At 35.8% G+C, this 137,876-nt stretch overlaps 1 protein-coding gene across 1 annotated transcript; it reads left to right on the forward strand.

Moving 5' to 3' along the window:
- Positions 1-3,069: 3,069 nt before the first annotated feature.
- HCRTR2 (hypocretin receptor 2) lies at positions 3,070-109,167 on the forward strand. The gene is made up of 7 exons (XM_055330857.1): positions 3,070-3,292; positions 75,115-75,293; positions 82,329-82,572; positions 90,015-90,130; positions 103,357-103,577; positions 106,748-106,869; positions 108,938-109,167. The coding sequence occupies exons 1-7, from the start codon at positions 3,070-3,072 to the stop codon at positions 109,165-109,167; spliced, it is 1,335 nt and encodes a 444-aa protein (XP_055186832.1).
- Positions 109,168-137,876: the final 28,709 nt, after the last annotated feature.

Consider the following 137,876-nt stretch of genomic DNA (forward strand, 5'->3'; position numbering starts at 1 on the left):
GAGAGAAATAGAATACTTTTCAAGATGAGGCTTGTCACAATATAAAGCAGTTATTAGAATAAAATCTTGAAACTATTCTCACTTCTCCTTATTTCTACTTTTAGTAAAGAGTGATGATTAACTGCAGGTAGAAGATGTAACAAGAATAGACTGAAGTATAAACAAGTTGAAGTGCCACACACACAAACCCCCAATGGCTATGAGTACTTAAAAAAATAGCATACTGGGTCCATATTGTGGATTGTCAATGACAAGAAATTTGAAGACAGTAATGACTATAGACTGCAACTAAAGTAGCAACAATCTTTCCCATTTTTTTAATCTTTCCCATTTTTAAAAGAATTGTACATGGAAGAGGAAAACACAGACATTAATAAATCAGAGGGACACATTATACCACAAGTTAGCAGATTTTTATCAGTGAACTTGAACAAAGCCACAGAAGGCCTGCTTGTCAAATTTACTGATGACAAGAGGTCTGGTGAAATGGCTAATGCTTTGGGTAATAGCAGCAGCATTTAAGATCTGGTTAAACTTCAAATTAACAAAATTAAATTAATATATGCATACATCATGCGGGTATCCTACTTAGCTGTCACCTCTTCACACAGGCCTTTTTGACCATCTGTTTCTAACATGGCCTTTGGGATTCTCCACTCACCATCACTTCACCCTATCTTGTTTTCATAACAGTTATCCCTTCCTATTATTTTCTTAGGTATTTATTAGTTGATTTGTTCACTTTCTAACTTCCTTGGAAAGTAAACTATATGAAAGTGGTAACATTGTTTAATTTGTATCACTGAGAGTGAAATAGAAATACTGAGTAAATATTTGTCAAAGAAATCAAATGCCTATTTATTTTCTTCTCTTAAAAAAATGAAGAGTGTGGATTAAAAATATATATAACAATAGCATTTCTTATGAAATATGACATCTCTAGAATCATAGAAACCCCAAGCTGGGATCAGAAGAACTGAATGGTCTTGCCACAGATTAGTCACTTGACCTTTGGTAAATCATTTAATTTCTCCAGAACAGTTTCCTCACCCGTAAAACAGGCTAATCATGTCAGTCCCTCAGAAGTTTTAAAATAACATGTATGAAAGAATTTTGCTACCTATTAAGTACAAAACAACTGTAAAGAATTATGACTAGGGTAGGGCTAGGGTGGATGACTTAACAGTCAGTATGAGCCAACAGTGTCTTGTGACATTTGAAAAAAATAATTAGATATAGATATTGGGTGCATCCACAAGATCATGTACATTTGGTATCAATAAGACCCAAGCCAACTTCCTGCATCGCTTCCTAGTTTTATATTATGTAAGACATTGACCATTGTCTAAAGGAAGACTGAATGAGTGGAGGTCTTGGGGATAGTGTCATTTGAAAAACAGTGGAAATAATCAGGCAGAAAGCAGAGGAAAGGGAAGGGGGGCATGATACTTATTTTAAATATGTGATGAATTGTCACGTGGAACATTTATTCCATGTTGCACCAAGAGGCAAACTGGGATTTTAGGTAGAAGACTAAGAAACTTATGTCAATGTAAGACCTTATTTTAATGTAAACTGAGGTGCTCCATCCAAACTAAGTGGGGGAACATCAGCAATGTTATTAGAAGTTTTCTAATATTAACCTAAGTTCAAGTTAGGTGATGTCCAAGTCCCTTCCATGTCCTATCATGAATATTGAGAATGAAAGGATCCTGGACTCACACTATCAGGAATCCCAAAATATTCTTCTTAGACATGAAATCAATTTCATTACAGTGGCAGATGACATCAGTCCTGAGTCAAGAAGAAGAAAGGCCAGTGGGGTGTGATATTCACTGGAGAGCACTTGTGCTTCCACCACTGTATCCTCCTAAGAATCTGTTTAACATGTAGGTGTCTCCTTTGCTTGATAACATTAACTATGAGAACATTTATGACCCTAGTGCCCTTCAAGCTTTTGCTGCTGTGTTTCTTATTACACTTAATGTTGCAAGTGCAAATTCCAGCTAAATATATCCTTCAATTCAAAAATGGTCTCATTCCCCAGTTTGGAGAAGGGGGGGGGGGGAGCGGAGGCGACATCTCTGGGATTCAGCAAGTGCTAAGTCGGCGAAGCCAAACAAATATGAAAACGTTCGCCTGAAATGACACTTTTGCATAGTCCTGCTTGAGGAACAGCGTGCTTTTATGTTCATCACTTCATTACTTTTATGTTTACATTAAAGAGACGAACGCATCAACAGTGCCTGTATTGGGATCCCTGGGTGGTGCAGCGGTTTGGCGCCTGCCTTTGGCCCAGGGCGCGATCCTGGAGACCCGGGATCGAATCCCACGTCGGGCTCCCGGTGCATGGAGCCTGCTTCTCCCTCTGCCTGTGTCTCTGCCTCTCTCTCTCTTTCTCTCTCTCTCTCTCTCTCTCTCTGTGTGTGTGTGTGTTTGTGTGTGTGTGACTATCATAAATAAATAAAAATTAAAAAAAATAAAAAACAGAGCCTGTATTAACCATGTGTGGACGTCCTTGCCCGGTGCATAGACCTACACCTGCCCATGTATGGGTTATGGAAACCGCACGTGAGCGATGGAGGAGAAAAGTAGAAGAGAGGGAGATTTAACCCACGGAGCAATAGGTTCAAATAATTTTCATGACCCCCCCCCACCCCCCTCCACCTCCCCATCCACCCCCCCGTCGGCTTCTGCTCTCCCTGGGCGCGGGCGGAGGCTGTGGGCTGCAGCTTCAGCGCTGGAATGAGGAGTAATTGAGCCTGAGCCGAGCCCGAGGTAGCTTTCTCCTGCCGGTGTCCCTGCTGCAGCCTCCGGTGCCGGGTCCCTAGTTCCTCAGCCGCCTGTCTTCCCGGTGCAAAATCGTCTGCAAAGACCGAGAAGCCGCCGCCGCAGAAGTTGCCCGGCGCAAGACTCCGGAGGCATTGGCTCAGTAACTTTTCACGTCATTTTCTGCTCTGGAGCCTCCTGTCGCGTCTCCGCGCCGCCTTTCGCACCGCAAACCACAGTGCTCATGGGGCAGGCGGAGAGCGGCTTGCGGCACTGAGCGGAGCCGGACTCGAGCCCGTGATGTCCGGTACCAAACTGGAGGACTCCCCCCCTTGTCGCAACTGGTCATCCGCTCCCGAGCTGAATGAAACTCAAGAGCCCTTTTTAAACCCCACCGACTATGACGACGAGGAATTCCTGCGGTACCTGTGGAGGGAATACCTACACCCGAAAGAATACGAGTGGGTCCTGATCGCTGGCTACATCATCGTGTTCGTGGTGGCTCTCGTCGGGAACGTCCTGGGTGAGTCTGGCCCCGGGCAGCCCTCCAGGGGGCTGTCACGGCCCCTCTGCGCGGGGCTGCCAAGGCTCTGAAGACCCCTCCCTCCCCCCTGGGAGGCAAACAAAGAGGTCGCTGCTCTCGGGGTGGGGTTTTCCATTAAAAAAAAAAAAAAAGTTTTCTGATTTTAGGAACCAGGAGCGAGCCGAGCCCTGGAATGGTCATCCCTTTCTGGGCAGGGGGGAGCGGGGAAGCGCGTTCTCTTCTGCCATCACCTCGGTTGCAAAGCGCCCAGACCGGGGCAACGCGACAGGGTCTCCAGGTGGATTTGGTTGGATGTGGGGAAATTAGTCATCCTTTTGTGTAACGTAGCCGGGTGTTTCAGGGGGGGGCTTTCTGGAGAGGTAAAGCCGACAGAATGCAAAGCTGGGCTCCTAAGGAGCAAGCAAGCTCTCTGTGGCCATTGAAGTCACAAAGGATTTGTGAGCTAGGTAGAGTGCCCTTTGGAGGTTTAGGCTCTGTCTAGAGGTGGTAATGGAACGGCAGGGAGTGGAGACAGAAGCAAAGCACGGAGGGGCACTCGCGCACAGAAGCTGAATTAACCAGGAACCATGCTAGGAGCCAGCAAGAAGGAGGGGCATCTGAGAAAAGTACCAAAGAGATCTCAATCATTCATCTGCCTATTCATTCATTCATTCATTCATCCGCTCAACATATATATATGAGTATATATATATATATATATATATATATATATATATATATATATAGAGAGAGAGAGAGAGAGAGAGCCTGCTTGTTGCCAGGCTTGGGGGATATTTTATAATGGGTCTTTCCCCCCCCAAAGACGAGAAAAGCTTAACGCTGGACTCCCTGTCTGCCCCTGTCTGAGTTCCTATGCAAAGATAGATATTCCAGTCCGTTTCCCACCTCAGCACAATTTCTGAGTGTTGGGGAAGGGTTACAGAAGGGTACAGGGCTGTAATGATGGAGTTTATTAGGGCTGCTGGGGAATCCACTTAAAAAAAAAAAAAGCTTTGGAAGGGAGGGACGACTTAACATGAATTGTGAATGGAAGGAGAGTGTACCTTGATGAATGGAAAGTGGGAGGTGTTTCAGATGCAGAGGGCAGTGTGGAGGCAATCTCTGCTGAAAATGACAGGAGGAGATGGGGGAAGCTAGGAGAAGAGGCTCTTGATTTTCAGTTATAAAAAGGGAAGATGAGTGAGGGGAGATAGGCTGGGTGGCTTTGAAGTCCAAAGCAAAGAATTTGTAGCTGCACTGGAGGATGATAAGGAACTTACTGGGTTTCAGCACTGATCTGATTTTTACCTTCTGTGCCCAAGTGTGTCAGTCTGGGTAGGAAGCATTCAGAGCAGTCTTTCATCAATTCGGCAGGCAGAGTAGTTGGTAGTATGTGACTGAGAAGCATTCTGCGGAGAGTTAGTAGAATCTTATTTTTCAAGAGAGATATGAATCCTCTGAAAACTTTTTTTTTAAATAATACTGTATTATCTTCAAGCTACTTCTGTTTTGCTCATGTTTTAAAGGTAAACATAAGGGAATCTCTCTCTGGGTGATGCAAACAAGGTGAATGAAGGTGAATGTGCACATGCTTAAGGTCCTTTGCTATAAGGATAAGTTTGTTAATAATCATGCCTTTCTTGCTTCCCTTCCTGGCATCCGCTTTTAGAGTTAGAGCTATTAAAACATATGACCATCAGCATAGAAACATATCACTGTACTATGCCAACACTTAATGATAAGTAAGTGATCTAAATTTAACATCCAAGGAATACCTACCATGTGCCAGACCCCTTCACATAAACCCTCACAGAATCCTCAAAGTAACCCACATTTGACAGAAGAAACAAGACTTAGAGAAATGAAATGGCTCATTAAAGAACATGATTCACATTCAACTCCATTTCTTCTGACTTTAGATCCAGAATTCTCCATGGATACTCTACTCTAGAGCTAGAAAGTATAGAGAGAATGAATTTGCTCCTGTTGTCTGCAAGCATAGAAAATGTACTTCCTGTTCTCTCTCGCATCTATGTCTACTGTTAATAAGTTACCATGAAGGGTTAATAGCTCTGTCATTGTCTCCAACAAAATGCTATCCAGAGAGGAATGTTATTGCATTGCAGTAAAAATTTGACCTGTTTTGCAGGAGTAACTGCAAATGATAACTATTTCCCTTCCCTGATTTGTTTTTCAGGCTTAAATAATGTGATAAAATTTGTTTCCCTTTGCTTTTACTTTATTCTGGTTTTACACAGAATGTTGATGCATAGTCTTCACCTTCTAGTTACATAGTTTAGGGGTACATGTTTGTTAGCCAGAGGAGTGTTTTCGCCTCCAGAAGGAAACACTTCTACCTGTTTCACAAGGTCAAGGAAGAGAGCACTGTCCACAGCCCCAAGTGCTGAAATGGCCAATTCATTCAGCTTAAAAAGAAAAATTTACACAAAGCACTGTGCTCTCAAAATACTGACAGCTATTTTCTTCAGGACTAAATCTCAGTGAAATCCTCTCTGGGTGAACTGAAACCCTTTCTTTACTGACATATTCCCTGAAAGTTGATGAAGTTTAAGTTTGACATTTAAACAAATGATCAGTGTGTCATTACTCACAGACAACTTCCTGCTCTTTGATATCACTGTCAAATTTGCAAAACGGATTAGATGGAGAATTGCTTTTTTGCCCCTTTGGTAAAAGTAATCTTATGCATAAAGTGGCAGGATAAGGAATAACATTATTCATGCAAGATAAAGAGGCAACATTAGATATGAAGGTGAAAGACCACAGTGTAGGCAGCAGATGTAATCCCTGACCCTTTGGGTCCATTCACCATTTGTACTTTCATGTAACTGACTACTTGGAAAATCTCAACCTTGTTGAACTTTCAAATACAATATGATCAATTAGAAGTCATTTCCCCCACAATGTTCTTTTGTAAAGTGATGTAACAGGATATGCCCTGAGCAGAATGACAAAGTCTTGATCATCTCCATCTCTTTTTCTTCTCTCCACAGTTCATCTCTCTCATTGTGTCCCTTCTCCTATTTGTATCAGATATTTCTTCCCAGTGATGGAAAGCAGTTTTCTTTGAAAAAAATGCAACACAAGTCATTAAAAATAAGACAAAAGTTACTCTACATTAAATGTCTTGAGTGTATGTATTCTAATAAAAGACATAGGCATGTCTACTTATAGAATTTTGGGTCATAGAAAAGATGATAGGACAGAGTTCTTTTTGGACAGAGTGTTTTTCCAGTATCTTCAAAATTATGATACATATAACCTATTCCTAAGTATGTCTTGTACTATAGCCAAATAGATGCATTCAATTATTTGACCAGTACATTTTGAGCAATATTATGTTTTTAAAATTGTGTATTGGAGGGAGAGCTCTTCAGGACACTCATAGGAATATATTTGATGTTATTTCTACTTATTTTTCCTTGAGTTAAAACTGGATAGAATGATGGGTTCTATTCAATTCAAACATTAAACAGCTGGAGGAAATGAGTAAGTCTATGCCTCTCTTACTTCTGCATTCAAAGATATCATGATTTTTTACCTGGAATACTTCTATATTCCCTGTTGTTGTCTCCATATTAAAAATGAGGAGAATATTCAACAAATGACATCAATCCAGCTGTGCTTCTTGCTTCTTGTGTGACCATTAGCAAGCTATTGAACTCTTTAAGTCTGTTTTTTTCTATTTGAAAATTAAGGTTGATAATGCAGGCCTTGTAGAAATCTTATAAGAATATCAAATACACAGAGGTATACACACACACACATCTGTGTGTGTGTAGTTTTATTGACACCTAGTAGACACTGAATGCCAATTTCTATCCCTTCATTCCCACTATTGAAATCTCTCCATGATGTAGTTTGCAACCATCTTCTGCTTCCATGGCCAGTCTGTGGCTCTGTAGCTCTGCAACTCTTTGTGACCTCTGTTCTAGGCTTTCTCTCAGTTGAGAGGCTTCCTAAAAACTATTAGTAAAATGGAGTTGGCAGATGTTGCTCGCTTTTTCCATACCAGCTCCACCCACTCATCCCATAGCAGGTGTTTAGTGCCTTCATACTACTGCTTTCCTGACTGTCAGTAAAAAGCCTTTGCTAACCATCAGTATAAAATTCTGTCAGCTTAAATTTGCCTGTACAATGTCCCATTTATTCAGAGTTTTGGGTGGTTGTTGGGTTGTTGTTAGGTCTATCACTATTAGTGTTTTAAATAGCATGTGTACACACACGTACACAGGTGATGTGTTGATTTAACTCAGCTGAAGCACACTGCCTATTAAGAAATTTACCTGATAACATTTAAACTAAATGGAGTGGATGAGGAATATCTGTAATGGGTTGCTTCTTATGGAGCTAATCATATGTCCCAGATATGGAACTGGCAGAGTTACAAGTTCCCACTACTTCTAAGCCTAAGAAACATTTATTTCCTGTTTCTCCTAATGCCCAATTCACATCTGTGGGTGTTTCTAAACCCACCCTTTCCTACACAGGAGACAGAAAGAGGTTAGAGATAATACATTACTCATTTCTGTCATGACCTGATAGAAACATGAATAATGACTGTAAAAGGTAACATTAGCCACTGAGCTTTAAATGTGTGTGTGTTTTTGGCAACAGAATGTAACATATGCTTATCTGAATAAGAATTAAACTGATGCTGTCACACTTTTACTAAAACCGTAACTACTGTGGGTGCCTGGGTGGCTCAGTAGGTTAAGCGTTTGCCTTCAGCTCGGGTCATGATCTCAGGGTTCTGGGATCTAGTTGCTTCAGCCCCTTAGGGCTCCCTGCTCAGCGGTGCGTCTGCTTCTCTCACTCCTTCTCCCTCTGAGTGTGTTTGAGCTCTCTCTCTAGCTCGAGTTCTTTCTCAAATGAATAAATAAAATCTTACCAAAAAAGTATACCCACCTAGTTTTCCTGAGTAAAATAAACCATGTTTTTTATTTAAACAGAATCTCAGTGATAACTTTTTAAGTGGCTACTGCCTAGATAACGGCAACATTTATCATGTACAGACAATAATGAGATAATATGTGCTACTGATAATTTAAATGTAATGATTTTTTCCTATATTTGGAAAAAATGAGGAAAATGAAATAATGAAAATAATACCAATTTTCAAAAGAGGCCAAATTCAACACTCAAATACAATATTCCAGTCTTTAAAATTTTTATTGATTTCATTAGGATATACATATGCATTTACATTCATTTTCATCCTCTATATTCTAGAATATATATGCAAATCCTCATGTACTACAGCTGTGTTAGCATTCCAAAGCTCCTAAATTCTCACTCAGCTCCCCATATTTCAGGAGTATACACTGCTGGTGTTCTTTTACAAGTGAAAGAGGATTTTTTCTATCTTTCTTCTTAGAGCATTATGACATAGACCAAAACTGTAGGTATATAGGTTCTGTTAACTACTGGCTCACTAATAGGAGTCAGTCAGTGACCTGTGATAGGGGAAGCAAGGATTCATCTCTAGTTCCCTTTCTCACTGAAAGGCAAATATTTATTGAGTACTATATGCTAAGTCCTGAATGCTAAGCTCCACAGTGAATATATATATATTCATTTATTCAGAATATATCTATAATTGATGCCTCATAGCAAACTTATAAGAAGGAGAGTAATAGCTTTGTTTTACAAATGAGGAAAATGAAATTCAAAAGCTATTTTAACTTGTTCCAAAGTTTAATCAGTTAGGAGCAGAACTAAGTTTCAAATATGGATTGATCAGTTCCCATGATCCAGCTGTGTTCCATTACTTCATCCTGCCTGTCTTGTTTCTAATCTTGACTCAGAAATACAGAAGAAAAAAGAGTGGAAGTGATGCTTAGATGTGCCCTTTAGACAATTTACAGAGTTGTTCTGGCATGTTGCCATGCTATATCTCTGATAGACTACAGTTCTTCAGCTATGTGGATGAGCTCATTTGATAAGCTAATCAAGGTCAGGCTAGGGTTACTTTACAAGAGAAAATTTCAAGGTAAAATAGGTGCTGCCAAAATAATACACTTTTGACTGTTTGGGATGGGGGTGGAGTGACTCACTGGTAAATGTTAGATAATTGTGGCCAAGGATTATTTTATTATTGAATGTGCTGTCTTTAGATACAGCATAAGACTGAGAAACTAAACATTTAACATGTCAAATAATCTAAAGATCTCTTTTTTTCTTCGTTTTTGGTCTTCAAACCACCTACTCCCGTATTTTATTTTTTTCTTTTATAATGACTGTTAACTTTTCAAAAAATCATAAGTTTGTATTGATGTGATTAAATAGTCAATCTTTATATCACATTATGGTGTTCCTGGAGCATAATGGTGTTATGTATGTCCAAAGAGCATTGCCCATCACACCAGACATGAAATGACCTTTGAATGCAGACAGTGGAACACTTTGAGATGCTATTGGATGAAGTACATGACATATATGATCAGTCTTTTGAATTGCTGACTCTTTGGGCTGAATTTATTCATTATACTTTTGTTCTCAATGAAGGATTATCTTTTCACCAAGTAAATGAATATAGGATATATATTTTGAATAGCATTAAAATTTTTTCCAACAGAACTATTTTCTCCTAAACAAAGCAAACTGCTCAGAATAAATATGTACTTAATTCTTTAAAAATATTTTGGGATTATCATCAGTGAGTATTTTTCTCTCCAGTATTTTTCTTTCAATATCAAATATATATGAACAATGTTTAATAATTACATAGCATCTTACTCTTCAGAAGACTTTAGTACATTTATATTGTATCACTTACTCTTCAAAACAATTTTATGAAGTAGGTCTTATTTCATGAATTAAATACTTGAAATGATTTAAAAATTATTTTAAAAGTTTGAGTAACTGGAAATATCAAAGCGTTGTGTGTCAGCTTGAGAAAAGCTTGTCAGTTTCTTGTATTCCAGGAAACTACGGTAAGGGATGCTAACCACTTTTGTTTGGCCTTCAGCTATGTCTTTAATACCTGATTTTGTTAATGTTCTGAGTATAGGTGCACATTAACCAAATTCACAAACCTGGCAAAAAAGAAAAGGTAATAATTCCGGTGTTTTGATTTAAAATAAGGAGTTATTTTTACAAATCTTAGAATATTTGAAGTTCTTTCAATCATCATAGTCTCTTCCATAATAGTCATGTTTACATGAAGAGCTTTAATGGTTGGAATTGCTAGACTATGCCATAGTAGCAAGTAAGCCTGAATTTTCATTGGCTCTATGCTACAGAAGTTTATTTCTTGTCTGCTTAACATTTAATGTGGGTTGGAGAATCTGTTTCATACAATGACTCATGGGTAAAGAGTCCTTCATGATTTATGTACCACCTCAATATTTGGCCTCCATCATAACTAGCCTGCAAACTGGCTACCAACGTTCCCCGTCAACTCATAGTTACACCCTGTGTAGTTCCCTTTCACACTGTGCCAGAATTGGTCTGGGTGACCAGTAATGTACATCAAAAGTGATAGTGTGTCACTTTCAATATTACATTATAAAAGGTTACAGCTTTTGCCTTGGGTTCCCATTTTCTCTCTCGCTCTTGGATTTCTTGATCTGGAGAAAGTAATTGCTCTGCAACTCACAGAGTAAAGAATTGAAATATCCAGCCAACAACCATATAGGAAATGTGGCCTGCAAACAACTCCATATCTTGGAGACAAATCCTTCAGCCAGTCTGAGAGAACATAACATCATCATGTCGCCAACCCCTAGCTTGGCTGAAACTTAATAACATACTCTGAGACCGAATTATCTCACTAAATTTCTCATAGGCACTTTAGAAACTGTTAGATAATAAAGTTTCTTATTTTAAATTTTTAAATTCAGGGATGAGTTATTAGGCCTATAAAGTATCAAGTAGCCTCATAGTAGAAGAGTAAACTGGGAAAATATACTGGCTCTAAACTACCTTTGCCAAGCGTTGACAATGTCAGTCATGCCCATAATCATTTGGTCAAAACCAATAATATTTTACCAACCTAACTGCAAGCAGGACTGGAAAGTATAAGGGAACACTGTCTCTATTACAGAAAGCATGAGGGAACACTGTCTCTGTCTAACTATGCAATAGTTAAAAGTATTTTTAAAAGTCTTTTTAACATGCATGGAATCTGAATAAGGGGAGTTAGAGGAATCAAGTACCTAATGGCATAAGCCTAAAAGAAGCTGATAAGATATATCCATTTCACATTTTGGATCTCTGCCAATGGAAATAACATAAATATTGGGAGACTTTGTGCCAGCTATTGTGCTAAGAATCAAGGGTATAAAAAGATAATAGAAACCAAGGAGCCTGTACTTTGGTTGAAGAGATATACATGTTAACAGATAATCTCAGTAAATTGTGACAAGTGCTCTGATAGATGGGTAACAGGATGCAGTGGAAACATATAAGAAGGACACTTAGTTCCATTTGGGGGATTAGAGAAAGATTCAGAAGGAAATGACACCCATGCTGCGTATTAATGCATGAATTCAAGTTACACAGGTGAAAAAAATTGGGTAAGGATGTTCTAAGCAGAGGAAACAACATGAGCAAAATCAAAGAGGCGTGAAATAGAATGGGCTATGAAGAGAATGCTAAGCAATTGGGTAACTCCAGTGTAAGTAAGTGCAGATGAGGAGAGTCTAGGAATGAAGCTGGAGCAGTATCTGAGGACTGGGTTATTAATGGCCTTGTGTATCATACTGGAGATCTCATCTAGCTTTGACATTGCAGTTTAGAGGAGGCTCTGAAGACTTAAAGGATAGCACTGTCATTAGTTTGCATTTTTCATAGAGCATTGTAGGTATAATGTAAAGAATAAACCTATTTGTGAATAATATTTGTAAAAGATATTTATAAAAGTTTTCACTGGGATTTGTGTTTTGTTTGGGGCTCATTTAATCAAGCCTGCTTCAATGAAAACAAAAATTGGTAATACAGGACATAATCAATATTTTCTAGATAATCACTTGTAGGATACTAGAAATATCACTTTTCAGATCACATTACAAAACGTTACAGCTTTGCCCTGAAGCTCCCACTTTCTTTCTTACTCTTGGATTTCTTGTGATTATGTTGCATAAGGAAGGAAAAGAGAAAAGCAGAAAGTGAGAAATGAAGAGGAAACAAAGGAAGGGAAGAGGGAGATGACTAAAAGCAAAAACTGTTGCTATGTTTACTTTGTAGACTATTTCAATTTGAGAAGTAATTTCTCATTTTTTAAAGCTTTTTTAAAAAAATATTTATTTATTTATTTTATAAAGAAAGAAAGCAGGGGGGAGGGGCAGAGGGAGAGCGAGAATCAAAGCAGACATCACACTGAGCATGGAGCCCAATGTGGAGCTCAATCTCACAATCCTGAGATCATGACCAAGCCCCAACCAAGGGTCAGACACTCAACCAACTCTGCCACCCAGACAGGTTCTTCAAGAAGTAATATATCTTTAAAATAATTTTCATATGTCTTTCCTTTTTTTTTATAAATTAATTTTTATTGGTGTTCAATTTACCAACATACAGAATAACACCCAGTGCTCATCCCGTCAAGTGTCCCCCTCCGTGCCCGTCACCCATTCACCCCCACCCCCTGCCCTCCTCCCCTTCCACCACCCCTAGTTCATTTCCCAGAGTTAGAAGTCTTTATGTTCTGTGTCCCTTTCTGATATCTCCCACACATTTCTTCTCCCTTCATATGTCTTTCCTGAAGACTCTTACATGCCATAGCTCTATTAACATTTTCCAAATTCTGTATAGTTTTTCACTGAAATGATTTTCATAATAACTTATTTTTGAGGTTTTGATGGGTCACTATATTCCTAACTATCCATTTTTTTGGCCTTTAAATTATTTTTGACCTCATACTGAGATACAAAGATAAAAATTTGAGATCTAATGAAAGTTTTTCATATTTTCCAACTAAAGCCCCAAAATTTTTACTCCAAATTATTTGTAACTTTCTAAATATGTTCCTTTGATATTTTATCTTAAGTAGGTATTTCATCATTCAAATAATCGAAGATGATACTATATTGACCCCAGGGCAACCATTAGGGAATTACAGGGAACATTTCTCCACAAATTGACATGGTAACACTTAAAAATTTCTAAAGCTGTTGTTAGTTTAAAACCTTTTATTTGCTATTCTAGCTCATAATGGGAATACAACAGTGATTAATAATTGCAGCATCCTTTTCTAGATTTTCAGTGACTTTTTATTCCAACTCAGTGACTATAAAATGAATTTATAAGATACATGGTTTACAACCATGCCTTTGATGTTATCACTACATTGCTAGAAATGGGGTCAGAAAGCCATTGTCTATAATAATTTATTTTATCAATTTAGAATGAATTTGATGAGTCATCCAGTTTGGTAGAGGACTATATTCCTTATAAATGCCATTTTGAAACCAATTTGTCTTTCTTAAAATGTGCAGATTATTCTGGTCTTTCAGAGACAGAAGTAGAGAGGTATGGTTAAGTGCTTATGAAACAATTCTGTGATTAGGTGAAACTGAGTCAAATTTGGTTATAAAAGAATGGCTAAAAACTTAATCTCTCCAATGAAAATACTTACTATAAAAGTTCCCCAAACCTAGAAAGCTCAAAAAGAAATTCATTAACAAATTTCACCAGCTGGTGCAGGAAAAAGTCTTCATAATTATTAGGACATTTATGGGCTTGGACTTGATTTATATTTTAGACTCAGGAAAGCCTAGAAAGACCTTGTTCTTTGAAGTCATCAGAGATGGTGATGGTGACTCATAGATTCCTGAAAGTCAATAAGATTACCTAGTTTATAAATCTATGTGTTTTTCCCCCAGGCATGGTGAATTTTGCAACTGGTCACTGTTGGGAGGCAAAACTGTCTCAGTGGAAAAGGGGAAAATAAGAATTTAAAAACTTAAAACGACATAAAAATAAAAACATAAATAAAAACATAAAAATTAAAACATGTGTATCCACACACAGGTATTTGCATTATATGACAATATGATTTTAATGCACACTAGTTTTTTTCTTGCAGGATTAAGAAGCTACCTTCCAAATTTGAAAAATTCTAAAAACTCTGTATATCCCTTGACTTTGATAAACTTAAGAGATACTTTCTACTATTCCCTGAATAAATGAACTAGCCTTTAGAGAAGCAAAATGAATATATGCATCAGAGATAAGTCCTTGGATACACATCTGTATAAGGAGTATCCTTTGGACTATCCATCATTGTAGCAACATGTATTTTCCTTGAACTGAGTGCATGTATTCTAGCTTTAGAGTCTTCACAATGTCTAACCTCCTCTGACCCCCTATAGCTAGCTCCTGCTTAGCTCACTTGTCACGTCCTCAAAGAAAGTCTCTAAGAAGGCCTGCTCTGGATCACTCTGAATCCCTCTTCATGTCTTATGATACCATCCCTTTTTTTTTTTGTCATAGAACTTATTACTATTTGAAATTATATTGTTGGTTTGTCAATTTTTCTATTGTCTCCCCCAGGTAATGTGTAGTTTCTGTTAAACCAGTTTCTTTATTTTCTTTTTGCAGGTGCATCCTCAGTGTCTAGAACAATGCCAGGCATACAACAATTTATAACTACCAAATGAAATGCTGGTTTTCTACCAGGAGGAATTCCTTAGGAATAAGTGTGAATAAATAAATAAATAAATTTAAATATTTAAATATTTAACCCATATTGGGGTCCATGCTCGGTGGAGTCTGATTGAGATTCTCTTTCTTTCTTCTCTGCCCCTCCCACCACTCATACAGGCATGTGAGTACACTCTCTCAAATAAATATATAAATCTTCAGAAAAAAACTGTACAAATGTACACTCTTACCCAAGCATGGAAAGTATTGTAATTCTACCAAACCATTGACCTATTGAACCAACTGTATTAATATTTCTCATATTATGAATCAAGTGAATTACAGTAGAATTTACGTTAGGCTTTTTAAAAAATTGTTACATTGTCCTAATTATATAACTCTTCAACAAAAACATTTACCATCTGTTGTCTTAGTTAATCCTACAACCACCTGTGTGATACAGCTGTTATTTTCTCCTTTTTCCCACATAGTGAAATTTAATATTAGAGAGTTCCTATCATGTTAGTTGTTTGAATAGTTTTACATATTATCACTTAGCTTCCCCATTTCTGAACAGTAGGTAAATATAAATCTCTGTTCTCCATTTCCATTCCTCCTTTGATAGGGCAGCTATGCTAGTATGCACAGCAAGTTGAAAAATATGATGTCCACAATGTAAGGAAAATACAAATTCTCATGCACATTTTTTGGTAAACTCAGCTGAAGTTTCTGGTTCTAATCACCAGAGCCTTAGTGATCTATAAGTCATTGCTGGTACCTGGCCACAGAGATTAGAGGAGAAGAGCAGTAGCAAGTCAAGCCTGACATAGATTTTCTCTCCTGGTAAATAGGAATTCATTAAGCCTCTCTAAGTGCTGAGTCACCTTCAGCTACAATGGCAGTATCTACAGATTATTAGTCTGAAGCTATTCAAATATATTTTTATGATTCGAATGGAGGTAAAAGTAGCATAGAGAATCAGTGGTCTCAGTCCAACTGTAGCAGCAAAAGGCACATGCACCAAAAAATAAAGCAGCCTGCACCAACACACTGGTTTTCTAGGGCTTATCTAATTTGAAGCTATTTCCTTTTCTTATTTCATTCAGCAAATATTTATTGAACATCCACAATGTGTAATCTGTTCTATTACATTGTGTGGAGGAAATACAGAAGGGAATGAGGCATGGTCCTTACCTACAAGGAATTTCTAATCTTGTAGGAGAGACTAACATGGAAACAATAGACTATAGTATGAGGGTTATTGAAGAGGCATATGTTAGTTAGAAATCAAAAGCATAAAAGTTGGATCTTACTTAGGGTAGGAGGTACTTCTTCACTGAGGAGTTACCATTTTGAGGTATTTTTGATATGAGAGTATAATTTTGAAAAGTTCTAAACACTGAAAAGAAATGACTTAAATTGATGAAGTAGTAAGAGAAAATTTATGATTGCTTGCACATATATATATATATATATATATATATATATATATATATATATATGTCAGCTATGTTGAAATACCATCCAGGGAATTCCATTAAAACACAGCATTTCATGAACTTTTCTCAGTGGTTTTAAAAAATGACTTTAAATCATCTCCCTTGATGCTTTGCTTTACTCCCATGGTCTTCTTTATTTGTTGGTATCTGCCCCAGTCTTACCAGTAGTGTTACATCATGGTGGATTGGATTTTAAAGTTTGACATCTTGGAGTTATTTGAAAATGAGTTCTAATATATCAGAGTTTCCCAAAGTAAAATTGACCTGAGACAATTGTAACAATGGATTGAAGTTATGAGAGAACAGATACTGGGAAGATAGTTGTAAGTCTGTTGAGACTATTCAAGAAAGTGATTTTGAGGACAAAACCAAAGCAGTAGAATTGAATATGGGAAAAAAAGGAAACAAATATGAAAGACGTTATGGATATAGAAATTAGCAACTCAAATGTAGAGATTGATAGGAAGAGTGAAAATCTTCTGATTAACAGAAATTTTTAGATAAAGCAAGTACATCGATTATCTTATTTGTCTTTTTCGTAACATAAGAACATATAGAAAGAAAGTCAAGTGTCATTAGTAGAGAAATAATTATGAATTTGGCCAAGGCAGGTTTAAGTTTGAATTGCTAGATGAATATAAATGTAGAGCTGTCCAGTAGCCTTGCTCCCTCCCATACCATTCACAATTACTCTGAGTGATGTTTTTCTTTGCAAGCAATGTATACAGTTTATGTGAGAATTTCTAAGGCAATGTCTTTTGGAATAATTTGAAGCTACACAGAATGTAAATTTCTTGATGGGCAAGGCATTTGTTGCAACACTAATTGAATTCATTTGTTCAAAAACATTTATTATGTGCTTACAGCAGCAAACAAAATAGATAAAGCTTCTTCTATTAGGAAACTTATATTCTAATGGTGATATTTAGGACATATATTGACAATAGAACCAACAAGATTTGTTGAGGGATTGCATATGGGTGTAAGAGAAAGAAAGGAGTCAATTTTCATTTTAGGATGGATAGTGGTACTGTTTATTGAGCTATAGGACCCTGGAGAATGGGGCAGATGTGAATCAGGGAAGGAGAATCAAAAGTTTGGTGCTATACATTCTAAACTTGAGATAGTAAAGCTAAGTGTATGATGAGAATTTGAATGTGAAATCAGGAGGTTAAGTAAAAAGTCAAGCCAGGGCATGAAGGAGGGAACTTGATGTAATGAGCATAGGTGTTATATACAACTGATGAATCACTAAACTCTACCCTCAAATAGTTTAACTAAATTTAAATAAATGCAATGTATTAAATTTAAATTTATTAAATTTAAACAAATTTTAAAATTTATTAAATTTAAACATTGCATTTAAATAAAAAATTTAAATCAAATAGTAAATAAATAAGGTTCTAATACATTGAATATGAAAATCCTTGCCATAGGAAAATGTAAAGGTAAACCCCCTATTATTTGAGGCCTCCTATTTTTGGAAGCCAACTTGAAAGTCAGGTGCTTGTGCATCTGACCCAAATTCAGTTGTGTTAATAAAGAGATATCAGAGGGAAGAAGATTAAAAGACATGCTTTGCAATGGGATTAGGCAGAGAAAACAAGAAAATGTAGCATGATGGCCAATAGGAGGAGTTAGAGAAGAAAAAGGAAAGGCTAAATGCCCAATTCTTGCAGTGATAACTTTGAAGTTGTAGGGATGGAAAAAGTTTCCCTTCTTCCTTTCCAAGTTCTTTGGCTGGTCTAATAATTAAATTCTCATAAAGCAGATTATAAGAGAAAAATAAATTTAATTTCATAGGTATGAGAGCTCCAAAGATATGTAACCCAAGGCCAAGTTGGGCAATTGAGGCTTGCATGCTATCCTGAACTAAGGAATGGGATAATAGCCTGGGACTTCAAAGGGGAAAAGGGTGACTCACAGGGCAATAAGCAGAGCAGATGTCTGATAATTAGATGCTTGTGCTTCCACAGAGATAGGCCTTTCAAATAAAAATTTATCTCTAGTGATAGATCTCTTTCTGGGCCAGGCCCCCTATCCAAATTCTTTTAAATAGTTACTGAAGAGATACAAGTTTTTCTTGAGTCCTCTACATCTTGATTATCATCAGCTCAAAATAATCCAAATGCTAAGTGGTATATTTTGGGGTCACATATTCTGCTTCCCATCAAAGTAATATTTAGTTATGTAACATTTTAAGCAGAAATATTAGTGTGCATATTGGCTCAACTTATTATTATAGTAGTCAGTACACAATTTTTGTTATACAGCTTTTCCAAAAAAGGACATTTCAGAAGTTTGGCATAATAAGCAGAATTCACTGCTTGTAGAATTCATAATGCAAAGTTTTAGAAAAAAATCTAGAGGAAAATAGAATTAGTAATGCAAATATTTTTCCTATATTTTCTAATTTATAATTTTCTGTATGAAATCATTGCTTCAGGATTAAAATGAAATTTATATTCTATTACTGTGTGTCCCCTGAATCATTAAATAAAATCTACACCAATATTGCTAAATATAATAAATGTAGTTAATTAATTATGTCATGGAAAGGACTGGAGGGTTGTTATGAGAATAAAAGGTGTTTGACTGGTGAGCCTCAGTGGCTCAGTCCACTAAGTGGACTCAGGTCATGATCCCAGGATTGTGGGATGGAGCCCCAGGTCAGGCTCTCTCCTCAGCAGGGAACCTGCTTCTCTTTCTCCCTCTGCCTGCTGCTCCTCCTGCTCATTCTCTCTCTCTCTCAGATAAATAAATAAAATCTTTAAAAAAGAAAAAAAAAAGTATTTGACACACAAAAGCATGTGAAGAACTAGCTCTGATTTAGAGCTAGTGGTGCTGATTTATTAAATAATAAATATTAGGAATTGCTGGTCACAGAAGAGATAGTAGGATTACATGAAATTCTAAAAACATCAAACACTTTTTGGCAATGATTTTGAAGATATGGAAATAGTGGGTAGATATGGATTAAGACAAGGAATAAAAACTCTCCTCCAAGGACTTGTCTACAAGTCTATATCTGTGACTTTAGAAATGCAATTTTTCACTGAGATATCCTTAATCCCCTATATGGAGACAAGGAGGAAACATAAAACTCTTTAGCATGTTCTATGTAATCCACTGCAGACAAATGGTTACTTACCTTTCTCTTCAATATATTGGAGTTTACAAATATTTCACCTCCAAAGAGTAGGTGTTACAAGAGTATTGTAAAAAGTTTATAAGGCTTGAGACATATTTGGCTATAGTAGCTCAGAGAAGAAACATTTTTATTTTGGACTACAATTGCTCAGATTTGGAACATGTAAGTCTAAATTTTTTCATGTTAATTATATATATATATATACACACACAATAAGACTAGTAGATGTTTGATACTCTTGTACATAAGAACTTATGTATACTAACATGTACTTTAAGAAGTTATTAGTGTCATTAGTTACAGATAATTTGATTCTCTTTTATATTCAGCTCAAGCAACTCAAATGTAAAGCTTCTGTTTTCATTTCTAGATAAATATTTAGCATCTTTTTGTTTCTTAACTATCTTGGCTTTTATTAATAAAGGCATTATCCAAAAAAAGAAAGAAAAAGAACAAAAAAGAAATAAAACATTATCTTTGACTTCCCTGTAACTGGATCCCAAGTATGATTTTGTGTTTACTTAGAGTCTTGATAAGTAAGATAAGTATAGATTAATAACACAGTTTTAATTCATTCTATACAAAATCTAGCTGTCCTCCTCTTTTGCAGGCAATCTCTATTATATATTAATCTATATACTCTGTATATAACACAGGAACAGGATATATGTTATAGTTTTTATGCTCATTTTTCTATTAAGCATTATAATTAAGTGCTTAAATTTCTATTTTTAGAATAGTGTGAGTATAAGAAAACATGATCTGTGCTCATATTTAAGAAGTGAAGAGATTTACTGAAGATTTTTGGGTAATAATTGCAAATTCATAGGCATTGATTCCTTTAGAAGATCATGGAATACCATTTTCTCAAGAGAAAATGTCAGTATCCTGCAACCTGGATACTGATGTTCTCCAGAGATCTAATCTGGGTGGTATGCTACTATTGAATGAGTGTAATTAAATCTGAATAATGAGAGAACGTTCATTCATTCATTCATGAAATAATTATTGAAGATCTTTTTATTGCCAGTCATTCTCCTTGATACTAGAACAAACAAAGATCAAAGAGATACCATTATTTTCCTCAAAGAGTTAATGATCTCCTGGAAAGGACAAAAATGCAATATATTACATAAAACCACAATGTATTATCTCCTATTAAACAGATATGAACAGCATACTGAAATATATGAACATCTGAACATCTGTACAAAATTAGCTTAATGGATGGGAAGGAAACAGTAACACAAAAGATGGGACATCAGGAAGTGAATGACAGGAGGGACAGAAGATGGAACAAACAGTGCTGTAGAGACACAGTCCAAACAAGCTAAACTTTCACAACCTTTAGCTTTTCATAAAATGTCTTGTCCTTGAGAATATTTTTCTCCCTTCCACTCCGAATATTTTTCTCCCTTGGGGTTTAATCACCTCCCTGGCAAACCAGTTTATCCTATCTTCCTGTTTACCTATGAGACTTGACTGAAATATCATCAAATTTAATAGTTTGGCTGTTTTATTATTACTTTTTTAAAATCGATTTTTTAAAAGTTATTAGAGCTATCATTGCTCATTTTATCAATGTAGGACTACAATACTACAATGTTAATTCCTTTAATGGCTATGTTAATACCATTTGCTTTCTGACTTTTGCATGTCCTTTCTTTCTCTATTGCTGTCTTAATACTGTTTCTCAGCTTGTTAGCACCTCAGCAATGGAACAGAAATGAATAAATCTCAAATTCATTGTCTGTCCCTGTAATGCTAGATAAAGTTTTACTTTTTTCACAACCTTTTATTTTATTTTTTAAAGATTTTATTTATTTATTCATGAGAGACACAGAGCACGAGAGAGAGAGAGAGGCAGAGACACAGGCTGAGAGAGAAGCAAGCTCCATGCAGGGAGCCTGATGTGGGACTTGATCCTCGGTCTCGAGGATCACAACCTGAGCAGAAGGTGGCGCTAAACTGCTGTGCCACCTGGGCTGCCCTCCCATTTTAAGTGTCCTAAATAAGGTTTTTGATTCACTTGTTTAAATTCCCTTTATTTTCATGGCCATAGAGAATTGAATTAAAAGGACAATATCTTCTACATTTGTATTAGTAGCTTAACATTAGGAAAGTGGAATAAAATCTCGCATATCTTAAAATAAAGTCTATATAGCTAGCTTAGACAATTGGGTTTTCCTTATTTGCAGTAACTTTATTATTGGGGACATTGGTCATTTGCAAGTTCATTTAATTAAAGTTCTAATAGGAGAAAATTTTATTTTGCATTTTTAAGTCATTATATGACTTCTCTCTAAGAAAATAATGCTTTATTTTTAAACAACACTAATAAAGGAAGTAGAATTTATCTTAAAGATATACTTTTATATGCTAGCCCATTCTGTTTAAAAAATAAGTATGTCATATGGAGAACCTCCTCATGTAGTGGAATTTTGAAAACAATTCAATATATAATTAAATATAGATATTCATTTTCATGTTTCAACGTAGAAAATATACCTGAGATGCTAACTCTAGTTATGTTATTCCAATTTTACTATCAATACTATAAACCTTAAAATATTAATATTAGAACCTAATTTTATAATAAGCATGATGAACAAAGTCACAGAAATAAATTTGAGATTTACCTTGGGAGATTCTGTTCAGCTCCCTAATATTCAGTTTCTGCAAGTTTGGTATTTAATTTTGTGTCTTTGTCACTGAGTGGGCTGGAAATATGACTATTGAGACACCAAAACAATGAGATATTAATGATAGTTCTTTATCATCGATTCTGGCACTTTTTAAATGAAAGAGATTTTGGCATCTTGAGTTTCTATAAAACTAAAAATTTTATTGCTTTTAATGAAAATACAATCATTTGGGATGACAAAATTAGATTAAAAGCGAACATAGAGTGATTCAAAATAAAATATTTAAAAATTTAATAATGTAGAGACACTTTGTTTCTACTAGTCTTGTTTTCCAGTAAAACAATCACCAAAAACATGGTGAAAATGATAATTTTGAAGACATTAACTTTCAGAATAAAGGACAGGAAGAGAAAAGAATGAATGAAGAAGATACCCACGAATAATAGAGAAGAGAAAGGGTAAATGAAAGAAACAAAAAAATCTATATGATATTGAATTTAAAAAAAATACAGAAATATCACAATATAAAACACCTCAGGGAGGAAAACATTACACACATGGGCACACACACACACACACACACACACACACACATACACAATAATAAAATGAAAGGGAAAATGTACCAAAATGATTTGAAGACTAGCTTAAAACTTTTAAAATGTATTTAGATAGAGGTATTTTGAGAAAAATGTTGTATCAAGTTCTTCCAGGTGCCCACTGAATATGAAACCAGAGGAAATGGCTTAAATTAAAATCAGAAAGAGTAAGAGTAGTGGAAACAAGCATAGAAAGAATATAGAGGTTAAAAAAGAGAGATGCCTGGGTGCCTCAGTGATTGAGCATCTGCCTTCAGCTCAGGTCATTATCCTGGGGTCCTGGGATTGAGTTCCGCAACAGGCTCCCAGTGAGCAGCCTGCCTCTCCTTCTGCCTATGTCTCTGCCTTTCTCTGTCTCTCACAAATAAGTAAATAAAATCTTTAAAAATGTGAATGAATGAATGAATGAATGAATGAATGAAAAAGAAAGTAATTTCTATATATCTCAAAAATGCTTAAAATGGCAACAATTTTAAACATCACTATTACATAGAGATCTGTAATATATACCTACTTTTTGTCTTTCCAGTAACCACATTTGACCTTTTTTTGCATATCACTATTACCCCTTCCTTTTGGAAACTCATTTCATGTAAATGTAGTGGGAGGGAGAAGAAATCGTCAAAGTACTACCTCACCCTCAAAATCAGAGTCAGAAAGAGCTCATCATTTTCCATCCCTCAACCATAGTGCTTGGCAAAGGGATGATAATTTGACCCAAATGGAAACAATCGAAGTTTGTCTGTTGGATTTTCCATGTGACTTAAGGGAGATAAATGAACTTTTTTTTTTAACCTAAGATTTTGCTGCTTAGCATGATTAGATCTATAGATGCTAAGATCTTTCCTTTTGCCATATAGAAGAAAATCATCTATAGTGGGAAAGTTAGGCGCACTTCCAGAGATACAGACCAAGAGATGGAGGGAACCCTAATGATGTTGGAATTTCTAGATCCAGTGAGACTACTCCTTTCCAGTTAGTTGAGCTTTATTTTGTTTATACTCATTAGATTTGGATAGTCAGTACTGAAAAGTATGAATTAAAACAGCAACCTACCTGCATTACACAAGTGAGAAGAAAAAAAGGAAAAAATGAAGAAGGAAAGTGAGCCCTATGATCATCTTTATTCTCTAACATTGTTTATACCTCAGAGATTGTCCTTCTCTGTTTCTGTAGAAGGACGAAGATTAAAAATGTACTCACAGCTGGGTGGTCTTCTAAGGAGCCCTGGCTGAATGTGTCAAGGAGTGTGTTGTTTCCTCAGGAACCTCAAATCTACCTTTAAGCCTAACCATACTGTAACACTAACAAGTAACCTGATCCTTCCCATATACCTACCTGTATCATAACATTAACAATCCTACCTCTAAGCATAACCTAATGTTAACCCACAAACTAACTCTGATTTTGCCTATAGCCATAACCCCATCCTAACTGTGACCCAAAAACCACCTATAAAACTAAACCCAACCTTACCTCTAAACCAAGCCTGAAAAGAACCACAATTCTGTCTCTGTACCTACTCACAAAACTGGTCCAACCATACCTCTCACCAAAATCCTAAAGCTAACCCTATATCTATCTCTAATCCTACCACTAACTGTAACCCTAATATTAACCCCAAACATACCTAACAGAAGCCCTAATCCTAATCACAATCCTAACATCAAATTTAACATCGATCACTCAAATTCCAATGTTACTTATTGGCTCAAAGAACCATAAAATCCAGCACTGCATTTCACAGATAGTTAGATTCAGAGGTCCCAATGCTGCCATTAGGATCTAATCTGTCTCCAACTCCCAACTCCTCTCTTCTCTTTTGGCTTCGTTTTCTAGTTCCCTGTGACAAGATGCTGCCAAGAACTCCAGGCCTATAACACACGAGATTCAACCTCAGTGGAAAAAAAATCTTCCCCTTCTTTTGGTTGCTCATACCTAAATTCTAGGATTGATTTAGATTGAACCCAGTTGACTTTGCTTGGGCCAACATAACATCCTTAACTTATGAATACTAATTTGAAATGAGGCTCTAATTGGCCAGCTCTACATCATGTGTCCAGAGAGTGGAACAGAGCAAAGCAAGGCCACTGGATGCATTTATCTGAAGGGTGAGATGCTTGAGGGGTCTCCTCCCCTCAAAGGAAAAATCAGATCACGTTCACAGGAGAGAGAGAAATGGATGCTGGATGGCAAAAAGCATAAATATCCACTACAAATTTTGAAAAAGAATTTCCCTTCAATATCATCCAGCCCAAATCTAATTTTTTAAAAAAATATTTTGTTTATTTATTCATGAGACACACAGAGAGACAGAGACATAGGCAGAAGGGAGAAGGAGGCTCCCTGTGGGGATCCCGACCTGAGCTGAAGACAGACTCTCAACCACTGAGCCACCCAGGTGCCTCTAAATATCTAATCTTAGAAATGAGGATATTGTGTGTTTTATCATTTTTAAATGTAACATGTCACAAAATTAGGGATAGGTCAGCATTCTGAAAAAGTAAAGACTACTAACTAAAGATGTTTAGAAAGAGAAGCACTGAATACTTTCAGGAATGTGAGCAGTGACCTCTTTCTTGGGCAGTGTAGGTTCCTTCTAGGAAAAACTGAGTCATGACTGTTTCCTTTCAATTCTTTAATACTAGCTTTGTTGTTGTTGTTGTTGTTTTTGTCTGTCAAATTATCTCCTTTCTCCTCCTAATGTATCTACCCCAGATACACATATGCAAGTTAATGTATTTTATTGATTTTTCTAGTAATATATCTATTAAGAAAAAAGGCAATGGACAGAATACTACAAAATGCAATTATACATTTAAGGATAATAGTGTTAAATGCCTCTTGTGTGTACTTTAAAATAATTACATTTGTTTTATTTTGAAAAAATAGCAAGAACATGTAATTTGGGTATAATTTAAAGCTAGGGGAAAAAACATTCACTATAATTGATGATGAGAGAAAATATATTAGAATTCCAGGTTTCTCCCATTTGTGTGAATGAAATGAAAAATTCATAAGGGAAGGATTTAATCAGTCAATCAAAAATCTAAAACCATCAAAACATTATTCACTGCATACTCTGAATGTGCTCAGGACTTGAATGAATACATTTTAAAAATCTACATCCTGTGTCATGAATGTGAATGAGCAGAGTATAGTGGTTAAGGTTGGTCTTTGGTGCTTGAAAAACCTGAGCTTTGCCACTTAACTGCCCCAGGTGAATATTTCCATCTGATTTTTCCACTGGAAGATCCCTTGATTACAGCAATCAGGATGAAAATGCATATAATTCAAGATACTTTTATAAAGAATTTTAGCTTAATCTAGGTGTTTTTTTAAAGATTTATTTATTTGTGAGAGAGTAAGAAATGCAGTGGGGGATGTGGGGGCAGAGAGAGAGAGGGAGGGAGAGGAAGAGAATCTCAAGCAGACTCCCCACTGAGCACAGAGCACTAGGTCCCTCTCACAGCCCTGAGATTATGACCTGAGCCACAACCAAGAGTCAAATACTTAACCCTCTGAGCCACCCAAGCACTTTTAGGAGTTCTTTTACTATATATTTTCTGTATAATTAAAATGTCTTTTCCCCCCTCAATTTTACTATGTATGTTTTTGTGTTTATTTATTTTCGTATCTGCTTTTTAAATTTTTTTTTAGTGATTTTGAAAGTGGGTTTCACAAGCTTGATTTACAATGGTTGTTTTTAAGTCTACCAATTGCTTAATAAATAAAGGCATTAACTGCCTTCTCTTCCTCTTCCCTGCTTTTACTTTTTTATGATTCCATATGCTTCTTTACAATTTCCTTGATCCTAGTCTCAAAATTAAAATCTACAGAGTAATTTCTGATTTTTGCCATTTATAACAAGACATTACATACAATTTTGACTCTTCTTATCTGCAGTATTTGACTCCTCCTGTCTGCTCACTATTTTACACAATATTATTATATATTCTATAAAGCTTATTTTACACAATAGCTATTTCCTTTGAATTCTACATACATTTTTCAAATTATTTGTTGTTATTCTATGATATAATTGGTTTTCAATATTCACCTATAGTTATTCACACTTTTTTTTCCAGTGTTGATATCTTGATTTTGATAAATGTATTGTTTTTGTGAATCCAAATTCTCCTTTCCCTACAGAGAGTACAATTTCACTAGTTTGCAAATGAACATAAGATTGACTGGACATAAAGTTCTTCAGTAATAAAGTTTAAAAATCTAATTGTATATACATTTTTTTCAAAGGTTTTTGCAAGTCAGGACTGTGAAGAAATAATTTTAGCCATTTTTCTTTTTGAGATATATTTTCCTCCCTCCTTGGGAATCACTTATATCTGATGTTATATGAACATATATCACTTGATTTGAATTTTATATCTAGAAAACATTTCTATTATGTTAGAATAACATTTCTAAATGTTAGAAAACATTTCATAAATTCTATTTGCTTATTCTTGAATTTTCTTCAATAGTACATATAAGTCTTAAACTGTATATTTGTTCTATTTATTATCTTCTCTTCTGTATTTTTTCTCTTTCTCTTCTGAATTCTGAGATGTTTCTCTGCAGTGTCAGTTCTAGTTTCCAGTACCTGTAGCTTTTAAATTCTTGCATTGAATTTCAAGTCTCATTGTACAGTTTTATTTTGAATTATCTACTTTTTGTTCAGTTCTGCTTTGTTAATGAGTCCTTACTCTTCTTCCAAAGAGGCCACCATACTCTTCCATTTTTGGAAAAACTCAAGCAAAATGTTTCTCAAGATTTTCACCTGCTTTTAGAATAATTTTAAATTATGCCCTGTTTTTGAGTCTTCAGTCCAAATTCTTTTTTTCTTTACTCATATATTTTTCCTTCCCCTACCATTAACATTCATTTTTAAATTTGAGGAGTAATACGTCCCCAAGTGCCACCCCCCTTCTTGTCCACTTGGTTGCTGGCAGTTTTTCTTTCTCAGATTCAGTCTACAGGGTCAAGTTTATGGGTCCAGTACCTATCTAAATGTGTGAAATACATAAGGCAGACTTTGGGGAGCTAGTTTTAAAGTATTTGTATAGTAAAAAGTATGTTAAAATCAACTCAGCTAATTCTGCAGTTTTTAATTCTTGACATAAAGTTGAACCTAAAAGATAAAAGAGATTATTAAATCACCAAGCAAACATTGATTCTACCTTACTCTTTGCTCTCTACCTATTTGCAACTTTTTGCTTGCATAAATAATACTCCTATCTTCCTTCTGCTTGCTTTCATGTGGAATGCTTGCATGGATATAGAAAGAAATGAGCTGATGAGAGTAGAAATTAAGATAGATGTTGGTAAATTTTCCCAAATTTTAGAAGATGACCATCTTTTTTTTTTTTTTTTTTCTTTCTTGATGACTGAAGCACCTCATATCTTGGAATTAAGTATAGGCAGAGCAGATGTATCAGACTTTCTTCCTTGGTGCCATTTGTCCTATTCTGCTTTAGGGAGAGAAGTACTAGCCCAAGAATTTCCATCGAACTGCATCAACAATGCAATTAGTAAAATTGTGTTTAGACTTAGACCTTTGCTGTTCATTTTTCTTTGTTTCTCTTTAGGTCATGCTAATTATTCTGGAAATCCTGAACAGAAAAGCTTAGAGAAACTGCATCAAAATACACATATGTTCATTTCCAAAATATATTTGTGTGAAATTCTAAAAGTAAATTCCAATGATACAATTCTAATTTACAATGGAAAAATGAGATTTTTGGTGATTTTTTGTGCATTTATGAATATATTATTAAATACTAGACATAATGCATAAATTATCCTTTTTATTTTTTAGCTGCACTGATTTATCAGTAACAAAAAAGCCATGGAAAAGTAATTTTTCAAGAGAATAAATGAACTCATATATGACACATACAATGCTTAGGAAGAATTTACATAAATCTAAGAGTTGTATTCCATCTTCTACCTAACTAGAGATTAATTGAATATTCTATACTTCAGGAAAATTTGGAGTGGACCTAGTTTTTTTCCAGACTATTTAGATCCACATACCACACACAAATTTTATAACAAGTATTAGAAAATTAAGATAAAAATGTCTACTAACACCTATTTATATTTGTTCAAATTTATGATATGGTTACTGGTTTTATTGGTTTCAAAATTTTTCTTGACCATAGATTTAAATAATACATTTTTTGAAGAAGCAATTTTCAGAATCTAATATTAGAAAAGAACTTGAGAAAAATTAAAAAGACTATCCCTGCACTCACAGTAGGGAGAAGTTCAAGGTTATATGAAAGCCCATAGGCTCTAAAATCTAGGAAAAAGAGTAGAGAAAATTTTTCAAGTCAAATAATATGTTAATTAAATTTAAGGAAAAGCTTTGATAATCAGGATAATTTATTTTTTTTAATTTCTATCTTTGTTTTTCAAGCAAGATATGATGACTACTTGATGTACAGATCTGTTCCTTTTCTTTCTACTACTTATTCTTGTTCATTCCTTTTTGCCCATTTATAAAATTTAATATCACTGGAAATATGTACTGAATATTCATAAGCAAGATATCTCCTTTTTGTGGAGGTGATAGACCTCATTAAAGGAACAGTCAATCTGAATCCTAGACTTGGTGATCTTTGCCTTATAAGTGCCTAACTTCAGGAGCAGATCTGTCTTCATAAGCATGGCTTTTTTCTGGATATGGCCCTGTTGAAAGCATGGAAAGGACAAACAGTATGGGGTGCAACACCCTTATACACACACACACACACACACACACACACACACACACACACTCACTCATGCCCCTTGAGCCTTGGCAGTTCTCATTTTATCTATGTAGTATTTGGTTGAACATCAAGAGTTGTTTAAATATATATTTAAATTGCTTTAAAATGTGAAAACAACTGCTTGAGAAGGAATAGTTAATTTTTATTATTTAGAGTTCTCCAGATTTTATTGATATGTCAAAATCAGAACTGAGAACAACATAATTAAATTATCCTCTAAAATTGCCTCTAATGAAGAGATAAACTATGTGCCCTAAGCTTTATAAAGAGATTATCTCTATATGAATATATAAAATAAAATCTTTCTCAAGGATGGATTATTCTCATTTGACCTATATATAAAACCTTATTTGATAGTCTGCAAAGCTCAAGCATGAAAAATATTTAATTTTTCTTGATTATTGGTTATCTCTCTTATTAAATAATGATATTCAATGGCATTCAATACTGTAGTCATGGTTTAGGCTTTTTGTTTTTGTTTTTATTTATTCTCTGGTGGAGCTATTATGTGCTTAGTTGTGTTAGAAGTACAGGAGTAAAGAAATAAACTAGAAAGAAAAAGTGACTGACCTTATGGAGCTCATTTCTACTGAGAGTTGAGACAGTCAACAAAAGTGATAACTAAAATACGTACATTAAAATTTTAGATGAGGTTAGGTGCTATGGAAAAAAAAATAAAATGGGAGAGGAGTTAAGTAATGCCTAGGGAGGCATGGGTTTACCTTAAAATTGGATGGCCAGAGAAGTTCTCCCTGAAAAGTAACATTTGAACAAAGATTTTTTTTGGGGGGGGGGGGGAGTGAGAACTCATGAAGGTATCCTGGGAAAGAACATTCCCAAAAAAAGGAAACAGCTAGTGTAAAAGCTCTGATGTAGAATCATATCTAGGTTATATGAGGAAGAGTAAGGAATTAGTGGTGGGGAAAAGAGATGTAGTTGGGGAAAAGATGGAATATCTGATAAGAATTTATAAAGACCTAAGATTTTTTTTTTGTTTCTTCAGGTGAAATGGGATTCCATTAGAAGGGTTTGAGCAGTAAAACACATTTCATAGGATCTCTGTGGCTGGGTTGAAAATATACTGTAAGAACATATCAGATGCTATATTGACTCTACTTGTATCTACTCAATGCTTAATTTGGCAACTTAAGGTTTTTTCTATATTCTCTTATAAGTGCTGAAAGAGCCTAATCTGCCCACATGTCCAGCCAACTGAAAGTGCCACGGAGCACAGACCAGAAGCACTCTCAACCTGTAAGTCAAGGCAGTTAGTAGGTAAATAACACTGCTCTCTCTCACTCCTTGGGTGGGATAACTCTGAGTTGTGTGTTCTACGGTATTACCATGAGAGTAATACTCTTAGGTAAGCTGAGGTTACTGGTATCTTGCTCCATGACATAATTTTTATTAGTTTTCCTCCTTCTGACCCCACTTATCTCTTTCTCAACAGTGTTTCTGAGGAACATTTCCCTAATAAACTACATTTATTTGAATTCTTTTCTTAGAATCTTCTATATATATATAAAAATCTTCTTCTAGGGGAACCTGGGCTATGACTAGAGCCAATACTAGAAGCAGAGAATTACTTCATTCTATTACAATGCTTTCAGAAAGAACATATTAGCTTAGGTGAAAGTGGAAGCAATGGAGATGGAGATAGTGAGAACTATCATACTCTGATTATATTTTGAAAGTAGAGCCACCAATATTTGTTGACAAGTGAATTGTGGAAAGTGATTTAAAAAGAAAGAAAGAGAAAGAACTTAAAGATGTTACTAAAGTTGCTGTCCTAAGGAAGCAGAAGCTTGGATTTGGTCAAGTTCAAATTAAAAATACAAAAATTTTATTTTCAGATATTTGAGTTGGATATGTCTATTAGCTATCCAAGTGGAGAAGCCAAGGAGGCACCTAAATATATGGGAATAGAGTTTGATAGAGAAGCACAATTTGAAGATATCTTTAGGGAAATATTAGGATGTACTTGGTATTTATTATTTATTTATTTATTTTTAATTTTTTAAAAAGATTTTATTTATTTATTCATAAGAGACACAGAGAGAGACAGGGGCAGAGACACAGGCAGAGGGAGAAGCAGGCTCCATGCAGGGAGCCTAATGTGGGCCTCAATCCCGGGACTCCAGTATCATGCTCTGGGCTGAAGGCAGGTGCTAAACTGCTGAGCCACCCGTGCTGCCCCTGTATTTGGTATTTAAAGTGGTGAGCCTGGATGAAATCACTAAGTAGGTGAATATGCAGAAAAGAAAACACCTAAGGACTAAGATGGGATGTGCTCTAAAAAATCTTAGGAAAACAATAATAAAACATGAGAGGAGACTGAGAAGAATGGTTAGTGAAGAAGAAATCTAAGGGAGCCAAGATATTTAACTGTTTTAAGGAGAGAGTAATCAGCTCTGTCAAGTGCTACTGAAAAATCAATAGAGATGGGAGGGGAGAAAGCACCACGAGATTTAGGACTGTGAGCATCACTGATGATCTTTGGGAGAATGTTTTGGTGCATTATGTGGTAGGAAGAGGACAGGTAGAATGAATTCAAGAGAGAATAGAAGAGATATTAGACACATTGATATAGAAAATTCCTTCAATGAGTTTTACGATTAAAGAAAATAAAATAAGAAGTAGGAAGTACTTGGAAGGCAGAACACCCTCAACAATGATTTCTTGAGGTTTTTGTTTGTTGGTTGGCCCATATATTTTATTTTTAGGTAGAGAAATATAATCACTTGTATTCTTTTTTTAAAACTATTTACTTATTTATTTAACGGAGAGAGAGAGAGAGAGAGCACAAGCAGAGGAAACAACAGGCAGAGGGAGAAGCAGGCTCCCCACTGAGCAGGGAGCCCAATGTGGGGCTCAATCCCAGGACCCTGGGATCATGACCTGAACCCAAGGCAGACACTTAACTGACTGTGCCACCCAGGCACTCTCATCAATCGTATTCTTATCCATGTTTTTATCCTTACTCTGGTTGCCTGGTATAACACATCTCTATTGTTTATCTATTATAGTTTACTTAGCTTGAATTTTCTCATACACATTATTATATTTGCACTTCCATTTTTTTAAAATTATGAACTTTTTACATTTATTAATTAATGTTTACTAACCTTTTCACTTATTGAAAGCATTCTCTCATTTTTTTGAAGACTGGGGCTTAAATAATTTTTTTTTCTAAATAAATATTTATTAAAACTTTGAGAAGCATTTAATAAGACTAAAAGAAGGCCAAGTATTAGTTGAAGAAAATTTCAGGTATTTTGAAAGTAGAAAGGAAAGACTAAAACAATTTTAATATACGTGTGGGTGTAGTTTACAAATTAACAATTAAATCTTATAAAAATTAAAAATTTTATTTGAATTCATATTTGAAACAATTTGAAAATTAGAGAATTGCTATGAATAATTATAAAAATGTGAAGTTGAAAGACACCTATACACAAAAAATGATCTCATGACTGAGGGTACACTTGGAAATTTTCTTCGACGTCTTTGAAAGAAAAATATTTAATCTCCTATTTATATTTCTTTTATGAAACTAGCTATGTGTTCAAAAGATGAGCTAAGGTAAAGTGTGAGAAAAGATATCGATTTCCTTTTTGGAAAAGATAGATTTTCACACAGAAACTGGAGGTAGTAGAAACTGTGTGAAACTACTAAGAATTTAGTAAGTATTTGTTTTATTTTAAAATAAAAACAAATGCAAAGAGTATGGTAAAAATAACATTTACCTATCAGGACTTGCAAAAGCCACAGATGCTTTTAAAACTAGCAGCAAACTGAGAATTAAGTTTCATGTCCTTGGCTCATCCTAATTATTTAAAAAATAATGGCTGCAAAAATAAGATATCTAATGTTTATTGGAAACATTAAAGGTTTTCTATGCATTATTATGTTAGAAAGATTTTATCATTTAATTAATTTCAGAAACTTTTAACATGACCTATTCTTCTTAAAAAGATCACATCAGAAAAGGTAAAGATAATTGATTATTATAGAATGAATTTTGTATGTGTAAGAATTATCATTAACTTAAGGTAATTTTTCAAGTTCAGGATTCATCATGTAGTAAAAAAATTTTTTTTTGTCAAAAAGACAAGAGATGTCATTATATTCCTGTCTTTACAACTAATGGATATGTGATCATATTAAATATGCTTAACCCTCTTGGCCTTGATCTGCTTTTCTTTTTTTTTTTTTTTTAAGATTTTATTTATTTATTCATGACAGTCACAGAGAGAGAGGCAGAGACACAGGCAGAGAGAGAAGCAGGCTCCATGCAGGGAGCCTGATGTGGAGCCTGGGTCTCCAGGATCATACCCTGGGCTGAAGGCAGCACCAAACCGCTGGGCCATCAGGGCTGCCCTGATCTGCTTTTCTACAAAATGGGAGAACTGAAGATAACTTCCAAAATATCTCATAAGTCAAATAACCCTGGTATTTAAATACAGAAATTTGTAGATTGTTGAGGTTAAGTCCTCTTACCATACTTTATCGCAGGGTTAAAAATTACTTCTAAACTCTCTCCAATTTATATTAATCAATAAATACATTTTACTAATAAGATAAAGACAGCTTATTTTATAGATGTGTGTGTTCCTAGTTTATAAAACTAAAACACTCAATTATCAAAATGTTTGTTGGCGTTCCAAATGAAATATGTAATATGTAAAACAGAATGTTTTCTTTGCCTTGGGCTCATTTAAATATAGAAATTAATAAGTTAAAGATTTTAATTTTCTATAAATTTAATGCTTACTTCTCTTTACAATGGTTCCCATATCAAGTCTGAAAAATATGCATGTGATTTCTTTTAAACTTGCCATTTGGAATAAACCTAGAAGTCCTATTTGATTATGAGAAGTAAACAAAAACCAAATTCATTTTCTGTGAAGTTGCATTAGGGCAAAAGGGTAGAAACAGCAGGGAGAAAATTGTAGCTTACAACGGAGAACATATAAGAATTAAATGATAGAATGGACAGGAATGATGACATCAGCTCATAAACCCCTTAAAATTTTTAACAATCCACTGTAATAGGGTTATTGTACTAAAGATTTTTACCTTGAATGGGAATTCAGACCAGATGACCTGTAAAATTTCTTTTAAGAGTAAAATAGCACAACTCGCTTTTTCTCTATCTTCGAAAATAATCTAATATCAAGAGAAGTCATGCAATAAACTGTTGCTAGATATCTGTCTGTAGTCATTTAAAAAATATGATACAAGTCCAGATATTAAAAGAAATGGTTTGCAATTTGTGTGATCCTAGAACAAATTTAGCTTTTAAAATCATGCAACCTTTCTTGTTTTAATAGATCTCCCTTGGATCTAGCTGAACTTTAATGTCATCATCATGGGATATGGCTTGAGATTTATATATGTAAGACCTGTGAACAACTATAGATTGCTACCTTAAGCAACATTTAATCTTTTTTAACAAGAGCTGCATTTTTTTTTTTTGTTTAACAAAAGAAGCAGAATTCTGATTCTATCTGGAAACCACCACTTAAGAATGCATTATTCATAAATTTGCCTCCTTGCTGATTAGATCTAATCCTGAAGAGATATATATTCTGATGGGAGCAAGAGGTTATTCCAGGGTGCTATCCATGTCATCTAATGATTTCTACTCTGATTCATATGGATCAAGTTGCATCTCACATTTTAAGCTGGTATCATTCTTGCCATTTTCTGCTGGGATGTGCAGTTCAGAACCTCCAGATTAAATCCGCAATGATAAATATGCATAGGTATATTTAGATGGACTCAATGATGAGCTATGTTTTAATCAACATTAGGCTTAGATGAACTATGTAAATGAGAGAATCATGCATTAAATCGTCATTTGTGCAAAAGCATTAGTTACTAGAGTTCTCAATGAGCTAAGCAGAGTACTTAGAATATAAGGACTATGTTGAATTACATTGTCATTTTAATCATGTCTTTTGGGCCTTAACTCAAGGCACAAATATGTTTACTGCTGCTGAAGCATCTGTCAGGAAGTACTGAAAAATGTTTGCAAATTGAAAAAATATTTTTATTTTCCTTACTGTGATTATTTTATTATAGATATATTTTCGAAGTTAACTCTTTGATATTAAGTTTTGTGCTACATTAACAGAATAATAACGTAAATCAGACTGTTTGCTAAATCCATTAAAGTAGAGCCCCCTAAGGGAATTCTAGACAATTATATCCTTCCATATGTCATTGGCATGCTTCATGAGGTAGTGATTTAATCTCTAAGCCACCTGAATTCATGTACTAATGAGTCAGATAATAAAGAAGGTTTAATCATGCTATTTAAGTGTCAGTGAAAAAGGTTTATTGAATGAGAAAATTGGCTTAGAGAGAGATTATAGAATACTTCATCGAATGGAACAGTTCTGCAAATGTCCTTTGGTTTATTTTTCAGCATGGCACCATTCAAAACTATCTAACTCAGTATTGCTTCTCTTATTTTAACTACTAAAATACATAGACACAGAGGATTATTAGAAATGTGTTATTTCTTAGGCTAGCATAATCATAGATATAAGTATGGCTACATAATTTAAATAATTAATAAAATTAATAACAATTATTAGAATAGGAGAAGTCTTTAGTTTGTTAGTACTGTAAAAGAATTTTGGGGTTTTTCCTTAGCTCAAAAGAACATCTTTTTGGGGAGACCTTTCTCCAAAACTGTAAGACTGGGTGGCCAGCAGATACCAACTCTGTGGCCCTGTAGTTTTGATCTTCACTGAATAGACCAGGGGTGGACATCTGCCCTGGGGACACTCAGATGTTTTCTTCTTAAAATTTACATATGAACTGAGAAGTTGTAGCTCATCTCTGACATCACTTACATTAGAATGAGACAAGTACTCATATTCCACTGTTGCAAGGGTATCTGAGAAACCCAGGTCACAGAAAAAACAAAGAGAAAAATAAAATAGTTAAGCAAGGAAAGGAGAGAGAAAAAAAAACACACACAAATGGCCTTGATAGCTTTCTATTTCCTGATTATAGTCCCTTTTGGTGGCCAGATATGAACATGTCTCTGGGCTGTGTAAGACATGCTCGTATCCTTACAAGCACATTTCTACTTCTTTTCATAGAAGAGTTGTTTTTCTTTAACTTACAACAGAAAGATCTTGACTAGTACAACTTGACTTTGTCACATTCTTCTGAACTTTAGAACCCTTTCAGACATCAATTGACATTGTTTTCACTTTTTAAGAGTATTATCAAGTCTATTTTATTTTATAGAATTTTATCGCTTCTCTGCTTTTTGGCTGAGATCAAATGTATTTTATAGAATTTGATCATGAGGTCATAAAAAGTAAAAATTTTAAAGGTACAGTAAATTTCAAACTATGAATGTCCTGGACCTTCATTCAATCTTATAAGTATTTTGCAAATGATTATAATTCATCTTGCTACTAAAATGCCTGCAAGTAATACTCTCTTTGGTTCTGGAAAAGACATGGCTTCAATATTGACAGGAAAAGATGGGCTCTTTTTTTCCCTATTCCTGCAATCTCCATTTTGCTCAGTATTACATTTAATTCAGGCTCTATGTGTTGCCTGTCCCTTTCTGTTGTAGGTGGGGACGAATTACAAATGCCTTGTTTTTTCTTTTTAAAGCCTTCATGATCTAGTCCCATCTTTCATGACTTTCTTTCCAAACTCTGCCATCCAACCTTATCGAATTTCCCTCATTTCCTTGAATAAACCATTCTTTCCTGACCTTTGAACATACAGTGATCTTGATATGGAGCTGCTTGCCAACGCTTACTTCTCCTTTAGGTCTCACTTGAGTATCACTTCCTCTGGGAAGCTTTTAATAATCTCAAGGTACTCTCACAGTGTGCTGGATATTTACAACACCTACCTTATTTTATTGTTATTTGTTCAATGGTATCACCTGACCCATGAGTGTTGTGAGAGTAGAAACCATGGCTATATTATACTTGTTTAGCACCCGCTCTCTCTATAAGTGCTGAACAACAACAACAAATGTTAAATTCCTCCCCTACACACAGAGGAAATACCTGTCTTTACAGATAGCTGTATGCTGAATGTCCAGCAATTCCCATGCCAGTATTGAGGAGGCAAGATGAATATGATATGTCCTAAGACGTCCTCTATGGCTACAGTTCTGAGTATGAGGTTTGTTTTAGTGTGAGTGGAGGAATTTTGACCCCTCAAGGCTATACATCTTTGGAAATGATACTAGGGTGGAATGGGTAGATAACTACTAATGTTATTCCTCACTTTTCCTAGTATACCATCCTAAGTTTCTTCAAGTAGCAATACGCTCAGCTTCAGTGATGAATTATGATTTCTCTAAAGCAACCGTATCAATCCTGTTTCCCTTTCCCAATGATCGCTATGGAGATGGACATGCCAATAATTTGGCGAATTGGATTTAAATTTTGGAGATTCTAATAAAGGTTTTGCTGTGTAACAGAAAACAAAAGCACCAGGAGAAGAGCCTCAGACTCTTCTCAGGCACCTGAGTGGCTCCATCGGTTAAGTGTCTGCCTTTGGCTCAGATCATGATCTCTGTTCAGTGGGAAGTCTGCTTCTCCTTCTCTCATTCCCTCTGCCCCTCCCCCTTACTTGTGCACTGTATTGCTCTCTCTCAAATAAATAAATAAATAAATATCTTAAAGAAACGATAAAAAGGAAAAGGTCTTGGGATCCCTGTGTGGCGCAGCGGTTTAGCGCCTGCCTTTGGGCCAGGGCGCGATCCTGGAGACCCAGGATCAAATCCCACGTCAGGCTCCCGGTGCATGGAGCCTGCTTCTCCCTCTGCCTGTGTCTCTGCCTCTCTCTCTCTCTCTCTGTGTGACTGTCATAAATCAATAAAAATAAAAAATAAAAAAAAAGAAAAGGTCTTTTCTTCCTGACTTGGATGCAGTTATAAGAAAGTATGATATGAAGATTTGAGGTAGATATTTTATAATTATCTGATGACTAAGTTTAGGATAAAAGCCATATGCTGAAATGGCAGATTTGAAGAATAGAGATTGGGTTCTTTTTATTTCACAAAATGTTGACCCAACCTTGAGACAGAATTTGTCTGGGTTCTTGTTAAATAATAAGTGTCCTTGTGGTTTAAGCTGTTCTCTACCAACAAACATATCATAATTGATGCAATATTTCCTTGGTCTAATAAAAATGTACCTGATATGGGATTGCCTAGTTTAAAAGTCCAGCTATTTAGGTGTCCTAAATAATGTCAGTGCCTCAAAGAGATACTACAAAAGTGCTCATTTGTTCAATGTGGATAGCTTGCTATGATGTTTCATTGACATTGTGACTGTGAATCTTGGTTTTCATTCCAGTGTGGATCAGATTATGTCTGGGTGACTCTCAGGGAAAAAAAGAAAATTAAAGGACATGAAATGAAAGAGAGGTAGGAGAATACAGGGCAGACAAGAAAAGAACAGCAGAACAAGTTCAAAGCCTTGGTAGGAACAAGAAAGTGTCATTACAGAGCATAAAGCCCTGAGGTATTAGAGAACTTGGGAAGGTAGAGTAGAATAAAGAAGAAAGAACATGAAATAGCAACCTTAGAGTCTTGGTGGGTACAGAATTTGCTGCTGTTTATTAAAAGTCATGTTTCAATAAGGTGACAATGTTATGGTATCTTAAGATTTTTAACACATAAAACATACAACAATTATTTAAATTATTTGCCATGGGTTTTGCCACATTAAAAATTTGGGGAGAATTTAAAATGAATAAGTAACTGCACAGTGACATCAGCTTTCTATTATATAATAGAAAGCCCCAGATCTTCCTTCTTCACCCAACAGACATACCAACTGGACAACACATGGACCAATTCCCTTTGTGACAAATTCAGAAACCTGTTAAGAGGTTCCCACATCCCAGGCAAACATGAAATGAGCCACATCAAAACTGGTAGGAAAATTTGTGGCACTCCTTCACCATAGCCCATCTTCACAGCATGCCACAGACCAATTGGAAACAAATTTCTTCCCAGAAAGAAAAGAAGACTGAACTGTATGTCTAATATTCAGACTTCAGGGGCCGGCCAATGGGACTTGTTTCTGTCTTGCCTAAATCTAAGCACTGATAGGGAATGGCACCAGGTTGGGGGCCACTGAAAAAAGAGGCAATGTTCGGACTAGGATGCATTTACTCACTAGAGCCTCTCCCCCTGGTTTAGTAGGGAAGCTGCATGAGAAAATTCAAATACTCAGTTTCTCTCTGAGGAAGGAAAAAATTGGAATATATATGTAAAGTTCCAGCTTCTTTGGTGACTGCTAGAGGTACTAGTTTTTGCCTCACCTGTCCCAGAGCACTGATAGAATCCCCATGTGTTCTAGATGCCTAAGGAAAACTGAGAACAAAAGAGAGCTTGGCAGCTTGCTACTGCTTACACCAAAAGACCCACAGTATGATACATAGGGGCCAGAAGGAATAAGAGATCACAATATTCTGGGGAAAAGGGGAGGAAGCAATTAGGTATTTACACACACAAGTCTAGAAGATCTTCCATAAACAAGGTATGAGAAGTCCCCAGATCTCTGGACTGATTGGTGAAGGCCATTCCTTGAATAGAGCCAGTATGTAAAGATTGAGTGAGATTGCTTGTTTTTGTTTTTGTGTGTGTCTTGTTTTGTATGTTGGTTTGTTTTAACATGCAGATGCCAGCATAAAGTTACAAGACACATGAAGAAACAGGGAATATTGGCCCAATCAAGTATATTAAATTAATCCTGAAGCTGATCCTAGAGAAACAGGTATATGATTTTATCAAAGACTCAAAATAACCATCACAAAAATGTTCAATAGCTCAGGAAAACCAAGTATGAAAAAAATGAGAATATAAAAAGAAGATAAAATTTTTAAAAGAACCAAACAGAAATTCTGAAATGAAGAATACAATAATTTATTTATTTTTTAAAAATATTTTATTTATTTATTCATGAGAGACACACACACACACAGAGAGAGAGAGAGAGAGAGAGGCCGAGACACAGGCAGAGGGAGAAGCAGGCTCCATGCAGGGAGCCTGATGTGGGACTCGATTCCGGGACTCCAGGATCACTCCCTAGGCCGAAGGCAGGCCCTAAACCACTGAGCCACCCAGGGATCCCCCAAAATACAATAATTTAATTTTAAAAATTGTTAGAGGTGTTCAATAATGAACTTGATCAAGAAAAGAAAAAGTCAGTAAACTTGAAGACAGGTCATTTGAAGTTATACAATCAGAAAAGCAAAAAGAATGAATAATGAAAAAGAATAAGGAAAGCCTGAGAGATTTATACAGTACCATCAAACGACCAATAAATGAAAATGGAAGTCCCAGAGGGAGTAGAGAGAGAAATGATCAGAAAGCTAATTTAAAGAATTGACTAACATTTCCCAAATCTCAGAGGAAAATGAACATCCGTATTCATGATGCCTAAAAGATTCTCAATAGAAGAACCCAAAGGGGACAACACTGAGAAATACTAAATTGTCAAAAGACAAAGACAAAGAATTTCAAAAGGATCAAGAAAAAGGTAACTCATCATGTACAAGAAAGCCCTGTAAGACCATCAGTGGATTTTTCAGGAGAAATCTTGCAGAACAGAAGAGTTTGTAAAGTATAGACAGAAGGAAACTATCAAGAAAGAATACTATACTTGGCAAAACTGTCCTTCAAAAATGAAAGAGAGATAAAGACTTACCTAGAATAACAGACTGAGGGAGATCATTAAAATCTTAAAAAAAAAAAGAAGACTAAATAACACAAAAGCATATGAAAATATCAAACTCACTAGTAAAGGTTAATAGACAAAAAATGAATAATACAATACTGCAATGGTAGTTTGTAAACAATTTTAATTCTATTATAAGTTGAAAGACAAAAGTATAACTATAAGATATATTAATGGATACATAATGTAAAAAGATGGAAACTGTCATATCAACAGTATAAAATATGGGTTGGGGGGAGAATTAAAAGTGTAGAGTTTTTTGCATGCAATTGAAGTTAAATAGTTATTGGCTTCAAATGGATTTTTATCACCCTAAGCTGTTATGTAAACCTCATAATCATTACAAAGAAAATACCTAAAGAAAATACACCAAGGAAAACAAAGGAATCAAAGCATTTCACTACAAAAAGAGAAATGAACAAATCAAAAAGGAAATCAGCAAGAGAGAAAAAGGACAAAAGCAAACAAACCCTATAAGACAGAGGAATAATCATATTGCAAAATAGCAATAGTAAGTCCTTTCCTATAGCAATTACTTTAAATATAAATGAACTAAACTAATTAAAAAAACAGCTGAAAGTATTAAGAAAAAGAAAAACAAACAAGATCCATTTATATGATGTGTACAAAAGATTCACAGACACTCATGGGCTGAAAGTGAAAGGATGGGAAAAGATATTACACACAAATATTAACCAAGAGAGCCTGTGTGTCTGTATTTACATCAGACAGAAGAATTTAAGTCAAAAATTATCACAAAAGACAAAGGACATTACATAATGGTAAAAGGGTGAACTCACCAGGAATATATAACAATTATATATACACTTAACATTAAAAACAAAACTATATGAAGCAAACATTGACAGAAATAAAAGGAGAAATAGATAGCAACATGACAATAGGGTATTTAAGTATCTCACTTTTTTTCAAAGATTTTATTTAATTGAAAGAGAGTGTGTGAAAAGGGGGGGGCAGATGGAGAGGGAGAGAGAGAATTCTCAAGCAGATACCTCATCAAGTGCAGAGCCCCATGTGGGGCCCAATTCCATGACTCTGAGATCATGACCTGAGCTGAAACCAAGAGTTGGATGCTTAATTGACTGACACTCAGGCAACCCCGTGCCTCACTTTCAATAACAAATAGAACATCCATACAGAACATCAAATAATAAAACAGAAAACTTGAACATTATAGACCAAATGCACCTAACAGACATATTCTATTTGCCCAATGAAGTCACATGGCCAAATCTTTGCAAACACGATACAGAGTATTTTCCTCCCACAGGAAGGTGCAGTTCATGAGCCAAGTACCAGGATCCATGACTGGCTGTTGAGACCCATGTGCACTGGAGTGCAGCTCTGAGTCCCTTCTCCTTTACCCTGCGTACTAGCTGCTGATAGTTGCCCCCTCACAATTCAACAGTGCCAATCACCTCAATATTCTGAATGGGATGCAATAGAAGTGGGCCTCCTAGACGGTGTCCTGCAAAGTGGGGGCAGCCAGGTGCTCACTTCACTCTCACTTTTCCTCAAGGGAGAATCACAGGCCAAGGGGGTCTAGCTCAGCACCCATCTGCACCACCTCGAGGAACATAAAAGTGAAGTTGCTTTCCTTGCCCTCTTCAGTGCATCCACCAGGTGCTGGGATCTCTCAGCTAGACTCTAGGGCTCCCACGAAGGTGTTCTCATATGTCTAGAGCTTTCATGTTGGTGTTTCTGCAGAGGAATGAGAACCAGAACTTCCTATTCTACTATCTTGCTGTTGTCATTCCTCCCTCATATTTTTAATCCTTCTTTATTTTTCAGGCTACCACTTCTTTTGGCAAGCTTTAGGTGACATTTGGGATCTGTGATTGAATGCTCATAGCAACCTACGATTTCTATTATTTTATGTATTATATCATATAATGTATATTTATATTATTATTTTATACTTATATATAATTTGTATATTGTATACAAATTATAATTTGTGTAAATGTAATTGTATAATTATATATGTAATTATATATATATATATATATATATGAGAACACCTTCGTGGGAGCCCTAGAGTCTAGATGAGAGATCCCAGCACCTGGTGGATGCTTTCCTGCATACTGGATGAGGTATTAAGGTCTTTACCTTATATGCTTATATTCTCAGGATATATTACAATAACTGATACTTTTCATTTATTCCATTCACTTATGTTTGAATAAATGAAATAATGTTGCAGGTTGGTTAAATATAAAATTTTTAAACAAGATTTTGGCATCTTCATCTCTCCTTATATTTTATCTTGCTTTCCTCTTTCCAGATTTGTAGGATCTTCATGATGGTCTGTAAGGTTTTTTATAGTCAACATCTAAGTATCTGCTCAGCATCCCTCTTTTTTGGATGCTTCTCATTTTGATTCTTTTCACTGTTCTTGTGTAGTTTGTGTTGGAACTACCATGTTTGTACACAGTATCAATGACTAGAAATAGTTAATTGTCTCTAGAGTGATCCAAGATATAATATGACACCATCAGTTTTTTTTTTTCCTGGAGCCATATGAACCAAAACTGAAGAACAGAAGGAATTTGTCTTTGTCTTTTATAAGAGTCTTTGTACTTAAAATGCTTGGTAAGCCCTACTTCATATGCTTATCATTGACAAAACATTTTCATTCGGTCCTTAGGACATTGAGAGACAGGCCAGACTGTTTTGTCCTTACTTCACTGGGCATGAGTGTATAATGAGAGGGGTAAACAAGATGATTTTAAGTTCAGGGACATTGGGTTATGGAATCCTTGGAAGACCTATAAGAGCAGCAGTTAGCAAATGTCACCATGCAGATGTTTTTAAAGAGTGTGCTGATTCTTACACCTCCTCCATTGTTCTCAATTTTCTCCTTTCTTATTCTCCTCCTTTTTTTCTTCTGTGACTTTATAAGCTTCTTTAAGTTCATATTATAAGATGAATTACTTTTTAAATATAAGATGAATTAAAGTGCTCCAAAGTGCTTTCTATTTGTTCAGGATGCAGTCATAAAGAAAAAAAAGAGAGATCAATATGCATAAGGAAAGTTTAAGGACACCTAAATTCATTTTACAAATGTCCAATCTCTGAGCTTTTTGAATTTGTAGAGTGATATCAAACCCCAGAAGATTGTTTGCAGTCTCAAAGACCTGATGAAAACAGGACATGGATATTACTGAAGCATTTTTTCATTAAAATAGCTATTCTTATTTCAAATTTAATGCATCTACTTTATAAAAGTGATAGAATTTAAATTTTAAATATGGGTGAAGTAAAACAAAGAAAAATTATCATAATCTAAAAATAATTATGAATCATGTTTACTGAGTATTTCTTCTATATGTCAGACATTGTTCTGTTACTTGGATTTCTTCACTTAGCCCTTATGGACAGCATCTATGAGGTCAGTACTATATTTATCTCAGGGTTACCTTTAGGGCTTAAGAGATTTAAGTGTCTTCTAAGGTTATACTCTCATAATAAGCGGTAGACACCTACTCAGTTGGCAAATATTTATCGGCTGTTTACTGGGAGTCAGGCATAGAGAAGTCAATATGTGTTATTTCTGTTAATTTTTACATTAATTCCATGTGGTTTGGATTAGTGTCCCCATTAGTTTTAGATCATTGAAATATGCTGACCAGAGTCACAGAGCTATTATGTATTTGCACGTGAATTGGAATTCAGTTCTATCTGATTCCAGTTTCTTTCCCTCATTTCTTGAAGGTGTGTGTGTGTGTGTGTGTGTGTGTGTATGCGCGCGCGCCCGCGGGTGCCCCCCCCCAACCCATCCTAATTTTCTGTAATATAGAAAGCATTAATGTTCTAAAATGTGTGTTTGGACAGGGACTTTGGTACAGCATGAAAGCTATCCTTGCACAATATAGCTAGCCAGTCACACAGAATTAAATATTTGAATATTGATTGTCTTTGGATGTTCCTATAATTGTTTTCTATTCCTATGGAAACTATCCTAAGGACAGGTACTACATCATATACATCTCCAGTTTCTCGATGATGCATAGTACCTGATTCAAATTAGATGCTCTTAGTATACTTGATGACAAATGGGAGGAATTAAAACTGAAGAGTCGATTTATATTGGAAGAAGGAAAGGAGAAAAAAGGAAAGATAAACAGAATTAAACATAAAATGAAACTGAGATTTAGGAGTATGGATTAAACTATATAATGAAGATATCAACGTCCTGGGACAGAAAGTTTAGAGAAGGTAGATATATAAAGGTGGACATAAAAATTAATACTATCTAAATTAGTAATAATTTGACAGTTGGAAGATAAGAGATTATTTAGGCACTGGTTAGAGTCCGAAAGATGTTTTGGTAGGTTAGTTTTGTTTGGGCCTAAGGCACTGTGGTACAAACAGACAGTGAGGGAGGAGTCAGTTAAGATTCAGAACAAATGCAGAAGTCATGGTTGAAGTAGTGAGAGCCCAGGGCAGTGATGAATAACAGAATCATAGCAGAAAGAACATGTGGACATATAGCATTATATGAATAATGATAGAGCAGGGGAAGATAAGAAAAGCAGAATGAGGGTAAAGACAAAGGTTGAAATTTGTATGTATGAGTTCAAAGAGGTTAAAACCTGGCAAACAGACTTTTTATTTTTTACATCCAATTTGGAAAGAAAACAGAAGGTTTAATTAGCAACAATCAAAATGTGAAAATCCTATTATGTTCTATTTTAGGGTTTGACCACCCTTGCTTGTGAATTCATTTTGGTATATTGTTTAAAGTATCACTAGCTTGAAATATAGATTGAAATGTAGGACTTCCCACACTGTATAGTCTGTGACTATTGAGAAGTCAGATTATAATATTGATTACATCCATTAGTTTTCATTGAACCCACAATGATTTACTGATTTCTTCAGTAAACTACTAGTTATAATGTTGATAGACATTACGAATAAAACAAAATTTTTTCCAATAACATGTCCCAATGTTTTGCAGCAAACAAAAAGCCCCTGAGATCTCATCTACATTCCCCTTATCTGTTGAAGTCCAATTCAACTTGCTGTATCAAATGAAAACAAATTTCTTACACACAAAGTTCACTTGTATTCTTAAACTTTTTAAACAATTGAATTTATCTCTATTCTAAGATGACATCTTTAACAAAAAATAGCTGAATCTTTTTCAAGATCTCTTTACCCCATTTTAAATTATGTAGTATAGATCTAAATATAACAAATGAGTCATATTTGACCAATGAACATAAACTTCATAAATGCTTTATATGGATGGTATTTGCACAAGTATCTCTAATAATAATAATAACAACAGTAATAACAAGAAAAGTTTGAAATGACAGGATCTTTAGAGCTTAATTACTCAAAGGCTAGTTCATGGACCAGTAGCAGTCATGACCTAATTCAGAAATTTCAAGAATTTTTTCAAAATGTATTAAATGGATTAAAGAAGAGTTTATCCATTAGTTTAAGGAGGATCCATTTAAATGAACTAAAATGAATTTCACATGTACAGTATGGTTTAGAGATGAGTTAGGGAAATTATATTATTTCTCTTGAATTGATCTATTTCAGTATGTGCAGGGGGAAGTATTGAAGGAATGACATCAGAACATTTTTCACCATCACCCAGCATAATGACTGACATATATTAGTTATTATATGAATTTCCACTTAATATAAGTGGATACACACATATTGAAAATGGATTAAAATAACTCAAAGCACAGTCATGGTTTTGTATTTTGCATAAAATGAAAATCATGTGGCAAAACATGCCTAAGTTATTTTTCAAACCAAAATATCTTTAATAAATGTGTTGAAATAACAAATTAATGAATAAGAATTCAGGCAAAAACTAATGTGTAGCTCAGTCTTCTGAATGTTACTATCCAGGGAAACAGTACAAAGACTTCCTTTCTAGTTCATTTCTAGCCAACAAGACCAAGGCCCATACCATATATTGGCCTCCATATCCTGATTCAGAACCTGTCACTCCCCTCTAATCCCAACTTGTGTCTGGAATGGCAGAGAGTTTGCTGCAGTTCTGTACAAATCCTCTGCTAGGGGGTGGTGAGTCAATGAGAAAGATCAGATAATTTCATATTTCCATGGTTAGCCCAGGTAATTGCTACCTCCCATAACTACTATCCCCCTAGGCTCTTTCCCACCGCTTCCACATTGTAGTCTCATTCAGAGATGTGGTATCGGTAAGCATTGAGAAAAAGACGCAATTTTTCTGAAAAACATATCCCATCAGTATACATTGGCATCCAAACACATATTTTGAAACTAAGCAAAAATCTATGAAAATTATAAATAGCACTCACTTTTAATAAATAGGCATACGCTTACATGTTCTATTAAGAGTACTTTTCAAGGGCCTCTAGGTGGCTCAGTGGGTTAAACATCTGCTTTCAGTTAGGTCATGGTCCTAGGGTTGTGGGATAGAGCCCTGTATCTTTGGGCTCCCTGCTTAGCAGGGAGTCTGCTTCTCCCTCTCCTTCTGCCCCTGCTTGTTCTCTCGCCCTCTCTCACTGTCTCTCAAATAAATAAATATTTGAAAAGAGTACTTTTTAATCTTTAACCATCAAAAATTTTCATTTTCTATAAAATTAAAATGTATAGTAATAAAATTAGAAAGAGAAGCAATAACAAAGTATCCATATGAAATTACACAGTGAATCATTCTCTCTGTTTTAATGGAAAATAGAATTAAAAGAAACATCCACTTTAACTTCTGATAGTGTTAAGGTTCTTGATTTATCATTGAAACCAAGGCACATACACTTTTTAAGTAAAGGAAGAAGAATTTGTACCAACAAATGTCTGCTTCAGGTCCTTTCAAATTAGAAATGTATGACCCTAATATAACAGGTTCAGCTATTTTAAATATTATATGACCAAAAAAGAAAGAAAAGAAAGAGAGAAAAAAGAAAAGAAGAAAATGCAATAAACTTATCCATCAAAGGAAAAAGATTTCCAAGGTTTGCAAAATTATGAGACAAGATATTGTGGGGTTATTTTGACAAGGCTTCCCTTTAATAAATGCTATATCACCTTAGATGACTCTTCAAGCATAGATTGAAGATTCTTTTGTTTGTTGTTGCTCTAAATTTAACTACACCACAGCACATTTCTTGATGGATATTCCTTAAGCACACCAAATTTAACATTTTCAAAATGAAACTCATAAGCTTCTCACCTCCACCCTTCTTTTCCTACTGTGATTACTTTCTCCATCTTTGTTAATTGTCCACCATCTTCCACAGAACAGATGTGTCCTAACTCATTTTCCTAAACATATTTTTGTGTATCAAATCATTTCCCTTTTTTAAATTTCAAAGATCTATTCTGACAGAAGCGTTCAGTTTCAGCATATAATTAAAAACTTAACAATACTAATAGTTGTTTCAAAGAGCATCCTCTCTTTGTCAATGTGCAACTATTTACATTAATTTGCATGTGATTCACTTTCATATCCATTCACTGGGGTATGAATATTACTTAGTCAAATGGACAATTAATTAATACAATCTTTACATATTCACTTATTAAAATGCACTACACAATTCCTATTTTCTTGGGAATTCTCACTGAATCTATGGGATGTGAGCTTTGAACAGCTGCAGCCATTTAAGCCATTGCTCTTGTCTAGAGGAGCCAGGTGGATATTCTTTTTTTTTTTCCTCTTGCATTAAGTTAAAATAAAAAATCACTTTCTCTGACATGCTATCTAAAAGCATGTCATCTTACCTTACCCAGTGCTAGTTCTAAAATGAGGACATGTTCATTGATCACTGATTATAGGTCAGATTTTATCTATCCAGTAAAGATTAGAATCTCCTGTAAAATTTTATTTGATTTTATTTTTGTAAAGATTTTGTTTATTTGAGGGAGAGAGAGAGAGAGCACTCCAGGAAGGAGGGGCAGAGAGAAAGGGAGCAGACTCCCCACTGAGCATGGAGCCCAACACGGGGCTTCATCCCAAGATCCCAAGATGCTGAGATCATGACCTGAGCCCAAGGCAGATGCTTAACTGACTGAGCCACCCAGGCACCCCTCCAGTGAAATTTTAAAAAATATCCAATGCTAAAAGTCTTTATTTTTGGATAAGAGTGATAACTTAGGGAGAATTTTAAGCTTCACTCTGTTGAAACCATATAATTTTTGTGAACATCTATTTTACATTTATGTTGTCAACTCTGTGCTAAGAACTTTTATGTTCGTTAAAACAATTCTATGAGGTAGATATAAGCATCTTGATCCTATACATGTCGAAACTGAAGCAGAGAGAAGTTAAGTAACTTGCCAAAGGTTAAAAGATATTAAAGCTGGGATTTGAATTGGGTTTTTTAAATTCCAAAATGTGTGACCTTTACCTCCACAGCATCTATTTTTTTTGAAGAGAAAAATTTCAATATAAGTAGATTGATGATTTAAAACTAGGCTACTCTCTTTCAGAAAACAATATTATTATATCATGCCAAACTCTTAGCAGCGATTTGGGGAATTGAATGTCTTATGATCCAAGAAAAGTAAGACACATTTTATATAGCCAAGTGGGAGACAAGATACATCTTTGGATACTAATTAATCAGTTTTTAAAAGCATTATTACACAATGTTATCAAATTTCATGTGAATGTCAGAATCCAGGACAAGCCTAAAATTAGTAATACTTGGAAAAGATGCAAATAGTCCCCTTTTCCACTTCTGTACTCAGTTATTGAAAATATATTCAATGGTGGCGAATGAAATATTGTTTTTAATTATTTAGTAAAGTTAAGCATGTAGTAATAAGCAGGGGATCTACTTATGTTCATTAAATAAAAATTACTATAAATTACAAACAGTATGCTTTGTAGCAGAGTGCACTTTTTTATTTTTTTATTTTTTTTAATTTATTTTTATTTTTTTTCTGGGTGCACTTTTTATAATTATAATGTACCTATGTCCCAGTAGAAAGGTTTTCTTTCAGTCTCTAGCTCAGGTGAAAATGCATTTCATGTGGTCCATCCTATTATCCAAAAGGTCATTCTATTGTTTTCAGATTTTATCGAAGATACTTTCAGACACTAACTCTTCCAAGGATTTATGTGACCATAATGAGATAAATAGTACCAAAGTATAAGTAGGTAGTATGATTTTGAATTATTTTTTTAAATTTTCTCTTCCATTTTCAAATGGCCAATGAACATATAACAATGTTTAAACTTGATCCAATGGAATACCTAACATAAGAAAAGACTGACAATACCAGGTGCTGGTGAAAATATAAAGCAAGTGAACATTCACACCTGCTGGTGGGAGTAAAAACAGGTACTGCAACAAGAGTTTTGGAAAACTTTGACAATTATGTAGAAATGGTGGTTATATGCATACTCTATGAATGCAGTTTCACTCTTAGATATGTAACTGACAGAAACCTATACATATGTCTGTCAAAGGAATATACAAGAATATTAATAGAAGCCTTGTTTACAATAGTCCTGAATTAGAACCAACCAAAATGTCCATCAATAGTAGACAAATGATAATTTAATTATGCATTAGAATACTATGCAGTAATGAAAATTATATAACTGCAGCTACCCATATTATATGAATGAACTTGCAAACATAATGGTGAGTGAAAGTCAGACAAAATATAACACATGCATCTTGACTCCATTTAAATGAAGTTAAAAATAGGTAAAAATAGTCTGTGGTTATAAATAAGGTACAGATTCTTTTGGTTGCAGGGGCATACTGGTGGAGAGGGAATGTGAATAGAGCTAGAATTTTGGTCATATTCTCTTTCTTGGTCTGGGTAGTAATTACAAGGCTTTGTCTAGTGATATATTTGTGGTTATGTTCATTTTCACACTTTTCTTCAGTAAAACATATATTAAAAGCAACAACAAAAACAGAAGCAATAACAAATCCCATTAACAGCAAGAGATAATTATGCAGATTGACCTTTTCCAAATAAATGCATTTGAAATATCTGCTCTCACTTTGGGGCATGTATTTTTATGCTCTTTTGATGCACCTTAACTTCAGGATTGTTTAGCTGATCAAACTTTTCCTTTATGTTCAATATTTATAAGGGAATCTTTTGAAGAAATGCTTATCTATCCCAAGATCATAATGATGGGAGATTTTTCAGTCTTCACTGAAATAATGCTGAAATTTGATTGGAAGTGTATTGAATCTATACAAGTTTAGAGAAAATGATATCCTTATAGGAGTTATTCCTCTATGAATATGGCTTTACCCCCATTTATTATTTTTATTATTATTTTTCAGTTATTCTCATGATATTTTAAAATGTGTAGAAGTTGTATGAATCTCTCACTAAATCTTTCCTAGATATTTAGTATTTTAATGTTATTAGTAATGTCATCTTTTTAAATTGCATTTTCTAGTTGTGAATGGTTTATAGAAACAAAATTTGTTTCTGTATTACACATTTTTGTATTGATTTAGTATATTTTATGTATTACTTCATATCCTAATGTGATAAATTCATTTAGTAAAATTAATAGTTTACCTGCTGATTCTTCTATAATTTTACTTGCAAAATTATGCATTCTATGGATAATGGTAGGTTTTATTGCATCCTTTCTAAACTTTTTATTTCTTTTTATTACTTTATTGTGCTAGCTCCAGCACAATGCTTAGTTGATATGGCCTTTGCGAGGAATCATTTACTTATTCCTGATCTTTGGAAGAAAGACTATGAGAATTAGCAAATTTTGTTGTTGACATTTTTTAAGATTGAGGAAGAGCCCTTCTATTCCTACAGTGCTAAGAATTTGTTTATCAGTGGATGATGAACTATAACAAATGGTTGTCCTGCCTTTATTGAAAGATCATATAAATCCTGTACATTTTTTCTATTAATATTGTGAATTACATTGAGTGCCTTTCTTGCATTAATTCAAATTTTTATTCCTGAAGTAAGCCTCTTATTGGTAATAATGGATTATTCTCTTTACAAGAATCACTAGATTTGTTTTGCTGACTTTGTTAAAAATTTTAAAATTTATTTCAAAAGAGTTCATGAGATCATGACTTCCTTTCTTGAAATATCTTTTCCAGGTCTTTAGTACCACGATTTTTATTGGCCTCATATAAGATTGGGAAATGTGCTCTTGGGGAGCCTGGGTGGCTCAGCAGTTAAGCATCTGCTTTGGCTCAGGGCGTGATCCCGGAATCCGGGATTGAGTCCCACATCGGGCTCCCTGCATGGAGTCAGCTTTTCTCTCTGCCTGTGTTTCTGCCTCTCTCTGTCTCTCATGAATAAATAAAATCTTTAAGAAAATAAATGTGCTCTTTCCTTCAATTTTGAAAAATTTAATTTAGGCCTTTAGTGTTTAGAATAATTAATAAATAAAGCCATAAGGACTTGGAATTTTTTTTTATTTTTTATTTATTTTATTTTTTTTGCAAACACACGAGGGTTTATTTACAAGCTCAGCTCGAGCCTGGGTCCAAGTATACCCCACACAGCGGGAGCAGGGACTTGGACCCTGAAGTGGGTTACAGCTGGTTTTTTTATAGGCTGGTCTAGGAGATTTTCAGAAGGGGTGGAGGAATTTCTCAAGTTCTGTTTACATTTTAATATGGGGTTTTCAAGGGCACTGAGCTCTGTTCTTATTCTAATAGGGGCTTCCTGCCCTAGGCTTGGGCTCCTGCTCTTATTCTAATATGGGGCTTTCTAGGACGTTAAGCTGTAAGCTGTTTTCTTCCTGTAACTGAAGTAAGGTAAATTTCAGCTCTTATTCTCAGGGGCCTGGGATGGCTGTACTTGTGCTAACACTAAACTTGAGGTGGGATGGCCTTGATTTTTCTCGGCCTCCACATTTCTCCCTCTCAGAGGAACCTAAGGAAGGACTCAATCATGGGTCCAGGTTGGTCTCAGAGTGAGCCAGGGGGAATGATTAAATCATGATTCAAACCAACCTTGTTGCTGTTCTCGCTCCCGTTTACGTCTAGCCAAACCTTTTCTGACTTTTGCCATAGATTTCTGGACTATTCCTGAGTGGTCAGTAAAGAAGCAACACTCCTCATTTGGGGCATCATATAACCCCCTCTCCCCCCTTGCTTGCAAAAGCCTCTCTACAGTTAAGATGCTCCCATCTTTTTAACCCTTAAAAGACTTTAAAAGCAAGGCTGAATTGCGTGCACATTTTTAAATGGCTAATGGGGAAGCAACATTAGCGGGGTAAGTGAGAACGGCACAGTCTTAGCTTTAGGGGATTGTCCTTGTCTGGTTGGCCTTTCCATTCTGGAACAAAGTCGTTGAGAACAGCGTGTGGGTCAGCTGGCCAGATGTGGGTGTAGGGGAGCCAGGATTAATCCTGTCCACCTTGAGAGAGGTGGGACTGGTCAGGATCACTGTGTAGGGTCCCTTCCAGCGAGGTTGAAGTGTCTGGTGTTGGTATCTCTGCAGGTACACCCAGTCACCTGGCCGGTATCGATGGGGGCTTGGGGGTGGCCCAGTCTCGTAGAGGGCCCTCAGCTTAGGCCACGCCTACTCATGGGTTTGTTTTAACATTTGGACGGAGAAAAAGAGTTGATGATCAAATTCAGCAAGCACCTCGGGTTTTAAATTGGTGATAATAGGTGGAGGAAAACCGTACATGATCTCGTAGGGAGTCAGTCCAATCTTATATGGGGAGATCCTCACCCTATATAGGGTGAAGGGGAGGAGAGTCACCCAGTCCCCGCCAGTCTCCAGGGCTAATTTAGTTAAGGTCTCCTTTAATGTTCTGTTCATCCTCTCTACCTGTCCTGCGCTCTGGGGCCTTTGTGCACAATGTAATTTCCAATCTGCCCCAAGTACTAGTGCCACTCCCCATGTTACCTTAGAGACGAATCCTGGGCCGTTGTCTGATCCAGTCTTAACAGGAAAACCATACCTCAGTGAGATGTCTTCCAGCAGTTTCTTGGTCTCGGTCTGTGCTGTTTCATGTTTGGTGGGAAATGCCTCTGTCCATCCTGGCAGACAGTTTGCAGCTGTGGGATCCTTAAGACGGTTTCCTTCCGTGCATCCATCCACCATCTTTGCCCATCCTTTAATTTGTACCCAAGGTAGCTCACATCTGCTCTGCAGATCTGGGCTTTTTTAGCTGAGGTCCGGTATCCTAGAGCTGCTAAGGTTTGGAGCAAGTCCCTGGTGCTTTGCAGGCATGTGTCCTGGTCCTCTGCCACCAACAGGATATCAAATGAGGGTGCTCAGAACGGAACTCACCCAAGTCTTCGTGTAAGGTCTCATCGAAGATGGTCAGTGAATTTTTGAATCATTGTGGTAGTCAAGTCCAAGTAAGCTGACCATTGATGCCTTTCTCAGGGTCTGTCCATTCAAAGGCGAAGAGGTCTTGGCTCTTGGGCGCTAAAGGCAGGCTGAAAAAGGTATCTTTTAAATAGAGGAGGGGGTATGGGTTTGGGACTGGAGGGTGCATATCCTCTACTCGTGGGTTGACTTCCCTTAAGTCCTGGACTGGCCTGTAATCGTTAGAGTGCGGTTTCCGAACAGGCAGCAACATGCTGATTGGCAAGGCCTCAATATGCCAGAGTCCAGTAATCGCCCTATGTGGGGTGTGATTCCCCTACGCGCTACGAGAAGCATGGGGTATTGGCGGACCCTGACAGGGTCTTCCCCTGGCTTTAGTTCTATGTAAATGGCTGGTCTGTGCTGGGCCAGCCCAATTCCCCCAGTTTCTGCCCATGCTTGGGGAAATTCCACAGCCAACAGTCAATGCCAGTCATTGGGGCTGAGGGCGTTTGGTGGAGACAATATCCGTCTTCTAAACTCAGGAGAAGCACCTGAATAGGGTGCCCCTCCTTGTTTAGGACTTTTGCCCCCTCAGGGTGGAAACAAATTTGTGCCCTCATCTTGGTGAGCAAATCCCGAACTAACAACAGGTAGGGACACTCAGGGATGACGATGAAGGAGTGGGATACCCGGCCCGTGCCAAGATACCCAGTTCTTTGGGTAGTCCATGAGTACTATTTGGTGCCCATGGCCCCTTGCACCCATGAAGTCTTGTTTGCCAATTTCCCTTGGGGTTGTAATAAAACCGAATGTTGTGCCCCAGTGTCCACTAGGAATTCAACAGGTTGCCCCTCCACTCAGAGTTACCCTGGGCTTGGGGAGGGGTGCCGAACCCTGACTCCCCTAGTGGTCCAGGTTCTCCATCTCCAAGATCTTGGCAGGGGCCTTAGGTCTTTTGTTAAGACAGTCTTTCACCCAGTGGTGAAAATTGCTTCCTTGCAATAAGCACATTGTTTTTTGTTTAGCTCAGGGCGCTCCCGATGGGGACCAGGACCATCCTCCTTACCTGTCCCTGAAGCCAGCTTCTTGAGGTACCTCCGTCTTTCCTGTGGGTGGTCCATGGTTGTGGCCAGCAGGATCTTGGCCAGGTTTCAGGTCTGCCGGTCACTTAGTTTGGTTTGTTGCTAAACTCTTTCTGCTACTAGAAGTCCTGCAAGCTCTTCTCTCCTAGTATTCTCTCTAGGAAGGCTGCTGGACTCTCGTCCTTACCCTGTCTTACATAAACATACCTCGGCCAGATTGGTGGGCTTGCGCTGCAGCCTGGAGACCTGCCCCTAGAGTCTGGCAGTGGACCCAGAGTTTCTCCTTACCTTCAGCCGAGTTGTGCGCTTTGGGGAGTAAAAAATGGTTTTAGCCAAGGAGGGGAATTCTCGATCATGTCCTGCCGGATGTAGGGCACCTGGTCAGGGAGGCCGTCTGGTTTGTCCCTGAAGATCACGGGCTTAACCAGTAAGATAATTGGTAGGTGGAAAGTTCCTTCTCGGGGCCATCCCACGTCAAAGGTTGGCCATTCTGGTATGCAATAAATTTGGAATCTCCCTCTCCTTGTGTATACAGTTATGACAGTTAACAAAGACACAGTAACACAGACAAATGCACAGTTAACAAGGACATAGTAACACAGACAAATGTTCCAATGCTGCTGCAGAGACAAAACAGAAAGTAACCTGAAGGGCTGGCAGCCGGCCCTCCTTACAGAGGAGGACTCCTGTCCTCCTTACAGACGAGGACCTCCATCCTCCTTACAGATGAGGACCCCATCCTGCAGGCGGGGGCAAGGGACGTCTCCTCAAGACCCCTGGTCATTGGTCCAGCAGCGTGTCCGCCTAAGCCAATGTCGACCCAATACAGATTGGAATTTCTACAGATAAAAGTACAGTTTAGAGCTCTCAGAAAATATGCGCACAAAAGGTGGAAAAAGTGGAGTGCACTCACCATGCGTGAAACCCTCTGGATGGGGTCCTGGGGGTTTCTCGGATCCCGGACAAGCCCCCAAATGTTGTGCCCAAGATTGTGAATCCGAGAAACCACCAAGGAGCTGACACCGATGCAAACACACAAGGGTTTATTTACAAGCTCGAGCTTGGGTCCAAGTATACCCGACACAGCGGAGCAGGGACTTGGACCGGACTTGGAATTTTCCATATGGAAAGATTCCTTTTTTCCAATTATAGATCCAGTTTTTCTTTTTTTTTTCTTTTTTTTTTTTTTTTATAAATTAATTTTTATTGGTGTTCAATTTACCAACATACAGAATAACACCCAGTGCTCATCCCGTCAAGTGTCCCCCTCCGTGCCCGTCACCCATTCACCCCCACCCCCCGCCCTCCTCCCCTTCCACCACCCCTAGTTCGTTTCCCAGAGTTAGGAGTCTTTATGTTCTGTGTCCCTTTCTGATATCTCCCACACATTTCTTCTCCCTTCCCTTATATTCCCCTTCACTATTATTCATATCTTTTTTTTTTCCAATTTTTCAAATTGATATGACATCTCAGATTTTCTATTTCTTCTTGTGTCAGTTGTGATGAACTATAGTTTTAGGGAAATTATCTCATCTAAAATTTGAAATTTAATGACGTATTTTTCTTATATTCTCTATACTTAATAGACAAAAGATTTATAGTAAAATTATATTTTTAAAATTCTGATTTTAATATTTGTGACTCATTTTGTATTCATCTTGTTATGAAGTTAATAATTTTACTGTTTTCAACTTTTGCTTTTGATTCTAGTTCTTATATATTTACTATATAATTATTTCAATCCTTTTTTTCTACTGTCTTTGGTTTAATTTTCTGTTATTTTTTACCATTTTGAAATGGATACTTACATCATTAACTTTCAGCTTTTGGTTTTTAATAGATTGATTTAAGTCTATTCATATACTTTTGAACATAACTTTAGCTTATCCATTTCATGGATTTTGATAGTTTGTACTTTATTATTCAGTTCAAACTATTTTAATTTTATTTTGTTTTAGCTTATGTCTCATGAGTTTTATAGAAGTGCATTATCTAAAATTCAAATATCTTTTTTTTCAAATATTTTGTTGTTGAATGTTAATTTTACTAAGTTCAAATAAGATATCTTTTATGATTTTCATCCTTTGAAATCTGTTGACACTCACTTTATAGTCCCAAATATGCTGAATTTTGTTTCAGATACAATGCATACAGTAAAATAATCTATATTCTTCAATTTTGGGATATAGTGTTCCAGAGAATTGAGATTGAGATTGAAATTTACAAATATAAGCCAGTTTTGTTATTTAAATAAAACTGAAATGTATTTTGTCGTGTTTATTCTATCATTTACTTATATATTTTATAATGTCTCTCTGTGAGTCCTACTTTGGCTGTATTATCTTTAGCTTTGTATATATATCATTGTGGCTATGATATTGGAAATTGTTACATCTTTCTGGTGGATTGATTCCTTCATTATTATAAAACTTCCCTCCTTATATTGAGTAATTCTTCTTGTCTTAAAATATAGTTTGTTCAAAATTAATTTAGTTACATCAGCCTTCTTTAAAATAGTATTTGCAAGGTAAATGCTCCCCACCATTGAATTTTTAGTTTCATTGCTTCCCTTTATTAAAAGTATGCCCCTTATAAGCAGCATCTGGTTGAGTTTTCTTTTTGTCCTGTTTGATAATCCTTGAATTTTAATTAAAGTTTCAGATCCCTTTATATTTAGTGCAATTACTAGCCTATTTGGAATTAAATTTATCATTCTACTCTTTTTTTCTCTTTGTCCCATATGTTCAATTTCTTTTCTTGACTTCTGCCTTTTAAAAGGTATTTTTCTCCCCCTTAGCTTTTTATATATTCACCTGTAATTATTTATTTATTTATTTATTTATTTATTTATTTATTTATTTATTTAGAGACAGGTCGGGGAGGGGCAAAGGGAGAGGGAGAGAGAGACTCTCACAACACTGAGATCATGATCTGAGTCAAATTCAAGAGTCAGATGCTTAACTGTCTGAGCTACTCAGGCATACCTTGTTATTCTTTTAGAGATTTCCCTGATGATGACAACTGTGTCAATCCAATACATTTTAATATAAATTAATGTGTTTTACATTTAATAAATATTAAATTTATGAAATGTTATCATTTTTTATATAGTCCATAGTTATTGATGTTCATTCACGTATTTATCATTTCCATTATTTTTCATCACTTTCTATATTTTGTACCTACACTTGAGATGATTTTCTTTCTAACTCCCTTTAGTTTTCCTTTCATTTGAGAATGCAGTTGACAAATTATTTCAGCTTTTGTTTGTCTGAAATTATCCTTTAGCTTCTTATCTTTTTTCTTCTGAAATTTTATTTAGCTGTCAAGCTCATTATAATGCTTTGATAATGACACATTTTTTCCCTTGAATTAAGATTTTTTCCCCTTTGTAACTGTTTTTCAACAATTTTGCTATAATATAATTTTCTGTAGTTTTATATTTCCCCTGGTTGAGTTTGTAGCACTTTTGATATCTATGGATAGATGTTGTTAGTCTTTTTTTTTTTTCAGGTAAAATATAATACATCTAAAATGTCTTTTTGAACATAAGTGCAGTACTACATTTATTTCATAATAGCTCATATTAAGCTTCTCCCATTGCTCCACCCTGACAAGCTTTTGAGTCATGTGGAATCCAAAACATTAATCATTTCTCCCAGTTTTGTTCCATCTTCAAGTTTAACAAATATGCTCTTTTATTACATCTTTTAAGTAACTACTAAAATATTTGAACAATAAGTTAATGTAGTATTGCTTAATTACTAATTTAATCTGGAATGAGATTTCTAGTGATGTGTCCCAGGACTCTACCTTTGGCTTTTAATTCGTTTTCATTGTTTTTTTGTTTGTTTTGTTTTGTTTGTTTTAAGATTTCTTTATTTAATTAAGAGAGAGAAAGAGAGAGAGAAGGAGAGGCACAGGGAGAGGAAGAGAGAGAAATCCAAACAGGCTCCCTGCCAAGTAGGTGTCCTGATATGGAGCTCAATCTCACAACCTTGAGAACATAACCTAAGATGAAATCAAGAATCAATGCTTAACCAACTGAGCCACTCGGGTGTTCCAGCTTTTCACTAGTTTTAACAAAACTATTGGATAATATCTTTTCCTGGCTACTGTCTTTTAAAATACATCATTCTCTGTCTTTTCTCACATATTGAGAATGCATTTACATGTATTTTAGAATTTGTACCATGAATTGCTCACATTCTTTCCTGTATTTTCATTTTTCTCTATTTTTTAGTTTGGATATTTTTCTATTAGATCTAGTTTGGATAGTCCTATTAGATAGTTCTGTCTGTCTAATCTTCTGTTAAATCCATTATCAAGTTTCCAGTTAACACATTTTTAAGTTCTGCAGTTTCCCTTTGAATATTTTTCCAATTCTTTATTAACATTCTATACAATATGATGTAATTTTTTCAACTTATTATTTAAATAATTTTCAAATTATTTTTCTATAGACTTTGATCACTTGGTATTGATTTCTTGTATGTCTGATGATTATTTTTATTGAATGAGTAACATTTTATATGAAAACTGTAAAAATTATTTGAGGTTATAGATGATATAGTCTATAGAGAATTTGCTTTTGTTTTGGCAGGCTGTTAGTGCTGGAACAGAAAACTTCTATTCAGTCAGTGAATGAAGACATTTGAAGTGAGGCTTCATTCCTTAGGAGACCTTGTTTTCTTCAAGTTTATCCTTACTAGAGTTTGCTCTTTGGGGTTGTGGCTGAAAGCCAGAGTTGTTTACCTCGATGGCAGAATTTGAACTCCGATATTGCCCTCTGTTTAGTAAGGCTAGTCAAGTTCCTGCTCGGCTTCTCATATTGTAGGCTGCTGCTTTTTCTTCTGTACGTAACTGGAGCTTGCAAATTGCCAAAAGCTTTGAGAAAAAAAGAAGGGCTAAATATCAGGTGAACATCTGTCTTCTTTTCTTTTTTCCAGGATATTGTCCCTTCCACTCATTGCAAAAGTAGTGTTCCAAAGTCTTAAAAAGATACTGGTTGTTTTAGATGGGAAGCTTGGTCTGCAGCAAGGTCACTTGCCATTACCAGAAATGAAAACTGTTTTGTAGGGATCCCTGGGTGGCGCAGCGGTTTGGCGCCTGCCTTTGGCCCAGGGCGCGATCCTGGAGACCCGGGATCGAGTCTCACGTCGGGCTCCCTGCATGGAGCCTGCTTCTCCCTCTGCCTGTGTCTCTGCCTCTCTCTCTCTCTCTCTCTCTCTCTCTCTATCATAAATAAATAATAAAAAAAAAAGAAAACTGTTTTGTAATAATAAAACTGGTGTTTCCTGCAGTATTATATTTAGTACTTCAGAGGAAAATTGACACTTCTTGGATATTTGCCATCCTAGAATATGTGGCTAAAATTGCACAGCTCTCTAAATATGACTTAGGTCCTTTGGTTGATATTATTTACTCAGTTAGCTTTCATTGCTATCTCTATCCTGATCAATCCCAAATATTTACCTCTAACTGAAATATATCTCCTGAAATATAGACCCATACATCCAAATGCAAAAGAGATATTGATAGTGGGATAGTCAAAAGTGTTTCCAACTCACTTATGAGAAAAGGAATTCCTCATCTTTTACCTTTACTTTCAGATAAGTCCATCTTATTTTCCCTTATTCCATAGCTCAGTGAACACCGTGATCTTATCCCTACCTACCAAGCAGAATACCTGCTTATCATCCTCAGTTTTTCTCATTCCCTCATCCTCATATCTAATCCCTTACCAAGACCTTATATTTCAACCTCATTATAATTTCGGGAATTCATTTATTTTTCCCTGATTCTTTCATTGCCAATTTATTTCCTTAGAATTCTAAAACAGTCTCAAAATTGGTCCCTCTGCTTCCAGTTTAAAGGCATGTATAATTTTTACATTCTCTCTAAATCATTTTTGAGATAGATCAGATCTGGTCAATCTGTTGCTTAATATCTTTCAGCGATTCTTCATAATCTGCAGGACGATGCCTAAATGCTTTAACATGAAATACATACATTTCCTGATCCATGAGTTGAGTGCGAAGTAAAGATGGAAATCAAGAAGATAAAAAAAAAAACCTCGTTACAAATTCTAATATGAAAATTAAAAAAAAAAAAGAGCCAAGAACTAGTGTTAAAACTTTGTGAATTGATCTCCTAGAAATGAGAATTAAGCTTGTGAGAGTAAATAATAACAAAGTGGAAAGAACAAAAGGACAAGAGGGTTGAAGGTATATATGATGTAAAAGAAGGAAAACATTTCTACAAAGAAGACCCAAAAGGTAAGTTCACTGTAGGCATTGAGATAAACATAAGCCAAACACCAGCAAACGCTTGTGTGTTAAGTAGTGCAAAGAGACGAAAGACAAGAGCTGACTCTTTGTCTTGGAAAAGGTCTGAGGACGGGGTAGAGATCCAGATGCGATTCTGAAAGCCTGTACTGGGAACAGCAACTTTTAGTGATTTACCTAAAGAATAAAAAGACATAGATAACCATTAAGTTGATACATCTCTCCACCGAAATTCACTGAAGATATAGCTACCAAATATAGTCATTAATAAAACTGTAGATGTTAAGACCATATTGTCTTTCACCCTCCTAACCTTCCTATAGGTCAGCCATAAAGGCTTAGCAATATCTAATAATAGCAGCAGGGTTTTGATATCTGGCAGCCCCCATACAAAGTCTTGGTTTCAATTTGTGGTTGAGACTCTCCCTGAAAGAAATCATGCAATTCACAGACAGCCAAAAAATCAAATCTAGTTTTCCACTTTTCTACTGTATTTTTTTCTCTCTGAAGAATTCCTTTTGGAATTGATTCCTGTAAATTATTATCTTCTTTGTATTTCTGTTTTATAACATTCTTCTATACACAGTTATTCCCTGCACATTTGTGTTTGTGAAGATACTGTCTTTCTAAATCTCTTCCCAGACAAATTACTGACTGTGGTTCCTTAATTATGCTCCACATTACATCACTGGTATCAACACCACAGTGACATCGTTAGTCTCCATGAGAATTCCCCTGCCTGTATTAACATAATGAGCAGGTGCCAATGAGAACACATTTATCAAATTATAGGCTTTTATATTTTCTTGAGGAAATGAAAACTGAAATACATTTTAAACATATTGTTATGTATGCATATATAGTAATTTTTTAAGTTTGTTCTCTGTTAATATCAGACAGCCTTTTGGGTGGCACATTTCACATACACTGCCTCTTGGCAGTGTCCCCTCTGTCAGACTTGTAGAAAAAAAAAGTAGCACATTTGCTTACTGTTCTTCTGAGCACAGACAGATTTATAGATAACGGTGCCAAGGTGTGGAGGTGGAGAGTGGGAGATTGAGCCAGGTATATTGGTATATTGGCCCAGGAAGAGAAGAAGGCAAAGCTAACAGTAGGAAGATGGGCCAATACCTGAGTTGTGAAGTGCAGTGAAGGCGAGAAATAGGAAAATACCTCAGGATTTCATGCAGTTTTACCCTTTTAGGACTATACCAATAATCAACTTCCCTGCTTTTTAAGTCTGTACTCTTTAATGATTCTGGATGACCCTGTTCTATGACCTGCTTTCATGATCGATTTTTTACAGAAGCTAAATATATACTATCTTCCTTATGTATTCAATTCCTTTTATTGTTGTTGTTTTCATTTAGAAAAAAAAAGTTTTATTTCACCTAACTCATTTATTTGTATGTAGTTTAAAAGATATTGGCCATTTTATCCTTTCTCAGAAAACCTTTTTGGTCTAGAAAGTCCCAATGAAACAAGTGTACTTATATCCACATTATAAATAATTTTGCAGATCAGGGGCAGAGCATTTGACTGCATAAAGAATTTTTGCAGATAATTTAATGTTTAAAACAACCCTGAAGTTAACGGAGTAAACAGTTTCAAAGGCTTTCACTGACACTTTGTGGCAAAGAGTGGAACTACACAATTTTTTAAAAGTTTTCTGACCTGTTTGCCCTCTTATATGTATGTAATATAATCAAGGAATTATCCTCCCCACAATCCTCCCCATGAGGAATTATCATCTTACAAATCCATATACATAATATGTAAATAAATAACCAAGAAATTAACATTTCATTATGATACTATCAAAATTATATCACAAAATAATAATAAATAATACTTTTGTTTTACAAATAATAAAAATTGTATATAAAATCATGATTGTTGTCTTAAAACTGCCATTAATATATTAGAAACTACAATATTTGTGAATAATTGTGTTTCATTAGATATTCATTTTTAAAAACTTATAAAATGGGCAATTAAGATTGTTCCCTGGCCTTTTCAATCTGTGTTTAAGATTTTTGAGGCATGTGGATAACTCAGTTGATTAAGTATTTGACTCTTGATCTCAGCTCTGGTCTTGATCACAGTATCTCAGAGTCGCGAGTTCAAGCCCTGTGTATAAAAAGAAATAAAGATTTTTGAGGTACATCATTATGGTTCAAAAATTTATTTTCCATTTTATGGCCCTTTATATCATGAAAAAATTTTAAATTATCATAAAATATACACAACTTAAAATTTACCATTTTAACCATTTTTAAGTATACAGTTCAGTGGTATTAAATGTATTCACCTTGTTCTGCAAACATTACCATCATCTCCAGAACTTTTCCATTTTGCAAAACTGAAACTTTGTTCCCCTTAAAATAACACCTTATTCTCCCCTCTTCCCAATACCTGGCAATCACTATTCTACTCTCTGTTTCAATGAATTTGACTACTCTAAGTACTTCATATTAAGTGGAATCATACAATTACTGGCCTTTTGTGTCTGGCTTATTTCAATTAGCATAGTGCCTATTCTATACCTTTTTTAATGTTACAAAAATTAAATAAATTTGAAAATGCTTAAAATGAAGTTGCTATATGCCATACAGATCTTTTCAAGGTTCTCAGAAATACACTTATTATATATCATGCACAGTCAATATCATAAGACTAACTTTTAGTTGGCATTTCAAGGCCCAACTGTATGTTCAGTAAGGGATACAATCTCACTTATGTGGTTTATGTATTCTTAATCAGGTCATACCACCAACAGATGAATAGTAAATCACCTCAGCTTAAATTTTTTCAAGCGTGAATATTGATTGAGAGAGAAAGTAACTTTCCCATGTATGGGCCTGCTAGATATTGAAAGTCAGTTTAAAATGGCAAAGTCCTTACTTAAACTAATATTTTATTCCCCCCCCCTTTTTTTTCTTAAAGATTTTATTTATTCATGAGAGACACACAGAGAGACAGGCAGAGACACAGACAGAGGGAGAAGCAGGCTCCCCACAAGGAACCCAATATGGGACTCGATCCTAGGACTCTGGAATCATGCCCTGAGCTGAAGGCAGCCGCTCAACCACTGAGCTACCCAGGCGTCCTGTATTTTCGCCTTTGAAAATGAGTTTAAACTTTGACCCATATAATAACAGGCAAATAGCTAAGGTTATTTCTAAAGACTATTTCTATATATTATTTTAAAATTCCATCTTGCATCATAAGCTACAGATGTCCCCATACAGCTTGAGCCACTTTCCATCTGTCAGTCTTGCAGAGAATAAATGGGAGTTGTATATCATCAGATCCTTATCTAGGAGTGATTTCACTGAATCTGCATTCTTGCCTTCTGCTATTCCTTTCATCTCCTCTAGGCTCAACTTATTGATTCTGGATAATGGAGACTAACTTATAAGTGCAGACTAGCTATAATGGACTTTAGTATTGGTGTGTTATGATCATTCAGGGAACTGAATTCAAAAATAGTACCAAGTTCATGTCTTGGGACCTACTAAAGTCAATCAACAATTGAGAGTCAAGAGAATAATTGATAAGCAGATAAGTTCTCTGTAAGCTCCTAGGCTTTACTCCAAAGGAATGAAGAAAATAAATACTCTGTTCTGCTATTGTTTTCCCCCCCTCCTTTTAAGGGAGCTCATAGTTAAATGTACTGTACCAATGGCAGCAACATACTATGTTTATGAAAAAATCAATTCTATGAATATTTAATATTTATTAATTGTAAGTATTATTTGTATAAGGGAACCCTAATCAAACATGACTGGTCTCCTTATAAGAAGACAGCTATGTGAAGACAGACTCTGGAAAACACCACGTGATAATGAAGGCAGGGATTGGAGTTATACAACTGCAAGCAGAGTGTCAAAGGTTATCAGCACACACCAGAAGTGAGGCAACCATCAAGGAAGGATTACCCTTCATATTTCAAGGGAGTATGCTCCTGCTAATACCTTCCTTGATTTTGGACTTTTAGTATCCAAAACTGTTCAACAGCCAATTTCTGTTGTGTTAAGACACAATATGTAGTACTTTGTTACTGCAGCCTTAGGAAACGAATACAGGTGCAATGTAGAAAAAGATAGATAATGTTTATTCCTTGAGTTCCAGGAAAGAATTAAGAACCCATGAAAATTAAACTAAAGCAGATATTAGCTCCATATGAGCAAGAACTTCCTTACAGCTAAAACCACCATAAAGAGAACTCAAGGGCTATAGCAAGTCATGAATTGCCCACGAGTAAAAATGTTCAAATGGAATGGATCAGGAATGTTGCAGAGATGATTTCTACATCAGATGTCAAGTTAGACTAAATGATCTCCAACTGAAAATTCTATGGATCTGTGTTAAAGGTCTGTCAAACAGTGATGTGACAGCTTCCTTCCAACTTCTGTTTCAAAGATATATTAAGATAGTTGCTTCCATATCTTGACCATTATGAATAATGCTACAATAAACATGGGGTGTGTATATCTTTTTCAGTTGGTGTTTTCATTTTATTTGGGGAAATATCCAATAGTGGGATTATATTTGATCATATGGTATTTCTATTTTCAGTTTTTTGAGGAACCTGCATACTTTTTAAAATTGTGGCTGTACCAATTTACATTTTAACCAACAGTGCATGAGAGTTCCTTTTTCTCTGCATCCTCGCCCCAATATTTATTTCTTGGGTTTTTTTTTTTTTTTGGCTGTTTAAGTTTTTACTTTAATTACAGTTAGTTAACATGCAGTGTTATATTAGATTCAAGTGTACAATATAGTGATTTAACAAATCCATACAACATCCAGGGCTCATCACAACATGTGTACTCTTTAATCTCCATCACCTATTTCACCCATCCCCCCATCACCTCTGTTCTCTATAATTAAGAGTCTGTTTCTTGATTTGTCTCTTTTTTTTCCCTTTGCTCATTTGTTTAGTTCGTTGAATTCCACAGATGAGAGAAATCATATGGCATTTGTCTTTCTCTTACTGACTTATTTCAGTTAGCATTATACTCTCTAGCTCCATCTACATCACTACAAATGGCAAGATTTCATTCTTTCTATGGCTGAATAATATTCCATTCTATATATGTACTACGTCTTCTTTACTCATTCATCAATCAGTGGACACTTGGGCTGCTTCCATAATTCAGCTATTGTAAATAATACTGCTATAAACATAGGGTATATGTATCTCTTTGAATTAGTGTTTTTGTATTCTTTGGGGAAATACCCAGTAGCGTTATTGCTGGATCATAGGGCTGTTTTATTTTTAACTTTTTGAGGAACCTCTATATTCTTTTCCACAGTGGCTGCACCAGTTTGCATGCTTACCAATAGTGCCAAGTGATCATTTTCTCCACATCCTCACCAACACCCGTTGTTTCTTTTGTTGTTGATTTTAGCCTTTCTGACAGGTATGAGATGACATCACATTGTAGTTTTGATTTGTATTTCCCTGATGATGAGTGATAATAGGCATGTTTTCATGTGTCCATTGGTTACCTGTATATCTTCTTTGGAGAAATGTCTGTTCATGTCTTCTGCCCATTTATTACTTGCATTGTTTTTTGGGGTATTGAATTTTATAAGAACTTCTTTATAGATTTTGGATACTAATCCTTTGTTAGATATTCATTTGCATATATCTTCTCTCATTCTGTAGGTTGGTGTTTTTTTTTTTCCTGTAGTTTTGTTGATTGTTTCCTTTACTGTGCAGAAGCTTTTGATTTTGATAAAGTCCCAATAGTTTATTTTTGCTTTTCTTTTCCTTTCCTCAGGAGCATATTTAGAAAAAAAGTTGTTATAGCTGATGTCAAAGAAATTACTGCCTGTATTCTCTTCTAGAATTTTTAGGTTACAGGTCTCACATTTAGGTCTTTAATCTATTTTGAATTTATTTTTGTGTATGGTGTAAGAAAATGGTCCGGTTTCTTTCTTTTGCATATAGCTATCCAGTTTTCCCAACACCATTTGTTGAAGAGACTGTCTTCAAATGGGCAAAAGTCCATTGGATATTCTTTTCTGCTTTGTTAAAGATTAATTGATCATATAGTTGTGGGCTCATTTCTGTGTTTTCTATTCTGTTCCATTGATATATGTGTCTATTTTTGTGCCAGTATCATACTCTTTTGATTAACACAACTTTGTAATATAATTTAAGGACGGGAATTGCAATGCCTCCAGCTTTGTTTTTTAAGGTTGCTTTGAGGGTCTTATGCGGTTTCATACAAATTTTAGAACTACTTTTGTGAAAAACACTTTTGGCATTTGATGGGGGTTGCATTAAATATGTGGATTGCTTTGGGTAAACATTTTAATCATATTTGCTCTTCCAGTCTATGGAATATCTTTCCATTTCTTTGTGTTGTTTTCCATTTCTTTCATAGTGTTTTATATTTTCAGAGTACAGGTCTTTCACCTCTTTGATTAGGTTTATTCCTAGGTATCTTATTATTTTGTGTGCAGTTTTAAATGAAATTGTTTTCTTAATTTCTCTTTCTGCTGCTTCATTATCAGTGTACAGAAATGTAACAGATTTCTGCACATTGATTTTGTATCCGGCAACTTTACTGAGTACATTTATCAGTTCTAGCAGGTTTTTGGGTGGTGTCTTTTGGGTTTTCTATATATAGTATTATATCATCTGCAAGTAGTGAAAGTTTTACTTCTTCTTTGCCAATCTGGATACCTTTTATTTCTTTTTGTTGTCTGATTGCTGAGGCTAGGACTTCCAGTAACATGTTGAATAAGATTGATGAGAATGAACATCCTTGTAGTGACCATACAGGAAAGGTTCTCGATTTTTCCCCATTTAAGATGATGTTAGGTGTGGGTTTTTCATATGTGGCCTTCATTATGTTGAGATATGTTCCCTCTAAACCTACTTTGTTGAGTTTTTTTTTTTTTTCCATGGGTGGATGTTGTACTTTGTTGAATGCTTTTTCCACATCTACTAAAATGATCATATGGTTCTTATTCTTTCTCTTACTGATGTGGTGTATCATGTTGATTGATTTGTGAATATTGAATCATCCTAGCAGCCCAGGAATAAATCCCACTTGATTGTGGTGAATGACTTTTTAAATGTATGGTTGCATTCAGTTTGCTAGTGTTTTGGATTTTTTGTTGCTGAGGATTTTTGCAACATCAGGGATATTGGCCTGTAGTTCTCTTCTTTAGTGATGTCTTTATCCAGTTTTGGTATCAGGATAGTGCTGCCTTCATAGAATGAATTTGGAAGTATTCCTTTCTTTTCTATTTTTTGGAATAGTTTGAGAAGAATAGGTAATAATTCTTCTTGAAATGTTTGACAGAATTCACCTGTCAAATCATCTGGTCCTGGACTTTTGTGTGTTGGAAGTTTTTTGATTACTTATTCAGTTTCTTTGCTGATAATTTGTCTGTTCAAATTTTCTATTTCTTCCTGTTTCAGTTTTGGTAGTTTATATGTTTCTAGGAATTTATCCATTTCTTCTTGTGCAATTTGTTGCCATATAGTTTTTCATAATATTCTCTTGTAATTAATTGTATTTATGGTGTTGTTTGTTATTTCTCTTCTCTCATTTGTGATTTGTTTATTTGGACCCTTTCCCTTTTTTTCCCTTGGTAATTCTGGCTAGAGGTCTATCAATTTTATTGATTTTTTTATAATGTAAAAATCACCTAAGTGTTTTAATGTTTTGGCTTAAAAATGTGAGTTTTGAATCATAAATTTTTCTTAATCCTTAAAACATCTACAAATTACAAATTCAGAAGAGATATGCTCTGGAAGATTTCAGTGGACTGTACTTTAGAGGTCTTCCAAAAGCTGGGGCATTGTGTGTAGCCCTGCTACCAAGTCACTGCTGAGGAGTATATTATTATTTGAAAGGAAGGAAAATGATATTTAATGCCTATAGGATTTCTTCTTTATTTATTTTATTTTTAAAAAATTTTTTATATATAAATTTATTTTTTATTGGTGTTCAATTTGCCAACATATAGAATAACACCCAGTGCTCAGTCCATCAAGTGCCCACCTCAGTGCCTGTCACCCAGTCACCCCCAACCCCCAGCCACCTCCCCTTCCACCACCCCTCGTTCGTTTCCCAGAGTTAGGAGTCTTTCATGTTCTGTCTCCCTTTCTGATATTTCCACTCATTTTTTCTCCTTTCCCCTTTATTCCCTTTCACTATTTTTTATATTCCCCAAAATGAATGAGACCATATGTTTGTCCTCCTATTGACTTATTTCACTCAGCATAACACCCTCCAGTTCCATCCACGTTGAAGCAAATGGTGGGTATTTGTCATTTCTGAGACAATGGCTGAGTAATAGCCCATTGTATACATAAACCACATCTTCTTTATCCATTCATCTTTCGATGGACACCGAGGCTCCTTCCACAGTTTGGCTATTGTGGACATTGCTTCTATAAACATCGGGGTATAGGTGTCCCGGCGTTTCACTGCATCTGTATCTTTGGGGTAAATCCCCAGTAGTGCAATTGCTGGGTCCTAGGGCAGATCTATTTTTAACTCTGAGGATTTTTTATTCAAAGAACCAGCTCCTAATTACATTAATCTGTTCTTCTTTTTTTTTTTTTTGTAGTTTGTGTATCATTTATTTCTGTTCTAATCTTTATTTTTTTTCCTTCTGATGATTTTAGGTTTTGTTTGTTGTTCTTTCTCTAGCTCCTTTAGGTATAAGATTAGGTTGCTTAGTTGAGATTTTTCTTGCTTCTTGAGGTAGGCCGGAATAGCTATAAACTTCCCTCTTAGAGCTACTTCTGCATCTCAAAGGTTTTGGACCTGTGTTTTCATTTTCATTTGTTTCCATGTACTTTTTTATTTCCTGGTTGATTATTTCCTGGTTGATTCATTCAGTGTTTAGTGGTATGTTATTTAACAACCATCTATTTGTGATCTTTTCAGCTTTTTTCTTGTGATTGACTCCTAGTTTCATAGCATTGTGGCCAGAAAAGATGAAAGATATGACTTCAATCTTTTTAAATTTGTTGATGCTTGTTTTTTGTGGACTAATCAATGGTCTATTCTGGAGGATGTTCCATGTGCACTTGAAAGGAATGTATATTATGCTGTTTTAGAATGGGATGTTCTAATGAAGGAATGTATATTATGCTGTTTTAGAATGGGATGTTCTAAATATATCTGTTGCATCCATCTGTTCCAGAGTGTCATTCAAAGACATTGTTTCCCTGTTGATGTTCTATTTAGATGACCTGCTCATTGATATAAATGGGATGTTAAAGTCCCCTACTATTATTGTATTATTACTTATTAGTTCCTTTTTGTTTGTTATGAACTATTTAATGTATTTGGGTGCTTCTATGTTGGGTACATATTTACAATTGTTGTAGCTTCTTGTTGTGTTGTCCTCTTTAGTATTATATGGTGTCCTTTGTTTCTTATTACAATCTTTTTTATAAAATCTATTTTGTCTGATATAAGTATTACTACTACGGCTTTCTTTTGACAACCATTTGCTCAACAGATATTTCTCCATTCTTTCACTTTCAATCTGCAGGTGTCTTTAGGCCTAAAATGAGTCTCTTGTAGACTGCATATATATGGATTTTGTTTTTTTATCCAATTTGTTACCCCCGTGTCTTTTGATTGGAGCATTTAGTCTATTTACAGCCAAAGTAATTACTGATAGACAATTATTTATTGTCATTTTATTACTTGTTTCATGTTGTTTCTGAAGATATTCTTTATCTTTCTCTTTTTCATGGTTTGCTTATTTTCTTCAGTGATACATTTGAATTTCTTTCTCTCTATTTTTGTATGTTTATTAATGTCCCCCAGATGCTCTTCAAATTGCTGTGTCCATGCTATATGTCTGCCAGCTATTTGCCCTTCCTTTTCTCCAAGAGCAGCCCCACGTCCGCCTGGCTCTATCCTAGCCAAACCCCCTGACCTTTAAAATTCCAGGCTTTGAGCCCTGCTATTTGAAAGAACTCACAAAATTCGGCCCCTCTTATTTTCCAACCCAACTGCCACGGGAATTTGTTTTTCCTGTGCACTCTCCTGTGTACTAGTCTGTCTCTAGCTCTTCTACGCAACTGTGGCTGCCTACAATGACCATGATCTGTTTCTCTCCAAACTGCATCTCTGCTCTTTCTTCCTTCCTTCTTTGATGTGGCTTCTTCTCTACCTTTAATTTTGTAGTTTGTTCTGCCAAGCTTCAGGTCAAATTCTGGGGTACTTAGGATGTTTTGATAGTTATCTTGTATTTGTGGGACAAGTTGAGTCTAGAATTCCCCTACTCTGTCACCATCTTCCAACCTCTCTTATATCTTTTGTTTTAGCATTCTAACAGGTATGAGATGATATCTTATTGTGGTTTTGATTTGTATATCCCTGAAAATTAGTGATGTTGAGTATATTTTCATGTGTCTGTTGACAATCATATGTCTTCCTTGGAAAATGACTATTCAGATCCTCTGCCCATTTTTTACTCAGATTGTTTATTGTTTTGGTGTTGAGTTGTATAAGTTCTTCATATATTTTGGATATTAACCTCTTATAAGGATATTAACCCCTAGAGGCCTAATTATGGAATGAGTAAGTCATGGGAATAAAAGGCAGAGCCTAAGGAATACAATTAATGATATTGGAATAGTAAGTAACAAGACAGATGGTATCACCACACTTGTGGCGAACATAGAATAATGTATAAATTTGCTGAATCATGAAGTGGTATACCTGAAACTAATGTAACATTGTGTGTCAACTATACTCAAAAAATATATTAAAATGACATAGCATTGAGGATAAGATTTAATGTAAGCTCTAGCACTTACAAATTATTTGTCCTTATGTAGTTTCCTTAACCTTTTTAGCCTGTTTCATACCTGTTAAGTGGGGATAGTAATAATAACCACTTATAGTGTTATCATGAGAATTAAACTAGTTAACAATTTACAGTACATAGTAAGTTGTATAGAAATGTTGCCTGAAATTATACTTTTCTCATATTGGCTAGTCATAATACATCAACACTGTATTTCCATCAGTGCTTTTCCTCCAAATTATGGAGAATTGGGAGTCATTCTGGAACTGACTGTATTTTTTTAAGTCTTTTTTTCTTTCCTAAATCCAAAGTTGCACCATTTGGACCATTCGTTGACCATCAGTGGTGTGACACTTATATCAATTTTCCAATAACAAGCCATGATAATGTGTTAGTCACTGCTAGTGTGCCTGTGCATGTGTCTGTGTGTGTGTCTTCAAGTGTTTCTGGGAAGCAAATCATTCAGCAGTATTACTTTCAAATAATAAAGACTACAGTTTATCCTAATAAAGCTCATCTGAATTTTTGGGTACTAATGTGCTGGAATTAGAAAAATATGTAAAGTTTTTAAAGATTAAATGCTCAGAAATTCAGGTATTGAGTTAGCCTCTGTTGGTGACTGAAAGGTAATTTCAGTTCCAGAAGCTACTGAAAGCATTTTTAAACATATGAAACTCTTAAATAATACATGATTGTCAAAAAGAAATCTTTATTTAGTGACTTAAATTTAACAAAGTGTGCTTTTATTTCTTCACTCTATAAGGTTACTAATTACTGCATCACTTGGGTGCATAGGTGACAGCTCTGACAGGCTGATCATCCCCAAGGCAAATACAGTTACTTTCAGTGAAGCAACCCATCAATAGATGTGAGCAGTTCTCACACCTATATAATTCTTGAGCCACTGACTATGTAATCTTTGGATACACCACACAGAGGACAGAGAATTGAGGAACTGGATGTTCTTTCCATAAAGAGCAACTGAATAAGATAGAACAGCTTTTTAATATGAAGATAAACTGAAAGGCAACGAGGAAGGCTCAACTCTGAAAGTATTGAAAAATGTGTTTGATTTGAGGTGATGTGTAGAGGCCATCAAGAGTAATAGAGAGGAAAGAGGATTGAGTCTCTAGAGTTTATATGTGCTTTGTTATAACTTGCTCATTTTCCCCCACAAAAAAGAAAGAGAAGAAAGAGAAAGAAAGAAAGAAAGAAAGAAAGAAAGAAAGAAAGAAAGAAAGAAAGAAAGAAGAAAGAAAGAAAGAAGCATGGTGAAAAGATCAGCTCCTCACTTTGTGTTGAATCCCAGTGGTTGGTGTAATTCTGTGCTTTATGAGCCATTTGTCCCTAGCCAAGCTCCACAAATTCCCTGTGTCTCAAATACTGCATGTATAAAATGATGGTAACAATGTCTTCCCTTGGGATTGTCAAGATTAAATGACCTAAGTATATGAACTATATAGCTCAATGTTTGCCAATGATAGGGGCTGAATAATTTTTGGCTTTTGACTTTAAAACTCTTCATCAATTAGAAGTTTCAAATGCAGAGTTTGGGAGCAGATAGCCAATGTCATGGTTGAGGCAAACACCACAGTTAATTGGAAGTAGCTAGCTCCTAATTCATCTCACTTCAGTAAATATTTCTTGAGTGTCTACTACATGCTGAGTACTGAGGGAATAGAAAAAAGAATCAAAGATTGTTCTTTAACTGCTGGGAATCACAATTCAAAATCAAGTAGAAATGGAGGCAATCTTATTATGATCTTTTGATCATTGAGAAATGTCTTGTAAGGTAAATGAACTGATGTTATGCACGGATTCAGGATTTACACAAACTGATTCAATGAGAACAGTACAGACTTAAAAAAATCTTTCTTCTTCAATGTTTATTGTGGACTTTGTAGGAGTATTGATTAGCTTGGCTGTGTTTCCTCATCATTACCTATTTTCTTTGTATAGTTACTGTCTTCATCTATTTGGGCTGCTATAACAGAATACCATAAATTAGGTAGCTTATAAACCACATAAATTTATTTCCCACAGTTCAGGAATCTGAGAAGTCCAAGATCAAGACTGGCAGATTCAGTGTCTGGCAAGGCCTTATTTCCTGGTTCATAGACAGCAGTTTTTTCACTGTGTCCTCATATGGTGAGAGAGTCAAAGGATTTCTCTAGGGTCCCTTTTATAAGGGCACTATCCCATTCTTGAGGGCTCTAGAACCATAATCTATTCACTTCATGAAGACCCACCTCTTAATACCATCACACAGGGTGCTAGGAACTCAACATATGAATTTTGTGAGGATGCAAATATTTAATCCTTAACAGTTACTATTCTTTTCTTCCCCCCCAAATTAGTTTGTGTGGCTGTGTGGAAGAACCACCACATGAGGACGGTAACCAACTACTTCATAGTCAACCTTTCTTTAGCTGATGTGCTTGTGACCATTACCTGCCTTCCAGCCACATTGGTTGTGGACATCACTGAGACCTGGTTCTTTGGACAGTCCCTCTGTAAAGTTATTCCTTATTTACAGGTAATTGTTTTTCACACTTCTTCTTATCTAAACACAGAAGCTACTGAAAAAGTATTTTCTTTTTTTTTAATTTATTTATTCATAGAGACACAGCTAGAGAGAGAGGCAGAGAAACAGCTAGAGAGAGAGGCAGAGACACAAGCAGAGGGAGAAGCAGGCACCATGCAGGGAGCCTGATGTGGGACTCAGTCCCGGGTCTCCAGGATCACGCCCTTGGCTGCAGGCAGCGCTAAACCGCTGCGCCACCGGGGCTGCCCTGAAAAAGTATTTTCAAGTAAGTATTGAAAGTAGTTTCAGTTATAATCATCTGGTAAATTAGTGAGTTAAGAGAAAAATACACTTGCTTAAGGAATTAGCAAACTTAAGAAAAATAACACTTGATACTTTTTCGTAAATAAAGTTCTGTGTAAAAAGTAAAGCAATAGGATACTCAATTCATCATTAGATGCTAAACAAACCTATTATTTCTTTGATCTTTAACTTTTCCGTTGAAAATAAGGAAATTGAACAAATTAATGATTGAGCCTTTTCCAGTCTTTTTTTTAAAGCAAAGTCTATTTTTATAAGTGGTTTTGTTTCACACTAAGACATTAAAGCTATATCATCAAAGCAATACAGTGATCAGATATTAGTGTTGGTTCTGAATCAGACTACCAGGCTTGGAATCTCTGTTCTGCTGTTTATTTAATATATGCTATTGAGCCAAATACATAAGCTCTTTGTGATTCACTTGTTAGAGAACGGTAATAATTTTAATTATAACTAACTCCTATAGTTCTTATGACATTCTACTTAGCTAATTTCTCTATAAATTACTTGTCATAGTGATTACCCTCTGGAAGATGGCAATCTTGTGAAAATATAGCATACTTTCAATAAACATCAGTCATCATCATAATTAGACATTTTATTCTATGTGAAAGTAGCTTTTCTACAATGAATTGTCCTATAAGAAATTGAGAACAAACACTTTCAGAGAATAATTTTGTGATGGATATTCTGATAGTTCTAAAATCTTTGAAAATTTTCAAGCTAGTGGCCACAGCCACAGCCCTCAAAGAGGTGGATTCCCTTTAGCAATTGGACAGTGAATGAGATTATGCCCACTCTCTGCTTGTCTTCCTGTAACCATCCTCCTCCCCTCATTCCCTACTCCCTCATTTCTCAGATGGTGATAACAATATTTGGAAGGGATGAAAATAGGCTCCCAGTAATGAAAAGTTGGTGCAGGTAGAAGAACAATTGGACATGCAAAAAAAATAAAAACCTAGACACAGATACTTCACCCTTCACAGAAATTAACTCAGAATGGATCATAGACCTGAGTATAAAATGTAAAACTATAAAACTCATAGAAGATAACAAAGAAGAAAACCTAAATAATCTTGATTATGTTGATGACTTTTTAGCTATAACACCAAAGGCATGATCCTTGAAAGAAATAATTGATAAATCATCTTCACTAAAATTAAAAGCTTCTCTATGAAAGACAAGAGAATGAGAAGACAAAGACCCAGGAAAAAATATTTTCAAAAGATGCATATAATAAAGGACTAATATCCAAAAGATGCAAAGAACTCTTAAAACTCATCAATAAGGAGACAAATAGCCCTATTTAAAAATGGGGCAAAAAAACTTTAACAGGACTTCATCAAATAAGATATACAAATCACAAAGAAGCATATGAAAAGATGCTCTTCAACATATATCATCAGCCAAATGCAAATTAAAACAATAATGAAATACCACTGTATACCTATTAGTATGGCCAAATTCTTGAACACTGACACCAAATGAGGGTGAGGATGTGGAGCAACAGGAGCTCCAATTTATTTCTGATGGTACAGCTACCTTGAAACATACTCTGGGAGTTTCTTATAAAACTAAACATACTCTCTTCATATGATCCAGCAGTGGCATTCCTTGGTATTTACCCAAAGGAGTTGAAAACTTACATCTACACAAAACCTTGCATACAAATGTTTATAGCAGCTTTATTGACAATCACCAAATCTTGAATGCAACCAAGGTGTCCTTCAGTAGGCAAATGGATAAATAAACTGTGGTACATCCAGACAGTAGAATATTGTTCAGAACTAAAATGAACTATCAAGCCATGAAAAGACATGGAGAAAACTTAAATGCTTATTACCAAGCTGAGAAGGCTGCATATTGTATTATTTCAATAATATGATGTTCTGGAAAAAGTAAAACTAGAGAGACAATAAAAAGATAAATGGCTGCTAGAGGTGGGAAAGGATGAGATAGATTATGATAATATAATAGTAAATACATGTCATTATACATTTTTCCAAACACATAGGATGTACAACACCAAGAGGGAACCACAAAATAAGTTATGGACTTTAGGTGACTATTACGTGTCAAGGTAGGTTCATCAATTATAACAGATGTACCACTTTGATGGAGGGATGTTGATAATGGGAGAGACAAGAAGCATATGGCGAATCTCTGTATCTTCTTCTCAATTTTGCTGTGATCTGACATGTACCCCAAAAATAAAGTTTTAATAAAACAAAAAGTTTGGGGAGACACAAATAGCCCATTGCTAGAAATTATGCTGATAAAGTTTTTTGTTCTGAAGTGTTATGAAGAGATCTTTAGCTAAATAGTTCTTCAATAACCTCTTATAAAGAGAAGTCATGATTTTTTAGATTAGATTAGAAATCACTGATAGAATAGCAAGTATAAAATGCCATGGACATTATAAGCTATATTGCAAATATTAGCTGTAAGGTTAGTTTGACCAGTCAGATGAAAATTATGAATGTTACATAATTCAGTAATTTTATTTGTTTTGAGATAAATAGTACATTAAGCAACAAAGAAAATTATCCTTATTAAAAAGAATCAGTGGGGTGCCTGAGTGGCTCAGTCGGTTAAGCATCTGCCATCAGCTCAGGTCATGACTCCGGGTCTTGGGATCAAGCCCCCAAGTCCAGCTCTCTGCTCAGTGGGGAGTCTGCTTCTCCCTCTTCCTCTGCCACTCCACCTACCTATATTCTCTCTTCCTATATTCTCTCTGTGTCAAATAAATAAATTAGATAGATAGGTGATAGATAGATAGATAGATAGATAGATAGATAGATAGATAGATGATAGATAGATAGATGATAGAATCTTTAAAAAGAATCAGTAAGAAATGGGTCTTATGGTTTTGCATGGAGTCACTGGAAAAATGACAGCCCAGAATTCTAATATTTCACCATCTCTTGGTTCTAATAACTACCCAGGGGAAAATTTGAGAGGTCCTCTTAAGTTCCAAGTTCGCTACACTTGTCCAGAATCTTCTATTTGCTGAGCAAAAATATTTTATGCTCTCTCTACAAACCAGAAGATTCTCCAGTGAACTGTGGGATGATGAGGGAGGAGTGTATCATCCTATAATATGTATAGTCCTGCTCTAATACAACTGCTCTAACTTTTTAGACCAGGTATTCGAGACTGTCCTGTGAGTACTCAAAGACAAACTGGATATAGTATGTATCCAGTGAGTGATACAGGGCATGGGTCTCTCTTAAAGTTATTGACAGTACTATTTCAATTGAGCACAACTTAGTAGCAAGTCCTACGGTGATGAAACATCTCCATTTCCTGAGAGGTTTTGTCTGCTTCTCTATAAATAGTGTCCTGTCTAATCAAGACCTCAATTGATTCTCTCCTCCATAGGCCAAAAAAAAAAAAAAAAAAAAACAAAACCTCCTGAGTAGCCACAAGATCGGAGTCCAATGAAAAAGACTAGATCTATTCATTACCTCAATCTGCACTACTTCTTGATGAAAAGTTATAAAGGCACAAATAACTTGGTGCACTGGTAAAACTAGTATCTCCAAATTTTCTCAGCATTGATTGCCCATTTTTCGTAGAATTTCTTTAAATGGAATGAACAGTATCAATGGACAATAAGCCACTCATTCAAATTTGAATATTTTCCCTTAGTTGGTGATATTCTGACTGATGGCTTTTGTCCCTGATATGAAACATATGTCCTATTAAATGTTTAAAATCATATTACAAAAACATTTATCCAGCCTGATTTTAAGGTTGTTTGGTTATATTTAAGATTCTTTGGACATGTACTAATTTTCTATGACTTATCGGTCCTTTCTCTTCTAAATACAACCTTTAGGTTTATGACTGATACACAGTAACACTTCAGAAAATGCCCCCAAATCATAAAAATCTCACAAAGGTAATAAAGCTTTGCTGAGTAATTCAAATGACCCTTTTGTATCTTTAATAATTCTATAAATCCAAGACCATTAACATTTACTGGGCTATTTACTGAATAATTACCATGAATTTCTTAGAAAATTATAACATATTTCATTTTTCTTCTCACACTTAGAGGAGCAGTTGGGTACTGTTTCAGGGTGACTTTTTTTTTTTCAACTGCAGAAGAAGCTCCACACAACAAAGGTCAGGAAAAGAACAAAACCTGAATGAAATGGAAGTGGTAGGTGGTGGGTGGTGGGCGGGGGGGGGGGGGGGGGGAGGGGAGGGTCCCTCACTCCTCAGTCACACTTTCTCACCTTCCAATCCATTACTGCCCATATCCAAATCTGTGGTGTGGCAAAATTTCTTTTTTCTTTTTAAAATTTTAAAGTAATCTCTATACCCAATATGGGGCTCAAACTCACAACCCTGAGATCAAGAGTCTCATGCTATACTACTGACTGAACCAGCTAAGTGCCCCCCCAAATTTCCATTTTTACCTGCCTTAGATCTCTGAGGTCTTTTTGTCATAGCTATATGCTAGCATAGAACAGAGTCATTGGCTACCAAAGCAAGTCTCCAGCATTGCCCTGACCACAGGGTGCCCATAATATGGGTGAAAGGTCAAGCATCTAACAAAAGAAGTTCTCATCATCTTATCCCACTTCATTTATAAAATTCATAATCTCCACTGGATTCATTCACAAATGATTTGCTATCAGGTTAAGCTAATATCAAACTCTAAATGAAAAAGGCACCCAGAAGTGCACTCCTAGAAGTAAAAGCAGCAAGAAATTGTCATTTGTAATCACCTAATCTAAGATGCAATTTTATATACCCCCAAGACAATATTGTTAATTGAATACTAGTGTGTATTATGCACTAGCAAATACAGTAGTCAAACAGTGGATGTAAAATCACTGGTTGCCAAGCATCCATTAAATAGATTCTACTGTTAGGTTAACCATGTCAGCATATTCTATCATATTGACACATAACAGAGAAGCCACTGCTCCTTGGCTCACTGCTGACACTGGATGATGGTCTTTCAAGTGAACTGCTTCTTAATTGATTATTACTGCTTAATAGTAAGGGAAAATGCTAGAAATGACTTTTGAATTTGAGGCATGCTACTTCTATCCCACCCACCCATGTTGATTACAATTCATGAATGATAAATACTAAGCCTTGTTGAGCATTTTACACTTCTGATAGCTAGATGGCATAAATATATCCCCAGCCCAGCAACTATGAAGGTCAGCTGTGCAGATCTAGACTACCACTGTTCTATTCCTAAATTACCAATAGCATTTGAGGGGCCTTGAGTGCTTGCATATTTGCAGGGAAAGAATGAGAGTTGGGAGGCAAGGGGTTGGTTTAAGAAGGACACTTGAATTAGCTCTAAGACCAAGTAATTCTCAAGAGTCACCAACCAATCTAAACCATCTCTGATAGAGTTCAACCTTTAAGATTACACTCAAAATGCAATTAACCTCCAAGAATTTAGCATAGTTTAGGCCTTTACTTGTAATTTCTATGCTTTTTTTCCTCACTAAAAAGCAATCTGTTCCACTTAAAAGATAGACTACCGAACTTGAGAATGGAAGAGAAAACTAAAGTACAATCATTATCATTGCCATATCATAGTAAGTAGTAACAACCACTTACACAACGTTTATGCAGCAGGCCAGGGCTAGGTATTTCACATCCCAGTTGACGCTCCCTGTTATTCCATGGTTGGGTCCTATTATCATCCAGTTTTACAGATGAGAAAACTGAGGTATACAGAGGTTAAGAAACTTACCCAGGATCATACATTTATCAAGTGAGATGGGGTTCATGCCCAGGTAACCTTGTTGCAGAATTGATTTCAACTGTACTGTTTTCAAGAGAGAATCAAAAGAATCAGAGTAACAATAATTGTATCCAGTCAGTTTCACTCATTTAACAGAAAACGATAACAACACATATACATTTGGCTTAAAACTGTAAAATGTGTGGGATGCCTGGGTGGCTGTTTAAAACCCAATTTGTGATTTCGGCTCAGGTCATGATCTACTAAATCATGAAATCGAGCCCCACATTGTAATTAACTGACATTAACTATGGAAATCTGGACTAGGTGAATCTATTTGAGTTTTAGAGGCAAGTTGCTTACACCAGCAATGAGCAAACTCTGGTGAGGAAATCCATCCAGAATTCGCTTCTAACGTAACTTCTGCTTTTGGGTGCAACATGCTGGAAACAAACCAATGTACAAAAAGTGTTTGTTATTTGAAAATAGACTGAGGTATCCATAAATGTTTAAAAATGTTAATTAAATGCATCACAGTCAAATATCTATATGATGTTTTAAAAGCAATATATGTCATATTATCTTTATAAGTGAAAGTTTTCCAGTTCAAGCTAAATATATATCTTCTATTTTTTGAAGACTTTTTTCCCTGTCAGTGCAAAGTTGCAAGTTAAAATGATAGCAATAATTACTTAAAGAATGGCATATTACAAATTAACAGATTTGGCATAAAATTATTTCATAGTCTGGCAAATTTTTCATAGCACCTTTATCATGTTTAATAGGAAATAGGTTTTTCAATAATACATTTTTAATATTTTATATTTATATATTATATTTTTATAAAAATATGTAAGATAGTAAGAAAAACCTTACATGGAATATTTTCTCACAACTTTGAATCCAATTATCTGTGCAACCCTTTCTTTAATATAGTAAGTATATTAAGAACAATCCATTTAACACCAAGTGCTTCTCTTATCCTATGTTCTTTTTCTTCCTAGACTGTGTCAGTGTCTGTGTCTGTCCTCACACTGAGCTGCATTGCCTTGGATCGATGGTATGCAATCTGTCACCCTTTGATGTTTAAGAGCACAGCCAAGAGGGCCAGGAACAGCATTGTCATCATTTGGATTGTCTCCTGCATTATAATGATTCCTCAGGCCATCGTCATGGAGTGCAGCACCATGCTCCCTGGTTTAGCCAATAAAACCACTCTCTTTACAGTGTGTGATGAACGCTGGGGTGGTAAGTACATTATGGCCCATAAGCTGACATTTATATTACAGATGCAAACTAAAAATTTGATTTGCAAAGCCATTATAAAGCTGACTTTATTGTTTTATTGACATCTATTAGTACAGTTTTGCAAAAGCATGAAAACAAGGTCAAAACCCAAAACCATTTCACTGAATAGCTCTGCCTATTTAGTCCTTTGGAAATATAATGCACAGTTTTCTGGTTTTCATATTTTTCAGATAGGAACAAAAGGAAAGTCTTTTTCTATAATTCAGAATTGATTATGGCAGCTTTTCTTAAGTTCTCCAAAACAAAAAGGGCTCCTTTCTACAATCCAGATATGTATTCTGGAATAATTAACATTTTACAAAATAGTACAAGGTTATATTGCCTCAAGTGTAAATTCCTTAGATACAACTGGAAATTTTATTTTAAAACCCATGTCCTGCCTGCAAACCTGACTGAAGTTGAGTATGTAGACCTATGCTCTTCTCTGAGTCAAATGATCTCCATATGCTATGTTTATTCATAACATATTAAGTTGATAAGCTATCACTAGCATACTTATTTTCTGATTTAAGAATTATATTAATTATGAATGATTTCTGGTTTCCAATCTGATAGGTATGACAGTTAAATTTAAACGAGTAGAAGTTTGGAGGCCTTATGCTCCTTGGCTCAAAACTCTCAGTGACAGCCTTTGAGGTTTTTCTATAACAAGGGAAACATTTCTATCAATGTGTGATCAGGACACAAAACTGGACACAGCAAAGAATGACAAGAAATTAAATAATCCTGTATGTCATGTACTGGTTACAAAATTATTACACTAAATTTGAGGAAACTGATCTGTCCTGTTCTGGATAAGTATGTAACAATAGCTCATAGTTAGGGAAATTAAACATTAGGAAAGAATTTGTTTATTAGGCAGATGTACATTTATGCTTATTAGAAGATTATGAACAAAAGCAGTATATCCTATGGATTTCTTATGGATCTGGTATTCTCAGGTATTTGCATCTTTGCATTTATATGAAACTCCTACCTTGATACTTTGATTTGGAACACTGAAAAGAAAAAAGTCAGGAATTTAAAAATTAGGCATATGCTTTCACTGTAACAGGATAAAATTGAAAAGGCCCTGGGATTATTTTTCATATATTATCCAAAGACCTATATTAACTAAAACGTCACAATTTGCTGTGTCTCTAATCCCAAAAGTTAGCTAGCCCTTTTTGAAATTTAGACTTCGCCTTCCTTTCTAACATTGTAATTCACTTGCTATATTTTCTCTGGATTATCTTCATATTTCCCCAATTTTCCCCAGTAACAGTGCAGACAAAAACAAAAGTAATGGAAAATTCTCAAATGGTAAGAATACTCCTTAAGAGTCTTAAGTCTCATTTATTTAATGTTCCAACAAAATCTTGAGTACTTAGGATATACCAGGAATGATGCCAACCTAGAGAGAAACAGACTCTGCCTAGGGGAACACATTCCATGTAGTGAGACACAAGGTAAATAAACAAATGTTTATAGTGTGCTTAGTTTTTTAATATTCTGGTATCCAAAGTGCTAGGCACACAAATGAAAGAACAAACTCATTCCTGGCCATTTGGACCAAAGTTTGTGAAGGAGCTGCTAACATTTCAGCAAAGAATTAAAGATAAGGAGAAATTCTCCATACAGAGAAGAGAGGAAACGGTGTCCAGAAAGCAAGAAAATCCACTCAATGAGCAGCACCACTTGAAGAAGTAAAGAAGACAGTCCAAACCTGTAGTGTACACAATGTAGAGATATGCAGTCTAAAGAAGTATGTTTGGAAAGAAGGTGGTTTGGGGACCAATTGTGACCTGTCCCTAATGAAATTCTTTTTTTTTCTTTAAGATTTTATTTACTTATTCATGAGAGGCACAGAGAGAAAGAGAGAGAGGCAGAGACACAGGCAGAGGGAGAAGCAGGCTCCATGCAGGAAGCCTGATGTGGGACTTGATCCCGGGTCTCCAGCATCGCACACTAAACTGAAGGCAGACATTTAACAGCTAATCCACCCCGAAGTCCCTAATGCAATTCTTAATACAATGATTTCTATCTGGAAAACCCTAAAGATCTCTTGATCAGAATACTTTAGTTAACTAATGATGGAATTGAGCAGGTTATGAAGCAAAGAAGTATATTTAGATCTAAGCCTCCAACTCAAAACTTGGATCCTTTAAGTTTATGAAAGTAGTAATTAGATTAAAATACCTACCTATTATTTAACACGGTCATTAGTATGTTCTCAAAAATATTTTGGTAATTGATTTGTAAGTTTGTGGACTGCTTTTATAAGCTTTTCTTCCTTTCTTTCTTCCTTTTTCTTTTTTTTTAATGTTGCCCTGAATAATTAAGTAGCATTCATCTTCATTAGCAGAAAGATTGCAGAGCTAAGGAATCCTATCAGTTATTCTGATGAAATAAATAGCCACATCATTTTCTAATTGCTTTGAGCAAAAAATATGAATAAAATTCATTTCAACCTTTAGCATTTTGCGATCTAGCTGTAGCAGAGACATTTTCTTTAAAAAGCCAGCAACTACTATTGCTTTATTTATTTATTTATTTATTTATTTTTATTTATTTATTATTTTATTTATTTTAGAGAAAGAGAGAGGGGGTAAGAAAGCACAAGCAGGGGCAGGGGCAGAGGGAGAGGGAGAGAATATGAAGCCCACCTCACATTGACCACAGAACCTGTTACCTGGGCTCAGTGTCAGAACTCAGGGATCATGATCTGAGCCTAAAACAAAAATTGGTCACGTAGCTGATTGAGTCACCCAGGAGGCTCTACTGTTGAATATTTAAAAATATAAACTCAGCCTTCAGAAGTAATTTCAGAAAACTATTTGAAAATGATTTTATATTAGGAAAACTATTTGGAGATGATTTTATATTAGCCTACAATTACTTAACATGATTATAAAGGCTTAAACTAAGCAATCAAAATTGCATTTATCATCCACATAATCAAACAATAAAATTTACGAAACTGTCTTTTTGAATATTAAATGAAATTGTTAATCACTTAATGCTTTCAAGAAAAATATAAAGAACAATAGCAGGTTCTTATCATTTTGATCATTAGACTGCTTATTATAATGATTTTTACATAGCATAAGCTTTGTTGATGTAGGCTATTTGAAAGTCTATGTTTAGATTAAAATGTTAAAACTAAGATATGTTGTGATAGTCACAACCTAAAAAGGCCATAGGAAATTATATTTTACAATGTTAGCTTTCTAAAGTTCAAACATCTTTCAAGTCCAAAACCATTTAGCCCAATTTTTAAAAATTTATTGTGAAATATCTTCTATTTGAGCCTAATTCATGAATTATGTTTCTAATTTTTATCCTAAGTTAAATCAATAATGTAGTTGCAAAAGCAGACGGTGATATCATAATTGTCTTACAACCAATATATTCTAGCATGGATGGAGTCAGTGAACAATGTGGTCATTTGATTCATATCAAATCACTTTTAGGAAAGTCTTGCAAATGCTATCTCACTCATGGTACAAAATAACTAAGAACACTGTCTTAGTCTTACTGAAAATATTACCAGAAATATTTAATATTTTGTGGATAAATTATTTCTGCAACTCATTGTATTTTTTATGGATTATGACTTGTTCAAAAAAATGACCATAAACCATAACTTCTGGCAGACACACTTGATACTCAAAAACAAATAATATGTGTTAATATTTATTTTAATGATCTTTAAAGCATGTCTTTAGATGTTAAATTAATTCACACTTCTAAAATTTTTAAATTATTCTAGAATTTACCCAAAGGTCCTTGTTTGCTTCATAAATGGATAGTTGCACAGAATAGTTCCTATTGGAAAGAAAGTAATTTCTTTTCTGCACTCAATGATACAATTGTCTCACCAGTCATCCAATGTTTAATGAGCATATACTGTTAGTCAAACATTTTTCTAGACACTGAGGAATCATAATCTCTCTTTTCTTAGAGTTTACTGCTGGATTGTTCTTTGATGGTCTGAAAGAAATAATAATGGAACTCTTCTTTACAATCAAACTAGTTATAGCATCTGTCCTATTATAAGATTTTGAAAATATATATACATATGTGTATATGTATGCATATACTTATGGAAAACATTTATTAGAAGATAGTAAGATATATTAGGGATTCTGGTAAACTTTAATGGATCTATAAACTTTGTAAAAGATAGTCTATATCAAATATATGGGAAATTATATTTAATTTACTTACCCATTGAGTTCCTGATAGTTGTAACATGAAAGAGAAAGTGTTTGTAGTTTTTTGGATAATGAGATTAACATGTTGGCTCAATAATGTAACAACTCATCTGAGACTAAGTCTTGTCTTATTAATATATTATTCTTTGGTCTCTGATTTCAAAGACTAAATATCCACATTTTCTTCTTACCTATTGGTTTGATATATATGCAAGAATTGATTCACATTGTGTCTATTCATCAATTGAGTAAAGACACCAATTTTGAATGATTGCCAATCTCTCTTTTTTTAAAGATTTCTGTTTATTATTCATGAAAGACACAGAGAGAGAGGGAGAGACACAGGCAGGGGGAGAAGCAGGCTCCACTCAGGGAGCCTAACGTGGGTCTCAATCCTGGGACTCCAGGATCGTGCCCTGGCCCAAAGGCAGGCGCTAAACCGCTGAGCCACCTAGGGATCCCCTGATTGCCAATCTTTAAGATGCAGTTTTTTGTTTTTTTTTTATAAATTAATTTTTATTGGTGTTCAATTTACCAACATACAGAATAACACCCAGTGCTCATCCCGTCAAGTGTCCCCCTCCGTGCCCGTCACCCATTCAGATGCAGTTTTAGAGTGCGATTGCTAAGTGGAACAAATGTCCTGTCACTACACTTTCGGTTTCTATAAATGTCTTAAATATATTGAAGACATTGTTCATCAAGTGCAGAGAGAGACTGCAAAGATAGTTTCAACACATAAAACATAGAATTCCAATGGCATTTCTGGGTTTTCATTTAGCTTAGATTGTAAGCATGAAATGAAGAATGTTAAAACTATCATGTTTCCCCGATTATCTAAAATAATCTCTTTATTAAAACATTCAATCCCAGCCTGCATGTGCAATTTCACTTGATCAACTTTTCTCTGTGTGGGTGTTCATTATCATAATATGCATTAACCAGCCAATTACACATTTTACCAACTATTTATAAATATAATGACTGGAGAATAATCTTTCTCTCCCAGCTGTTAAAAACCCAAACTGTTGTCACAGTGATGGTATTATCCATAGCTGTAATTAAAAAAGAAGAATACTAACTCTCAAATCTACCCTCAACTCACTCAATTTACTCTGAGGTAGGGATATCAGATAGGCATTTACTCTGAAGTAAATCTTACTCAATTTACTTCACAGGTGTGTCAGTTTCAAAGGTGGATTTTTATGTGGGAAGATCAGGTAAAACCTTTAAAACAAAAGTTCGAGCCACTCAGCTGCCTGGGAAGTGCTGAATGTCCTCCTCTAGCTCCTCAGAAATTGGCTTACCAAATGCTGCTCAAGCTGTAGCATTTCAAAGAGAAAGGCTGTCATTCCTCCAGGCTGCTTGGATTCTATCACTTTTTCTGTAACTGGCCTACTTTATAGGATAAGCTTGAAAGAAGTTAGAAACTGATGAGTTAGATGTGGCCCACGTGGGCCACAAAAGAGCTAAACTGATGCTCCAAGTTGGACTCTTAGGCCTCTGAGCCAGCACAGGCACCCTGCTGTCCTCTCTGGGGATAACAGTGAAGAAAAATATCGGCCTGAGAAAGAAGACAGGGTTTTAGAAGGAAGAATTAGGAGAATATCAAACTCAACAAACTCTAGAAGACAAGGCTATGGACTCAAGATTGTGGAGGATATTCAACTCATATATATATATATATATATGTAAAATACATTTGCGACTATTAAATGAATGTTCGATAAATGTTATCAATTATTGAGGTCATATTCAGTTATTATTGGCTAATCCTGACTATAAATCGTCCTTACCACATTTGATCACATAACTGAGTCTTCATGCTTTTATATGCCCTTTCTGAAGCAATGAAAAAAATAAAATGCATAGAGGTGATAGTGTTATCCCTCAAAAATAGTATGGAAATAACCTCTTTGCCACTATCAAAGTTGATTTAAGTTGCTTAATTTTTAGAAGTGGAAAAAAAGAGGGGAAAAAACTTTGTTTTGTTAGCATTCAATTAGAATTATATCTAATTGTTGCATTTAATATCCATGGAATCCATGTAGGATATATTCTGTTTCCTGTTTTGCATGTAAGTAAAAGTAGCTGGATTACTGTGATATATTCAAATTTGAGTATAGGAAAAATATCCTTGAAAGCATTTAAAAAGTTAGTAGGGGAACTCGCTGGCTCAGTCAGTGGAGCATGTCAGTCTTCTTCTCAGGGTGAATTCAAGCCCCACAGTGGATATAAAGGTTACTTAAAAATAAAATATTTAAAAAGACTAGTAAAAACAATTAAAAGTCAGTAATAAATACATTTAGAAAAGCCAAAAAATTTGTGTTAAACTGCAATATTATTTATTATTTGAATAATTGACTCTTTAACAAAGGCCTAATCTGTGGTAGGTATCACCTGTGTGCATAGACTGAATGCTAAGAAATTACTAAAATCCTAGAGTGCTTATGACTAAATAAATGATATGAATATAAAAAAAATCCATATTTGTTTAAAAATTAACTTTAAAAAACCATAAAATATCACTTTTATTAAAAGTACATGCATATATATATATATATATATATATACACACAACATTACTGAAAGAGGAATTTTATATTGTTCTAGTAATCCACAAAAAGAATCATTAAATATTCACTGTGTTTAATTTTCCAAAGTTATTCCACATTTGTATATGGAGGTACAACTGGGAATAGCTTCTCATTTCTCAGGAAACTTCTAATGAGGAGGAATCACCTCAGTTTACATTCTTTTCCCAAAAGGATTAGCAATTAGGTTTGATTGTCTTGTTTCTTATTGCAAATTCAAGTGCAGCACAATCCAAATTAATTTTTATTAATTAGCCAGAGGTAATCAGACAAAAAAAGTTCTTTTTGATAAATGAAGGCTTGACTGTGGATAGCCTATGTTAACACAGATTAAGAAATGGCTAATTGTTATTCCTCTGAGTACATTAAGTTAAATTAAGATTTCACATTTAGTGTGTGTATACTAAGTGTAAGTAATTAATACTATATTACAATATTTGTATGTGTGTCCTGTGTGTGTGTGTGTGTATAATATGCCAGTCAAATCATATAGAAGTTAATGTGTACTTTTAAGGCAAAGCATTGACAGATATACCTTTAAAAATTCTGTGATTTATAAAACAAGATTTTATTATTTTGGCTTTCATTCCAGGTGAAATTTACCCCAAGATGTATCACATCTGTTTCTTTCTGGTGACATACATGGCACCACTGTGTCTTATGGTATTGGCTTATCTGCAAATATTTCGTAAACTCTGGTGTCGCCAGGTATGTAATTTCACATAATTTCCTTGTGTTTTCTTTAGGATGTACTCAGAAATAAAATTCAAGAGGAGTGCTTAGATAGCTCAGTTGGGTGGGTGGCAGGCTTTTGATTTTGGCTCAGGTCATGACCCCAGGGTCCTGAATTTCATCTGCTCTGCGCTCAGCAGGGAATCTGCTTGAAAATTCTCTCCTTCTGTTCCTCCCCCAATATGTACTCTTTCTCTTTCTGTAAAATAATGAAATCTTTTTAAAAATAATAAAATTTAAGAGTAGATTGAACCAATATAATATGGTAACCAAAGGAGTGTGTATTCTTCTAAAATAAGGCACTAGCCATGGAAATATCTCTTGTTCTAGACATTTTTTTAGGGTGGTATTTAGGGAATGTATTTTTTTGAACTGCCTTAATGACTTTAAATTTTAAAGCTCTGTGATTAATCGACTTTTTTTGCTAGGACTGATATAAATTTTACTTTGTATGAAAACTAACAAAAATTTCTTTAATGTTTCCTGGACTGTATGTAAAGAATGTTGTCTTTTCAATTAGATTTATGTGATACATTTTTATTTTATGTGTTACGTCTCTGACATCAAAGATCTTATTATTTTTTTGTAGCACAGTAGAATTTAGACTTTTAGAAACTGTTTATAATGCTGATGTGGGAGTATTGTAGTTTGTTAGATATTTTTTCTATGTCAGTGAGTGTATTCATTCTCTATTATTCAATCATCAACTATTTATCATATTTTTTCCATGTATATCTGATAAAAGCTAAAAGCTCCTGTCAAATTCATTGATGAATTCATAGACTAGAGGAAGGGAAGAGTCAGATGCAGAGTGAAAATCATCTTAATAAGTATAAGCCAGGGGATCAGAGGAAGACCTGCTGGAAGGGTATCTAATTCAAAGCAGGAAACATTTAAGCTGAACATTGATGATTCCAAGTATATCACCAACAAACACCGTGTAATGGTTTATAAAAGTTTAGGGAAAGTATACAGCTCATCCTCTTGTATTTATACATTTTATTTTAAAATTCCGCATTTTGGGATGCCTGGGTGGCTCAGCAATTGAGCGTCTGCCTTTGCCTCAGGATGTGATCCCGGGGTCGGTCCTGGGATCGAGTCCTGCATCGGGTTTCCCGCAGGGAGCCTGCTTCTACCTCTGCCTATGTCTCTACTGCCCCCCTCCCTGTGTCTCTCATGAATAAATAAATAAAATCTTAAAAAAAATTCCACATTTTTTGGAGATGTACTTCACTCAGTATTTTAGAGCTTATCAGGCTCATGAAAAGTCGTGCCCTTAGTCTGTTTGCTCTGATATATTTTACCTAGTTGAAAGAATTTATTGGGCTAACTTATTTCATTAAAAGTATTTCACAAACTTTGTATTTGGTCCTTGAGAATGAGTCTTAATTTGGGTCTTCTTCAACCTTTGTTAGTGAAAGCATCTTTCAAGATATCTTTTACTGGTTGAATATAGGCCACAGTTTCATTTTTCAACACTGTATATCTTATAATTCCAATTTTTTTCTTTTCCCCTATTTTTGCAAAGAAAGTTTCTTTTATTTAAAGTTGTAGCCAGTACCAATACTTACTAGCATTCTGACCCCCAGTCTTTTCAACTAAAGTAACAAATGTGTACCATTGTAGAACATGAGTTATGTTTTTCAATCCTAGTATAATTATCTCAACACTCTCTACCTGGCCATGATATCACATATTTTGGGGTGTCTGTTACCATTGCACCCACCTCTTGCTAAGTATTACTATACTAGTCAGTTTTTGCTAGGTTATTCTGCTGTAAAAAATAACCCCAGTGTGGGTGGCTTACAACAACAGTGTATCTCACTCATGTTCCATGTCAGTAGTGAGGACAGGACAGATGCTTATCATCTTATTTCAGAACAGTCTAAAGGAACAGTAATTCTTGGGACATGCCATTCTGTGACTGAGGGAAAGGGCAAGGAAATGGGAAGAAATTTGTGATGTCTCTTTGATATTTGCTTTGAACTGGCATATGTTAAGTCTCGTAATACTTTAGGGAAAACACGTATATTTTGGTTAAGCTTGACCATGGAGAAGGAAAGGATCCTTTTCTCACAGAAAGACATTACAAGTCAAAGGGCAATAGGAATCTTCTTACAAGCTGAGGAGTGAATAATCAGAAATGATATAGTACAGAGAAGTAAAAAACACAGACTTAAGGTCCAGACTGTATGAGTTTAAATCCTGACTCTGCAATTTAATAGATGCATAAATTTTGTCAATTCTTTAAATTTCTCTGCCTCTCTTTCATTATTTTAAAGTGGGGTTGTGTAACATCTACCTCAAAGAATTATTACACTTATTTGATGAATTAATTCAATGTCTAGAGCACAGAAAGTGCTTATCAATTAAAATACCCTAACATATTATTCATCCTTTCAGTTCATTCTGCTTATATATTAAAAATAACAAGTATATGTTGAACCAATGTATGTGACTACTTTCTTTTTTTTAAATTTTTTTTATCGGAGTTCAATTTGCCAACATATAGCATAACACCCAATGCTCATCCCGCCAAGTGCCCCCCTCAGTGCCCATCACCCTGTGACTACTTTCTTAAGTAGATCTCTTCCATAGTACTTTAAAAAAAAAAAAGATTTTATTTGTTTACTGAGAGAGAGAGAGTGCAAAAGGGGGAAGGAGCAGAGGGAGACAGAGAGAAAGAATCTCAAACAGACTCCATGCTGAGAAAGGAGTTTGATGTCAGGCTCAATCTCAAGACCCTGTGATCAAGACTTGAGCTGAAGTCAAGAGTCAAATGCTTAACCAACCAAGACACCCAAGCGCCCCATTTTCATAGGATTTTTAAAATAACATTATAATGATCTTTTGTATTTGCCTGTCTACTCTAGCCTTTATCTTGTATCCCTCCAATTTGTGTATGCTTAGAGCATATCAGTTGCTCAATAAGTACTTTATAAGAAAAAAAAGTGAGTAGAAGAATAAGAGAAAGTTCTGGGAACATTTCAATAGAAGAAAACATTGAGGAATCCATTGCTTAACTACTCAGAGAACAATTCATAGAAAAATTGGAATTTGAAAAATTTCTTGAAAGATTAAAAGCATTTAATGAGCATGTAGGAATGAAGATATTTTAGACTGAGATTGAGATTTTGGTCAGAAATGTTCAGTGTTAAAAGCATCCCCTACTTCCATACTTTCACTAGTAAGTGTGCATTACATATAATAGATATTTTTATTTGTTTATTCACTTATTTACAGATTGACATAACTTTAAACTTCTGTGGGTACCTAAATCTGTCTTGTTCATCATTGAATTCCCAACACTTAACAAGGTATCTTGCATTAAGAAAGTATTCCAAAAAATATTGAATAGATAATTACTAAACTCCATCTACTTTATTTCTCCCTTATTTAAACTTATAGTTCTTATTTTCTCAAACTCTAAAGTAACTTCAAAATTGTATTACAGGTTTAGAAATCCACATTCATTTGATGAAATGTTCTAGCACAAACCATATGATACAGAAGATTTGCAGTAAAATGCTTAGGGTGTGAAACTAAAAACATTTACAAAACAGATTGGAATGGAAAATGACAAGTTCAGCTAAGCGCATTTTAGCAGCCACAATAAAGTAAATTAACCCCAAATGGGTGATTATGTAGAATGCTGCTTGAGCAACTCTCAATTTCCAACTGTTAATGTCTATAAACAGAGTTCCAAGGCATTTTGTGTGCCATAGGCTACATCAAGTAAGCCATCAAATGGAGGGCCTATCCTATTTGCTTAAAATTACAGATGCATGGTATCTGTTACATACTTTGGAATTTGTAAGATTATTAGTGAGCAAAGCGTGTGACCTTGTCTGACTTTCTCAAAAGCTTTCAGCTTTGTTAAAAGAATTAACCAGTGCTTTGCTATAATCAATGTCTTAAGTTCCTTTTTTGAGAATGTGATTCAGGGAACTCAGTCAATCTAGAAATTCTACAGACTCTTTTCTAAAAAATCTTTTTAAGAACCACTTAATATTAGTTTATGTGACTCTATCAATATTCTTTCCAGGTTTAGGCCTCAGATAATTCAACATTTAAATTTCAATCATCATGTGAACTCATACTAACTCATTCCAAAAGTATTTATTAAGTACTGACTATGTGTCTCGTACTGTGGGAGGAACTGGCGATGAACCATAATTGATATTTGAGTCTGAACTTAATTTCAATTTACCAAGGATTATAACTTTGAAAAACTTTTCCTGTTTCAATTTTTCTCAGTCTTTTCTACTGCTCTTTATTCTTCAACATTCTTCCAAGAAAACTTAAAATAATTAATGTTAGGTGATGACAAGTTAGTCTAGTGGGAGGAAATAGCAAACTGTAATTGCAAAGGCAGAATCAAAAGGTGATAACTCAAGTCCACAGAGAGAGATAAAGAGCACTAATAAAAGTAACTACTTAGGTAAACAAGGAGAGTATAAATGTATTTTTGTTTGTAATTCTTTATTCTCCTATTTGCCTTAAGAGACAACAGCAGAAAACAATAATTATAAAACTGTAGAGATTCAGCTTATAATGTAAATATGTAATTCAAAAGCAGGAGTTGGAACTGAGGCAAGATTGGAGCAAAATTTTTATACACTATTGGAATTAAATTGCCCTTAATCCAAATATTGTTTAAGTTGTTCATTACAACTCTCAAGGCAACCACCAAGAAAATAACTCAAAAACCTATAGTGAAGGGGAAAAAAAATGATGGTATACTAGAAAATATCTATTTAACACAAAATAAAGCAGCAATAGAGGAATAGAGGAACAAAATAAACATTATATATATGTATATGTATATACACAAAGCAAAATAAGAGATGTAAATCATTCCTTTTCAAATATTTAATTAATTAAATAATTAAATTAAATAATTGAATGTAAATGGATAAAACACTCCAGATTGGCAGAATAGATCAAACAAACATAAAATAATCCAACTTTATGCTATCTACAAAAGACACTTCTCATATTCAAAGACACAAATAGGTTAAATATAAAATAAAAATAAAAATACTCAACAAAATACTAGCAAACCAAACCTATTATGTAAAAAAAATGTTATATATGATGATCAAGTATGATTTAGCTCAGCAGTGCAATGAGGGTTTAACATATGAAAATCAATCAGCATAATACAACATTAACAGATAATAGACAAAACTCACATGATATGGTCGTGCAGCAAAAGCATTTGCCAAAATACAATACCCTTTCAAAATTAAAGCACTTAACCAATAAGGAATAACAGAGACTTCTTCAATTTGATAAAAAGGTCCTGAAGACCCTTTGGCTAACATCATATTTAATAGTGAAAGACTGGGGCACCTGGGTGGCTTAGTCGGTTAAGCATCTGCCTTCAGCTCAAGTCATGATTCCAGAGTCCTGGAATCCAGCCTTGCATTGGACTCCCTGCTCAGCAGAGAGCCTGCTTCTCCCTCTCCTTTCCATTCACGCTCTCTCTCTCACTATCTCTGTCATGATCTCGGTCTCTCTCTCAATAAATAAATAAATAAATAAATAAATAAATAAATAAATAAATAAATAAATCTTTAAAAAAAATAGTGACAGACTTAATATTCCCCTGCGAGGATCAGGAACAAGACAGGGATGTTTGATCTTATCAGTTCTATTTAATATTGAATAGAAATAGATTCTATCCCAATTATTCAAAAAACAATATTAAGAACAATACAAGAGGCATCAGGCTTGAAAAGAAGTATCTATCTCTGTTGGTAGATTACATGAACTTGTATATAGTAGATCCTAAAGAAACCATATGCAAGGGACTCCTGGGTGGCTCAGTGGTTGAGCATCTGTCTTCCACTCAGGGCATGATCCCAGGGTCCGGGATCAAGTCCCACATCGCACTCCCTGCAAGGAGCCTGCTTCTCCCTCTGCCTATGTCTCTGCCTCTTTCTGTGTCTCTCATGAATAAATAAATAAAATCTTTAAAAAAAAAAAAGAATCCACATGCAAAAAATTGAAAACAAGTTTAGTAAGTTTTGAGAAAAATAGTTCAGTAAACAAAAATTAATTTCATTTCTATAAACTAGCAAAGAACAATCCAAAAATGGAATTAACAATTTCATTTAAAATAGCACCAAAAAGAGTAAAACACTTAATAAGTCTAAGAGAAGTATATAACATATGCAACTACACAGTATCATTTAAAAATTAAAGGACTATGTAAATGAAAGACATAATTTTATTAAGACTTAATATTCTTAAAATAGAAAAATTCCTCAAATTGATCAATGGATTCATCACAATCCCTATCCATCACCCAGCTGTCTTGTTTGTTTTTGCACAAATTGGCGAACTACTAAAATCATTATGGAAATGCACGAAATCAGGAATGGACAAAATAATCTTCAAAAAGATGAACAAAGTTGGAAAACTCACTTCTCAATGTCAGATGTTATTATAAAGCTAGAATAATCAAGATAGTGTAGTATTTGCAAACAGTCATATAGATCAATGAAATAGAATCAAAGTCTATAAATAAACCCTTATATTTATGGTTAATTGATTTTTGACATGACTGTCATCACAATTCAATGGGGAAAGTCATAGTCTTGCCAGAAAATGATGCTGGGACAATTCTATAAACTCAAAAGAATGGAACTGGATGTCACCTTACACCATACATAAACTTTAACTCAGAATAGATTATAGACGTAAATGTAAGGATTAATACAGATCTCCTTCAGCTTACAGTGGGGTTACATACAAATAAACCCATCATAAGTTGAAAATAACCTAAGTCAAAAATGCATTTAAAGTACCTAACATGTATAGAACATCATAGCTTAGACTAACCTAATTTAAATGTGCTCAGAACACATATATATTAGCCTACATTTGGGCAAAATCATCTAACACAAAGCTTACTTTATAATAAAGTGTTGAGTATCTCATTTAATCTATTAAATACTTCCTAAAAGTAAACAATAATGTTTGTAAATGTATCAGTTGTTTATCTTCATGAGTGCATGGCTGATAGGGAGTTGTAATTCACTGGCACTGCCCAGAATCATGAGAGAATAACACACTACAGTTACTATCTAGGAAGAGATAAAAATTCAAAGTGCAATTTATACTGAATATATATTACTTTTGTACCATCATAAAGTTGAAAAATCAAAGGTCAAACCATTATAAATCAGGGACCATCTGTGCTACAAAACTCTTAGAAGAAAACACATTCATTGTATGTCGGTAGTCAAACATCATTATGACGTTGGTTTAGGCTAATGGTTTAAATGACACCATCACCACAAGCAAAAAAAATTTTTTTAAATAGGTAAATTGGATACTATTGAAATAAAAACATTTGTACTTCAAAGTATACCATGAGGAAAGTGAAAAAGCAACTCATAGAATGAGAGTAAATATTTGCAAATCACATATATGATAAAAGACTTGTATAATGTATAAAGGACTCTTATTGTTCAACAATAAAAAGAAATCACCCATTGAAAGTAAGTAAAAATTTGAATAAACATTTCTCCAAAGAAGATATACAAATGGCCAATAAGCACAGGAAGAGATGCTCAGCAATATTAATTGTTAGGAAAATGAAAATCAAAACTACAGTGAGATACTTTTTTATACTGAATAGGATGCCTAAAATATTTTTTTAAAAGATAAGTATTGGTGAGAATGTGGAGAAATTAGTACTCTCATTATATGGCTGGAAAAGGAAAAATATAAAAGTAGAAGATGATGCAGCTACTTTGGAAAATAGTTTGTCCATTCCTCAAAATCTTAAAGGATTACTGTGTGACCTAACAGTTTAATACTTAGGTATATACCCAAGAGAATTGAAAATGTGTCCACATAAAAATTCATACATTACTGTTCACAGCAGCATTATACATAGTAGCCAAAAAGTAGAAATAAACCAAATGTCCATTAATGAAAGAATGGAGGTGGTATATACATACAATTAAATAATATTTAGTGGTCAAAAGTAATGGAATATTGATACATACTACAACATGAATGCATCTGAAAATTATTGTTAAATGAAAACTAGACACGAAAGACTACATATTTTATGATTCTGTTTACATGAAATGGAGAGAATAAGCACATTTATAGAGCCAGAAAGATTTATAGTTACAAGGGGTAGTAGAATGGGGTGATGGGAAGTAACTGATAATAGATTTGGATTTTCATTTCCAGGTGATGGTGTGATAAATGCACAGTTCTGTGAATACACTAAAGCCTACTTAATTACCCCATACAAGGTGAATTTATGGCATATAAATTTATTTATTTATTTGAGAGAGAGAGAGAGAGAGAGAGAGAGAGAGAGAAGTGGGGAGGGGGAGGGGCAGAAGAGAAGGAGCCCTATGTGGAGCTTGATTTCAGGATTCCAGGATCATGACCTCAGCCAAAAGCAGATGCTTAACCAACTGACCCATTTCCCTAAGGATTTCTTGCTTGATCATTCACCAGCATTGAGCAATGCTGTTCATGGTTTCACTGTTTATATACTACCTTCCCATAGCTCTCCTGTCTTTCTGCTTCTCTTTGTTTTGAATATTTCTACACCCTTCCCTGACTGTTAAGTGACTCTTTACTAGGTTCCTTCATAACTGTACAGCATTTTTTAGGTGATGTATTTTCTAGGCATTTTTTTAATGGGGTGATTTCCCAAATTTTATTTCTCAGACTGGTTCTCTTTCTTTTTTCTGAGATACACACAATCCCATATACATATATATACATTATGTATATGATTTTAATGTAAATCTCAAAATCAGATGATATGAGCTTATTAAAGGATATGCTAAAGGATATGAATCAACAGCCAGATAAAGAGTTACACAGGGCAAGGAGCTTCCATGTCCTCTCCAGGTTTGCCATTCACCATACATCTCCATATGTTCACCAACCTGGAGGCTCTCTGTAACCCATTGTCCTTTTGGATCTTTATAGAGATTTTATTATGTAGTCATGATTGACTAAGTCATTGGCCATTGGCTGATACAACTCCAGCTTCTCTCTCCTCCTCAGGGGTCAGAGGGTCGGACTAAAAGTTACCATTCTTTAATAGTTGGTCCTTCTGGCAACTAGCTCGGGACCTTAGGTTACCTTTATTAATAACAAGAGACCCATTACATCTTTACAGCTCTAAAGCATTTTTAAGAATTGTAGATGGAGATCGGATCTATCTGAGAAATATATTTTGGTCATCTGAATGATTGATTTTATATATATATATAAATATATATATAAAAATATATATATATATATATAAAACACCATTATATCACAAAAATACAACTGATTGTTTATTGATCTGGGGTTCTGCTTATGGCTCAATTTACATATTAGTTCTAGTGGACTTTTTGAAATTCCTTAGGATTTACTTTGTAAACAATAGTATCTCCTTAATAAAATCAATCTATATGCCTTTTATCTATTTTTCTTGTCTTCTTTTCCTGGCTAGGATCTCCAGTGTATTGTTGAGTAGAAGCAGTGAGAAATTTCATTGCTTTTTTCTCAGTCTTTCCCCATTAGGTAGGATGATAGCTAAAGGCTATTTATATATGACTTTTACCAAGTTGATAAAGTTTCCTGCTATCATTAGTTTACAAGTTTACTGAAATTTTTATCATGAAAACGTGTTGAATTTTTCAAATGATTTTCCCTTATATTGAGATAGTCATATTTTTCTTATTCTGTTAATATGATAAATTGCATTAATTTTCGAATGTTAAATGAACACTGAATTGCTAGAATAAATCTGATTTGTTGAGTGAATTTTATTAATCTTTCTGTATGTTGCTAAATATGATTTGATAATATATTTTAAGCAATTTTTTATCTCCATTCATGAGAGATAGTCAATTGCTTTCTTTTGTTATCATGTCCTTGATTATTGGGGTAACTGTAATCCTATAAAATTAGTTGGAAAGTATTATTTCTTTGAATTTCAGAAAGAGTCTGAATAAGAAGGATATTATTTATTTTGTACTGTTTGATTGAATTCATCACTGGATTTATCTGGGCCTGGAGGTCTTATGTAGCAAGGTTTGGTATGATAGCATCAACTTTGGTCATCTTTAGTGTCATTTTTGGTAATCTTTGTTTTTTAAGATATTTATCCATCTCACTTAAGTTTGGAAATTTATTCATTATTCATAATATTCTCTATTCTTTTAATGAATGCAGCATGTTTGCCTTTTCTTATAACTTAATCCTGGTCCAAATACTTCTTATGAAAGAGCAGGTTTCAAAATCCATTATTTATGGGCCTTGATATTTCCAATTCATAATTGGAATGGAATTCATACCTCTTCCAGGATGATCAAAGATGATTTTAAAATTTATAATAGTGGAAGGAATAAAAGTGGGGAGAGAGAGTGTGTGTGTGTATGTATGCGTGTGACTGTGTGCGCGCGCGCATGCATGCACATGCTTTCCACGGTGGGATTGTTGAGCTCTTCCTGAGGTGACAGGGAAAGGCCTTCCTACATGGACAGCTTTCCAGGCTGGATTTCTCAGTGCCCTTTTGTATGACTATTATTTCGTGTAACTAAGCATATATTTAAAAATTTACTGACTTCCATAACACATTGTGTTGAAGTTGATAAATGGAAGCCTTAATGAGAATGGGAAAAGATGAGCTTTGCAATCAGACAGACCTGAGTGCCAATTCTGACTTGTTAGACGTAGACATGGACATTTTGTTTAAACTTTCTCACTGTCTGCTTGATCATCTCTAAGTGGGATTTATAATAGTCTACATTTAGGAACACATTAGTAATTACTCAAGACTATACAGTGTTCCTGGAGCTCAATTAGTATCAGTGATTTCTATTATCATCATGCTGACTTTCTGTAGACATATACAACTTCTCAATGGGGACATTTGTAGGTCTCCTCAAGATGAGTTCAGGATTAAACATCTTCCATCCTTTATTTAGATCATCATCTAAAAGAGGACATTATGACTGATTTTGCTTCTTTGTTTTTCCTTCTGAGTGCAGGGACCATAGCCATACTCCCACTGGCAGTTTCCCTTCATGAGGATACTGTTTCTGAAGGTTGAGGAAGTTACCAGATGCGTAATTTTGTTTCTTTCCTTCAGGGGAGCACTCAGTGATAGATTTGCCAAAGTTTCATTTAGGAAACTGTTCAAGATCATTTAGCAGATATTTATATGGTTACTCATGTTAGAGTTTTACTGGAACTTTTCAACATCCATTGCAGCTTCTTCTTAGTTATTTTTAAAATGACTATTTAAAAAGAGACTCACAGAGGAAGAAGGATCCTCGGTGCCTCCCCACACATGCCACCAGTAAGATAGATAAGAAAATGTATAAGATCACCATTATGTGGAAAGATGAGTCTACATGACAGAACATATAGATCCAGAAGAGATATAATTTATCAAATGTTTTTCTATTTAAGGGCATATTTTCATTAACTTTGTTACTTTTTGAGAGAGAATAGTTATGGTCAAAAGAAGCTCCATATGAATTTGTGTAGAAATCAAAGTAAAATTCTGTTTGCAAAGATTATCTGAAACACCTGGTTCTTGTGATGTATAAAGCAACAGAGCCCATCCAATGTGCATTCTTAGAGAATACAGGAGCGCATGGCGTCTGTGCAGGCTAGCTGCACAGAGATAAAAGCAACAATTGAATAATCTTAACAAAACAAAGAGGACCATGGAGTCTTAGAATGAACACAGGGCTATGGTGTTCTTGTTGGCACATTTTCCTCTTAAAAAATTATGTGTGCTGAATTTTATTGTTTTGCTCACTAAACCCTATCAATCTTCGTGAGCTTGCAATTAAGAAAATATTATAGTTGGAAGGACTCCCTGCTATTATCAAATAACTTTGAAAAGAAATGGAAAAGTACAAGTTGTATAACTGTTATTACAAATTCCAGCTATTTGAAATGTTAATGTAAGACCACAAGGGATTCTCACTGTATTTGTATGCATTTTAAAGGCCAGGCTGGAACACAAAATTGGTTTCAAGCAATTTCATAACAAGAAATAGTAAGCAACAGAGAGTATTTTATTTATTTATTTTTTATTCCCTCATTCAAGGTTTGCCTTGGCCAAACCTGAGAAATAAAATCTAATAAAAAGCACTAGGTATTTAAGTCCTATCTGTCCATCTGGCAGCAGATGGCAGTATTGATGCATGAAAAAAAAAATCCATTCAGGTTATTTTGCAATTACCTGTTGGGTTTTCCCCTCTCTTTAAACTGAGGTATTTGAGCTGAGCCTGAATTCCTAACAAGATGATATTGTTGTCCTTTTACAGGTCTTTGCCAGTTTTTACTTCTCTCTCCTTTTAATTAAGAGTTGTGTTTGGTTGTTGTTTGCTTGCTTTGTTTTGCTTTTAAGAGCAGTTGTAAATTCACAGCAAAATCAAGTGAAAGATACGCAAGTTTCCCAAATGCCTCCTACCTCCACTCATGCAGTGTCTCCCCATTATCCATATCCCTCACCAAAGTGATACATTCGTTACAACTGATGAACCTACAGTGACATAGAGTCATCCAAAGTCCATAGCTTACCTAAGGGTTCACTCTTAAAGTTGTACATTCCATGGGTTTGGATAGTGTATCCAAATACATTGTATAATGTATAATGACATTTAGCCACTGCCCCAAGAATCCTCTATGCTCTGCCATTTGCCCCCCAACACTCCCTCACCACCACCCGCTGGCCACCACTGACTTACTTATTGTCTTTCTGATTTCACTTTTCCTAAGATACCATATGGTTGTAGCCTTTAGTTCTGTAGCCTTTTCAGATTGGCTTCTTTTACTTAGTAATATGCATTTAAGTTTCCCATGTTTTTTCCTGGCTTCGCATTTCATTTCTTTTTGGCACCGAATAATATTCCATCATCTGGATGTACAACTTTGTTTTCGGTTTATAAAGAGCTATTTGTAGCTCTCTTTAGACCTTGACAAAAATGAGATGTTCAGCTTCTTTTCCAAACTCCTAGTTGATATTCAACTGTATTACTCCAGAACATATTCAGCTCAGCAAACGTTCTAGGGAAACAGGCCCTCACGGCTCCCTGGACCACAAGTATCCAGAACACTCTCCTTCCTGTATTTTCTAGTTAGTTTTCCAAAGTGGAACTTCCCTGAGTCAGATGGCAATAAAGAGTCTCTGTTCCTTTTAGATCCCTGGAACATCATCTGTAGTTCAGAGAAAATGGAAGCCCCTGCAGCCTGCTTCACAGCCTCGAGGGCCAGGACAGCAGACCAAGTCCAGGATTAGTGCTGTGGCCGCTGAAATAAAGCAGATCCGAGCCAGACGGAAAACAGCCCGGATGCTAATGGTTGTACTTTTGGTGTTTGCAATTTGCTACTTACCAATTAGCATCCTCAACGTGCTAAAGAGGTAAAGTTCATGTATTCTTTGAAAATAAAGTGACTGTCATTTCTTGGTTCTTAATGAAAACCTTTTTCTTGTTCTTCTTCTTTTTCTTCTTCTTAAACCAGAGTAAAACCCTAGCCCTTTGCCCAGATAGTTTGTTAGGCCAGATAACTCAAAGTGCTGTTGTTCCCAACAGGTAAGGCAGAGAGCCTTTTAGAATGCTCAGACTCCACAGGCTCTTGTCCTGGAAATTCTGTGTTGAATGGCAGACAAAAAACAGATGTTCCCCTGACCTCTTCAAGCTAATTGCTGAGCCTTAGTTGCAGAAAAAGTTCTAATGCAAAAAAACAAAACAAAACAAAAAAAAAAAAACGAAAAACCAAAAAACAAACCTCATTTACAGCTTGGGGCTCTTTTTTGATCAGAACAAACAGGTTTTCCAAAACTTTGTCCTCATACATAGGGAATATGACAGAAAGATAAAAAGAGATAGGGATGTTTTGTTAGCATTCTAATTATACTTAAAAGTGCATTTGTAAGCACATACAAAAAAATGGAATCACAGCTCAAACTGTGTTTTGAATGTTTAAATAGGGGGAAAAAAAATCCATTTCCTGAAGGCACTGAATCAAGGGCTCAGGGTGACTATTAATAAAAATTAGCGCAGAACGTTTCGGTGAGAAAGTGTGTTATTTGTTAGGCTACAGATACACTGTTCAGTTAAAACAATTGACCAACCGAACAGCGAACAGCGATGCAGGGGCCACGGTACACATGAACTTCACAGCCAGCCAACTTTATTGGGAATTATCATAACTGTTGCAAACAGACTGGCCCCAAGGTAATAGTAATTTTGTTTATAATAGGCTTCGAACTTAAACTAGGATTGCTCCTCTCACTTTTCCCTGATTCAGAGTCAATATCATATTCCTCACAGCTGGAGGCTCTGGAGAGCCGGCAGCTTTGGCTGGAGTCACACACAGTAAAGGTGGTATAACCAGCTGCAAAGATTTCTCATTCTTCTTGGCCCTTGTTTTTGATTGCTTAATAACTTTTTTGATGGAAAATGAACCTTTGTTTGGTAGTATTATTTAGCACAGACATGGCCTTAAAGGCGTCAGATTTTCGGCAGTGTGAAGCCTTGAGATACATACTGGCTCACGAGAAACTGAAAGCTACTCTGCCTTCCACATCTCCTCCTAATTTCTGTCTGATTTTTCTGGACCACAGAAATCCCATACAAATCTATTGTGATCTTTGGCTAGATGCTGTTTTCTACTTTTACGAATCTTGTAAACATGCTATACTACTGAATGAATTTCAGTAGTCATTTAAAAAAAATTTTGTACTTTTATGGTAGTCTGTCTAAATTCAATGAAAGTTAGATTCACTGTTCTCTGCACTGCTCATGTGGATTCTCTGCATCTCAGCACTTGTACTTGCTCTTTAGTTAGTTCCAAATATTTATTTGTCCATAATATTTTCCTTATTTTTCTAATTTAAAGACCTCCCTTTCCAACGGAAATAAACAGCTAAGAAGAAAGTCTATGTTAAATTATTTTCATTTTTTTGAGCATTCTGCTCTTTTCCACAAAATTTGAGAAACACTTTAAATAGCCTTGGAAATTGTTTTTCTTTCCCACACACATTTTCTTCAAATGCTTATCCCTTTGCTTGCCCTTGTACCTTATGCTTGTGTTTCCTGTCTCTTACCAATACATTCCTACACTGTTTTCCTTAAAACAGTTTTTTGTCTGACTCCTTAAAACCAGCCTCTGTAAAGCAGTTCTAGTTTGTCTAGGATTTCAAAGACATATTATGCCAGAGGGTCATAACATACCATTAATTCGATTTGTCCATGTTATTTCCCTCCATATTGTATTTTTGTAAAACTCCAGTACTCCACAGAGCATCACTTTATTCCAGAAATGCATTTCTATCATGGGCACCATCACATGTAATCGAATTACACAATCAGTAATGGAGCCTCTGGCAGGAAATGCATCATAATCTTCAGCCTATAAAATTTATTGGGTAGTTACAAGTGACCTGCTGTTGGCTAGTGAATAGAATTTGATAGATGGAATATTTCTGAGTATGGAACAAATCTTTAAAATGATATACTTCTTAAAGATTTTATTTATTTATTAATGAGAGACACAGAGAGAGAAAGAGAGAGAGGCAGGGAGACACAGGCAGAGGGAGAAGCAGGCTCCATGCAGGGAGCCTGATGTGGGACTGGATCCCAGGTCTCCAGGATCAGGCCTTCGGCTGAAGGTGGCGCTAAACCGCTGAGCTACTGGGGCTGCCCTTAAAAATGATATTTAAGTTTAAAATAATGAAATATTTTTCAGAGTTTAAATAACCAATGAAAATACTAAAACCCAGGAATTTTAGGAAGTTACCATAATTTTGCCTACTGAAAACTAGTTTCTCTCTGGCTGTAATGAAGTCCCAGAAGGCAACTTACAACAAGGCTCGGAAGATTATACTTTGATCAATGCACAAAGGCAGGTAGGAAGTAATTCTCAAAGACTGCGGTTTGGGAGTGCACCTTAAATGACACACAAGGGCAGCCCGGGTGGCTCAGCGGTTTAGCGCCGCCTGCAGCCCAGGGTGTGATCCTGGAGACACGAGATCGAGTCCTGCATCGTGCTCCCTGCATGGAGCCTGCTTCTCCCTCTGCTTATGTCTCTGCCTCTCTCTCTCTCTCTCTCTCTCTCTGTCTGTCTCTCTCTCTCTCTCTCTCTCTCTCTGTGTCTCATGAATAAGGAAATAAAATATTTTAAAAAAATAAATAAATGACACACAAAATGGCATAGTAACAAACATTGTTCAGTCGTATTTAGAAACGAAACGAAAGAAGGGACACAGATATGTATTCAACTTCTGTACTCTTACCCACCAGGAATAGTATTATTGCATTTGTTGTTTATAGGAGCGAAAGATCATTCTCTGACTTCATTTGGCCTTTGATTTACTAATTGTGCGATGGAGATTTTGTTCAGGCACTGCAATGTTTCTAAACCCAGTGCAGTGCCATACACCAATGCCTGCTGCCGAGGAAGACACAGGTTAGGCAGCTTCCATCAAGGGCTATGTTCATTCATGAATTTTCTTATTTAAAAAATACTTTTCAGAATCACCCTGGATTTCCCATCATTGTTTTTTGTTTTGTTTTGTTTTTCCCACAGAGTATTTGGGATGTTTACCCACACGGAAGACAGAGAGACCGTATATGCCTGGTTTACATTTTCACACTGGCTTGTATATGCTAATAGTGCTGCGAACCCAATTATTTATAATTTTCTCAGTGGTGAGTTTTCAAATGTTCCTTCAACATAAGCCACAATCCCAGCTAAGCGCAACGGATCGATGACCAAAAGGTTTTGAATGCTCTCGGAATATGTGAAAAGCGTAATTGCTATACAATGAGATATTTTTTCCCCTCGATCTAATTCATCGTGAGATTTTTCCCTTATGAAAGGGAGCACATGTTACCTAACTCATCAGAGAAAATCATCTAAGTTATTCGCCCGTAAAATTTAAAAGAAATGTTGAATAGGAGGAAAGTGAAAATTGTAGGAACTGGAAAACACAGAATTTTGCTTGTCATACATTAAACTTACGATTTACCAAAATGTAAAATAATTTTGTCTGAAAAAAAAGAACAGGCTTGCTATATTATTTCCTTTGCCAACACTGAGATTGCCTCCTTGAGACTGAATTGGAACCATTCCACTTTGGGGTATTTTTCTGTATTTACATTTCTCTTGTGAGTAACATCTCGTGGGGTTATCTCAAGATTTCTCACTGACCACAAAAAATGATATTACTTCTAAATAACACACAAGCTAAATGACACACACAGACACACATCTGTAACCGATTTTATCTTTCTCTGTTTATGGAACCTACAGAATTGTAAAAAATCATTTATCTAGTTGTTTTATTTACAAACATTTTGCCTGACTGACCTTTAGAGTTGTGTTTTAATTAGCTACATCTTGACACTGTCTTCTCTCACTGCTCGGCTATTTCTGTTTCATTGCTATCTCCAAATATATAATAATTTGATATGGAAGAAAAGGCAATTCGTTTTATTGCATACTTAATAAAGTATGTGTATTTTCCAACTTCATCTTTGGCCTTGTAGATTGTATGGGTTATTAAAAAAAAAAAGGACCAACTACCCAGTGAGATTTTTTTTTTAACAATTTTTTTTCTCAATCATGGCATATACCCTTAATATACCTGCATTATTTCACCTTTCAGAGACTCGGGTGGTGTATATGTGGGGTTTGTTTTGGATTGGATTGCCCCTTTTCTTGCCTTCCCCTGCCACATCCAACCCATCTTCAGAATAAAGACATCATTAGATCTGAGATAACCAAATTCTACTCACTGCTCATGTGCTTCCCTTGAGGGGTCAAGGGGCCATGTGGAATTGTGGCTTGGAAAGCAGTGGAGAAGCCACTGGGGTTAGAGATGACTACAGCCCCGAGCCTTGCACTAAGCAGATCAAACCTACAGAAGTCTATAGAGAGAAGTGTTTGAAGTCAAAGCAACAGAACCAAGTCAAAGTGCTATTGTGGGGTGGAGTGAGGCAGGGTAGGTGGCTGAGAACCCCTGGGAACTTGATATGTGCCTGTGATTGTCCAAGTCCCTTGAACATTCTCTTCTTGTGTAATCACTCAATCACCCAGTTTGGTAATGGAAGCTCAGAGAGGAGAAATGATGACCACCAAAACCGTTCATTTATCCTTAAAAAAAATGACTTTTATTTTCATACTTCTCCAATTTCACATCAGTAATGTAAAGATAAGAAATAACTTCTCAAATTGGTAGTTTTTCCTTTTTTTTCTACTGCCTTACAGAGATTATGAAACTTTAGAAATTTTCTATATATTTTAAGATGTTTTTTCTAGATAACCTTGTTGAACTGAGTGTGCCAGTAGAACAGTTTCTTCGGAGTCTAATGTAGGGGTAATTTCAAAATATTCAGGCTCTATCCAACACAGGTTTCCTCATTTTTGAAATTATTAAGTATCTCTGAACATCCTACCGATGATCATTTTTATTATAGCTATCTATAATAGCCCCCAATCACAAATATAGAAGATGGGACTCTAAGAGAGTGAAACAAACTCCAAAAATCCCATATGAAAGGCAGTCAGATTACTTTATGGAAATAGCTTATTGTTTCAAGAGTCTAGCAAGCTTCCCGTAATGCCATTTCCTCTTCCCATTTCCCCCTTTTTGCAAAATGCTGCACCTCATTGCTAGTTTGGCTCAAGGGAGCAACTGGGTGGTACCCTATGCACAATTTGTTGAATCATATTTACACATAATTCTTTTTCCTTTCTTTCTCCCTGGTTTGCCAGGAAAGTTTAGAGAGGAATTTAAAGCTGCATTTTCTTGCTGTTGCCTTGGAGTTCACCATCGCCAGGAGGACCGGCTCACCCGGGGCCGGACGAGTACAGAGAGTCGGAAGTCTCTGACCACCCAGATCAGCAATTTCGACAACGTATCAAAACTCTCAGAGCAAGTTGTGCTCACCAGCATAAGCACACTCCCAGCAGCCAATGGAGCGGGGCCACTTCAAAACTGGTAGAACATTCATTCATATGACAGGGATATCTGAGGAAAACTACTCTTTTCTAAAAATCTCTGTGTACACAAACTTTATTACCCTAATGATCTGAAGCTAAAATTACGTTGTGGACCTTTTTTGTTTTTTAATCTATTGCTTTTTGGAAATAAAAAAAAGTCAGTTTAAAATAATTTCTCAGCTTTGGATTTAAACATGTTAGAAGTTTGACTTTCAACTGAATTTACGTTAGGCTATTTCACTTTTATCTTCACGTATTATGATTTATGTCCATTAAATGTTTGAATATTTTAAATTCTAATTGTTATTTTAATCTCTCACCTGCAGATTGTTTGCAAAAAGTTACCAAGAGTTATCCAATGATTTTCTTTTGTCTACTAAAAGAAGTAGCAATTACTAACTCTGAATTTACAACAGACATGTTAGTCGACTTCATAGTTTCAAAAATCACAAAAGACTGTCATTATGATGTGACGTTTGAGAGAATATTTATATACAAAATAGTATATTATATGAGATAACTCAAAAGCTATCTTTCAAAAATATTTAAAAATACATACTATTAAACTTTTATTTTCCCTGAATTTTATCACCCATTTACACAATTTTCTCAGGTTTGTAACCTTACCACTGCTAACATTTCTCATCACAACAATGGCCAGTAAGACTGTATTAAAATAATAATTTTGGAGTAACTACAAATACATAACAATCTCCATCTCTAAGAAAAGACTTCAACATTTGAAAATAAGATAGGATTCTTCTAACCAATAAAAATGATGTAGTTGTCCTTGCTGGATTAAATTAAGAATGCAATTTACAAAGAAAAAGAGTAGTGGACTACTGAGTCAGAGCTGGGTCCCCTATGGAACAGTTACTACTGCCATGGAGATTTGATGGTAAATACTTACATTTATTTAAATTTCATAAACATTTATTAAATATGAGCATCCACTGTGCTAGGTGCTGGAGAATGAGGTACATCTAGGGAAGATGTACATGTGCCTTCAAAAGAGCTCTAGGTTACTGAGGGATACATGTTGATAGAGTTCACCAGACAGCAAACCACTCTTGAGGACAGATTCATATGTGGGTGGGGCAGTGAAGCAACTAACATGAGACATGAACAGTAAAGCTTTCCTGTTTTGTTTCTGATTCTTACAGTGACACGGTTGATGTCATCAAATTCCACGTAGGCCTACAGGTGATTAGTCTGGAAGTACTGGCTCCAAACTCACACACAAATGAGTAGCCACATAGAGTGTTTTGTACAAATGTGAGATCTGCAATCCAAAGCACTGAATATTTCAAACTTGTCCCTCTGAAAAATTTTTCTAATTGAAATATTCATTTTAAAATTGAACTAAGGGACACCTGGGTGGCTCAGTGGTTGAGCGTCTGCCTTCGGCCCAGGGTGTGATCCTGGAGACGCGGGATCAAGTCCCACATCCAGCTCCCCACAGGGAGCCTACTTCTCCCTCTGCCTGTGTCTCTGCCTCTCTCTCTCTCTCTCTCTCTCTCTCTCTCTCTCTGTGTCTCTCATGAATGAATAAATAAAATATTTTTTAAAAATTGAAGTAAAAGAGATGTTCATGAAACTTGCTGCTCTTCTTATATTACAGCAGCAGATATCCTTATTTTTACTGAAACGAAAGATATAGAGAATAATATTTAAGAAAGATTTTTATAGAAGATAAAAATTATCTCATTCATTTGCATGCTATTTTCCAACTCATCATTTTCCAAAAGAAGTAACACAAGCAAATTGTCCACAAGTTGTTTTCCCATTTTAGAGTATGGGACTACCTTGTGTTTTTTCCTACTCAAAACAAAAACCACCCTCACATATAAGGTTTAATGAAATTATATTACTAATTAACAGAAAGATAACAAAAGCAAAGTATTATAACTCTCTCCTTCCTTCCCTTTGCACATTTGGGAACTTTTTGTTTATGCTGTGTGAAAGGAGTGTTTTAATACTCAGATTGTGATGAGAGCTAGCATTTTCAATAGTTTGAGTATCCTTCAAGTAATATTGATAATATGCCTTAATGTCTAAGTGGTATCTCAGAATAAGAGCTAAATTATTAAGACTGTAATATATCTAGTTTTTTTTTTATTGTTTAAGAAGGAGTGAGATTGAAAGAGGGAGAGCAAGAGAGAAGGAGAGAGAGAGAGAGAGAGAGAGAGAGAGAGAGAGAGAGGATCCAGGAGGCAGCATTGTATGATTGCCTGTGAAGGACAGACTCATAAGTTAAGATGCCTTTGCTCTAAATAAGTGATTCTCAAAATGTGGTTCTGAACCATCTACATCAGCCTCATCTAAGGACATATTAGACATGCAAATTTCCATCCTATCTTGGATCTTCTGAATCAGAAACTTTGGGGGTGGCGTCCAGGACTCTGTTAACAAACCCTACAGATTATCCTGAAGCACCTGAAATCTTGAGAACCACTGCTCCAAATAATACCACCTGGCACCTGCTAATTAGCCCATGCAAAATTAAGTATTTTATTGCACAGGTATCTGTGCAGGGACCATCGTCATCACTACTGTCAACCTGGTTGGAGGTCTGGAAAAAGAGGCTGAATATCAATGTTAAATGTCACGCAGTGTCATCTCAAAGAGATAGATATGAACCAATTGCCCCTGAGTGACAAGCGCAATGTGAATGAAGACTGGTTTTAAAGCCCTTGTGTACTTTACAGATACCTGGATGACTTGAGTTTCTAACTAAAACTTTTAAATCTCCAGTTTTATTTACACTTATGAAAGACGGTCTTGTGGAAGTAGACAGTTTCTAAGAATGATCATAGCCTGGAAGGAAAACAAACACCAGGACTTATAAGAAACTGTGGTAATGGAGTAGCAGACTGTATGTGTTGCTTGCTTTCAACATGTTGATACTGGAACCCCCTACTAAGAGGTCTGGATGAAGTATGGATACCTTCCTAGGACAAGGGGTAGAGAAGGTGTTGTTTCCAAAACCTGCCAATCTTATGGAACAAAGGGACAACTAGTCCCCTCATTATGCGCTAATAACACAAAGGAGAGACTTCTTATGTAAAGACTATGTTACAAAGGTTTTATGCTATACATATAATATGCATCTGTCTTTTTTGCTGTATTTCAAAGATTTAATGTAAGATGTCATTAATGTTACTGAAATTTTGTTATCAATAAGGATGAGATAATTTTATCGAATATAGAATACATTTGAACTTCATTATTTCTGAATTTCTACAAACCCATGAACACTTTGATATTTGAATTCATTCATTCTTGGCAAAAGATGACTCCCAGTCTCTGAGGAAAATGACTTTTAAGTGCTCCAAGACTTGGAGTGATTCTTAGATATCAAATAACTATTACAAATCATTGATGAGTTAATTGCAAAAGTATTAGGCGTAGTGATACTGAATTTCACTCCCAGTGTGCATTTTTTTTAATCAAAGAAGTAAATATGCTTGTAAAATGAGTTCTGAATATACTTAAACCTGAACTATCACAATGATAAACACCTAAACATGCTTATGGACACAAATTGTGAGGAGGGCTATTATTGTTTTATTACCAGTATAATAATAGAATCTTTCATGCTTGATAATAGTAATCAACTGCATTTCAAAAAAAAAATCTGGTTAGTTATTGCAACTTAGAAAGTTTTTCAATTCCAGTTAATTTTACAATAGACAACTTTTCTACTTTCTACAAGTTACAGGTCAGAAAAAGTAAATTCCATTAGGTTATATACAATTAGTTTTCAAATGGCATGAAGTAAAATAATTGATTTTTTAGTGATAACATGTAAACAAAAAATATTGTTAACTTAAATCTATTCTACTACTTCATGTACCTCAGAAAATGAAGTGCAAAGGCATGGAAAACAGTGTTATCTCCCCAGATTCAAAGAGGATTGTATTCTAGAATACTGCTGCAATCAAAGAGGGAGCAAAACAAAACACTCCCTCCCATTTGCCACGTATTTCTATTCTCTTAAAATTTCTTTATAAGCTTTGGGGTTAGAATGTCTTTTAAGTTCCTGAAATGTATTTCTATAACTGTTGTATCCCATGTATGTAACATCATGTCACTTGTTTAATAGTTATACATTTAAAGTTCTTTATGCCTGATTTACTGTGTGTTCATGAAGAAATTTCTTATCAAATCCAATGGGATTACACACCAACTACTGTGAAGGATGCTTGTCATGTACTTTTTAAGTAAAAACCATATTGAGAATTCGATAATCACATTTACACTGCCCTCTCTATTGTATGAAAAATCTTGTTTTTGTTGATTAGATACGTTGGATATTTACTCATAACTAGTGTCAAATCTTCACAGTTAAGGATTAAATTAAGCCCTCTGGTGTGGTACTTAATGATAAAAATATTTTTCCCAATAAGTTTATATAACCAGGGATAATCATGATATAAAAGATTTTTAATGTTGTTTTTAAGAGCAGGTACTAAACTAAGGATGGTTAAGATTAATACAGAAATATTTCATAAAAATTATGTTAAGCCACTGACATATATCATTAAATTTTGGAACTTTTATCAGAGTCAAGAGACTGAATATTATTTGTATTTAAAGAAAATGATGACCTTGTGATTTTCAATTTATTATTAGACTAATAAGCATGGCATTTCCAAAATTAAGCAATTTTTTTCTTGGTCATTATATATAAAACTTTTAGGGTTCTTTTAAGTTAATGATAAATTTTAAAATGTATATTTTCTGTTTCTCATTTCTTAAATGATTCTGATAAATGACAGCATCAACTGCCAAGGATTTTTATTTAAAAGTTCATTTTTATTCACTATTCTTTATTCTAGCTTGTATCAAAAATGGAGTCAAAGTAACTGGGCAAGGTACATACTTGACTCCATCTAGGGAAATGTGATTTGAGTATGGGATGGTTTCTAGAGGCAATGTGAAGCAGAGTAAAATCCCAAGACTAGCTATTTCAGGGGTGAGGGTGTTTTGCTTTGAGTAATCTATTATCATAGACTAGGTACTTGGCTACTTCTCTCAGAGTCAGCCCTGAAGAGATGTAACTCATCTCCGCTTTCATTTAGGCCAGTGGCCATGAATGGGAAATGGGTAATGAGGTAAGTTTCTTGAAGCACCTCTTTGATCTTGCCCTGATTTTACTATTTCCTTACTCTCCAGCTTTAGTCCTTACCCCAGCCTCCCCGGAAGCTAAGCATGAGCAGACCTCTCCCTCCAGCCCACCTCACCCTACGGAGTTCCCTGTCTTCTTTCAGACCAGCCCCAAACAATAGGTATGACTCAGTGCCTCTTGTTATCTCTTGAAATGAACCATGACACACGGTTAATTTAAGAACAAATGAAGCAGAGCTCAAGGAAAAAGGAAAAAAAAATTGCATTATTATAGCCAAAAATTTTAACTTTACATCCTCCCCAAACAGGCCATTTCTTTTCTCTACTGAATATCTGTGTTTATCAGTGGTCTATTGGATCTGTATCAGTTTCCATTCCAAGCCCTAGCTAAGCTTGCTGCTTCAACTTGGAAGGGATCTCAACTTTGATATTCTTAGGCCAAGGCCATGGCAGGTCACTAGGGATTTATGCCAAAAAAGTGGTACTTGTTTCATCTTTTAAAATAAAATATCTATTTCATCCATTGCTTTTCATAGGTCCAGCCCCAATGCAATAGAGGAAAGATAATATTCAATAAAAAAAAAACTATTGCTTATTATGTAATCAATTTCCAATTAATTTCACAAAGTTTGAGTTAGACTGATAATTTCCAAAGAAAGAAGGATACAGACAAAGTATTTGTGGAACTGGGAAATCCTTATGGCAACATGAAGTTTAATTTGTTGTAGATGTGATAAAAGATCATGCCCAGAAAGAAGTTATGTTCTCTTTTCACTGGGACACAGATTGAAGAGTTCTCCTTATATGGTATAGATAGATGAAGTAGAGAACTTGCTTATGAAGTCATGTCTATATCATGAAGAGTATTCACTAAAGAATGGGGAAAATTGTCATTTTAGAGTATTACCAACACATATACACATGTATATATATGTATGTCTGAGTGATTATATATGTGTGTATGTGTGTGTGTGTGAGTGTGTGTGTGTGTATCTGAGTTAGGGGTGCCTGGGTGGCAAGGTTGGTTAGGAGGCCAGCTCTTGATTTCTGCTCAAGTCATGATCTCAGGGTCCTGGGATTGAACCCTAAATCTGGGCTGGCTCTGTGCTCTGCAGGGAGTCTGCTTGGGGATTCTCTCCTCTCTATCTCCTCCCACTCTCCCACTTCTCACACACTCTCTTTCACTCTAAAATAAATAAATCTTTAAAAAAACCCTGAATATATATATATATATATATATATATATATATATATATATATATATATATAAATTTAGTCTGAGAATAGTACCCAATGTGTGCTAATTTCATGCCTCAGCCTTTTAAAGATTTCCTTTCTTCATCTGGTTTACTCCTCTCTTCAATTATATTTCTTAGTTTGGTGGCTAGTTTTCCTCTCTTATACAAATATCTAGGTTTCATATTTTTTCTATTCTAGACAGCATTTTCCATAAAAATAATCTTTCTTTTCTTTCTTTCTTTCTTTCTTTCTTTCTTTCTTTCTTTCTTTCTTTCTTTCTTCTTTCTTTCTTTCTTTCTTTCTTTCTTTCTTCTTTCTTTCTTCTTTCTTTCTTTCTTTCTTTCTTTCTTTCTTTCTTTCTTTCTTTCTTTCTTTCTTTCTTTCTTTCTTCTTCCTTTCTGTATTTGTTTATTTGACTGGTATTCATATGGTTACAACAATTTGGGACAAGTGAAAAAAAAGAAGTCTATAAACTGCCAATTCCTCCAAAATTCCATATAATAAATAAGAATATAAGATTCTTGATGCTACAGACCTTCTCTGTGTCATTTACTACTATATCCCTGGGTTCTAGAATGATGCCTGGTATATAGAAGTCACTTGATAAGTACCTCTTGAATTAATGAATTAATAATAATCACATGGCAATTCTTTCCCCAACTCATGATTTTGTTTTATTTTTTCTCAATTCTTTCCATGTGCTCTCTGAAACCCTTTTTGCATTGAGAACAAAATGCCCTATATTCCCAGAGTCTACACTGTTTGGATCTTTTTTTTAAAATCAAAATTAAACCAGATATTGGGAACACTAATTCCCCTTCTCCAACCACCATGGATTTGGGAAGTAGCACCAGCATTCTTCCTGTCATTCATCCTAGGCCCAGATGACTACTCTTCTATTCATCAGTAAAACCTGGCCCTTCTGAGGGCTTTATCATTATTTACCTCTCTCTTTCTTTGCCAGCATTGTCAGCCCTTTTTTATCTCTCATCCCCTCATTCACATACATTAGCTCCTGGATTGAAGTCACACTCTCCAGCCCCAGGTCCATGTAGATGATGTACCCAGCATCCAGCTGTACACTCCCTTGGTTACTTTAATATATACGACTTTGATTTCCACTGTTCTTCACCAAGCCACTCATAGGTTTGCATAGTGCAGTTCGTAGTCTATGAATTGCACTTTGTGCCTTATTATCCCCTATGGCAACATATCCTCCTCTGAAATGCAAAACTCTGATAGTTTATTCTGAGCTGACAATTTATTATCCTTTAATCTCACGCTTGTGTTCCCATACCTTCCTTCAAACCCAAACGGACTATTGGATTCTTTACCCTTTTATTTTATCCTCAGTTTATTAGTCACATCTTGGATTTACCTTCTTCCCCATCTAAAGAAAAATGAGTCCTGAACTCATTACTAGACATTATTTGGTTCGAAAAAATTCTGTTTGCTTTAATGAAAATCAGGACATTTTCCATACGAGAGTTCCTGCTCTGCTATAGTGTTGAAAATAAATAATTCAAGCAATGCATAAGAGACTTACTGAGTTAGACTGATAGGCCATCACACCATTCACCCTTCCCTTATTTGGGATTGCATACCAGAGACTCACATCTCCAAGTGGAGAGTCTGCCTTGGCATGAATCACATGACTTACTTTACACTCTCTCAGCTTTCAGGGGCCCTTTATGTTTTTGATCCTGCATCAGAAATTGTTCTGAAAATAATTACGTTACTTACCAATTATCCTTAAAACCATATAAATTTGCTTAATGTGACCTTGTAAATCCTCTACAGCTCTTCTTACTGTCCAGTCTTTGCTTTTAACTGTGTATGTTTGAGGGCAGGAGTAGGTCATCCCACTTGTTTTCTTGCCTAGCTATTAATAATTTCCTATTGATTCATCTTATAAAAATAGTAAATTAGCCACTTTGAATATCTCTGCAGATGAGGCCCTTTTCCATTATAAATCCCATGGCTTTATTCCTTCTGTTGAGAGCTCCTGTAAGAGTAGAACTTACCACACTCTGGCATCATGAAAAGGCAGCAGAGCTCCCTTCCTTGGATTATAAAGTTAATCATACTGCATTTTTCCTATTCTAAGAGGAGGGTTCTTTTTCTGTTCTTTCTCAGCATTTTGGCTTTTAAGAATTGACTTAACTAAATATTTCTTTTTTAAATTTTATTTATTTATGATAGGCACACAGTGAGAGAGAGAGAGGCAGAGACATAGGCAGAGGGAGAAGCAGGCTCCATGCACCGGGAGCCCGACGTGGGATTCGATCCCGGGTCTCTAGGATCACGCCCTGGGCCAAAGGCAGGCGCTAAACCGCTGCGCCACCCAGGGATCCCTTAACTAAATATTTCTTATTAGAAAACCATCCCTTCTCTTTACTAAGTATGTATCCTCCCTTGCAGCTATATTTTATCATATTTGTTTGAAAATGTCAAATCCACTTAAATCCTTTCCCACCTGGTAGGTTTCAAATCCTGATGAATAACTCAGTTCTGGTGTTCTTAAGACTGAAAAGGTAAACATTTTTTAAAAAGTCTTAACAACTGTCCTCTCAGAAATTATTAATTCAGTAATGTATTAGAAATCCTTTCAGAATCCTGCAGTACCAGTTCAGTAAGTTCATTATATTAAGATATTAATATTTATCAATAAATTGAATTTGGATCTTTTGATTTAGAGATTTTCTTTCCTGGTAGCACATAAATAATTTGAAGGGGTGAACTAGGCTATATTTATAAGATTTGTGCGTCAGCCTTTGTGCCTCACAGTGCCTCAGTTATGAGCATTCAATAAACCTTTGTTGACTAAATCAATCAATGAAGAACCCCTATTGTACTTGGGGGTTCAATGTTGTACTTTTATTTCACTCAATTCTGAAAAGTGTTAGGAGCAATATGAGCCATTTATCATGAAGAACAAAACTGAATGTTTACAACTCACTTGAACACTATTACTAGGAATGGTCATACAGTTGAAAAAGACTCACTCAATCCCTGCCCACATAAAGCTAAACTTTTTGTAAGGAGGAATGTAAACAAAGTGAAGAAAAATCAATTGTTAGGTGCTAGATATCAGACAAAATGATATCTTTTGGTTCTGCCTAAAGAAAGGTAGCTTTGAAAGCCAAAGGCTTTGCTGGAATTTGAGGGCAGAGATGAGGGAGGCATTCTGAGCAGGAGGGACAGATCCACAATGTGATAGGCATGTCCCACAGCATGACCCCTTCAGGATTTGCACACAATTTAAAGGGAAAATGGGGGTCAGTGGTTAATAAAAAATGGCATTAATGGGTGGGAGAGGGTAGATGGTAAAATGTTTTTTATAATATTTACGGAAATTTAAAACTTGAGTTCTGTAATGGAGAACAACTTAGGAATTCTACCTAGAGGAGTGATGTGATTAGGCTGAGGTTCTGGAGAGTATATTAATGGCCCTGTAGCTGATGGATTTGAGAGTTGGACACTGTAAGTTTAGATCTCAGATAAGTTTTTATAGAACTATTCATCCTCAAGAATAATGACTGGATCTAAGCCAAGGCAGTGGCAATGGGGCTGGAAAATAAACATTAGATTTAATATCTAGATGAAGATTTGGGGAGTAAGTGAAGTCACATTATGTTTAATTCTATTTACAATGGATCTAAGCCACCATCCACTTTAACAGAGGGAGTGCTGTTCTGTAGCTGAGGTGCTTAAATACATTTGTGAACTTGTCTTCCTCTTGTTAACAAGCTTTTTTTCTGACTGTATGTGTTTATGGGAGAGGCAAAGTTAGGTAGACATTCACTCTGTGAGCTGTCCTCTTTCTCTTTTACTCCAAACCAATGACACTCACCCCCTCCTTCTGGCATATGTTGCCTTAGGCACCCAAACACTGCTGCCAGTTTGCTAATCTTAGTGCCAAGAATCTGCCACCGCCTGAACACCACAGCATGCTCTGCTAGCTACTCCCCTCCTTATGTCGGCCTTGGTATACAAGCACAGATATGGAGGATTCTCTTTTCTCCTCCTCTATCTTTGAGTGTGTGCTTGTGAGTGTGTGTTTGTGAGAATGGGTGTGTCTACTACAAACAGAAGAGAGCAAGCTACATTTTCTCCTCTTGTGTTATTAATATCTAAGGGTGTTTCACATCAAAACCTGTCCCAGGTCCAAGTCTTAGAGGCTATTTAATGGTGCAGCTTATACTTGGGCTGCTATTTCTCAAGGGGCCACCTGCTGTGAAATGAAAATCCCATTTCAGTGTCCCTCAGACCTTCTTGAATTCTTTGCCTAGGTAGAAGCAGAAGTCAGCTAACATCATAGTCAAGGGTAAAAGTTTGAAAGCTTTTCCTCTAAGATAAAGACTAAGACAAGGGTGTCCACACTCACCTCTTATTTAACATAGTACAGGAAGTACTAGGTAGAGCTATAAGGAAAGACAAATAAATAAAAAGATTCTAAATTAAAATGGAGAAGTACAATTGTTGTTAATTGCAGATAATACAATCTTACATATAGGAAATCTTAAAGATCAACAAAAAAGATGTTGAAACTAATCAATGAATTAAGTAAAGTTGCAGGAAATAAAATCAACATACAGAAATCAGGTGCATTCCTATGTTGTAACAATGAAACATCTGAAAAAAATATAGAAAACTATCACATTCACAATAGCATCAAAAATCAAAATATTAAGACCAAATTTGACCAGAAAATGAAAGCTCTGTGCCATGAAAACCATGAGACTTTAATGAAAAACATTGAAGAAGACACAAATAAATGGGATATGATGTTCACGGAATTATTGTTAAAATGTCCATACCTACTCAAAGACATTAATACATTCAATGGAATCCCTATCAATGTTCTGTTTACATTTTTCACAGAAATAGAAAAAAAAGCCCTAAAGTTTGTATAAAACTACAAAAGACCCTGAATAGGCAAGGAAATCCTGAGAAAGAAGTAAAAAGCTGGAGGCCTCATACTTCTGATATCAAACTATATTAAAATGTTGTAGTAATCAAAACAGTATGGTCTGGCACAAAAAAAGACACATAGATCATCATCAAAACAAAGTAGGAGGTCCAGAAATAAACTCACACATATATGGTCAACTAATATTTAACCAGGAAGCCAAGAATACTCAATGGAAAATGTATAGTCTCTTCAACAAGTAGTGTTAGGAAATTGGATAACCAAATGCAGAAAAATGAAATTAGGTTTTTTTTGTTACATCACTCACAAAAATTAACTTGAAATGAATTAAAGACTTAAGTATACGACTTGATACTATAAAACTTCTAGAGGAAAATTGGGAAAGAATTTCCTTGACATTATTCTTGGCAATGATTTTTTGGATATGACACCAAAGCACAAACAAAACCAAAAAAATCAACAATGGGACTACATCACTCTCAAAAGCTTCTTCACAACAAAAGAAACAATGAAAAAATGTGAAGAGGCAATCTATGAAATAGAAGAAAAATATTTGCCAACCATGTATTGGATAGGGGTTAATATCCAAACTATATAAGGAACTCTTACAACTCAAAAACAAACAAACAAACAAAACAAAACAACCCAAGCACTTGGATTTAAAAACAGGGGTGGGGGCAGAAGAAGTGAATGGAATTTTTCCAAAGGAGTTATCCTGATAGCCAACTGATACATGAAAAGATGCTCAACATTGCTAATTATTAGGGAAATGTAAATGTTGAGGAATTAAAACGGAAAATAAGAGAATTTTTTGTTAGAAGCAGACAAAAATTTCTGCTGATAGGCAAGTTATGAAAGGGTACATTTTATAAGTGCAGTAAATGTTTGCAATAGCCATCTTTGAGAATGGGGAAGATTTTAAGTAGTTGACTGAATGCTGTCTGCAATTGTCAGATATTCTAGTTGAGGACTGAAAGTAATGATAATAATAATTTATGATGTTGCCTCCAACAAACATGGCCATATAGTTTTCTCCAGTATGATTCAGTGGCGCAGACGCAGAGCTCATTTGACTTGGGGTTGGACAGCTGTGTTGTATTTAAGGATCATAAGTAGAAGCACCTGATGGTACTAAAGAATGTGAAGAAATATCTTAACAGTCTTCAGGAGGGAAGGCAAGGAAGTGAAGCCAGGAGAGTAATGAGAGAATAAAAAAAATAAAGCCTGTAAAACTGGAGATTATGTCAGATAATCGTGTTGGAAAAGAAACAAGATTTGAAAAGGAAAGAGATTGGTATGCTTGAGAGGTGTGTAGATTCTAATCTTTCGAAGATGGCTGCACCAGTGTATATCCTATCCCACATGCTATTTTTACAACACCAGCTGGATATTTCCCCATTAGGAGGAGACTAAGGAGAACTTTGCAATTGCCTGGACCAATAGCATGCAGTGGAAGGGATGCTGGTTAAATAGAGATGCTAATACACCAAATGCATTAATGGCTTCCATCTGCTTTCTCTGGAGACATACCCTGTGGGAGCCCTGAATTGGCATGTAAGAAGCGCGGCTATCCTAAAGGTGCCATAGTGGAGTGACCACATGGAGAAACTACGTAAAAGATAAGGATATATCCAAGGAGTCCCAGCTGTTCAAGGCTGCCCAATTCAGGTGCCAGACAAGTGATGAAGATGCTTTCAAGATCTTCCTTCTGAAATAACTCACAAGGGTCCTGAGCCAAAGCTCCGCAGCCAAGCCTCACCCAAATTTCAGACAAATGGAAACAGTGAGTGATGGTAAATAATTAATGTTGTTTTAAGACACTGATTGTGGGGTAATTTTTACATTGCATATATTTTTTTTAAAAAAACCTGATGCATTGGAAATGTGGAGAAAAAGATGCAAAGTAAGAGAAAATGAGAAGAAATAAAGGAGGAAAAATAATATTCTGTAGGAAATAAAGTTTCTGCAGGAAAGATAATATCATCATCAATTGAATGATCCTCAAAAGGAAAGTTTGTTCTGAGCATCTCAGCGGACAAAAACTCAAATTACATGGAAAGCTTCAGGTTCAGATACCATTAATTTCAGGCTCTATTTGTAGTAATTCACCTATTAGGAAAATATGAGTTGGAAATGAGCTTTACATCAACAGAGAAGTTGAATTTACTTAGAAATCTATAATGAGATGGAACAAATAAAAGCTGTTGGAAACCATTTTATGATAATTCCATTAAGTAGACAAAGTCCTTTCCAGGAAAGAATTAAAGGGAAGTAAACATATGATAATCTGCTTAAAATGATATAACTTATTAACAGTTCCAGTGAGGCGGCAGGCAGATGTAGAATGCAGAGAGGGAAAAACAAGCAATAATACCACAGCAGGGGAGGAGAAAGCAAACTTCAGGTGGGTGCTTCCAGGTGAGAGACATAAGAGCTGGAGGAAACCACCAGTATTATAGATGTGACTCAAATACTCGTTTGATTTTATTTGCCATCAGGAAAAGTGTTTAAGGTGTAGAAAAATCTAATATTTCCAATCCCTTCCTTGATCACACATCCCTCTCCAAATACTTCCCCAATTTTTTGCTTCTCTTTACAGGAAATTTCCTTGGAAAAGGATTATCAGAATTTTTTCTGCTTCCATTTTATCCTGAATGCACCCTGTCTAGGTTTTTGCTTCTTAAAGCCCACAATCACTTGTCTTATTGTCATCGCCAATAATCTCCTCATTGCTAAATCAATATTCTGTCTTAATTTTACTGAAGCTATTAGTAGTGAATTATTTCCTTCTTCTGAGAACATTTCTACCTTGGCTTCAAGGATGCCCTGTTCTCATGGATTTCCTTTCACTTAATTCATTATATCTTCCTAGTGTAACTTCCTAGTGTAACTTACTTCATTATATCTTCCTAGTTACACATTATCTTCCCAGCCTCACAGTTCAGTGCACCCAGGGCACAGAACTAGCCTCCCAAGTAAGCTTTCTGCTTTCACCTTGACTCCCCATATGCTATCCTCCACATAGCAGTAGTTGTGATCCTTTTAAACAAAACAAACAAATCTGCTCAGTACTCTCCAATGGCTCCTTATTTTATTTAAGTGAAAAAAAAAATCAAAGTCCAAACCATAAGCCGACAAAGTCCCATAACCTGTCTGACCCCATGTCCTCTCACTCTTTCCCATGTTCACTCTGCCCCAGCCACAGTGGCCTTACAGCTGAATATCAGCAATTATCTATCTCCCTCTGCCTGGAATCTCCCTCCACTTTTTCTGCTGTCTTGTTCCTTCACTTACTTATCCTATAGAAAGTAGTACTTCTTTTTCCTACAACTTTGGCATTTTATATCTCCTTTTTGCTGCCTAGTTTTCTTCTTATATTTACAGATACCTCATGTAAATGGTACTTATTTATTTGTTTATACTTATATTCCCCAACTAGAATATAGACTCCATGAAGGAAGGATCTATGTTTCTTTAATTACTTATCTGTGAAACAGCTGTACTTCGAATATAGTACCTGTAAAATGAATATTTGTCAAATAAATGAAAAAAATATTAGACTAAAGTTAATGGAACACTACACAGACATAAATTAACCATGTTTATATTTACATATGGACATGGAAAGGTACTCGTGGTGCATTGTTAATGGAACAAACCAAACTAGATCACTATATAGCGTATAACCTTAAAATATATATGGTGAATATTTATAATTATGCTTGGCAATTTTTTGAAAGTTGCACATCAAATCTCAACATAATTTATATCTGGAAATGAAATTACACTTTAATTTTATTTTCTTATTTAGAATTTTTTTCTGAATTTTTACCAATGATTATGTTTACTTGTATCATTACCAAAAACAACTGAGTAGTAAAAAAAAAAAAAAAAAGGCGTTACAACAACAAAGCATTTAATGTGCTAGTCGTGGAACTTGAGTTATTTGGATTTCTATTTTAAAATTTACAGTTTGAAACGCTTGATTTTTTTTAAAGATTTATTTAGTTTAGAGAGGAGAGAAAACGAGAATGAGTGCATACTGGAGTGTGAGGGGCAGAAGGAGAGAGAGTCTTTTAACCAGACTCTGTGCTGGGCTCCAAGCCTGCTGCATGGCTAAAACCCATGATGCTGAAATTACGACCTGAACTGAAACCAAGAGTTGGAGAGGCTCAACCCACTGTACCACCCAGATACCTGGAAAAGCCTGATTTTTTTAAAAAAAGTATTACTTTAAATACAAGATGTGAATGTAGAGTTTTGATGGAAATAGCTGAACATTTAAAATAGATGCTTTCACCAGCTTTTTTTCATATTATTTCTACCTATAAGTTATTAATATTTTGTGCTATCTATGCTTTGGAAAATAATAATTTGGGTACATATTGATGTATAAATATATAAAAAGACCTAAGAAATATAATCAAATATTTACATTAGTTACCCAGAAGTGGTAAAATCATTGATTTTTCTTGACATTTGCAATGAGAAAAAATAATAGATGCTATTAACATTTTATTGTACAAACATATATACAAATCAACAATGATTTTTTAAATAAATTTTTTATTGGTGTTCAATTTACCAACATACAGAATAACACCCAGTGCTCATCCCGTCAAGTGTCCCCCTCAGTGCCCGTCACCCATTCACCCCCACCCCCCGCCCTCCTCCCTTCCACCACCCCTAGTTTCGTTTCCCAGAGTTAGGAGTCTTTATGTTCTGTCTCCCTTTCTGATATTTCCCACACATTTCTTCTCCCTTCCCTTATATTCCCTTTCACTATTATTCATATTCCCCAAATGAATGAGAACATACACTGTTTGTCCTTCTCCGATTGACTTACTTCACTCAGCATAATACCCTCCAGTTCCATCCACGTTGAAGCAAATGGTGGGTATTTGTCGTTTCTAATGGCTGAGTAATATTCCATTGTATACATAAACCACATCTTCTTTATCCATTCATCTTTCGATGGACACCGAGGCTCCTTCCACAGTTTGGCTATTGTGGACATGGCTGCTAGAAACATCGGGGTGCAGGTGTCCCGGCGTTTCATTGCATCTGAATCTTTGGGGTAAATCCCTAACAGTGCAATTGCTGGGTCGTAGGGCAGGTCTATTTTTAACTCTTTGAGGAACCTCCACACAGTTTTCCAGAGTGGCTGCACCAGTTCACATTCCCACCAACAGTGTAAGAGGGTTCCCTTTTCTCCGCATCCTCTCCAACATTTGTTGTTTCCTGCCTTGTTAATTTTCCCCATTCTCACTGGTGTGAGGTGGTATCTCATTGTGGTTTTGATTTGTATTTCCCTGATGGCAAGTGATGCAGAGCATTTTCTCATGTGCATGTTGGCCATGTCTATGTCTTCCTCTGTGAGATTTCTCTTCATGTCTTTTGCCCATTTCATGATTGGATTGTTTGTTTCTCTGGTGTTGAGTTTAAGAAGTTCTTTATAGATTTTGGAAACTAGCCCTTTATCTGATATGTCATTTGCAAATATCTTCTCCCATTCTGTAGGTTGTCTTTTAGTTTTGTTGACTGTATCCTTTGCTGTGCAAAAGCTTCTTATCTTGATGAAGTCCCAATAGTTCATTTTTGCTTTTGTTTCTTTTGCTTTCGTGGATGTATCTTGCAAGAAGTTACTGTGGCCGAGTTCAAAAAGGGTGTTGCCTGTGTTCTCCTCTTGGATTTTGATGGACTCTTGTCTCACATTTAGATCTTTCATCCATTTTGAGTTTATCTTTGTGTATGGTGCAAGAGAGTGGTCTAGTTTCATTCTTCTGCATGTGGATGTCCAATTTTCCCAGCACCATTTATTGAAGAGACTGTCTTTCTTCCAGTGGATCGTCTTTCCTCCTTTATCGAATATTAGTTGACCATAAAGTTCAGGGTCCACTTCTGGGTTCTCTATTCTGTTCCATTGATCTATGTGTCTGTTTTTGTGCCAGTACCACACTGTCTTGATGACCAAAGCTTTGTAGTACAACCTGAAATCTGGCATTGTGATGCCCCCAGCTATGGTTTTCTTTTTTAAAATTCCCCTGGCTATTCGGGGTCTTTTCTGATTCCACACAAATCTTTATTTATTTATTTATTTATTTATTTATTTATTAGTCACAGAGAGTAGAGAGAGAGAGAGAGAGAGAGAGAGAGAGAGAGAGAGGCAGAGACATAGGCAGAGGGAGAAGCAGGCTCCATGCACCGGGAGCCTGATGTGGGATTCGATCCCAGGTCTCCAGGATCACGCATCACGCCTGGGCCAAAGGCAGGTGCTAAACCGCTATGCCTCCCAGGGATCCCCTCCACACAAATCTTAAAATAATTTGTTCTAACTCTCTGAAGAAAGTCCATGGTATTTTGATAGGGATTGCATTAAACGTGTAAATTGCCCTGGGTAACATTGACATTTTCACAATATTAATTCTGCCAATCCATGAGCATGGAATATTTTTCCATCTCTTTGTGTCTTCCTCAATTTCTTTCAGAAGTGTTCTATAGTTTTTAGGGTATAGATCCTTTACCTCTTTGGTTAGGTTTATTCCTAGGTATCTTATGCTTTTGGGTGCAATTGTAAATGGGATTGACTCCTTAATTTCTCTTTCTTCAGTCTCATTGTTAGTGTATAGAAATGCCATTGATTTCTGGGCATTGATTTTGTATCCTGCCACGCTACCAAATTGCTGTATGAGTTCTAGCAATCTTGGGGTGGAGGCTTTTGGGTTTTCTATGTAGAGTATCATGTCATCGGCGAAGAGGGAGAGTTTGACTTCTTCTTTGCCAATTTGAATGCCTTTAATGTCTTTTTGTTGTCTGATTGCTGAGGCTAGGACTTCCAATACTATGTTGAATAGCAGTGGTGAGAGTGGACATCCCTGTCTTGTTCCTGATCTTAGGGGAAAGGCTCCCAGTGCTTCCCCATTGAGAATGATATTTGCTGTGGGCTTTTCGTAGATGGCTTTTAAGATGTCGAGGAAAGTTCCCTCTATCCCTACACTCTGAAGAGTTTTGATCAGGAATGGATGCTGTATTTTGTCAAATGCTTTCTCTGCATCTAATGAGAGGATCATATGGTTCTTGGTTTTTCTCTTGCTGATATGATGAATCACATTGATTGTTTTACGAGTGTTGAACCAGCCTTGTGTCCCGGGGATAAATCCTACTTGGTCATGGTGAATAATTTTCTTAATGTGTTGTTGGATCCTATTGGCTAGTATCTTGTTGAGAATTTTTGCATCCATGTTCATCAGGGATATTGGTCTGTAATTCTCCTTTTTGGTGGGGTCTTTGTCTGGTTTTGGAATTAAGGTGATGCTGGCCTCATAGAATGAATTTGGAAGTACTCCATCTCTTTCTATCTTTCCAAACAGCTTTAGTAGAATAGGTATGATTTCTTCTTTAAACGTTTGATAGAATTCCCCTGGGAAGCCATCTGGCCCTGGACTCTTGTGTCTTGGGAGGTTTTTGATGACTGCTTCAATTTCCTCCCTGGTTATTGGCCTGTTCAGGTTTTCTATTTCTTCCTGTTCCAGTTTTGGTAGTTTGTGGCTTTCCAGGAATGCGTCCATTTCTTCTAGATTGCCTAATTTATTGGCGTAGAGCTGTTCATAATATGTTTTTAAAATCGTTTGTATTTCCTTGGTGTTGGTAGTGATCTCTCCTTTCTCATTCATGATTTTATTAATTTGAGTCTTCTCTCTCTTCTTTTTAATAAGGTTGGCTAATGGTTTATCTATCTTATTAATTCTTTCAAAGAACCAACTCCTGGTTCTATTGATCTGTTCCACAGTTCTTCTGGTCTCAATTTCGTTGAGTTCTGCTCGAATTTTAATTAACTCTCTTCTTCTGCTGGGTGTAGGGTCGATTTGCTGCTTCTTCTCTAGCTCCTTTATGTGTAAGGTTAGCTTTTGTATTTGAGTTCTTTCCAGTTTTTGAATGGATGCTTGTATTGCGATGTATTTCCCCCTCAGGACTGCTTTTGCTGCATCCCAAAGATTTTGAACAGTTGTATCTTCATTCTCATTAGTTTCCATGAATCTTTTTAATTCTTCCTTAATTTCCTGGTTGACCCTTTTATCTTTTAGCAGGATGGTCCTTAACCTCCACGTGTTTGAGGTCCTTCCAAACTTCTTGTTGTGATTGAGTTCTAATTTCAAGGCGTTATGGTCTGAGAATATGCAGGGGACGATCCCAATCTTTTGGTATCGGTTCAGACCCGATTTGTGACCCAGTATGTGGTCTATTCTGGAGAAAGTTCCATGTGCACTTGAGAAGAATGTGTATTCAGTTGAGTTTGGATGTAAAGTTCTGTAGATATCTGTGAAATCTATCTGGTCCAGTGTATCATTTAAAGCTCTCGTTTCTTTGGAGATGTTGTGCTTAGAAGACCTATCGAGGGTAGAAAGAGCTAGATTGAAGTCACCAAGTATAAGTGTATTATTATCTAAGTATTTCTTCACTTTGGTTAATAATTCGTTTAAGTATTTGGCAGCTCCCACATTCGGGGCATATATATTGAGGATTGTTAAGTCCTCTTGCTGGATAGATCCTTTAAGTATGATATAGTGTCCCTCTTCGTCTCTCACTACAGTCTTCGGGGTAAATTTTAGTTTATCTGGTATAAGGATGGCTACCCCTGCTTTCTTTTGAGAACCATTTGAATGGTAAATGGTTCTCCAACCTTTTATTTTCAGGTTGTAGGTGTCCTTCTGTCTAAAATATGAGTCTCTTGTAGACAGCAAATAGATGGGTCCTGCTTTTTTTATCCAGTCTGAAACCCTGCGCCTTTTGATGGGGTCATTAAGCCCGTTCACGTTCAGAGTTACTATTGACAGATATGAGTTTAGTGTCATCATGATATCTATTCAGTCCTTGTTTTTGTGGATTGTTCCACTGAACTTCTTCTTAAAGGGGAATTTTAAGAGTCCCCCTTAAAATTTCTTGCAGAGCTGGTTTGGAGGTCACATATTCTTTCAGTTCCTGCCTGTCTTGGAAGCTCTTTATCTCTCCTTCCATTTTGAATGAGAGCCTTGCTGGATAAAGTATTCTTGGTTGCATGTTCTTCTCATTTAGGACCCTGAATATATCCTGCCAGCCCTTTCTGGCCTGCCAGGTCTCTGTGGAGAGGTCTGCTGTTACCCTAATATTCCTCCCCATGAAAGTCAGGGACTTCTTGTCTCTTGCTGCTTTAAGGATCTTCTCTTTATCTTTGGAATTTGCAAGCTTCACTATTAAATGTCGAGGTGTTGAACGGTTTTTATTGATTTTAGGGGGGGATCTCTCTATTTCCTGGATCTGAATGCCTGTTTCCCTTCCCAGATTGGGAAAGTTTTCAGCTAGGATTTGTTCAAATACATATTCTGGCCCTCTGTCCCTTTCGGCGCCCTCGGGAACCCCAATTAAACATAGGTTTTTCTTCCTTAGGCTGTCATTTATTTCCCTTAATCTGTCTTCATGGTCTTTTAATTGTCTGTCTCTTTTTCCTCAGTTTCCCTCTTTGCCATTAACTTGTCTTCTATGTCACTCACTCGTTCTTCCACCTCGTTAACCCTCATCGTTAGGACTTCTAGTTTGGATTGCATCTCATTCAATTGATTTTTAATTTCTGCCTGATTGGATCTAAATTCTGCAGTCATGAAGTCTCGTGAGTCCTTAATGCTTTTTTCTAGAGCCACCAGTAGCTGTATAATAGTGCTTCTGAATTGGCTTTCTGACATTGAATTGTAATCCAGATTTTGTAACTCTGTGGGAGAGAGGGCTGTTTCTGATTCTTTCTTTTGAGGTGAGGTTTTCCTTCTAGTCATTTTGCTCAGTGCAGAGTGGCCAAAAACAAGTTGTATTGGGAAAAGGAGAGAAAGAGAGAAGAGAGAGAAGGAAAGAAAAGAGAAAAAGAAAAAAGAAAAAGAAAAAAAGAGAAGAAAAAGAGACAGAAAAGGAAAGAAAGGTGAAAAAAAGGGGGGTGGGGGAAGCAATCAGAAATCAAAAAGAAAAAAAAGAAAAAAAAACAACACACGGGGCAGTATCTTCTGATTCTGTAGACTTTAAGTCCCTTGACTTCCCCTGGAACTGGTCCGTCCAGCTGGTCTTCTGGGGGAGGGGCCTGCTGTGCTGATTTTCAGGTGTTAGCACTTGGGGGAGCTGCTCTGCCCCTGCCTGCTGCAGGGCTCAGTGGGGGTTGTTTACCCCGTGAGGCCCCAGGAGGAACAGCCGCAGTTGCTATGGCAACTCTGGAAGCCTGGATTCAGCCTCCGCAGGAACTACGGGGCTCTCCGTCTGCAGGGCCTGGAGGCTCCGGGGCGGGGCCGCTGATCTGCTCAGCTCGGGGCAGGAGCGTCCTTGCTGTCCTGGGCCCTCCCGGCCTCTGCCTGTCCCGGGGGAGGCCGGATCCTGGGCTGTGTCCCGGCGCCCTGTGCTCCGGGGCCTGCGCTGGTGGATTCGCGCTCCCGCCCCGCAGCCCCCTCCGCGGAGCCGCCGCCCGAGCCCCTCCGAGCTGCTCCGGCCCCGCCGTGCGCGCTGCAGCCCTTAGGGAGCTCGGCGCACTCTCCTGGGGCGCAGGTGTCTGTTAGTGTCCCCGGGAGCCCGAGGGCATCCCCGCCCTCCTGGGTCCTGCTCCAGCTCCCTGCGAGCCCCTTTCCGCCCGGGAAGGTTGGTGCAGCTCCTGCTCCTCCGGGACGGGGCTCTCCTGTCCTGGGGACACTCGCCCCGGCCTCAGCCCGGCTCCTCGCGGGGCCCCTCCCCCTCGGAGGCCTTTTGTTTCTTTATTTCTTTTTCCCCGTCTTCCTACCTTGATAGAAGCGCGAACTCTTCTCACTGTAGCGTTCCAGCTGGTCTCTCTTTACATCTCAGGCCGAATTCGTAGATTTTCAGGATGATTTGAAGGTTATCTAGGTAATTTGGTGGGGACAGGTGACCTGGGGACCCTGCTCTTCCGCCGTCTTGCCCCTCCTCCCAACAATGATGTTTTAAAAATAATAAATAAATATAAGTAAAACAGTTTAAGGAAAGTGCAGCAAAAGGTAAACAGTAGACATCTCTTGGTGGCCTAAATATAAATATTTTCATTTGTTATTTTTCAAATGCTATAGCTATACATAAGTACCAAATATTTTACAATGGAAAAAAATTACCTTTGGAAGAAAAAGAAGGTAATTTAAACAATATAAATCTGTTTCCAGTAGGCTTGATACCATACTGAAAATAATATGTTCTTATATATTATTGTCAGACATCTCTCCCATGGGATGTCCAGAGCCTTTCTTCAATACTTTTCTGGGAGAATCACTTTTACAAAAATCATCCAGTCTATAATTCAGCAGAAAGCATCCATCGACTACCCCCAATCATTTATCTCTCTAGAAGATCATGACTGCACTGTGGATGACCCCATTTCAATTCAATTACTATATCCTATAATAAAAGGAAGAACTATATTAAATTTAAAAATAATATATGGTGCTTTGAGGTGATCTGGTAACAAGTGGTCCCTCTCCATTTAATAATAAATTTGCCAAATCAGGAGTTGCATAACATCTTCCTATCTTGATAATAAGAATGTACAATAGACTCTAATATTAACATGAAATGGGAAGCAGAGAACAGATATGAAGGTAGGAAAAGAACATTTAAAGAAATTAAAGATATTTTTCAGTGGTTGATCTTAATTATGTTTTTAAAGGTATCATAAATTCCTGAAAATCTGATGCCACTAATAGAAGTTATAGAACAGTATAAAGCCAGATATAGAACTGCTGTTTTCACTTAGCAATATTAGTTGCTTCATTGACAAAACTCTTCCATGGCATTGCACATTTGACCCTTATGATTAGCCCAATTATATGTGATGTTCTAGTATAACATTTTAAAATTATTTGTGCCAAAGCAAAGGATATTATTTGTACATTAGAGTTGCAATGTTTTCTTAGAACCTGAAGAGATTATCTACCCAGACTTAAACTATAAAATCAACAAAACACAACCATGAAGAGATGTCCAATTTCGCTGAGAAAGGTAGCACCATGTCCAGATTGCACTGCTATGATTAAATGGATTAATTTATCCAAAGAAAACAAGAATATGGCATATACCTCATTTTTACAAAGAGCAATATATGGGGACTATCTTAACCTGATGCCATTAAATAATTACATAATATAGAATTCATTTCAGAACTAATCCCCTTAACCCAAATTTTTCATCTACTAACTTTCCCCTATTAGCATGCCTACATGAAGTAAATATACTGGCTATGAGCTAGATTTCTTTTTATGGATAAATAGTATGATTAATGTTTCTAGGATCCTTTTTTTCTAATGTTAGTAAACTCCTAAAGGATGAATCCATTCTTGATCCTATTAGATTGAGAGACAGATCATATACAGCAGAAATCCCCCAAGGCATTGCTGTCCAGGAGAGTTGTTTTGATCCTCTTGGAAATACCCAGCCTATCTTCCCCAGTGGTACATAGACCACAAGAACCCTTACTCCATCCCAATATTTAACTTCTTCAATTAATAGAGTTACATTGTATATAGAGCATCTAACTGAAAGGAGTGCCTCAGTAAGTGGCTCATCCTGGACATTTCCTTCTCACCCCCTCCTTCATCTCAAAGGGTCACCAGATCCTGTAAATTTCAAGTCATTCAATATTTTGCATCTACCATCTCCTTTCCATTGTCACTTTAGTTCATCCCTTACCATGTATCTCCAGAACTGAAATAGCCTCATAACTGCCAATTGTCCTTGTTTCCAAACTATCCTCCACTGCATTTCCCAAGCAATTTTTAAAAACATTGGCGTGGTTGCTTCCTGTTTAAAATTCACCAATGGCTTCCATTTAATCTGGTCATTTCTCTTTTCCTTTTTACCTACCGTGAGTTTCAAAGATATTAGCCTATTTGTAGTCCTCCAAACACACCTCAGGGTTGTCTCTGTGTTGTTTCTCAGTTTTTTCTTCCCATCCTGGCTACCCTGTGCCCTGCCTCATGGCCATCTCCCATCAGTTTGTTAGTGAGGAGACCAGTGAGCAGTTCATGGCAAGGTGATTAACTAAACCATCATATTGACTTAATTCTTATTTTCTGGTGAGGATTTCTGGTAAAAGACAGTGAGTCTCTTATCCCCATATCCCCCCCCCAAATGCTGTATAATGTGTTTCTTTATTACTGTCTTAGAGACTTATTTATAGGCCTTATATCAAGGAACTCCTCACCAGATATACATATTCTTTCCAGAGCTGTCAATTCTAGGTTGACTCTGTGAGGCTGATCAGATTTTATTTCTCTCTTCCAGATATGAACATCTTACAAAATATCAAGTGGACAAATATTGGAAAAATGCAAGAGTGATGAGGGGGGTGAAGTCAAATGTCATTAAACAGAAAGTAGTTGACTTATGTTCCAAAAATAGCATCTTCTAATAAATATCTAATATATAGATGTTTCACTGATTTATTATGTTTTTATATTTTCAACATTTTTTTTCTTTTTTATACTTAGTTTCATCTGTACCATATTTGATCTAAATGAAACTGTGGCCATTCTTTATTTTTTATTTTTGGTTTTGCACAGAGCTTTAGACATAGTAGGTTTTCAGTAAATGTTTGCTGAATACAAATCCTGGTATCTTTTGCCCAGTGACAAGGTGCAAGGCCTAGTGCATTTCATTAACTGTTATAAGAATGGATTCTTTGTGTGAAAAAAAATTAACAAATGAGATCAATGACTTTTGAATAGAGGTTCTGGAATATTTTAATGTCTCAATGGCAGCTGTGGATGGTGACAGCAAAGGCAAATTAACAGAGCTTGGACCTCCTCACCCAAATTTCAATCAGAGCAATTCTACTTTCCTCTGTTTCATTTATTTATTGATAGCATTTCATTTAAAACACAGGACACATTTTAAAATCTCACACCATTATCATTATAAACTACTGAAACTGATGATTTATTATTTCTTTTCACCTATAAAATGTTCTTTTTTATTTTATTTATTATTTTATTATTTTATTTTTATTATTATATTATTTTATTTATTATTTATTTTCTTTATTTATCCATAGAAACACACACACACACACACAGAGAGACAGAGACAGAGACACAGGCAGAAGGAGAAGCAGGCTCCATCCCAGGACTCCAGGATCATGCCCTGGGCCGAAAGTGGCGCTACACCGCTGAGCCTCCTGGGCTGCCCAAAATGTTCTGATGCAATAACCAGTTTCCAGGGATCCCTGGGTGGCGCAGCGGTTTGGCGCCTGCCTTTGGCCCAGGGCGTGATCCTGGAGACCTGGGATCGAATCCCACGTCGGGCTCCCGGTGCATGGAGCCTGCTTCTCCCTCCGCCTGTGTCTCTGCCTCTCTCTCTCTGTGTGTGTGAATATCATAAATAAATAAAAAAATAAAAAATAAAAAAAATTAAAAAAATAACCAGTTTCCAAACAATTAATGGATTTATAAGTACCTACGTTAATGTTTGTTCATTTTTACATTTCATTAAGGTTTATTAATCTGGAGTGTCTATAAATTTGCTTGTGGCAAAACTATATTCTATTTTTACTAAACTCTAATTGAAATTTAGTACTTCTTGTGCTGTCTTTATCACCAGTAGAAATAACAGATTGTTTTATATGACACTGCATTTAGAGAAAACATCTCAAGTTACTACTTGTGGTCATCTGTACACTGAAATTACAATATTATCAAACTCCCTCTTCCCCGAATTTTGGTATTTACTTTGGTAATAAGGAAGCATGTACATCGCTTTCTCATAAATGTGTGTGTTTAAATATTTGTTTATTTACTTTAGACATAGGGTGCAGCACAGGTGAGCAAGCCTGTGAGCAGGGGAATGGGCAGAGGGAGAGGGAGAAGGGGAGAAGCAAGCGCCCCACTGAGTATGCTTTATTTATTTTAGCTGTCCTGACTCCATATTTCCTTGTTGGGGACCCAGGCCCTGACTACCTAACAGTCCAACTAACTCCTAACAAGTTTCCTAAAGGACTAAGCCACCCAGGCACCCCTCTCACAAATTGTTTTAAAAAATATTTTGGTGAATATATTTCCCTATGATTCCTTTGTAATCCTTCAAAACAAAATTTGTGCCTTTAAAAAATATTCTAAGGAGATAGTTCTATAGAGAAAGGGGACTAATGACAAAAATTATAAAATACCCTGCTTTAGACAGTTGATTCTCACTATGGGATGAGCAGGTTTATCTGTACAGATGCTTTCTCTACCTGTAAGTACTAGGCCTCAGCAGCGGTACATGTTTGGCCAAGATTAGTGTCATTCACTGTGTGTCTTAACATTCAGCTTCTGTGTAGCACTGCACTATAGAAAGTCATAACCAAAATACCTCTCTCTCAAGAAATTTCTTGAGCAAGAAATTATATTTTGGTATTCTTTTCCTTTGTTTTATTAGTTTATTTTTTCTTGTGGTAGCCCTGCTTTCATTCAGAATTTAGATGCTTTACTGCAATTTTTGTTGTTGTTGTTCCAGCCCAGGTCCCTTCACATACTCTTCTAATACCATGATTTTCCTTGGTGATGCACCCCTCTCTTACTGTTAGTTTCTGTGGTTGGAATAGGGCCAGTCCCACCTACATCCATGATGCTGGATACCAAGGGAGATCAGTTCTACTTGGTGAGATGGATGGGCATGGGAACATTTAACTGATGTGACACAAGTCTGGAATTTTACTATGAAAATAGTCACACCTCCTGCTCTGGCTTTGAGGATAGAAGGATGCCTGCCAAGGGCTTCATGGTGCCCTCTTCCCTCCTAGAGGAAAGAAGCTGCCTGAGAATGGAGTGGACACAGAAGAAAACAGCTAAGAGACAAGAAGGGAAACCCTCAGGCCCTAAAGCAAGGTTAAAACATGTCTGAAATCAATTCTACCCCTGGACTCTTCAACTATGGGAGCCTATTAAAGGAGGTCATTGAGAGGACGTGACCTCCAATTGACTTGAGAACTGCACCTAGGCAACAGGAAGCTCCTCATTCCTCCTGCTCCCTGGAATGTAGGTTACATTCACCATTCCTACCATGGGAGCTGTTGCAAGGATGCAGCCCTGAGAAAGGACTGTGCTTTTGAGATCCTCTGGGCCATAGACATGACTGAATCCAGGTAAGCGCTCTACATAAACTTGTAAGATCTGGCAGGCAATGCAGAGATCTACTCATCTTGAGGCTGCTGGAGACAAGCCTCACGTGTAAGTTCCCTTACTTCTTAATTCTTAAACCTGCTGCCTACCAATCTGCAGTGCCCTGCCTCTTTCTCAGGCTTTCCTTGCCCTCCCTGTCTGGGGAGTGGGGGGTGGGGAGGCAGTTTTTGAACCAACAGAGCCACTGAATATCTCTCTAGCTTTAGCCATTTTTAATTGGCTTGTATCAAAAAGAACAACTATCTCAGTAAAATTTATAATAGTTATTCAGTATCTTTAAAATATTTTATTTATTTATTTGAGAGAGAGAGAGAGAGAGAGAGAGAAAGAGCACACACATGAGCAGGGGGAGGGAGAGGCAGAAGCAGATTCTCCACTGAGCGGGGATCCCCATGAGGGGCTCGATCCCAGGACCCCAGGATCATGACCTGAGCCAAAGGCAGACACTTAACCAACAGAGGCACCCAGGCCCCCGCTAATCAGCATCTCCAAAAGGAAATAAAAATAATTGAATAATTTTATGAAGTAATTATTATTTTTTTTAATTTTTTTTATTTATTTATGATAGAGAGAGAGAGAGAGAGAGAGAGGCAGAGACACAGGCAGAGGGAGAAGCAGGCTCATGCACCGGGAGCCCAACGTGGGATCCGATCCCGGGTCTCCAGGATCGCGCCCTGGGCCAAAGGCAGGCGCCAAACCGCTGCGCCACCCAGGGATCCCTGAAGTAATTATTTTGTTAAATAAGTCACTGGGCATAGTATAACTGGCATTTATTGATCTCTGGGATACAAGCCCCAATACATACTTAATGTATATGACAACTATGGATACAATCAGAGCATTTTACAGAGGAGTAAATAAATATAAACAACTTCCAATGTAAAGTCATTTACCTACATTTATGGAGAAAAAAATTTTCAGTTTATCAGACTCCCAAGTCTGTTTCCCCATTATGCCTTCTGAAAACAAAATATGTTCTAACTTCTCTCTAGTGGAAAATAAACTTGGACAATTAGAATCAACAATTCTTCTATTGTGTCACTGTGGGCACAAAGTGCTTCTGTCTTATCTCAAGATAGTAGCTTATCCACATCTGTATTTTCCTAGTTTTTGCCAAAACAGCATTGTATATTTCAAGCATCCATTACAGAAAGGTCTCAGATATTTTAAAAGTGGAAGCCTCATGATGCCACAATGGAACTGATGTTCTCTGGGTTCTTTTGAGGAAGAACACAATGAAATACAAGCT

The sequence above is a fragment of the Nyctereutes procyonoides genome, unplaced genomic scaffold, assembly GCF_905146905.1.
Source record: "Nyctereutes procyonoides isolate TBG_1078 unplaced genomic scaffold, NYPRO_anot_genome, whole genome shotgun sequence".
Classification (NCBI taxonomy): domain Eukaryota; kingdom Metazoa; phylum Chordata; class Mammalia; order Carnivora; family Canidae; genus Nyctereutes; species Nyctereutes procyonoides.

Excerpts from the sequence above, each read along its gene's own strand:
- HCRTR2 (XM_055330857.1), top strand. The coding sequence starts at position 3,070 with ATGTCCGGTACCAAACTGGAGGACTCCCCCCCTTGTCGCAACTGGTCA. Across the intron at positions 3,293-75,114 it reads TCTCGTCGGGAACGTCCTGG|TTTGTGTGGCTGTGTGGAAG; the intron begins GTGAGTCTGGCC and ends CCCCCAAATTAG. Across the intron at positions 106,870-108,937 it reads TATTTATAATTTTCTCAGTG|GAAAGTTTAGAGAGGAATTT; the intron begins GTGAGTTTTCAA and ends CTGGTTTGCCAG.